The sequence below is a fragment of the Vipera berus genome, assembly GCF_964194415.1.
Source record: "Vipera berus genome assembly, chromosome: W".
Lineage (NCBI taxonomy): Eukaryota > Metazoa > Chordata > Lepidosauria > Squamata > Viperidae > Vipera > Vipera berus.
The window spans coordinates 54494532-54638710 of record NC_138210.1 but is presented as its reverse complement, the minus strand read 5'-3'; the positions used below and the strand labels follow the sequence as shown (position 1 = coordinate 54638710).

At 43.3% G+C, this 144179-nt stretch overlaps 5 protein-coding genes across 7 annotated transcripts in view; 2 read left to right on the top strand and 3 right to left on the bottom strand.

Moving 5' to 3' along the window:
* Positions 1 to 1295: 1295 nt before the first annotated feature.
* Positions 1296 to 8694, bottom strand: LOC308675974 (uncharacterized protein). The gene is made up of 3 exons (XM_081341665.1): positions 8623 to 8694; positions 3058 to 5836; positions 1296 to 1545 (listed from the first exon to the last, which is right to left on the bottom strand). The coding sequence occupies exons 2-3, from the start codon at positions 5829 to 5831 to the stop codon at positions 1386 to 1388; spliced, it is 2934 nt and encodes a 977-aa protein (XP_081197791.1). The 5' UTR covers positions 5832 to 5836; positions 8623 to 8694; the 3' UTR covers positions 1296 to 1385.
* A 15254-nt stretch (positions 8695 to 23948) lies between these two features.
* On the top strand, positions 23949 to 56208 carry LOC308676150 (BAR/IMD domain-containing adapter protein 2-like; the record flags this gene model as incomplete). Its single annotated transcript, XM_081341894.1, has 14 exons — positions 23949 to 23996; positions 31477 to 31552; positions 31685 to 31771; positions 35218 to 35279; positions 35535 to 35606; positions 37094 to 37231; positions 44968 to 45120; positions 49782 to 49973; positions 50250 to 50472; positions 50654 to 50855; positions 52434 to 52505; positions 53524 to 53692; positions 54003 to 54043; positions 55967 to 56208. 14 exons carry the CDS (start codon positions 23949 to 23951, stop codon positions 56037 to 56039), a joined length of 1608 nt encoding a protein of 535 aa, XP_081198020.1. The 3' UTR covers positions 56040 to 56208.
* A 9216-nt stretch (positions 56209 to 65424) lies between these two features.
* Positions 65425 to 110872, bottom strand: LOC308676295 (serine/threonine-protein kinase LMTK3-like; the record flags this gene model as incomplete). The annotated part of the gene is made up of 16 exons (XM_081342108.1): positions 65425 to 65441; positions 66733 to 66993; positions 75062 to 75173; positions 75829 to 76199; positions 77739 to 77919; positions 78205 to 80305; positions 85801 to 85950; positions 90129 to 90250; positions 90557 to 90641; positions 92314 to 92462; positions 94225 to 94312; positions 94817 to 94935; positions 96249 to 96325; positions 97569 to 97719; positions 97812 to 97945; positions 110785 to 110872. The coding sequence occupies 16 exons, from the start codon at positions 110870 to 110872 to the stop codon at positions 65425 to 65427; spliced, it is 4206 nt and encodes a 1401-aa protein (XP_081198234.1).
* Positions 110873 to 132858: 21986 nt separating this feature from the next.
* Positions 132859 to 138971, top strand: LOC308676689 (small ribosomal subunit protein uS4). Of its 2 annotated transcripts, none has more exons than XM_081342679.1 (5): positions 132859 to 132930; positions 134637 to 134760; positions 136090 to 136212; positions 137171 to 137357; positions 138699 to 138971. In XM_081342679.1, exons 2-5 carry the CDS (start codon positions 134664 to 134666, stop codon positions 138874 to 138876), a joined length of 585 nt encoding a protein of 194 aa, XP_081198805.1. In that variant the 5' UTR covers positions 132859 to 132930; positions 134637 to 134663; the 3' UTR covers positions 138877 to 138971. The 2 variants fall into 2 exon arrangements, with proteins under 2 accessions (XP_081198805.1, XP_081198806.1); XM_081342680.1 differs by lacking the exon at positions 132859 to 132930 and adding an exon at positions 134159 to 134182.
* Positions 138972 to 142461: 3490 nt separating this feature from the next.
* LOC308676093 (suppressor of cytokine signaling 3-like) overlaps positions 142462 to 144179 on the bottom strand; it is a 12465-nt gene continuing 10747 nt past the window's right edge. For both annotated transcript variants that reach the window (XM_081341816.1, XM_081341817.1), the window contains exon 2: positions 142462 to 144179. This exon is cut by the window's right edge and continues 98 nt beyond it. In XM_081341816.1, coding sequence (XP_081197942.1) covers positions 143613 to 144179 — 567 coding nt within the window. In that variant the 3' untranslated portion in view covers positions 142462 to 143612.

The following is a 144179-nucleotide window of genomic DNA, read 5'->3' as shown; positions in this document are numbered from 1 at the left end:
CTACATTTCCTAACTGGTAGATTAAACCATTGAACGCTAGAATTAATTTAAGGTTGAAGGACTATTAAACCCCGAGTTTCATCCATTCTAAATCTAGATGTAAGCTAGGCCATATGCTGGCTTGTTTGCAATGTTACTTATCTGATTGTAGAGCAAAGTAATCCAATGTGGAATCCCCATCCATGAGCGATGGAAAATATAGTCCTTCAACCAGCCTCCCAATTTAAAATGAAAAGACTCCCAATCTAGATTAGGCCATTGGGCATTTATAATAAAGAAAATGAAAAATACAGATTGGAATGGGACAACACTTAATGTGTGGTTCTTTAGTTTAATCTTTGTTTTGACTGCAAAGAAATGACTGAAGAGTATAATGGTATGAAGGAATATCTAGGAATCTTAATTGTCTCTTTCTGGGACCTGTGCCCAGCAGAGCAGCGTAAATTAAATCATAGTAATTTGTTTTCATTGAATGTAATGTGATTCAATTGTCACTAACTTAATCCGGGTTTAATCATAATCCACTTTTAACATACAAGTACCCTCTTAGGATCAATTTAACATCTAAGATTAAATATAGTCCAGAAACAGGAATCATGAAGTGCAGAGATATTTCTCTTTTAAAATGCATGCTACCAGGCCATTTAAAGTGGAATCTTTTAGTGAAATCCAACAACTATTCAGAATTTTGAACTTGTGACAAGCCATGACCTTATTGTATTACTATGAATACAAATTTACTTTTGAGGGACTTTTAAAAAGAAACCTAATGCTTTTTCATGAAAAGTGTAATCCAGACATGTCAAACACAAGGCCCGGGGGCCAGATCCGGCCAGCAAAGTGGTTTCATGTGGCCCGCGAAGCCATCCTGGAAACAGTGAGGGAACGGCCCCCACTACCTTGGCCCTGGCCCAGAGACCCTCCTTCTGCCAGAGACCCTCAGATCTGTCCCACTCCTGCCCAGGCCCCCATAGGCACCCTTGATGCGAACGATGTAGAGTTGGCCATGCCCACCCAGTAGGCCATACGCACTCTAGCCACGCCCACCCAGTAGGCCACGCCCACCCAGGCCATACCCACCCGGCCCCCTGAGGGCAACCACAATGCTGATGCAGCCCTCAATGAAATTGAGTTTGACACCCCTGGTGTAATCTTTTATATTTTGTTCCCTCAATGTATTTTTGCCTCCAGTTGAGACAATTAATATGCATCTCACAAATCACCATATATATATGGTGATATATATATATTTAATCTAGACATCCAGGCTTGGAAAATACAGCATCCAACCTCAGCAGTTACCTATCAACTTATTGTCTTCAAATTATTCTAGGTAAAAAAATAATGCTAAAAAATAATTATAGTCATGTTCTTCTTGGTTTTGCCTACTCAATTACAGCAAATGGTTTGACATTTTCTTGTCTCTCAGATCCTAAGGCTCCACATAGTTTGGTCCAAAACATATCTTCAGCCTCAGGATCTTCGGGCCAACTAAGGTAGCTCTCTTGTTTAATTAGTTTCCTTAGGCGATGATATGGAGACAACCTAGAAAATAACCAAAGGATTGGGATTTCTTTTATTTTCCCCATCTCAGTCACAAGAACAGACACAAAGAAGTGTGTAAGGAAAAGACATCCTGGTCCACACCCAAGCCAACTGTGGGGGAGACTTCTAAACTTAACAGGAAAGCAACTGCTCTCTTCTGCTGTTCTGGTAATGAGTGGGATGCCATCTTGAATAGATATTGTAAACCAGTATTTCTCAAACTGCAACTTTAAGAAATGTGGACTTCAACTCCCAGAATACCCCAGCCAGCATGCTGGCTAGGGCAGGAGTAGGCAACCTTGGCTCTTTTATGACTCATGGACTTCAACTCCCAGAATTCCGGAGCCAGCCATGGCAGTTGAAGTCCACGAGTCATAAAAGAGCCGAGGTTGCCTACCCCTAGGCTAGAGTATTCTGGGAATTGAAGTCCACTTTTCTTAAAGTTGTAGAGTTTGAAAAACATCACATAGATTTTTCCTCCACCACAAATAGGCACATTTCTCTCTCTTCTAAAACCATATCTAAGCTGGTTATTATAATCCCCACATCAGGTGGCAGGGGAAAAAATTCCATAAATTAATGATCACTTGGGTAAAGATTTTTATTGTTGTCATCATTCATGTCCAGTCACTGGGTGACCTCAAGTTGTAGCCTAGTCTCTCAAGTAAACACTTTCCCGAGGAACTTGGGCTGTAATTCCCAGAATTCTTGTCCCAAAGATGCTTTTTCAAAAAGCAACTGACTTTATTTTTCCTTGAAGACGTTTCATCTGATCGTTAGCACTGAATGGATTGTCCTTTCAGCCGTTGCAAGAAAGCTCCACACCCCTTTGTACTATTCAGGGGACCCTGAGGGCACAGGTAAACCTCCAAGTAGCCTCAGAGAGAAAGAGTGCTAATGACCAGATGACTGCAAGGAATATAAATCCTTTCATCCTCCACCATTCAGTCAGAACTGAAGAAGCTTCTTGGATGAGAAGCGAAACATCTTCAAGGAAAAACAAAGTCTAGTTACCTTTTGAAAAAAGACCTTTGGGACAGCCATAACCTGGACGACTGACAAACTCTTTAGACACTATGTACCTGTAGAGTACCAGGTGAAAAATCTGACCTAGCATGGGGTAAGAGGAAATCTCTATCTAGTTTCTCTGCTATATCCTCTTTCCATCTTTAGGCAAAACAATGAGGGCTACACCAGATGCCCTCCAGATGGCCCAGCAGGACAGGTGGTTGGGGAAAGCTTTATCATAGAGGCATAAGGCTAGAACGGTACTTGGAGGTTTTCTAGTCCAACTTCCTGCCCGAGGCAGGAGCCATGTGGCTCTCTTTTGTATCATTATGGAAAGAGTTAAGATATTTCCTGTTCATTCTTCCTTATTCCAACCTTCTGCATCCTAACAGCACTCCTATCACAAATCTTTTCTTCCCACTAAAATATAAGCAAATGAAACTCATGCTTTATATGACAATCTTTTTAAGACCGCCTTCATGTGGATCAACTGTCCCTACTCACCTGTAGTTCGGGATTTCTTCCTTAAAGACCACCACCAAAGGGTCACGTCCATGGTAGTAGATATTGGAACAGGCAAGTTGAATTTCTAAAGCACACCATTCACTCTCCAAGTAATTTCTGCTCACCACACACAAGGTCTTACGGCTTTGGCTTATTCCATTCTGCACGTTATCTATATAGTATTGTCCAGGGGCAAAATCTCTAGGCCCAAAACAAAACCGGAAGCAGGGTTCATGTTGTTTTTCCAGCTTTTCCAGAATATTATCAATCACCCATTTGTAGTCATGACTACAGCAGGAGATGTAAGCATCATATTGGTAGTCCTGTCCTTTGGGGCGCAGCTGGTTGTAGCCCCAACCTCTGAGGAGATAAAAAGCATGTCGGAAAGTCCAGCCTAACTTGGCATAAACCAAAGATGGAAGCAGGAACAAGAGGGTGGTAACTGTGGTGGCAATAAATAAATACATCTCCCAGTTCTCAAAGCAGAAGGATAAGTCTTCATCAGCAAAAAGACGATTCGCCAATCCAGGACTAAAGCAATAATAGCTATTCAGCAAGGCCACTTGAACGTTTGGCACAGATATGGACCAGTTTTGGAACCATGCATTCTCACAAGAGCATATCAGTGGATTTTCAGAAACATCCAAATAGTTCAAGGAGGAAAGTCCACTAAGCAGTTCTTTACTGATGTTCTTCAAATCATTGTTGCTTAGGTCCAGCTGTTCCAAAGAGGTGAAACCAGAAAAGATTTCTTTGGGTAGGTCTGGAATGGCACTACCTTCTAAAGAGAGATTATGTAGGTTACTTAGTCCTTGAAAAAAAACCGGATGGAGTTCCCAAGAGCCACGTTTCCCTGGCTCAATTTCAGAGAGGTCTAGGGATTCAAGAGCGGTGAGATTGATAAAGGAAAGGCGGGAAAACAGACTGCTTGGGTTTCCTTTCAAAGAGAGGAACTTTAGATTCTCCAGCCCTTGGAAAAGCTTGTCTGGAGGTTGGATTGGTAATTTAGGTGTCTGAAAGCTAATATCCAGTTTCACAAGGGAGTGGAGACCCTGAAAAGGGCTTGGAGTATCGTATTTGTTGTAAGTAAAGAGACGGTTGTAACAGAGATCTAATGTTTGCAGCTGCTTCAGGGGTTTAAAGACTGACTCAGTAAACTTATATATGAGATTTTGATCCAAGGCAAGGTATTTTAAAGAATTGAGGTTCCGAAAAGCAGATCTCTGAACCGTCAAAATTCTGTTTCCTGAAAGCAGGAGAGTCTTCAGACGCAGGCGTGTAAAGGCATAATCCTTGATTCGTGTAATGCTGTTAAAACTCAAATCCAAAAAGTCCATTTTAAGAGCAAAGGTGAAAGTGTCACGGGTGACAGCTGTGATCTGGCAGTTCTGAAGAATAAGTGTCTTTAACGCTGCCATGCCCAAAAAAGAGTTTTTTCGTAGATTGGTCAGGCGGTTCCTTGATAAGTCCAAATAGCTTAGATTCTTCAAAGCAGAGAAAACAGCATCATATAATACATTGATGTCATTTCTACTCAGGATCAGGGTTTGCAATGGTAACCCTTTCCCCCAAATATTAGAACGGAGTTTCAATATCTTGCATTTATCCATAGAGAGATACTTCAAGTTCTGAAATGTTTCGAATGTCTTATTTTCCAGATACCTAAACTGTGAGGTATCCAGAGTCAACCAGGTGAGGTTAGTGCAAGAACCCAACTGTCTCAACTGAGCATTAGTAAACTTGGAACGTTTGACGTCCAAAGAAATTAAGGATGGCAGATTTTGGAAGACAGAGCAAGCTACTGATAAATTTGTGCTTAATGATGGATGCATACTGGATAAATGCAACATAGTCAGGTTCGGAAGGGATATGTTGATAAGCTCAGAGACTTTTAGAAGATTTGAGTCTAACGAGAGCTCCATCAAAGCAGGAGTGGCTTGAAAGACTCCAGCTTCCAGTTCTGACATGTTGTTAATACTTAAGTCCAGTTGTCGCAAGTTAGGAAAGGAACAATTGGACAGGTCCAGTCTGTGAATGACATTTCTATTCAAACTGAGATTCCTCAGGGAGGGGAAACTGTGCAAGGAAGGACCAACGCATGGGGCAGAGATGCTGTTGTTGCTCAGATCCAGAATGGTAAGTTGGGACAAGTGTTTTACAGCTATAGCCATCTCTTGAAAACTAGAGAGTTTATTCGAGGAAAGAATAAGTTCCTGAAGAGCCAACTGGAACATGAAGGAACTTGGGTCCACGGTGGCAATTTTGTTATTCTCCAAGTGCAACACACGGAGACGTGTCAAGTTGGCTAGCCAAGTGGGGCCTAGAGCAGTCAGTTGGTTCCAACTCAAATCTAGAACTTCAAGGTCTTCCAGACTTTGAAAGGTGTTGGGTTCAACATGTGATATGCTGTTATGGTCCAGGTAAAGTCCCAATAAACCAGGGAGGTGGGAAAAGGTGTTAGAATTCAGCATTTCCACTAAGTTGTGGGAGGCATTGAGCCAGTACGTCACATTTGGCAGAGGAGCAATGGCAGAGTTCAGATTAACGATGGCATGGCCAGTACAAACAGCGAGGCCAGGTCTGTTAGGGGAAAGGACACAACTCCTGAAACCAAAGCAATCCGCGCCCCAGTGTGTCCATGGGAAGAGGAATAGCAGCGTGCAAAGTTTCAAGGGAATCTGGTTCAAAGCAGGCATAATGGTAAAAGCATTTGGCTTATGTGGTGCCTCTAGGTTTACTGTGGGCTTCATCTCTTGATCACAAAACAACTTCATAGGTCCTAAAATTAGAACATAAAATACTTTCGGTTAGCTAAAAAGAAAGTGGAGCATGGACATGCTGGTGCTTAATCGGTGATCCGAATTCAACCACTTTAGGTATAACTTTTATTAGATACAGTTTAACTCCCACTTTCTTCCAGATGATTGTTCCAGCAGAGTAACAGAATAACAGAGTTGGAAGGGACCTTGGAGGCCTTCTAGTCCAGCCCCCTGCTCAAGCAGGGAATCCTACGCCATTTCAGACCAATGGCTGTCTAATCTCTTCTTTAAAACCAGCTAGGTCCCTATTGTCCCACTGAAGTCAATGGGACTTAAAACTAAGTCAAGGTTGATTTAACTCTCATTGATTTCAATGGCTGCCTAAGTATGACTGAATCTGAGTGCAACAGTGTCATAAAAAGTCGTGTGCCATTCATACCGACGTCGCAGTCACTGGGAAATCTTTTTTTTGCTGCATTTCCAAAATAAGTCACTTTCTGACCAAATATTATTTGCTTAATAGTTCCTGATGTTTGGCTGATTGATGTCTTGTGATTAGGGACTGCAGGAATTAGAAACTTAACCAACTAAAGAAGGTGACCTGATGGAAACTTGCATTGTGGAAAATACCCGATTGCATATTGGAAGTGGAAAAGAGTTAGATAAAGACACAGGAAATATTATAGTCATTCTAGCCTAAGTGTCTGATAGGAGATTGTAGAACAGATAACTTCTTAGAATCCTAGCTCTTTCTAAGTTGCCCTTGACTTAATAACAGTTCGTTGAGTGACCATTCAAAGTTACAACAGCACTGAAAATAGTGACCTATGACTGTTTTTCATACTTACATCCATTGCAGCATCTCCATGGTCACGTGATCAAAATTCAGACACTTGGCAACTGGCTCATATTTATGACAGTTGCAGTGTCCCGGGTTCAACTGATCAGCTTCTGCGACCTTCTGATAAGCAAAGTCAATGGGGAATCCAGATTCACTTAACCACCATTTTACTAACTTAACAAATGCGTCAATTCACTTACCAACTGTGGCAAGGTAAGTCGTAAAATGGGGCAAACTCACCTAACAGTCTCACTTAGCAACAGAAATTTGGGGTTCAATTGTGGATGTAAGTCAAGGACAGTAGTAGTATATTTCTAAAGGACGTTCAAATTGGAAAAAAATGTCTGATAATCTGATAATCTTTTACATTAAGGGCTAAGCCTGGGAAATATCACTCCAGATACTTCTTACCAGCTAGGCACAAGAAGTTTAGCCTTCTTCAGAAACGTCCCTGCAGAAGAACAGATTTTGACTTTGTTAACAATTAAATGGAATCACAATTTTAGGATTAGAATTAATCAGTAATAATAATTGCACCCACAAATATATATATAGTTTAGGAAGGAGTGGGGGCTATGTAGAATGCTTCTCCCAGGCAGTATTGTTTCTGGGGCAGACAGATTGATGTAAGTTGCTTAATTTGAAAGAAAATAATTTTGTGGCTTTATTTCTTCTCTGTTTGGAAAGAGACCAATATGGAAGTAAAGACTTAAGGAAGTAAAGAAATCCTTACTAAAATGAGCTTAAATTTCAGTTTCATTCTTGGCCTCTGCTTAAGTGATGTATTTTTCTAGTATGTCTAATTGTACAGCCATCTGATCATCACAGCTATTATGGCAGTACAGATAGTCCTTGACTTACGAACACAATTGAGCCCCAAATGTTTGTTGCTAAACAAGGCAGTTGTTAAGTGAATTAGTTTCATTTTACGATCTTTTTCACCACAATTGTTAAACAGATTACTGCAGTTGTTAAGTGAACCATGTGGTCATTAAGAAAATCCACCCCCACCCCCCACTGATTTTAATTGTCGGAAGCTGGCTGGAAAGGTTACAAATGGTGATCGTATGATCCCCGCGACACTGCAAGTGTCATAAATACACACCAGTTTGCCAAGTGTCTGAATTTTGACCATAGGGCCATGGAGATGTAATGGTCATAAGGGTAAAAAATGGTCATAGGTTGTCACTTTGAACACTCACTAAACGAATGGTTAGTCAAGGATTACCTGTATACAAATCACTGAAAATTTATGTTTTAAATTTAAAATAATAATACCTACAATTGGAGGTTAGAATGACTGGCAAAAGAAAGCAAAGGTACCATCAATAATAATAGGCACCTTGGGTGCAATCCCAAAACATCTGAAGCATCACTTGAACATCACTGGCATTGACAAAATCATTAACAGTCAATTGCAAAAAGGCAGCTTTCCTTGGAACAGCTTACATCCTGTGACCTTTAACCCCATCAAACAACATCTGCTTATCCCAGGTCCTTGGGAAAGACTCGCTAGGTGGATAAAAATGCCAAATCCAGTCTAAATCTCTAAGTGACTAAGCAACCAACCTTAATAATAGAAACCAACGGGGGGGGGGGGGGAAAGACCCCACAACATCAGCCAAAGCAAAAACCAGAAGCAGGAACTACAAAAAAAAAGTGCAAAATTCCGTTCGATTTAAAAAACCCAGAATAAAAGTGAAGTTCTAAAAACACTAAAATTGTTTTGAAAACAGCTGGATGCATAATCAGGGTTACTGCTTGTGCTGAAAGGACTCACTATACAGTAATGTAGATGGCATGTAAGTCTCTCTGGAGACAGCAGCCCTGGTACAGTCCCTCCCCTCCCCTTTCTTTCAACTTAAAAGAAAGGTAGAAGCAATACATAACTAAATAACCATCCCTTTTAAGGGCATTCGCTTCTCTGCTCTACAAGGCATTGCTTTGGAGAACGTAGAACCTCACCTTAGCAGGGCAATCGCCCCATTGATTGATAAGCAGGACTAGAAGAGGACTTCCAGGCACTGTGGTTGGGTGAATTCAGAAGAGGCACATACCAGCGACCGACATAAAGCATGCAGTTGGTGCCTTCAGCCAACTCAGAACGAACGGTCTGCAGATTGTTGATTTATCCCATAGATTCCCGAAATAACAGCCTGGTAAGGATTCTCTGATAGCAACCCTGTCTTTGTTGGGCTTTTCCAGTAGTGGCTGTACAAACTTGCAGGCAGGGTGAAAACAAAAAGCAACCAAAAAAAAATTGATTTCGTCTCCCCACTTCCTCCTAACCAACTGAGCCTGTGTAACACCAAACCTTGGGTGTAAGTCAGGCTCTGCAGAATGATTGGCAAACCGGATCTGTCGATCCTTAGACCCAGATCTTCTTTGATCTTTTTTTGCCGTGGTAGTAAAACATTTTCTCCTCTCCTCTTCTGTATGTCTCCTGTCATTCAGGGTGAAGGTCTTTCAGCCTCAGAAATAGTTTCGGTTGAGTGCCCTTGGAAAGTGAAAGCACAATCACGCACAAAAAAGTACCGTTCTGTTGTTGATCGGGGTAGAAGGAAATGGCACATACTTTTTTTCTTATTGTCGGGAATACCCCTGAGTTGCTTTCTTTTCTTTCTTTTTTCTCCTTCTCTAGTTCCTCCCAGATAATCCAAGTTACTGATTATTTGGTGACTTACAGCCAAGCTGCACATCTTGCTAGAATGCCCGAATAATAAAGCTGATCTTGAAAATCATACTTATTTGCATGTTGGCCCTGCAGGAGAGTGAGGTGCTTGTGTTATTAAAGAGGCAAGAAATATTCACGGAGGAAAGGGCAAACTGTTAAGCCTGGGATTTCAGATAGAAGAAAGAGAGAGAGACAGAAAGACAGACGGACAGAGGCAGAGACAAAGGCAGAGATAGAGAGATAAGGAGGTTTTCAACAGAACAAAAGCAGTCCAAATGTTAAGTTGACGCTAAGAAGAATAAATAAAAAGAATAACTAAGCGAACAAGACAGAATAAGAAAGATGTAGAAAAGAAAGCAAAAAAATGTATAAAGAGGTGGCTTTTGATCGTTTTAAGAGCAGTTATAAATGCATTTGTACTTTACTCTCTCTCTCTCTCTGAAATTGCATCATAACTTCCTTCTTTCCCTAATCTACCCTGATAATCAAATCCATAAATCACAAGTTTGGCTTGTTCTTTCTTTATTTTAATAAAAAATTCCAGGAGGAGTTTCCAGTCACTAATAAATTCAGGAACTAACTGACCCTTCTCTAATTTTGCCATCTCTGCTAGTTCTGTCATCTTCACCAACCATTTCTATACTGTGGTTATTTCAAAATCTTCCCATTTTGATGCACACAGCAATCTCACGGCAGAGATCATTTATAAAAAATAATCTTCCATGTCTCTTTTCTAAACTGTCTGTCCATTAATCCCAACAAGAAAAGTTCTGGTTTCAGCTGAATATCAGCCTTTAAATTTCTTTATTTTTGTATGTATTTGAACCCAAAATTTCCTGGCTTGTTTAGAGATCCTGTTAAGCATGGGGCTTCCCTCTACATTGCCACTCAAACTGTTATGTACTGGTTGCTACCAGAGGGTCTGGCTATATATTGTGGCGGGGTGCACCCAAGTTCTCAGTACAGTTCCAGCTTAATAAAAGAATGAGTTTCTCAGCTGCGCGTCTTCATTCCTGCTCATCAGAGCCCACGACATAATACAAACTCTTAAGAATATACTACAAATTATTTCTTTGCATGTCAAACACTCCAATTTTCCCAACTTATGTGGCTTTTTACCGTAAAATGTTTTTACAGTTTGTTGTTTTAAAAAAAACAAAACTTCAACCAGGGACAGTCTTATTTTTTTTTAGATCCCCAGTCTCCAATGGTACTTTGTTCATATTTTTGATCTTTTAAGAATTCTTTCTTACTGTAAACCACTGGATTTGCTGCTATTCTTTAGGATTAAAAGTTGATCTCACCAGAGTTTCTAAAAGTCAACTTTCTGAGCAGAAAATATATGTTCATTAATGCAAATTTTGTGCTTTTATAAATAAACTAAAAAATAGAATGGCATGCTCTATATGCAGAAAGCCAGACTGATCATAATGTAAGTCACTATCAGTGAGATGGCCAGCTGTACAAATATGATGAATAAACAAATAAACTTTATTACATTAATGTTGTATCTGTTCTACATCAGAGCCCCCCCACTTTATTTCTTTATGCTGTTGGAAGATAAGAACCCCAATGACACTCCTCCCCAGCAATGTCACACATCAGCCCCAGTCATCTGATTCACTGACAAACTACAAATAAAAGATACGAGAAACTTTTAAGCTCTTTCTGCCTCCATTTGACCCTCGGGCTGCAATTGATCAAATGCATCTCTCTAGGAATCAGCCAACCCCAGCAAACATAACTAAAAGAGAATTCCACTCAAGATAAGAGAACTTAAGACTGCACCCTGAATTTTAAGATCCCTCTTAAAATTCCACACCAAGGAAGAGATTTATATATCTAAGGTCAAACACCCAGGACAAGGAACGGATCTTACTCCATGATCAAAGCCCATTGTTCCTATAAGTACAGGCAGTCTTCGACTTACGACCACAATTGAGCCCAAACTTTCTGCTGCTAAGTAAGACATTAGTTAAGTGAGTTTTGCCCCATTTTACGACCTTTCTGGACACTTTCTTATTAAGTGAATCACTGCAGTGGCAACACGATTGTTAAGTGAATGTGGTTTCCCCTTTGGGTTTGCTTGTCAGAAGGTAGAAAAAGGTGATCACATGACCCTGGGAGCCTGCAACCGTCATAAATATGAGTTAGTTGTCAAGCATCTGAATTTTGATCACATGACCACCCGGATGCTGCAATGGTTGTAAGTGTGAAAAACGGTCATAAGTCACTTTTTTCAATGCCGTTGCAACTTTGAATGGTCACTAAATAAATTTTTGCAAGTCAAGGATTACCTTTAGTAGCCTCCTTCGCTTCCTAACCTTCTAGCCTACCTTTCACAGCTGAATTGTGTTTTCATTTTTGCTGCCAAATAAATTTGCCTCCACTTCAAGCAGGCATCCTCTGCTCATTTACCTGGCCATGGAACAGACCAGAATTTTCTTCTAACAATGCTTTTATTTCTAGCATTGATAAGTACTCTTTGGGGGAAAAATTGATGTTAATCTGTTGGTTTTTTAGAATGCGTTTAGTGCATATGTGGAAGAGACAAAAGGGGAAAGGGTTTGGGTGAAAAATCCAAATGTAGTTTAGTGGCAGAAGAGAGCTCTCTGCACAGATAGTCCTCAAATTCAAGCATTTGTTTAGTGACCATTTTAAATTCTAACAGCACTGAGAAAAGTGACCTATTGCCGCTCCTTGCCCTTACAACCATTGCAGCATCTTCACCATCAAGTATGGTAACTATCTCCCAGCTATCCAAACATCTCAGAAGTTGCAAGGCCACTGGACTTTCGATCTTACAGTACAAAGCGAGGTCTTGCAAAAGATCATGGAAAGTGAGGTCTTGCGAAAACATGACAAACTCCCTCAGTTCCTCTATTGAGAGGAAGGGCGACGGTGTGGGAAAGTCACAGTTTCTCAGATTGAATGAGGAATACAAGCAACCTTCTTTGGCTCTTAAATCAATGCTGGAGGCAGGGAAGGGAAATGTGGGAAAGCAACAGACAGCTCACAGAAGTGGAAAGCGATTCCCTTCAGCAGGTTTGAGGAAACTGGCGTGTTCCATTCACACAACATGTTCAGCTTGGCTAAAAAAGATTGGGCATTTGGGATTCAGCATACAGTGAGAATCCAGGCTAGCAGGTTCAGATGTAGCTCGATGTCTATGGAGATTCTCAATCATTCAGGTCATGGTTGTCCCAGAGATGCTTGTTCACGAGGCAACTGTACTTTCTTGTTTTTCTTTGAAGACATTTCGGTTCTCATCCAAAAAGCTTCTTCAGTTCTGACTGGATGGTGGGGGAATGGAAGGATTTATAATCCTGGCAGACAGCTGGTCATTTGCATTCTTTTAGAGCAGGATTGTCAAACTGGTGGCGCACGGGCCGGATGCGTCACTTTCAGACCACGCCCACCCCAGCTTTGCAAAGACAAAAAAAAGTCACAATACGTCATGACAAGTCACGTGACACAATCAAGTTTGACACCTGTGTTTTAGAGAGTCAACAGAGGGGGAGGGATACAACATCATCTATCTCCAGTCTACAACACAATCCTTTCAGCAGCTTCAAGAAGGCTCCACGCCCATTTGCACCACTCAGGTGACATTTAGAGAGTCGTTGAGGCCACTTGGAAGCTTTAGCTGTGTCCTCAAAGAATGCAAATGACCAGCTGTCTGTCTACAAGGAGTATAAATCTTTCCATTCCCCACCATCCAGTCAGAGATGAATGGATGAGAAGTGAAACGTCTTCAAAGGAAAATAAAAGTCCAGTTGCCTTGTGAACAAGCATCTTTGGGACGTGAATGTAGCTTGTTGTCGGAATATAACCATTGAGTGGTGTTGTGTTTTTTTTAATCTGGAAGCAGAGTAAGTAATCCTCAACTTTACAACCATTCATTTAGTAACCATTTGAAGTTACAATGGCACTGAAAAAATGACTTTTAAGTGAAAGATCCTTTCACTTAAGACTGTCATAGCATTCCCACGGACATATGGTTAAAATCCAGGTGTTTGGCAACTGGCATGGGTCTGCAATGGTTGCAGTGTCTCTGTCACGTTTGCAACCTTCCTTGCTGGCTTCTGACAAGCAAAGCCTGGGGGGAGAGGGGGAGGGAAGCTGAATTTGCTTAACATTCACGTGATTCATTTAACAACTGCACGGATTAGTTTAACAACCATGGCAAAAACGGTTGTAAAATCAGGTTGTAACAACCACCTTGCTTAGCAACAGAAATTTTGGTTGGCTGCCTGTATTGTGGGGCCACCACATTTGCCTCTCTGCCTGTTCTTCTGACCCAGCTGGGATTTGTGGAGTCCTTGGTGCTCTCTGAGCTTAGTTGTTTGTTTGCAGACATTTAATTACCCCACTAAGTAACCTCATCAGTGTGAGGGAGTGTGGGATTTGCTGCTGGTTTTATATCCAGTAGTTTGCTCAGTTGTTTTCGTGGAGGCATGGTTTCCTTCGGGATTAGAGTACAGGTAGTCTTTGAGTTATGACCACAACTGAGCCCAAAATGTATGTTGCTACGTGAAACATTTGTTAAGTGAGTTTTGCCCCATTTTACGACCTTTCTTGCAACAGCTGTTAAGTGAATCATTGCAGTTGTTAAGTTAGCAACACGGTTGTAAAGTGAATCTGGTTTCCCCATTGACTTTGCTTGTCAGAAGGTTGCAAACGGTGATCACATGATCCCGGGACACTGCAACCGTCATAAATATGAACCAATTGTCAAGCATTTCAATTTTGATCAAGTGATCATGGGGATGCTGCAACGGCCGTAAGTGTGAAAAACGGTCATAAGTCACTTTTTTCAGTGCCGTCGTAACTTTGAAGAGTCACTAAAGGAACCATTGTAAACTGAGGACTACCTGTACTGTATTATTTGCTGCCTGACTGTCTGCTCTTAACCCCTGCTTCTCTGAATGTGGATTGCTGGAGGAGATGCGTCTAGTGTCTTTTTATTTTCTTCCTGACCTAAGGTATTTATTACCTCTTTTGAATGGTGTTTAAATGTAGTTTATCTCTTATGTATCTATTGAGGGTCGATTTATTTGAACACCAAGCTTCCTGAAGTTCATTGGCATTTCTGATTTGGCTTCGTCTAAAAGGCTCGCCGTTTCCTAGTTGAAACTGTGGCTAAGCCTGTCCACGTGTTGTGAGATAATGCCATTTTCCCCATGTCTTCAGCAGGGGGGGGGTTATTCACCTTTCCTAGAAATGCAATTGTTTGTTGTAGCCAGCAGGGGGCAGGGCATTCCCCCAGCCACAAAATGGCCTCTTACTAAATAGGGTACATACAGCTCTACTGCTACAGGTTTCAAGATCAGCAGTTGAAAAGTCTGAGGCCCTGGACTGGCACGCTACAGGGGTCCTGGACCAAATCCTGTGGGGAAAAATGAGTCGCCCAGAGCTGGCACTTCATGGCTGGGAATCCCGCCAGCCCCACAAAGCAACAAAGGGAGACACGGCCCAGCCAAACCCCCTACCAAGCAGAGCCAATTTTGTTAGTGCCCAGCATGCCCAGTAGTATGGTTACTGTAGTAAGCCACTTTGGGAATCTGTCTCCGTATTAATCTCATCCCTAACTGAGCTTTGCTGACCAACAGCATCTGTTCCTTAGGTCTCTCTTTCCCAACCTCCTCAACTTTGAGATGTATGGATTTCAACTCCCAGAATCCCCCAGACTGGCTGGAAATTTTTGGGAATTGAAGTCCACACATCTCAAAATTGCTGAGGTTGAGAAACATGGTGTTGGGTCCTCCAACAACTGCATTCAAAGACTACCTCTGCTGCAATGCCCAGGTATGGGTATGTGGGTTAACAAAATCAAGACAGCAGTTGTGATCACACATTGAAAGCCTCACACACACACACCCATTTCTATATCAATGCATTAAGAGCCAGGGGCTTTGATCCTGTGGTCACGGCTATGTACATTTTTTTTTGTGGATGCTCAGAGTAACAGTTCTGGAAGTGGATTTTCACAATAGGAAACTCAGATTTGCTGCCTGCATTCTACACAAAAAGGAAATTTGCACCTAGAACGAAGTAGGACTTATGCAGCTTGATTTTGGAGGCAGGAATTACTTATGTATTTGTACATTTCTCATTGTACAAATTTTAAGCGGTTTACAATGATGGTGAAAACAGTGTATATCTTCCTGGAGGAAAGGTGTATGTACCCTCAAAGCAGTAAATAACAAATAAAAAGTATTGAAAAAGGACATTTTCTTTCACTAGGAACTTATTGTTGAGCATCTTCATAACAGCATCCTTCAGCCATCACTGAAGTAATATTTACACACATACACACACACACACACACACACAGACACGTGTGCATTATATATTTTTTAAATCCTTCCTTTATAAGTATCTTAAGGTAGATAACACAGATATTTCTCCTTCCTCTTTTTGCAGCATTTTCCTTACAACAACACTCTGTGAGGTGAATTGGGCTGAGAGAGCAAGAGTGTAACCATTTGTTTGCTTCTTTGTTTACCCGCCTTTATTTTTATAAGTATTTTTATTTATTTTATTTTAATTCCATTTATATCCCGCCCTTCTCCGAAGACTCAGGGCGGCTTACAAGCTTAGCAGTAGCCTTCATTCTATGTATATGCCTGCTTATTAGGGCTTTCACACACACCCCCAAGCGGCATTATTACAAAGTCAGCTTAATTGCCCCCAACAATCTGGGTCCTTTTCCTCACAACACCCACCCACAGCCACCCATGAGATGAGTTGGGCTGAGAGAGTGATTGGCCCAGCTCACCCAAATGATTTTTCATGCTTAAGGCAGAACTAGAACTCACAGTCCCCTGGTAATTGGTTCAAAGTCCCTCAGCCAGCTTTCATGCCTAAAGTAGGATTACAAGTCACAATCCCCTGGTGACTGGTTCAAAGTCTCCCAGCCAGCTTTCATGCCTAAATCAGGATTAGAACTCATAGTATCTCTGGTGACTGGTTCAAAGTTTCCCAGCCAGTTTTCATGCCTAAGGCAGGATTAGAACTCATAGTATCTCTGGTGATTGTTTCAAAGTCTCCCAGCCAGCTTTCATGCCTAAGGCAGGAGTAAAAATCAGAGTCTCCTGCTAATTGGCCCATAGTCCCCCAGTTGGCTTTCATCTCTAAGTTGGTACTAGAACTCACAGACTCTTGGGTTCTAGCCTGGTGCCTAGACCAAATTATATAATTACAAATATATAACTATACAAAGTTGATTCTTATTACTGTTCCTTTGATCCAATGATGGTTAGATGGCTTTAGAACAGGGTCTTGGACAATTACAGACTGTGAGAGCTGCTAGTTCAAACCAAACCAAACCAAACCAAACCTCAGAATACCTATTTAAAAGGCAAAGCGACAAGAAAAAAAAAGTTGCCTCAATCTGTCATACAACCCCATCAAATTCTCAAGTTTCTTACATCACAGTTTGAAAACAAATTGCTCCGGAAGTCACTTTAAGTCAGTAGAACAGGGGTCCCCAACCCGCAGTCCGTGTACCAGCACCGCTCCATGGCATGCCAGAAACTGGTTCGTGCAAACAAGCGAAGCCCCATCCACGGGATTCAGGCAGTATGTGAAACTGAAAAACGGCTCTCCATGGCGCCAGTCCCTGGTGCCCAAAAGGCTGGGGGCCACTTCAGTAGAAGATTAAAAAGCCTTGGTTAATAATTGTTAATTATTTATGGTGTGATGCCTGTCAAGTAGGCAAGCAGATTTTCTCTCTGCTGTCTTATCATTCCTCATTGCTTGGAAATGGAGGTGAAGCTGGAGAATTTGGGGTGCTGACAAGATACCTCCAAATGCCAGCCATTAATACCCCACCCTGATTTATGGAGCTAATTTCAAACATCTCAATATGCCTTGCCACCAACCACGTCTGACGTTATTATCTAGGCATGAAAAATCAGAGGGGAAGTTGTGACTTTGTGGCTTATCTGCAACCACTTGAGCAAGTCAGAGCTGAAGGAAAAGCTGAGCTGAGCTGCCTTCATAGATGTTTCAGACAGAGAGTGGAGGGGTGGGGGTCATTTTAAACTTCCCAAGGGTTCCCTACTGCAGGTAGTCCTTGACTTATAACCGCAGTTGGGACTGGAAAATATATTCCTAAGTGGTGCGGTCATTAAGTGAGGCATCGCACGATCGCACCGTTTTACAATCTTTTTTGCCATGGTCATTAATCAAGATGTGACAATGTGACAATGACTTGCAACCTCCTTCTGGCTCCTGCATTGACTTCACTTATTGGAGGCCAGCTGGGGAGGTTGCAAATGGCAATAATCAAACCCTGGGATGCTGCAATCATCATATAAATAGATACCACTTGCCAAGCACCCAAATTGCATTCAGGTGACTTCAGGGATGCTACAGTGTTCATAAGTGCAAGAAGTGGTCATAAGCCATTTTTTTTCCAGCATTCATTATAACTTGGAATTGTTGCTAAATAAATGGTTATAAGTCGAAGACTACTACATGCATGATATTATGACAGCCTGCCATCAACCCACTAACTGATCCAGAATCCTTTTGTCTAACCACACAGAAGTTTCTACCTTTGGAAAGCCAAAACTACTTCTTCAGCCCAGTTCTAGAAAAACAGGAAGGAAAAAAAAATACTTTGGATCTTCCTGACCAACCAAGATATGCAGAATTTTACAAACCTTGTGCTAATCCGGAATTACAAGGTATAACTGGGTGACTATGCTGCTTTGCACATGGGGATACGAGAAAATCCTTCTTAAGTCAAGAAAGCCAAATCTGAAAACAGATGAAAAACATTTGCAGGCCAAGAATTCCACGTAAAACCACGAGAATCAGCCCTGTCAAATTAGTTATTTATTACTGCCTTGAAGGAAAACTTGGGATTTAGGCACAGCAGAGAAGATGGCGGAGAGAAATACTTTACACTTTCTGCTTGGAAGTTCTTGTTCCTTCTTTGCCTTGTTGTGTTGTAGCCTCTGAGCATTTATTATGCATTTTACAGAAAGTGTATCAGAATTAAAAGATAGCTGGTGCTTTGCTCCATCAAGAAAATCAGAAAATATCTAGCAGCTAAACCCACCTTCTTAACTATAGCAGAATTATAAAGTAGCAGTCTGCTTTTCAATCATTCTTTAAGTAAATTGGATTACACTAGTGGACCCCCTTTAGGAGAACCAAGCTGAATTCCATCTATTCAGATCTTAATGGTACCATACCAAAACCAAGAGTTGGTCAAAGAGGCCATTACACAGAAAATTCGGGAAAGTGCTCTCAACTGCATTTAACTAAATGTAACTTTGTGGTGGAAATTTGGGACTGGAGGATTATTTGATGGGAGAAAGAGGTTGGGAATTGGAGGCATTTGATCCACACCACTGCCTCAATTCCCTTGCAGAAGCAATATACAAGTGGCTATTTACAAAAATATCACAAGTAGCTGCAGTCTTAGCAACACCATTCTTTGGACCAGCCCAAATTGTCTTCTGCCTGCGACAAAATAAAGAATAGTGACCTCTCAAAGTCATTGAGTGTGGTGCATGAACCAGCTAAATTTCTTTGGTACATAAAACTGATGCTGAAAATTAAATATTTCTGCCTGGTAGTCAAAATGGAAAATTCATAACTGACACTTGTTAATGATTTACCCTTTCTTTTTCCCCCAAGTCATTTATTAAGATTATCGCGATATAAAATACAAACTAAAATAAAGATAATAGGAGAATGAGGAAGGTAAAGAAAGGAGAAAGAAAGGTGTAGGACAAAGGTGGAAAGAACAAAAAAGCACTGACTTCCAACATTTTTTAGCACAGCAAAATGCAAAATGCAATTTACAGCCTCAACTTTTTACTTTACCGACTTAACAGGAACTAGTCAATTCTGTATCAACAAACTACAGGTAGCCCTTGACTTATAATCATTTGTTTAGTGACTGTTCGAAGTTACAACAGCATTGAAAAAGGTGACTTATGACTGGTGTTCACACTTATGACCATTGCAGCATCCCCAAAGTCACGTGATCAAATTTCTGGCGCTTAGCAACTGGCATCTATTCACATGTCCTGGGGTCCCGTGATCACCATCTATAACCTTCCCAGCTGGCTTCCAACAAAGTCAATGGGGGAAGCCAGATTCACTTAATGTCCACACAATTCACTTAACAACTGAAATGATTGGCTTAATAACTGTGACAAATAAGGTGGTAAAATGGGGCAAGACTGACTTAACAATTGCCTTGCTTAGCAACAGAAATTTTGGGCTCAGTTGTGGCCGTAAATTGAGGGTTATCTCTAGATTAATCAGCAAAACCCAAAATCAAGACATGTGGGTTTTTTCCTACCTCAAGCACAAAGTCCAGAAACGACTTCCAAGTAGAAACAAAACTGGATATTTTCTTTTCTCTAGTTAAAACAGTCAATGTTGCCATCTCTACTAGCTCCGTCACTTTCCATTTCTGGGCCTGCAGAATTCTTCCTGCAGTCATCCTGTACAATAACGGAAATTCAAAATCTTTTTTCAAACTCCTGATCCAATAATCCTAAAAGAGAAATTTCAGGTTTCAAGGTTATGTTAACTTTAAGAACTTGCTGCATTATAACATGGGCCCAATATTTCTTTACTTAATCCCAAGAATGATTTACCCCTTCTTAAAGGGACCCCAATGGTCTTCCTACTGGAAGGACCACCCCCATCAGTTCTACTGAGGTGGTAATGTAAGTAGGAGGGCCTTTGCCTTCATTTCTTTCTCCAGCAGTGCACCCACCACTGGGGGGGGGGGAGGAAGTGGCAACAAAGTAGGAGTTCATGAATTCCATTGTGGGCCCCTCCCCAAGGCCATTTGCCAGCAGAGAAAACACTGTAGGTGATAAGTAACTGCTAGCCTAGAGTCTCTTTTCCCAAGGCTATCCAACTGGGCAAAGGGACTGGGGAAAAGAAGCAGGCAGGGACGCCAATTACTTTTGTATGTTTTAGTCAACAAATTTAGTGATTTATGCTCATTGGCGCTTTTCAACGGTGATGTCTATTTACGGTGACCATATGTTCTGGGAAAAAGTAAAGGACAAACCTTAAAAAAGGGTTCTTCTGGATAAAGTAAAATGGTGGATGTTTATTACTTTGTTTTACAAAGGAACATTTTAGAGCAAAACTTTATAAAAATGCCTAGTCTGATAATACTTCTTTCTCTTCTGTTGATTGATAGTTGTTGGTGAAAATAGGAAGACAAAGGAATATTTGAAGTATTTCTAGCAGAACGACCCGATTGTGTAATAGCTTTGTTCCCTATGCCATCCGTCTGGTAAACTCGCAAGAGTCGTTTTTCTCACCATGCACATGTATACATAACCTGAACTAGACTGTTGTTTCTCTGTGTCATGTAATATGTGTGAGTATATGCATAATTCTGTATTTATTTATGTCATATTTATGTTGTGGATATCGAAGGTGGTGACTCTTTGAGAGCTGTATGCAACAAAATTTCATTTTAATGTATGCCGATTAGTGTACATTCAAAGTGACAATAAAGTTATTCTATTCTATTCTATTCTATTCTATTCTATTCTATTCTATTCTATTCTATTAATATTAGATATGTTTGCCACCTTGAGTTATTTGTAAAGATAACAAAGGTGGGATACAAATAAATAAAATCTAAAATCAAATGAGTACGGGTAAAATTATTTTAAACACACAATTCAGTGTCCAGATTGTGAAAGGCTATGCATAACCTGGCACCATTCATATGAAAAATTTAAAGGACCAAAAGAAATCCAAAAAACAGCTTTGTGAAATAAAGGGCTGTCCTTTATAATACACCACAGGGATGTATTTTATTTCTTTAACTTGGTAATCTGATATTGTTCATGCAAAACTGCAAGTCAAGTCCTATATCATATATATATATATGTGTAAATTGTTTTGGCTTGCTAACAAAGAATAAAGGGAAACCGATATGATCATTTCAAACTTATTTGTTCTCATCAGTCAGCCATACCCTTCTGAGATTCGAACCTGGGCCGACTGCGTCTTAAGCAGTTGCTTTAACCCCTAGGCCACAGTCTCTCTCTCTCTCTCTCTCTCTCTCTCTCTCTCTCTCTCTCTCTCTCTCTCTCTCTCTCTCTCTCTCTCTCTCTCTCTCTCTCTCTCTCTCTCTCTCTCTCTCTCTCTCTCTCTCTCTCTCTCTCTCTCCTTCCTCTCTCTCTCTCCTCTCTCTCTCTCTCTCTCTCTCTCTCTCTCTCTCTCTCTCTCAGCTGAGAAGCAAGGAAGATATGTGTTAAATGTTTGTTAAGCATTCAGAATACACTTGCTTAGTCCCAGACACGGGACAAATCTTATTTCCTGTTTCAGCCTAGCCCAAGGCCATCTACAGGCAGTAGCCACAGCAGTGGCAGCTCATATTATTATCAAGTATGACATCAATAACATCAATATCTGGGAATGACCAATACCTAAAATCAGTGCCTGGGAAGATACTGGAAAAAATAATAATAAAAAAACAGATCTATGGACATCTAGCAAGAAATAAAGTTATAACTAAGAACCAGCACAGGTTTGTTAAAAACAGATCATGCCAAACAAATCTTATTTCATTCTTTGACAAAAAAACACAAGGTTTTGTCTTAGGCCCAGTAATCTTCAATATCTTCATAAATGACATAGATGAGGGCATAGAAGGGGAACTCATCAAATATGTAGATGACACTAAACTGGCAGGAATAGCCAACATCCCAGAAGACAAGTTCAGAATCCAAAAAGATCTTGACAGACTTGATCAGTGGCCCCTATCCAACAACATGAATTTTAATGTGGAGAAAAGCAAGGTTTTACACCTAAGCAGGAAAAACCAAAGGTATAAGTACAGATTAGGCAAAACCTGGCTCAAAAACACTAAGTGTGAGTGGGACCTTGGATGATCATTTAAACATGAGCCAGCAGTGTGTGACAGCAGCCAAAAAAGCTAATACAGTCCTTGGTTGAATGAATACAGGCATAGAATCAAAATCACACAAAATATTAGTACTGCTTTAGTAAGACCACACCTGGAATATTGCATCCAGTTTTTGTCACCACATTACAAAAAAGGTTTTGAGACTTTGGGAAAAGTGCAAAGAAGAGCAACTAAGATGTTTAAAGGCCTGGAGACAAAAGCATATGAAAAACAGTTAAAGGAATTGGGTATGGCCAGTCTAGAGAAAAATGAGACCAATATTCCAATATTTGAGGGGCTACCACAAAGAAGAGGGGGTCACTTTATTTTCCAAAGCACCAGAAGTCAAGACAAGAAACAATGGATGGAAACTAACCAAGGAGAGAAGCAACCTGGAATTAAGGAGAAACTTCCTAATAGTGAGAACAATAGTGAGAACTTCCTAATAGTGGAACAGCTTGCCTTCAAAAGTTGTGGGTACTTCATCACTGGAGGTTTTTAAGAAAAGACTGGACAACCACCTGTGAAATGGTATAGGGTCTCCCACTTGAGTAGGGGGTTGGGCTTAAAGACCTCCAAGGTCCCTTCCAGATCTATTCTGATTTATGTATGGACTCGCACACACATATTGGCCCGCTTCACAGATTCGGGGAGTGGTTGATCCACTTCCTTCCACTTCATTTAAACAGGATGTCTGGGTTAAGATTCTCAGATCTGGGCTGCAAACATCTGGAGTGCCACTAGCGTTCATCCGTATGTTCACAGGCCAAGTAGAATCATAGAATCACAGAGTTGGAAGGGACCTGGGAGGTCTTCTAGTCCAACCCCCTGCTCAAGCAGGAGATGCTTACAGAATAACAGAATAAAAAAAATTGGAAGGGACCCTGGAGGTCATTTAGTCCAATTCCTTGCTCAAGCAGGAGACCCTTACAGAATCACAGAATAACAGAGCTGGAAGGGATCTTGGAAGTCTTGTAGTCCAGAGGTCCCCAACCTTTTGGACACCAGGGACCCGTTCTGTAGGAGAGAGGTTTTTCCACGTGGTTTTGTGTGCTCCCCGTATCTCCTGGATGGGGCTTTGCTTGTTTATGCAGCCCGATTGCTGGCACGTTGCGGCCCGGTACTGGTCCATGGAGGGGGGGGGGTTGGGGACCCTGTTCTAGTCCAACCCACTGCTCAGGCAGGAACTCCTATATCGTTTCAGGCCAATTGAATGTCCAATCTCTTCTTAAAAACTTCCAGTGTTGGAGCATCTACAACAGGGGTCTTCAAACTTGGCCCTTTTATGACTTGTGGACTTCAACTCCCAGAATTCCTCAGCCAGGCACGCTGGCTGAGGAATTCTGGGAGTTGAAGTCCACAAGTCATAAAAGGGCCAAGTTTGAAGACCCCTGATCTACAACTTCTGGAGGCAAGTTGTTTACTTCTGGAGACGAGCTTGTTCACCCCAAAGGGCAAAGCAACCAGACCAAGTCTTCAGCCCTTAAACCTCTGTGTGGTCGGCGTGCCGAGCACACAGCTGACTGAGATCGGCGCCGCTTTTGACTTTCCGCTCCCTGGTGGATCCGGCTGCTTCTCCCCCTCCTTTACGTCCCCCACTTTAAGACCCTCCCCTTGCTCTCTCTCCCCCCCCGCCCCACCCCCTTTCCAGCCCGTCCGTCCGTCCAAGGCCCCTGGAAGCTCCCCGACCGCCCAGGCATCATGTCCCGCTCGGAGGAGGTGAACCGGCTGACCGAAAACGTCTACCGGGTGAGCCGCACTCCTTCTACTTTTACTACAGGTTCTTCTCCAAAACTTCTTTCTCTCTTGCTTTCCCTCCCGTCTCTCCTTCTCCTTCTCCCCCCACCCCCCTATTTCCCTGGATTTCTTTCCACGACCCCCTCCGGTCTTTCTCTTCTGCTCTTTTAATTCCACCTCGGCAATTTGGCTGGTCCATCGATCGATCCCTCCCTGCCTCGCCCCCTCCCCCTTCTCTTACCTCCTTCCCGCCTCCCGGCATACCGTCTACACACCCTTCCTGCCCCCCCAGACTCAATTCGTTCTCCGAGTTTCTCTTTTTTTTCCCTCCCTTCCGCCTTGGCTCTGCGCTGGATCGTACGTTTTGGCTTTTCTGGACGGTCTTAAGCAGCCTTTTGTTCGCCTCCTAAAAACCGGTGGGTGGGTGGGTGGGTGGGGGTAGAAGCTGCAGGAGGTGCGTGGAAAGAGAGGAGTAAGGAATTGGGACATAATGTTCCAGGAAGCCCCTTAGCTCCGCTGCGCGCCCCCTCCTCCTCCTTCCCCCCCCCCCCGTTACCATCTTTTGGATGCAGAGAAAATGCCAGGCTTCGAGGCAAAATTAATACCAGGAGCTAGTAAGTTTTCCTTTTTCTTCCTGTGAACAATGCACTGCCTAATTACTAAAACCAAACAGAGAACTTGCAGAGACGGGAGGCGAAAAAAAACAACAAAAAAACCACCGTTTGATTCCGCTATTAACGGATAGATTTAATGGTTTGTAGCGGTTTAGGACGCCCGTTGCGGCGAATGGCGATTGGGAAGCCTACTTACTGCCTTTGCTTCGGCTTCATGATTTTTGAGCCCGAACCGCGGCGAATGTTGGCGTGTGGCTGGAAAAATGCTGGGAAACTTTTGTCAAATATTTTTTTGGGGGACTCGGTTCTTTGAAACTATCGGCGGAATCTCTAGGAAAGTTTCCTGGAGCTCGCACGTGAAAAAAGCAGATAATAATAACAATAATAATAATAATAATAATAATAATAATAATAATAATAATAATAATAATAATAATAATAATAATAATAATAATAATAATAATAATAATAGCAGCAGCAGAGACAACAACAAGAATGAAATAAATCAATACAAGGAGACAGGGAACTTGACAAGTTAGGTCAGGGGTCTTCCAACTTGGCCCTTTTATGACTTGTGGATGACAACTCCCAGAATTCCTCAGCCAGGAACACTGGCTGAGGAATTCTGGGAGTTGAAGTCCACGTGTCATAAGAATGCCAAGTTTGAAGACCCCTGCGGAGTTGGGTGATGGTGCTCCCCTCCCATTTCCCCCAGTGGAAATGATGGAAATTTCATGCCTAATCCCTTCCCCCTCCCCCCCCCAACTTGGCTGGAGATGAAAAAGAAAACTTAACCCATTTGCTGCTTACCCTCCTTCGAAACATTTGGTTCCCCTTCCATAATTATCCTGATGGCAACTGAGTGGGTTATTTGCTTATCAGTAAAGGAAACACGCATCAGCCGGAGTTCCCGTGCTCCCTGCTTGTTGCTGCCATAACGCAGGAAAGCCACATTTGGCCTGACATCCCTTTTGTGAGGGTGGGTGGAGAAAAACTCCTTTAAGGTCTGCAGAATTGGGATCATGAGGATAGTAATGCCTCTGGGAAGCTGAAGTATCTTGATACCACTATTTCTTAAATTATGGAGGTATTTTATGCCGGTCTCTGCACTAAGGTCAAGACTTGAAAGGCTGTAATGGTGGATACTCAGCAATATTTCTTACATTATGGGAATATTTTATGCCAGTGTTTACAGTAAGGTGAAGGATATGGGAACTACAACAAACCTATAGAATAGAACAGGGTAGAACAGATGGAGACTTTATTAGACCCATTGGTTGAATGACATAGATGTTCATCCTGATTTTTCTGGACCAAAACTGCACTCAAACCCTTTTCCACAATGAGCTGTGGATTCAGATAGTCCTCGATTTACAGCAGTTCATTTAGTGACTGTTCAAAGTTACAATGGCTCTGAAAAAAGTGACTTATGACTACTTTTCACACTTGTGACCGTCGCAGCAACCCCATGGTCACATGATCAAAGTTCAGGCGCTTGGCAACTGACTCATATTTATCACGGTTGCAGTGTCCTGCGGTCATGTGATCGCCTTTTGCGACTTTCTGACAAGCAAAGTCAATGAGGAAGCTAAATTCACTTAATAATTGCATTATTAACAACTGCAATAATTCACTTAACAAGAAAGGTCATAAAATGAGGCAAAACTCACAACTATCTTGCTTTAGCAACAGAAAGTTTGGGCTCAATTTTTTTTTTTTTTTTTTTTTTTATTGAAAAGTTTTAAAATACAATTTTCCCTTGAAAACCCCCCTTCCCCCTCCCTCCTCCCCCCCTACCTCCCCTCCTCCCCCCTCCCTCCTCCCCCCCCTACCTCCCCCCCTCCCCCCCCCTACTTCCCAGAGCTGAATACAAGGTATATATATATAAAAAAAAGCAAACCTAAGCAACCATATACTAACAACTATAAATTCTAAAATCCATCACTCTCTAGCTTATATAGGATAAAACAAACCTTAACAATATTAAACATATATATAAAAAAAAAAAAAACTAGAATAAGAAAAGGACACTCTCTAGCTTATATAGAATGGAACAAACCTTAATAGTATTAAACATATATTAAAAACAAAAAAAAGGAAAAAGAAAAAAAAAAAACCCTTCTCAACCCTATACTTATCCTAAATAAACTCCATCCATTTTATCCATTCCATGATATAACATTCTTACAAATAGTTTTCCAAATTAACCAAGGATCCCAAATCAAAAAACTTTAAAGTCAACTCTTCTGTAATCGACCGGTCCTCTTCCCGTACCACATCTATAATTATTCCAAACACAACAAAAAAGGAAAAAAAAAAAAAAATTGCAAACAAAACTTGAACTTTAATCCAAAAAAGCTCACCCTCTCCACAAAACCACCAAATATAGAAATATATTGCGTCTACACCCAAATCTTTTCCCCCCTCCCCTACTTGACTACTTGACTATATCGTAAAAATTCCAAAGACTTCTGCGATTCCTGCTACTTTCTCTTCTTAGATCGTTTTGCAGCAGCACGCGTCACCCTCTGTTTTATAGATTCATCCAACGAGGTTGTATCTTGATCTCCTCCAACACCGTTGTCTTCTATCTGACCATCTTCGGCCTCTTGATGCACTCCTTCTCCAGATCCCTTTCCAGCTTCCAAAAGTGTTAATGGCGTTGCATTTAAAACATTATTGTAGAAATCACGCGCTTGCATCACAGTAACCAAACGGTACTTTTTACCTTCGTGCGTCACCATCAACCCCACTGGGATCTCCCATCTGAACCTTATATCTCGTTGCTTGAGCTCTTGCACAAGAAATGTAAAATCCTTCCTTCTCCTTAGAATCTTTGGAGGAATTTCTTTTAAGACCAAAACTTCTTGATTAGCAATCATAACTTTAGTATCATAAGCAGCTTGTATAACTTCATCTCTAATTTCCCTTTTTGCAAAATATACCACCACATCTCTAGGCAACTTCCTCTGTCTGGCAATCCATGAATTCACACGAAACACTTTGTCCATGCCTCCTTTTATTTCAGATGCTGGCTGTTTCAACACTATTTCAAAAGCCTCAGAAACCAGCTGCTTTAGATCTTCCTTAGTATTCTCCTTTAAGCCTCTAATTCTAATGGCAAACTGCATCTGGAAATATTCAGCAAGACACAGTTCCTTTTCCATTTTATTTTCATTCTCCAATACTTTTGCTTCTAATATAGCATTCTTTTGAGTCAAGTCTTCTAGCTTTTCCTCCAATTCTTCCACACACCGAGCCACTTTACACACTGAAGTCAAGATGTCTACCCTCATCGCTTTGAGCTTCTGTTCCATCCTCTCCTCCATTCTCTCCTCCAATTTCTCCAATTTCTCCTCCATCTGTGCAAATCTAATATTAATTGATTCCAAAATTACCTGGGTATGTTTTTCAAGAGCATCTTGTAAGTCCTTTGATGTCAATACATCAGGAGGATGCAGCGCCTGCAATAATGATTGTTGCACAGGAGAAGTTCCAGCACTCCGAAGAGTTTTAGGGGGTGGTTTAGCCGCCATCTTTTACCAAATATGACGCACTTTCACTTCAAATTTGTAATCCAAAAAAGTCCATCAAGCTGGAGAGTAAAACATAGTAATCCTCTTTACCATTTCCTCTTGTATCGCTCTGCCTGCTCCTTTAAATCATAGTCATTCCTTCAGGCAGGGGTGGTCGCAGACGGCTGGCTCTGCTCCAAGAATCAGGAGCAGAGGCGACGGCCAGCTGGGAGCAGCCCAGGCTACGGGGGAGTTCAATCCTTCAGCCGCCCAAGCCATAAGCTCAGGCGGCCCTGGAGAACTCTACCCCTACCTGGGGGCTCGCCCCCTCCTCTTCTCCCGAGGAGGGGGCTTCGGATTCGCCCGAACAGCTGATCGGCGCTGTTTCGGGCGAAAAAAAACAACAGCTGAGCCGCGGGCAGCCCGGGAAGGCTCCCTCCGTCGCCGCGGAGCCACCGGAAGTCAGTTTGGGCTCAATTTTGATTGTATGTCGAGGACTACTGTACATGCTTCTAAAAGTAATAATTATCAATTATTAATAAGTAATAAATAATTATTAAGTCATTAATCATTGCAGGATCTAATCTGGGCTGGTCACTGGGATTACAGGTTTAGTTTTCCAAGATTTCGGACTTGAGCATATTCTGATAGAAGTTCTCCACAGATGGGCTCCATCCAGCACGAGTCCAAAAACTCGGAAGACTAAACTTCTAGTCCTGGTGACCAACCCAGATTGCATCCTGCAACGTTATGCTGGGACAGGTATATTTGCCTTCATTCATAATAATTACTGTTTATGGTTTGGCTGTTGACTTTGACAAGGGGAGGGAGATGCCTTGAATGGAAGCCAGCAGAGACTTATCTTTGACCCGATGCCTGTTTTTAGTGTCAGGCAAGAACATGCCCCATAGGTGATGACACAGGCCAGATTATACATGCAGCCACATGTGGCAGGAATGAACTGACTGACTTTTGCATTATTTCTGAGTTCAAGAGGGGATGTCATTTCCCTGCATTAATTTTAAGAAAAGTATCTCTGCAAGGAGAGATCGGCATCTCTGAAAAAACCTACAGGGTCTCTGCAGGGCTGGATTTTTGCATGTAGGAAATGTTCTTCCTGAATAGCATTCCAGTGGCATCCAGGCATGCATGCCAGGGATTTGAACAGATGTGCTCTTATCTCATAAAGAATCCTGTGACTCATCGACCAACCATTGATGCAATTCCAAGTTTATAAGTGGGCAGGTCTGTTCAAGAGGAGATAAAAAGAGTTTGGAAGAGTCAAAATAACAGCTGGGTCCTTGTGAGGGACAGGTATAAAAAGAGGCTAGGCTGAGACCTCAAGAAGAGGTGGTATGTTCGTCACATGACCACAGTCAACATCTGGAATTTTTCACCCTCCCTGTTGGCCCCCTACAGATGGGAGATTGCTTTGTGGCACTACAGTAGAAGACTTGACCAAACTCTACCACAAATGGTACAGATATGCAGATATGCAGACAATTCATAAAACAAATTCTTCCCTTTGCCATTTTTCAGTCATGTTTCCTTTTTCTCCCCACCTATCCATTCCTCTCCCCATTGCCGCCACTCCATTTCGGCTGTTCTAGTGATCTGCCCTTCATTCATCCTTGTTCCTGCTGTTCTTCATCTATCCACATGTACTTCGTTGCAATGCTCCCTTTTCTCTCTAGGCATTAGGGATGTCTGAAGGGAAGGGGTCAAACACGCATAAAAAGGGCAAGGGTTTGATTGACAATTGTGGGTACCATCTTCATTTTTTGATTCCTGCTAAGCATCAACCCAAGGGACGCGGTGGCTCAGTGGGTTAGGATGCTGAGCTTGTCGATCAGAAGGTCGGCAGTTTGGCAGGTCGAATCCCGAGTGCCGCGTAGCAGAGTGAGCGCCTGTTACTCGTCCCAGCTTCTAGCAGTTCGAAAGCACGTAAAAATGCAAGTAGAAAAATAGGGACCACTACGGTGGGAAGGTAACAGCGCTCCGTGTGCCTTTGGCGTCTAGTCATGCCGGCCACATGACCACGGAGATGTCCTTGGACAAGCGCTGGCTCTTCGGCTTTGAAACGGAGATGAGCACTGGCCCCTAGAGTTGGAAATGACTAGCACGCGTGGGCGGGGGAACCTTTACCTTTACCTTTAAGCATCAACCCACCACTTGCATGATCTGAGGTAATGAGAGAGAGGTGAATAATCTATGGCTATGCATGGACTCCAGCACACCTTTTTGCAACTGTTAGACACTCTTTCCCCTTCTTAAAATGCCAGTGTTTTTCACCTTTTATGGGACTTTAAGGGATGGTATGTTCCTATAAGACCTAAAGCTCCAATTTTAACCCTTGATTGCCCTCCCTGCAGGCCAAATATATAAGCTTTGCTTTCAGGAATGTGGTCCACTTCTGAAGTAGAATAAAAGAGGAGTTGAGAAGATTCTCACCCTTATCCTCAGTTTTACAATACTCTAGTATAGTATTATAATACTATAAAACATAACCCAATATATCATTAATGTATTATTAGCTCTGATACAGATCTGCTTAGGACCCAATTAGAAAGCTGAAACACACGTTGCTGTGTCTTAATATACCTGGAAACTCACTGTAGTAAAAAGAACAAATATACCAACTGAGAACTGCTAAGTAGAATATGTGCTTTTTATAATGTTTTTCTTAAATTTTAATTTGTAAAGCAAAGTTATAAACATAAACAATTACATTTTTGTCATTATGAACCTCTTAGATATGCCACTTTTTCAGGTTTATCCTTTATTTTTCAAAGAAAATATGGTTGTCGTACATATATTGGACCTTTTCCCCAAAAAAGCTGCATACACCTTCAAGCTCAGAGATTGATAAAGGCAGTCTTGCCAGAGTTTAAATTCCTGTTAGATTCTAGTGGAAAAGTAAAAAAAAACATTTCAGGTCTACGGAGATTCTCAGTCATCCAAATCATGGTTTTCCCAAATGTGCTTTTTCAAAAGGCAATTGGACTTCCTTTGTTTTTTCTTGAAGATGTTTTGCTTCTCATTCAAAAAGCTTCTTCAGTTCTAACTGAATGGTAGAGAATGGAAGGATTTATATTTATATTTATATTTATATTTATATTCCTTGCAGTCACGACCGCAAGGAATGTAAATGCATCCATTCTCTACCATTCGGTCAGAACTGAAGAAGCTTTTTGGGTGAGAAGCAAAATGTCTTCAAGGAAAAACAAAAAAAAGTCCAGTTGTCTTTTTAAAAAGCACCTTTAGGACAACACATTTCAGGCTTTCTCGGGAGATTGTGGAGGTGCTTAATTTTGTATCAGGCCAGAATATCTTATGTTTTATTTTCTTCCCTATTCTGACAAGGTGATTCTGGACCAGTTCAACCCAAGTTTAAGGAATTTTGTTACCATGGGGAAAAGTTATCAAAAAGCCCTCTCAGGTAAGGGAATACCCCATTCCAACACCCTGACTTTGAATTAGATCAGCACTGGTCCTTTGCAGGAGAAACTTTTTGTATTCAAAGTTCATTATTTGATGTCTGTTCTCTCCCACTCCCTGTTCACCTTTACAGGGGTTACTGTTGCTGCCAAAGGCTACTTTGATGCCTTGGTGAAACTTGGTGAGTTGGCCAGTGACAGCCAAGGATCCAAAGAGCTGGGTAGGTTTCTTGATTGATCTGTTTTGTCTCTTCCAAAACAACAATTCAAATATCTGAACAACCGATTCTCTTATTGGATGCAGGCCTGGGTCTCCGAGGCCTAGAACAGACTTCCGGAAGGGGCATCCACGCACTTCCGGCGGGCCATTCTAGGCCTCGGAGGCTTCCTCCAGGCCTCCGAGGCCTAGAACAGACTTCCAGAAGTGGCATCTATGCACTTCCAGCAGGCATTCAGCCGGTTCTCCGAACTCAGCAAAATTTAGCTACTGGTTCTTCTGAACCGGTGCAAACCAATTGAATCCCACCACTGGTCCAGCCACTGTGTTCTTTGATAGCCTGGTTTCCTTTTACCACTAATTATTTTTATTTTTCAATAGAATTTTCTATAGAATGTCACAAAGTACAACACAAATAACCTTCCCTAACCTGAAGTCCCATGTCTTTCAGAAGTGTTGGGACTTCAGCCCCCAGAATTCTTATCCAGTATTGATAAAGGAAATATACTGGCAGTGTATTTGTGGGGTGCGTGTGTCAGGTTGGGGAAGGTTAAAACAGCTTTGGACAGAATTAGTCAATCAGGCTACATATCTAGGGTACAAAATTCCAAGCAGGCACTAGGTGGGAAGAAATACAGGTAGTCCTCTACTTACAACCATTAATTTAGTGACCATTTGAAGTTACAATGTCACTGAAAAGTGACTTAGGACCATCTTTCACACTTAACGCCCGTTGCAGCATCCCCGTGGTCACGTGATCAGAATTCAGGCTCTTGGCAACTGGCATGTATTTATGATAGTTGCACTTTCCTGAGGTCATTTGACCACCATTGGTGACCTTCCCAGCCATCTTCCAAGAAGCAAAGTCAATGGGGGATGCCAGATTTGCTTAATGACCACATGATTCACTTAACAACTGCCTTGGTTAACAATGAAACTTTGGGGCTCAATTGTAGTCGTAAGTTGACGATTATTTGCAGTGGTGGTTTTCTGGTTTTCTGCATGTCTATGTGGCCATCTTAACTGCTGTCTGGATTTTTGCAGCCCACATATAGTAGCCTGAGTATTGTTGGCTGGGGAATTCTGGGAGTTGAAGTTCACATGTCTTAAAGTTGCCCAAAGTTGAGACAGACTGGTTTACCTTATGAAGATTGGCCTTATGACCTGTTTACTTTCCCTCTTTCTGGCTTGCATATGTATATTATCTGATTGGATACCTTTATAATTTGGCAACCAAATTATACTAGTGGCATCATGGAAACCACCCCCAGAGAGAAGTAATTCCATGCATTTAAGGTAAACTGAAATGAAGAACTTAGTTATGTGTTCAGCAGAATCAGCTGGGAAATTTTGCTTCTGCTGTACAGGTTTGTAGTGAGGAAGGGTTGTCAGACATGCCGTTTGCAGCTGAGAGAAAAATAGGGATTTTTTCCCCCATGTTTAATTATTGTCAGAACCCACCCACCCCCAAATATCAACAAGCATGGTAGAGTCAAAGGACAGGGTTATTGTTGATGCAGTTAATTGTATAACTATCCTTAATCTACTTTAAGTTATTTGGGGGGTTTGGGGATTTTTAGCATTTTATTTTCTATGAATGCCTCTAGCGTTTTGTTGAGGACCACAGGAGTTGTTGGAGTGCAGATTATGTTTATTGCAAACATTTTGCTATAATGCAGATGACTTGGGTTTAATTAAAACATATTTTATAAATAAAGTTAAGTGTAGGCAGATTAGTGGACCTACATCAGTAAATGGCAAGCACAACATTAGGCCTGGTAATCTAGCTGTGGATGATGGGACTTGTAAATATCAAACATATTTGGCAGGGACTAGTTGCAAAAGGCTGTTCTAAATCATTAGTTATTAGTAAGTTATTCCTAAGTACCTGCATTTTTTTATGTGGGGATACGCCTGCCTATGTTCATGACATACAGATAGTCCTCAACTTACAACAGTTCACTAAGTGATGTTTGAAGTTACAACTGTACTGAAAAAAGTGAGTTATGATCATTTTTCATACCTATGACCAGTGTTAGCATCCCTATAGTCACGTGATGAAAATTCAGCTGCTTTGCAACTGACTCTTATTTATGACGGTCGCGTGTGATCACCTTTTGTGACCTTCTGACAAGCAAGGTCAATGGGGGAACCAGATTCACTTAACAATTGTGTTAATAACTTAACAACTGCAATAATTGTGGCAAGAAAGGTCATAAAATGGGGCAAAACTCACTTAACAAATATTCCACTTAGCAACAGAAATTTTGGGTTATATTGTGGTCGTAAGTAGAAGACTACATGTGCAGTTGATCCTTGATTTACAGCCACAGTTGGGACTGGAACATTTGATGTTAAGCGGTATGATTCTTAAGTGAGGTATCATGTGACTGTCATCTGATTTTATGATCTTTTTGTCACAGTTATTAAGCAAGGCAACACATGACAACGATTTGCAACCTTCCCTGCCATTCTCCCCCTTGACTTTGCTTGTTGGCAAGGAAGCTCGCAAATAGTAATCACGTGACTCTAGGATTCTTCAAATATAAATGCGAGATGGTTGCCAAGTGCCCCAATTGCAATCAAGTGATCACAGGAAAGCTGTGATGATCATAGTGTGAAAACTGGTCATAAGTCACTTTTTTTCAGCACCATCATAACTTTGAACAATTATTAAACAAATGGTCGTAAGTTGAGGATTATCTGTATATTACCTCAGTGGTCCCCAGTCTTTCTAGCTTGCCGGCCTGGCCTGGCATGACGGGGGTGAGTGGCACGCACACACAGCTTCATTTGTGCAAGCATTGTGTGCACACGCCCTCCTTTCACCTGAATGGAGCTTCGTGCGCAAGCAAAGGGTGCCTGCACTCGCGCACGAAGCTCCATTCGCACAAGCGGAGGGCTGTTGTGCTTGTGTGTGAAGCTCCACTTGCATGAGTGGAGGGCGCTCATGCACCAAGCATCATTCATGCAATTGGAGCTTTGCACACGAGCGCAAGTGCCTTCTGCTTGCGAGTGAGTTTCACATGCGCAAGCTTGCCCATTTCTCCCATGGCCTTAGTAGTGGGCCGTGGCCTGGGGGTTGGGGACCCCTGTGTTAAATGTAATCTCTATGTACCATAAGTAAAGTATATAGATTACGGGTTGCTGACTCAAGGCAAAATGTACACAGCTTTCTCCAAAGTTCTCTGGAGCAGGATTTCTCAGCCGTGGCAACTTTAAGCTGTGTGGACTTCAACTCCCAGAATTCCTCAGCCAGCATTACAGTTGCTGAGGCTGAGAAACCCTGCTCTTGAGCATGAAAGGCTTGCTAGTTCCAATTGAAAGCTGTTTCTTCAGGGAATGGAATTAACTCCAAAGGAGATTACCCTGGGGCAGGGTACAAAAAGATATTTAAATGTGGAGGGACTTCTTTGGGTGCATTAACCCTTCAATTGTCTTGGCCTTCAGGTGATACCTTGTTCCAAATGGCTGAAGTCCACAGGCAGATGCAAGTACAGTTAGAGGAGACGGTGAGTATCCATATGTGATATTAGCCCAGCACCAGATCTGCCCATATTAGATTAATAGCCTGCTTTTTTTCTGGCTTCACATTCTTCTTATGTCCTAGATTAGACCTGCAGGCCCATTTTCCCCAGTACCTTCTGAATGTCTTAACAGCCATTTCTGGAACCCATAAGAGAGGGGGTGGGGGGAGGGAGAAATACAGACCTCCCTTTGTTTGATTGTCATCTGCCCTTTTCTGCTTTCCCATCCCTTGTTCTTAGCTGAAATTTTTCCACTCTGAGATGCTGTCCCAACTGGAACACAAACTGGAGCTGGATATCAAGTATCTGATGGTAAGTAAAAAGATTTCTCTGCATCTCCTCACTCTGCAATTTCAAATTTGTCTCTCTTCCTCATTATTCTATATTTTACCCAGTTCATAATGGTTGAATTCACATAGCCTGCTGTCATAAAGCATGTTGACACAATGTGGTGAGCCAAAACTAAACATGGCTTAAAGAGAGCCCAGCTTTAAATTTGGGGTTTCTTAGTGTAGGAGAAGAGCAGACAGAGCTGGGGTGGGGGTGGGAGGGTGGAGTTAAGCATGTCATCAGCTTGCATTCCCATAAAGTACTACCAAGTCCAACCCCTCTTGACTTCCGTTGACCTTTATCTGGCACCAATTTTTTGTTCAACCTGTGTTGACCAGATTCTTGTGGATAGGCTTGAATAAATGTCCTATGCTGCAACCTTACAAACGGTCCTGATTCTTTGCACCTGACACTTAAGTCAGCCAGCATGCCTCAGGGAACTCAGTTTTCCGAATCTAACAACCAACACATGTACTGGATTTCGATTCTTAGAATCTCCCTGTCAATTAAAAGTCTGATCTGTCTGGAGGACACCAAGTTGTGAAATCTAGCATCTTGATTTGGCATGGATTTTGATTCCCCACCATATTAGATAAAACTTACTTTCTTGTCAACATTCAGGTAGTCCTCGCTTAGTGAATTGGCAAAGCATCACTTAGGATTGGAATTGGAATTGGAATTGGCAAAGCATCACTTAGGACAGACATGTCAAACACAAGGCCCGGGGCCCAGATCTGGCCCGCGAAGTGGTTTCATGTGGTCCACGAAGCCATCCTGGAAACAGTGAGGGAACGGCCCCCACTGCCTTGGCCCTGGCCCAGAGACCCTCCTTCTGCCAGAGACCCTCAGATCTGTCCCACTCCTGCCCAGGCCCCCATAGGCACCCTTGATGCGAACGATGTAGAGTTGGCCATGCCCACCCAGTAGGCCATACGCACTCTAGCCACACCCACCCAGTAGGCCACGCCCACCCAGGCCATACCCACCCGGCCCCCTGAGGGCAACCGCAATGCTGATGCGGCCCTCAATGAAATTGAGTTTGACACCCCTGACTTAGGATTTTACTTTCTCATTCTCTATGAACTCTCCTTGTCACAAATGACAATCATGTCACCCAAGGATGTTGTGTATCATAAGTGTGAGGATTGGTCACAAAGCCTTTTTTTCACCGTTGTAACTCTGAACAGTCTCTAGACCAGGCATGTCAAACTGCTGGCCTGCGGGCCGGATGCATCATGATGAAACTGCACCCTCCCCATTGCCAGCAATGGGGAAAAAGTCATGATACGTCGCGAGTTTGATATGCCTGCTCTAGACAAAGCAGTCAGAATTATTTGTATGGCCATCTGCTTCTGGTTAAACAGGATTCAAATCTCAACAGTAATTTTGGAAACACCTGTGCTTTGATGGGTAAACCATGGGGTACCCTACAACTTCAAAGCTTGTTCACCCCATTTCCCGACTTCTAGGCTACTCTGAAGAAATACCAAGCAGAGCATCGTGCCAAAGCCGAATCAATCGAAAAGTGTCAGACTGAGCTGAAGAAACTGCGCAAGAAATGCCAGAACAGTAAAAACCCAATGAAATATGGGGATCGTGAAGTGCAGGTAGGTTTGAAGGAGAAGGGAAGGGAGAATGACATTGCAAGAGGAAATTGCTCCATTCCAAGCATCCCCTAGGCCAGGGGTAGGCAACCTCGGCTCTTTTATGACTCATGGACTTCAACTCCCAGAATTTCTGAGCCATCCATGAGTCATAAATGAGCCGAGTTTGCCTATCCCTGCCCTAGGCGCTCAAACACTTTTTGCCCAGAGATCTGACAGAGACATGACAGACTGGAAGCTCCGTTTGCATGCAACGGAAGCATGCAATGGAAATTATTATTATTATTATTTATTGCATTTATATACCGCCCTTTCCCTGAGGACTCAGGGCGGTTTACAGGGAGTTAAAAATCAACCATACAAAAGTTAAAAAACCAATTTAAAAAAGATTAAACCAACCCTGTACAATTAAAAACCCCAATTAAAATAAATTTCTCCTCAGCCTGGGCCCGAGAGCTCAAAGAGCCAGGTCTTCAGGCCCCGGCGGAATGATCGGAGGTCGGGGGCAGTCCTCAGCTCCACTGGCAGCTGGTTCCAGAGGGCAGGCGCCCCCACCAGTGGCGTAGCGTGGGGGGTGCAGGGGGGGCCGGCCGCACCGGGCGCAACATCTGGGGGGGGCACGCTCGCACTCGGGAGGGATGGAAGACGCGCCGAAGCGCCCTTCGCGCGGCTGGAGTCCCGCGGGGGGGATCCGGGGCTGAGGCGCACTCGGGGAAGCAGCAACTCACAACCAGCTACTCTTGGGGGACGGAGGCACAAAGCCGGCCAGACAGGGCTCGGAGCCATCCCAGACCACAGCTGCACTTCCACCTTTCCCAGGGCGGCCCCCGCAGACGGAGCGCAGTGCAGGGCACCAGCATGCCCCACTGCCAGAGAAGCGCCCGCCGGTGCGGCCCCGACTCCCTCACCCCGCGGCAGGTGGCGGCGGCGTAGTGGGGCTTGCGAAAAGCGGGGCGGTCGGCGGCGGCTGCTCCCGTCGCCGGGCAAGGGCAAGCAGGGCAAGGTCGCTCCTGCTCAAAAGCCAGAGTTCAGCGGCTGGCGAGGCGCTCGTGCGGGGCTCTCCCGGGGCTGGCGGGCCGAACGGGGACCGGCCTCCCCCTCTCCACGCTAGAGCAGCCCCCGCGGTGGCGGCCCGGCGCACGTGGCTGAGGGGGCGGCGGTGGCGGGAGGGGGGTCAGAGGAGCGAGCCGAGCTCTCCCGGGGCAGCAGGTGCGGGCTGCTGCGGCTCCAGGCTCAGCCGCAGCTCCGGCCAAGGGCTGCCAAGCTCACGGGGCGTCGTGCCGGCCCCCTCCCTCGCTCCCCGCGCCCGGATGCGCCCCCGGCGGAAGCCCCGGCCAGCCGCGGTGCATGCCTGAGCGAGACGGGCAGCTGCGCTGGCGGGTCCCGCTCTCTTCCAGGCATCAGAGGTAAGAAAGGGACGGCGGCGCCCCCAGCTGCCCCCCCCGCCGGCTCCGAAGCGGAGGCTCCGCTGCGCCGCCCGCCTCCTGGCACGGCCTCGGGTCCCGGCGTTTCTGCCGCACGTGAGGGAGGGGATGCCGGACCTGCCCCCTTTTCCCGGGGGAGGCGTGGGTGGTGGGTGCGGCGGACGCCCAGGATGCGGGGCTCCCTGCGGCAGACTCGAGTGCTAAAATCCACGGGTTAGGGGGCGCAAATTACTTGCCTTGCCCCGGGTGCTGACAACCCACGCTACGCCACTGGCCCCCACTGAGAAGGCCCTATCCCTGGGTGTCACCCGCCGGCAATCTCTTACCGGTGGGACCCTGAGCAGACCCTCCCTGTGGGAGCGCACTGGGCGAAGGGCATTTGATGCCGGCAGCAGGTGTTCCCTCAAATACCCCGTACCCAGGCCATGTAGGGCTTTATAGGTGATAACCAGCACCTTGAATTTCACCCGGAGGGCAACCGGAAGCCAATGCAGCTCGCGGAGTAGAGGTGTTACATGGGAGTATCGGGAGACCCCCATTACAACTCGCGCGGCCGCATTCTGCACCAGTTGAAGCCTCCGAGTGGTCTTCAAGGGCAGCCCCATGTAGAGAGCGTTACAGTAGTCCAAACGGGAGGTCACAAGCGCATGAGTAAATGGAAGCTCCGTTTCCAAGCATCCCATTTGCATGTAGACAAAGCTTCCAGTCTCCGTCAGGTCTCTGTCTGGACGAAAAGTGTTCCAGTGGTGGCGGAAAGGAGCTGGTGGGAGGAGCAGGAGACAGGTACCGCAAACTTTTTCGTGCCGAGAATGAAAGTTTCTGGGGTCCGTGATCTCGTGAGAGTTCAGACACCCATTCTCTGCCTGAACCCGCGCTATATTATGGCACCCTGGAGCTTCCGTCAACTCTCCCTCAAAGGCAAACAAACCGCAGCAGAGAGGAAACAGATATTTGCAAGGAAAGTGAGTCCAGAAGGGCAGGATGGGAGGGGGAAGCAGTTGTGAGGAACAGGTGCGGGGGAATAGGGTGAATGTTGCAGGGCCTCTGCAGTCGTTCGTAAGGGAGAACGACTGCCATGGTGCTGCATTTGTAATTTGGGGACTTGCTCAGGGATGTTTATTGCACAACTTCGAACGGGTGCTAAGTGAACGCTCGTAACTCACGGATTATCTGTACTGTTATTTTAACCACCAAATTGAGAATCAGAAGCTGTGCCCTGTAAATGTCAACACAGGTACTTATGACCAGTTGCTTAGCAACCATTCGAAATTACAGCCTACCTGAAAAAGGAGAATTATGACCCGGATCTGAAGTTCTGGCAGTTGACCCCCCCTCCCCAGTGATGTGGCCGCATTTCTGGGATTCAGCTACGTGGCTGCACTTACAGTCATTTGCAACATTCTGTGGTCACGTGACCGCATCTTATGCAGTGATGGGATTCAAATACGTTGACCAACTGGTTGAACAACCTGTTTTTTGCGTGGACGTCACTTCCGGAAGTCCGTTCTGGGGCTGGGCCTTGCGAAAAAGGGCTAGGGCAGGGGTAGGCAACCTTGGCTCTTTTATGACTCATGAACTTCAACTCCCAGAATTCCTGACTGGGAGTTGAAATCCATGAGTCATAAAAGAGCCGAGGTTGCCTACCCCTGGCTAGGGCTTCAGCCAGTTCGCCGAAATCAACAAAAAATTAGCTACTGGTTCTGCTGAATCGGTGCAAACTGACTGAATCCCACCACTGATCTTATGACAATTTTGCTGAAGTGTTAAAAACTTTTGGTTTGGGGGCAAAACTCTGCCATAGCGAACAATGGGTTCGCTTAATGACTGACAACCCCTCCTCCCCAAAGCCGTAAAATTGGTTCAGGCATGTGAACAATCTGCTTTACAACCCTAATAATCATAATGGGTAGGTTCAATTGTGGTGGTAACTTGAGGGCTACCTGTAGAGCATTACATCCAGCTGTGTTTTCCTGTGCCTTGCTACAAAGATAGTTATGGTTGAACTCATGACTTTATGGCCATGACATGATTCTAGCTGTGAGCAGCATAGCTCTTCCTTACACCATTCCATGCTATGGCAAGAAAAAAGTCGACAGGTTCATCAGCTAAGAGGTTAATTCAATCTCTGGCATCTCCAAAGGCTGGAATGGCTCCTGTTTAAATCAATATCAATATACTAGTAATGGTGTTTAAAGCCCTACATGGCAGGGGTCCGGAGTACCTCAGGGAACACCTGCTGCCGGCATCAACTTCCCTTCGCCCTGTGCGTTCCCACAGAGAGGGCCTCCTCAGGGTGCCACCGATCAGAGAATGTCGATTGGTGGCCCCCAGGGGGAGGTCCTTCTCTGTGGGCGCTCCGGAGCTATGGAATCAGCTTCCGGTTTAGCTCCGGATGGCGCCCGATCTTCACTCCTTTCGCCGCGATCTCAAAACATACTTGTTCGAACAAGCCGGCCTGGCCTGATGGGGGATTGGTGGGGTATTTTATTGGGGTTTTAATATGTATTGATTGTTTTTTAGTGGGCATGTATTTAATCATTTTTTAACTTTTGTAATTCTGTATTTTTATTCTTGCCCTGTTCACCGCCCTGAGTCCTTCGGGAGAAGGGCGGTATAGAAATATTATTAAATTAAATTAAATTATTAAATATAGGCCACCTTTTTCTAACTGATGCTATGTCAGTTCATAAACTGATTTACAGCAGTGCTTCTCAACCTCAGCCACTTTAAGATGTGTGGACTTCAATTCCCAGAACTCCCCAGCTAGTCATGACTAGCTGGAGAGTTCTGGGAATTGAAGTCCATACGTCTTAAAGTGGCCGAGGTTGAGAAACACCAGATTTACAGTCACAAATGGCTACCTTCAGATAGGGATATGCTAAGCAATTCTACAAATGGCATGTGCAGAGGACTGTGGTTTACAGTAGCCATTGCAGTACTACCTATATGAGTAGTTTCGGTGTACATGATAACCACTAACTTACAAGAGGAAGTGGGTTGACCCTGAAAATAAATCGGCAGAGAGAGTTGAATAGCCACAGATGCTAAATAAATGCTATTAGATGCTAAAACCCAGACAGCGCATAAGCACATTTCCCCCAAAATATACTCTTATAGGCATGTACAAAGAATATCGGTTTGTCGTATCCTGTATCTAGTTAAGACATCTTAAAAGGATATGCTGCATTTTTAAATTCTGACAAAATTTGAGGCCTGCGTTGTCCTGGCACTAAACATGCAAACTGATGCAATCTGGACGCAAAAAAATGGTATGGGGGGAAATGCTTGAACAACTGGGTTTCTGCAAACTTTCAGAGCAGCCTCTTCCTCTCAGCTGTGCATTAGGAATTGCTGTCTTCTTCGGTGTAAAAATGAAACCTGGCAGCTGTTGCTCCCTCCCCTTCTTATGTGCGTCTGGGTCACTGCCTTCTCCTTGGGTTGCTGTCTGGTCCTGAAATTGGGGTCACTAAGAATGTGAGGTCTTAAAAGGGTTTAATATTCTGTGGCCATTTGGAGCTTAAAGAGATAAGCTCTGCAGAGGGGCTACCTGTGAAAAAGGAAAAAAAATGACCCTGATGCACAGATTGTTTTACACACCTGCCCACAAATGCACACACAGTTTTGCATACAATGTCCATTGAACAGGCACTTGTTCTCGTGCAAGCCATTTACAAGCTCTGTTCTTGTGCAGAACATTTTCAAGCCCTGTTCTTATGCAGAACACTTATAGGCCCTGTTCTTGTGCTAAAGATTTATAGAGCCCTATTTCTACATGTATTTGCTTTGCTGGAGCCCTCCAAGTGTCCGTAGTGTTCCTTTTTGCACCACCATTTTCTCACAGACAGTAACTCCTCAACTGTTCCGCTCCAAACTTTAAAGGGGATGGATGCAGTCCTAGAAAACACACACACACAAAAAAAACACCCAACAACCCAAAAAGCAGGCCAGAAATTTGGTCTACTCCACGGTATTGCAAATGCCGTACACCAGGAAGTAGGCCACTCACCAGTGTGGGCTTGTATGTGCCGGGTGTGCCCAGGCTGGCAAGCTGACAGCGTTCATCCTCCATTCACACTGTTTCCTCCTGGCTCCCTGACTCACTCTGGGCCCTGCATCCTCTATTTATCTTCCCTCCCCCCTCCTCCCTTCCCCATCCTGGGAATCCCCACAGCAAGCTTTGGGCTCCTTTTGTCAACCTTGTTGCCACAGTAACCATTACTTCAGGATCAAGGCCTGCTTCAACTGGGGGGGGGGGGGAGGAGAGCAGTAAGAAAGGGGCACAGGATAACCCTTTATTGCTCGTATCTTCCGAGATTGCCCACTGCCTGCCAGCCTAAGGTGCTGATAATGGAGAATCTAGCACTTAACACAAATCTGAGCCTTTTCTTCCTTTTTATTTTTATTTTTTATTTTTTGTGATTGGGATGATACATGCAGGACATGTGGAGGCTCCGCGAAACCTTTTAGGGTGCGTCTTCCGAGAATGCTTTTTTAAATTATTTAATTTTAAGGATGGTACCAATAAAGGAGAATATTTGTAGCTCAGGGTTGAAATGGAGGGTCCTTGGTGCTCTCTGAGCTTGGTTATTATTATTATTTTTTTGCAGACGTTTCATTACCCAAACTAGATAATGTCATCGGTGCTTCTGATGCTCCAGAGTGAACTGGTGATGTTACCAAATTTGGGTAAAAAAAAGTCTGCAAGAAAACAAGCTTAGAGAGTCAGAGGATCCCACATTTAAGGATGGTGTCAGAAACCAGGGGGTCTTGCAGCCTTCTGGGGTTTTGGACCACAGTTTCCACTCATCATCTGTGCACGAAGCAGCCATAGATTGTGGGGAAATCTAATGCATCTGGAAAACGACAGACTACTTTTCCTAAACGGTGATAGCTGGTCTACAATAATAATCTGGAATACTGCATCTAAAAGTTGTAGAAAATCCTACTTAGGGCTCTGAGGAGCTTTTCAGAATCTCTTTGCCAGGGAAGGAGTTGTGCTTTTGTAAATAAAACTTGAAAGTCTGCCACTTTGACCCTGAATGTCGGAGAATGTAAGGACTCTTTTTTTTGTTGTTAAACCATATGCTGGTGATCATGATATGTGTGAGTCATGCAATGTGCTAAGGATCCAGTATAGGCTTGAACAGAAAAATAGGGAGAAATTATGTCTGGTAAACATAAAAATCTGAATATAAGATAGAATGTTTTGGTTTTGGCCTTTAGGACAAATTGCAGGAGTTGTCCAATAAAATATTGCAGATAAGGGGGTTGGGGTGTGGGAAAGGCTGTAATAGGAATTCAGAATTGTGTATGAAACAGTAATAATATCATAACAGCAATAATAATAGGTATATTCTACTTATATAAAGCACATTTTAACCTGCTGTCAGGGGGCTTGACATTGATAATAGCAAAAATTCTTATTAAGATTGCTGAGTAAAATACACAAATTATTTAGACATACCAGTGTAAAGATGCCTTTGAGTCAGACTCAGCTCATGGTGGCTTCTTAAAACTATGCAGAAGTTTTTGAGAACAGTTTGAAAAAGTCCCATTTAATTTCCAGCCAAAGTTGAGCTTCCCTTTGCTGAAACAAGTTATTTAGAGCTCCATACCTATATATCTGCACATTAGTAGGGCTTACCTCTTAGTAAAAGTGTAGAGAAAGAGGCTGATACCACCCAAACCATTTAATTCTGCTGCAGATATTGTGAATTTAAACCCAATGCACCGGAAGAGCAGCACAAAAGGCAAGATTGGTCCAGTATATGTTTGTATCATTTTGTCTCTGAGAGGTAGGCATTATTGAGCCTGCTGCCTCCAAAGATGTGGGGCATGCTGGCTGGGATTCTGGGAGTTGTAGTCTCCACACAGGTGGAAGGTTCCTGATTGAAGAAGATTGATGTTTGGGGTACCCAGATTCTATACAATGGGGGTATCTTCAGGGTGTGGTCAAGAAAGTTGTGATATTGGACCAACATTGTTAATCTAAGGTCCAATCTTCTTAAAAACAGGGGGAGTTTTGATTGCACCATTGTGGACAACATCTAGACCAGTGTTTCCCAACCATAACCATTTTAAGAATACCAGCGCTGTTCTTCTGTCATTGCTGGCTGGGGTATTCTGGGAGTTGAAGTCCACACATCTTAAAATGGCTATGGTTGAGAAACACTGATCTAGACTTGCATGACCAACCCTGAGGACACTACCTGCCATGAAGCATTGCTCTTGATTAAACAAGATGGCCATTGTCTTGTCTCTGAATCATTTGGGAGGTATTTGCTCTCTTTCTCTCTCTCTCTCTCTCTCCCTTAGTATGTGGAAATCATGAGCACCAAGCAGAGCGAGCTGGATCGGTTTGTGGCGGAAGGCTACAAAGCAGCTCTGACGGAGGAACGGCGCCGGTACTCGTTCCTGGTGGACCGCCAGTGTGCTGTTTCCAAGCACTTCAGCAATTATCACAGCAAGGTGAGCTGCCTCTCTTTTCCCTCTTCCACTCCCTCCCCCAACATATGCTTTGGGCTCAAATTCACCCTAGACCAGGAGTCTCTGTGGACCGGTACTGGGCCATGGCATGCCAGCAAAGCCCCATCTATGGGATGCAGGCAGCACACAAAACCACACACTCTCCGGTCCATTGAAAAACCTTTCTCCACAGAACCGGTCCCTGGTGCCCAAAAGGTTGGGGACCTCTGCCCTAGACATCCTCCAGCAAAACTTGGAAACAAGGACTCCTGTGTATGTTGTGGTTCCATATTTGCAAGAGAGGTATCAGAAAAACTTTAGTTGTCACCACTATCCGGCCTTTTATGATAATATCTCCGTGGATACCTCTTCTTGCAATGTGGAAGTATAAAATTCCCCATTGCTCTTCAACCAGTGCTCTTCAACTTACAACCATTCATTTAGTGACTGTTCAAAAATTACAGCAGGACTGAAAAAAATGACTTATGACTGGTTCTCACCCTGACGATCATTGCAGCTTCTCTATGGCTACAGTGATAAAATTGCATCCGGCATATATTCATAATGGCTGCAGCATCCCAGGGTCATGTGATCACCATTTGCAACCTTTCCAGCCAGCTTCTGGCAAGTGAAGTTAATAGGAGGAGCTGGATTCACTTAATGACTGCCTGATTCACTTAACTGCAGTGATTCACTTAACAACCATGGCAAAATAGGTTCTAAAATGGTTTATAACTCACTTAATAACTGCCTTGTTTAACAACAGAATTTTTTGTTGCAATTGCGGTCATAGGTCAAGGACTATTTGTGGAATCAAATAAGAGGGAAGGCAACATGAGAATCCCAAGATGTGTTCTTGATTCCCAGAGGGAAAACCAAAAATACATATTGCTGCTTGAACTTCTAGAGGGAACGGTGGGAAATAAATACAGACTTTCTCTAAAGTAAAGAAGAAATTAGATGTGTCAAGGACATTTATTCATTCAATGTGAATGGCACAGATACTTTCTGCTAGGGGTGGTGATAATTACTGAGACTGCATCAGGTTTAATTTTTCCTGCTTTCTGAAATGCTGAAGAAAAATCCTCCCGTGTAGCTCCTGTTGCATGGAATGAGATTGTCTATTAGCACAAATGAAGGATCCCTTCCCAAAACTTATTCTAGCTTCAGTGGAGAGTTTTCCTCAGGAGCCCAGCAAACCTGTTTAACTAATACATTAAAATTCCCTTCCCATAGTTGTCTCAGTTACACACACAAGCATATCTTTCAGCTGAGTGTTAAATGAGGGGATACATTAACTCCTTGCTCTAAGTTTCCAGGCCATATGACTGTGCAGCTAAACTTCCTGTCAACACTTGGAATCAAAGGCAAGCAGAACCCAAGACAACATCTTCATTCCTCAAACTAGGAAGCAATTGTTCATTAACAGAGCTCAATGGATTTTCTGCTGTTGGCAAGTTTTAGAGAGAAAGGCTGGGCTTTTCAACCAGTGGTACGGGTACCACCTGTGGTACATTGGCCCCTGGCAGGTGGTACACGACCATCCTAGAAAAGTGGTAGCGGGGAAGGGGAATGAGCTGAACCGGTGGCAGCACCACACAAGCCTGAGCGGGAGATGGCTGGAGCTGCAGGGCTGTCAGGGCTCAGCGGAAGCCCCAGGATCAGCACCAGGCTCCAGCTGGAGCTCGGTGCTGATCCTGGCGCTTCTGCTAAGCCCAGAAGAAGCGCCGATCTGCTGGAATGTTGCAGCATCTCCAGGGTCTTGTGATTTACATTCAGATGCTTGGCAACTGATTCATATTTATGACGGTCACAGCGTCCCAGGGTCATGTGAAGTGACCAAAACCTGCTGCAACCACCCAGCAGAGGGGGGGTGGAATAAAAACCAAACACCCACCCCCACCCCACCCCCGCTGCCAATCCTCAACAGAAATGCTCACAACAATGAAAACCTCAGACAGGAGGAAGGGCACCGCCAGGCAGGCAGGCAGGTGTCTTGGTCGGCTGTGGCTTGGGGGGCACTTTTTTCAGTGCCATTGTAACTTCGAACAGTCACTAAGCAAACTGTTGTAAGTCAAGGACTACCTCTACATCACTTTTTTCCTTTTTTTTTTTTTGGTCATCACGTTTTTGACACCTTGCAAGGCGACTGGTGGTACTCAGATGTTGCCATATCCTAAAAGTGGTACAATGGATGAAAAGGAAAAGCCCTGGTATAGATAAAGGAGAATGTAGCTCAGGGTTGAAATGGGGGGTCCTTGGTGCTCTCTGAGCTTGGTTGTTTTCTTGCAGACATTTCATTACCCAAACTAGGTAACATCAGTGGTAGTAGGGAGTGGGGTTTGTTCTCTTTTTATATATCAGTGGCTTTGTAGGTATTAGTGGAAGTGGTCTTGGTGGGTTTTTGGTTGGGTTGTTTACTGTTGGCTTATATGGCAGTTCTTTGATTGGGTTATTGTTCACTTCTTGATTGTTGTCTGCAAGAAAACAATCAAGCTTAGAGAGCACCAGAAACCCCTCAGAAAGGGTATAACTTGACTTCCAGTTTGACATCATGGCATAACGAGCGCAGAAAGATGGGGCTCCGTCTTCCGCGTTCAATTTCACCCTGCTGGGGACCCTATAAAGCAGGAGTGTCAAACTGCCGGCCCATGGGCCGGACACGTCACTGGGAAACCACGCCCACCCCATTGCCGGCAATTGCGAAAAAGCTCCGATACGTTGCGCGATGTCACGTGACATCACGAGTTTGACATGTCTGCTATAAAGGGTCGAAAGTCACCCCGAAGAGGCGACGGAGAAGGAGGGGACCCTCGTTGATTGCGGGAGGGCAGCAGTCTTTCTGTTTGATCAAGAAAGCCAATTGGCGGGGAAAGATTGGCTACATTCGTGTGGCCAGTCAGAAGCTTCTGACAACCAAAGAAAAGAAGCATTAACCAGCAACTTTTGAGCAACATGGATGAGACCCTATCCTATCTTTATGACTTTAAGACTTTTTCCTGGCAAAAAATTGCCCCAAAAGCAGCTAATTAATTGCTTGCGGGGAAATAGAGAAAATTACAAGATTAATTTGAAAGCAACACACATATATAACTTTGAAATTTGATTGATGAACAATTTTTAATTGCTCTTCACCCCTCTGGACAGAAAGGATGTCTTTTACATTGGACAGAAAAATTTGAAAAATTCAAATTTTTCTTATATTTCCTGAGGGGACAGTTAAGGATGGACTGATAGGCCAGCAGGATAATTGGGAGTTCAAATGACAACTGACTGAAACTTTTTAAATCCCTAAAGATTACATACAAAAATAAAATGGATGTTCCATATTTAGCTTCAAATGGTAAAAACCATCCCTAACATCTGTCCCCAAAGTCCCCAGCTTAATATACCAACAAGAAAATGTTGATGAATTTCAGAAAGAAATTCTTTCTATGTTAAAATCAATACAAGAGACAATTACCTTAGCTCATGATGAGACTAAAAATAATACACAGGCGATAAAAGAACAGTTCTTTAATCTAAATCTGCAAACTCAGAAAATGACTACAAAGAAGGAACTAGCAACCCAGAAAATAGAAGGAAAATCAGAGGAAACAGATCCAAAGATGGAGGACCTAAAGAAAGAATCTAACAGACAGACTCAGACAAATGAAGAATTAGAAGATGTAGTGATAATATCGGAAATGGAAAAGATATCTTACCTGTCAAGATCTCAGAACACACCTGAGGATAAGAAAGAAGAGCTGATTGGAAGATAGAGCTGTTAGGACAATTGTGGGAAATCGGAGAAGGAGGGAGGCTGTTTAATGAATATCAATGGGCCGAGCGTCCTTCCAAAAATACTTTAATCAAATTGTCTTTCTTATTCTAAACAATATACACAAAAATAGAGGAAGAATTGCTTGATGATTCAAATGCAATTACTTGGAAAGTTAGTTGGCAAAGGAAGAAAGCTAGAGTAAGACTGAAGAAAAAATAGAGGTTTTCACCCATTAGATGGGATATTATACTATTAATCAGATGTTTGAACTGGGATGAGAATAGATAATTGTTAGAAATAGAAGTATTATAACTAGAAAGATAGGATTTATAACTAGAATATTTTTTGGTATGAGAAGGGAAATATGAAAATGCTAAGAGGGTTTGAATAAGGGAAGCTTTTAGTTACCCAAATATAACTTATGAGAAATTACTGTATAAGCGAAAGAGATATTTTGAACACTGATGGGAAATTAATTTCTTTTTAAAAAGCAAGAAAAACAGGATATTAATTGAACAAATGGATATTAAGTGCAGATGCAATTAATATATATTTTGGTTAAAAAGATATTTTAAACCAACATTATTATTATTAGGAAAATGTAACAAAGATGTTGATACTCAATTGTATATGTATTAACAACAATAAGAATTGTTTTTGCCTAATGTGGAAAAATGTGTAGTACTGGAAGAAGAGAGGAAGCATTGGATGGTGTAATATTGGGCCTAGATTGAAAAAGTTAATATGTACCACTGAATTACTAATGGACCCAGGACAACATGTTGTTTATTAAGTTCTTATGATTGTAAAAGTAGAAAATTAATAAAATATTTATATATAAAAGGGTATAACTTGGCTAGCTGAAAAGATGATCAGACCACCATCATCTCATTTGTAACAGGTGCGGGAGCTGTTGGCAGCCAGACTGCCCATCTGGCAAACGTCGTGCACCCAACCTACTCGTTTACCTGAACGGGCATTGGCTTTGGTCAAGCTCACAGCCAACAACACCACAGCTGGCATTTCTGCTCCAGCCATGGATCCCCTCGTGTCCAAGACCCTGGAAGAGCCTTTAGAATTGGGACAAAATCACGTGAGTGTTTGTGGGTCAGGGCTGATAAACAAGATGTTAGCTTTTCCGTTTGCTTTCAGTGTTTGGGTTCGAGTTTCTAAAAACCATTGAGGTCTCCAAATGGCAGCTTCTGATATGGCCTGGAGCAGGAATGAGGAGGGACTTCCTGGCCTTTAGGTCATGGAAGACGTATTTCTTCTACAGGGGAAAAACAAAGGAAGAAGGAATGCTTTTGAAAACCTGTATGAGATGTCATCAGTGCCCTGCGTTTATTCATTCCTAACTTATCTCCTATAGCGGACTTCAATCCAGGAAGGAACATTGCTGCTAAATGGTGATTTGCACCGAGGGCGGGGATCCCGTGACTTCAATCACCTGCCAGTCAGTGAGTCCCTCACCACCACCACCTCAGGTCTGACCCCCACCCAGCCCACTTCACAAATCAAGATTGCTGACAGCTACTCTTGCACTCTGCCAATGCCACGCAAGATGTCGATGGAAACTCGCCTGGCAACTGTAGGTGGGTATTCTGCATTGATTCTGATTTGCATCCCGTTCTGACTCCATCTTCAAGTTGTGAAGGTTGAGAAACATTGCTTGAAAGTTTACTTCGCTTAAGCAGAAAACAGCAGGGGAGAAACATACCCAACCTCTCAGGAATGCCATTAATTTCCGCCTATTCTCCCCACCCTTTCTCGCAGTCGAGAACAAGACCCTGCCCCGCATTAATCCTCTTTCAATCCTGCCTCCACGTTCCGAGCGTCCGAGAGTCCAGGCAATCTTCTCACATTCAGCCGGAGAGAACAGCACCCTTCTCAACTTCCAAGAAGGAGACGTCATCCTTTTATTGGTGACTGAGGCGAGGGATGGCTGGCATTATGGGGAAAACGAGGCAACCAGGATGTGAGTGTAAACCTCTCTACCCCTTTGGCCCTAGAAAAGCTAGATTACTGCAGCTAGTCCTCAGTTTACAACCAGTCACTTAGCAACTGACTGAAATTATGACAGACTCAAAAAAAAAAAGTGGCGGGGACTTACGACCGAGATCTGAAATTCCAAGGGTCAGGTGGTCACGTGACTGCATTTTGGGTGCTCAGCAGCACAGCTTCATTTATGACCATTTGCACTGTCCCGCGGTCACTTGATCGCATTTTACAATAGTTTTGCTTAAATCTGCTAGTTAATTCCAGTTTTTGGCACTTAACGACCAGGGCGGTTTGCTTAAACAACCACTGCCAAAAAGTCATACAGTTGTTTTTTGCAACTGTTATGACTTATGACCTTCATGGTCAGGCGCCATTACGATTGTAACTTGAGGACTATTTGTATTCTCTTTCCCATTCGTAGGATGGATCCCTCCAGTCAGTGTGTCTCTAGTTACAGGGATGCGGTGGGCAACTCAATTATGTGGGTCACGACATTTAGAGAAAAGCGTTCCAGTATTAAGGGAGAGGGTCCCATCAGATTGGAGAAGAGGCACAGCTCTCCAGCTAAGGGATTCCAGATAGCTGCCGGGGATAAGAAAGAGCACCAATCACAGTGGGCAGTCCTGGCTAAAACAAATGAAAAAGTCAACGTGATTGTTATTTACTTATTTAGAGAATTTATATGGCCGCCCATTTTCTTTCAGTGACTCTAGGCGGCTTACCAAAAATGAAAATCCAATCTAAAAAGAGTAAAAACAATACCTCCCACCCACCCCACCCCTGGTGACAACAAGTAATCAAACATGCCACTGGATGGGCTCCATCCCACTCTGGGTTCTCCAGGCCCACTGGCAAAACCAGGTCTTCAGGGTCTTGTGAAAGAGTCTCAAAGTGGGGGCCAGTCTAATTTCCATGGAGATGAGTTTCCAAAGGGAAGGGGCCACCACAGAGAAGGCCCTTCTTCTGGATCCAGCCTGAGGAGGGGTCCTGCAACATCCCTTCTCTCCCCGCTCTGGTGGGTCACGTGGATGTGATCGTAAACTTGACTGAGTTCGCACATTACTCTCAAAGCCAGAATGTGCTTTGGTTTCGGCTGAGCAAGCTGTGGCAACCAGCCTACCGTAGTTTCTAAATCAAGATTGTGACTTGATATTAACCTATCCCTACATCCAATCATCCCAAACCCATTTATTTATGATAACTTCCTCTGAGATAGTTTGGGCTGAAAAATTAGCAACTGGTCCCGAAGTTCTTTGTGAAATCTGTGGTGGAGCAGGAATTTGAATCTAGTTCTCTTTGCTCTTAGTCCAAGATTCAAACCACTATCCTTGATTCTCCTCTGTAAAAATTCAGGCAGAGTGGGAGTAAGAGTTCTGGGTTTACAAAGACTGCCTAAATTCTAGCTTTCCACCTTTCATTACTTTATTCCATCTTTTTTTTAACTTTAACACTGGGTCCAATTTGACGCTTCCCCTCCTTCAGATGAAGGGAGAACACAAAAAAGAGGTTTTGTGCTATTCTTTCTGTCTTAAATATCTGTTTTTCACATTTTCAGGAAAGGTTGGTTTCCATTTTCCTACACCCGACCCTTTCCCTCAGCTGAAGGAGCTAACAAACTACTCAGCAGGTAAGTCCTGGCACCTCAGTCTTGCAATTTGTTGTCCTCGACTTACGACTGATTACTTATCAATTGGTCAAAGTTCCAACAGGCCTACCTGAGGTTACTTACCTTGTACCACACTGGGTACAGCCATTTGCAGTGTTTCACAGTCACATCAGTGCTTTTTGCTTCCTGTTTTTGACAAAGCCTCACCCATGGTGAACCATGGGTTCGCTTAATGACCACGGATTTGCTTGACAACCACAGTAATTCGCTTAGCAACTGCCACAGAAAAGGTCATAAAACCAGGTCAGCCACATGATCGACCTTTTTTAGGACTGTGATGAGTTAACAACTGTGATGGGGAGGCTGCATAATGGTCATAACTCAAGGACTGCAGAGGCAATATATATCACATGGGCATAGGATACCTCCATCCTTTGTTATCGCAGTCCACATGGCCCTCCCACTGGCTGCAGGATCAATCAGTGCCTGCTGTATGGGTTGATCCAGAAAATGGAAAAGCTCCTTTTCCTTTCCATGTTAACAGAATAACAGAGTTGGAAGAGACCCTGGAGGTCATCTAGTCCAACCCCCTGCTCAGGCAGGAAACCCTATACCATTTCAGACAAATGGCTGTCCAGTCTCTTCTTAAAAACTTCCAGTGTTGGAGCATTCACAACTTCTGGAGGCAGGTTGTTCCACTGATTAATTGTTCTGTCAGGAAATTTCTCCTTAGTTCCAGGTTGTTTCTCTCCTTGATTAGTTTTCATCCGTTGCTTCTTGTCCTGCCTTTGGGTGCTTTGGAGAATAGGCTGACCTCCCCCCTCTTCTTTGTGGCAGCCCCCGCCCCTTAAATTAAAAGAGGCGCATGCCTTGACATTCAGTTTCCCCTGACAAAAAGAGTTGGATTAATGGAATATATCTGGAAGGTTTGGAGCTAGTCTTTAGACTCCCTCAGGAAGCAGTGTGTTGTCTCAAACAGGCAGGCATTGGGGGAGAAACCCTTAGCAGAAATCCTCACCTGTCCTTTGTCTCTCATTAGTGGCTTCCTTCTTAGCAAGTTGAACAGTAGCAGCACCGGAAATTTGGATCGAGCTGGATCTCCAACTGCTGGACCCGATGGGGAAGATGATTTACAGTTTGGCCCTTCAGCCCGTATCAGTGCGCCTCGACAACGACCTTACAGCATGCTAAATCCTGACCTGTCACAAGTGAGTTTCAAGGAAGGAAGGAAAGAGGGAAGGAAGGAAGGAAGGAAGGAAGGAAGGGAGGGAGGGAGGGAGGGAGGGAGGGGGGAAGGGAAGGGAAGGAAGATGAGAGTGGAAGGAAGGGAAGGGAAAAAGGTAGAAATGGAGAAATATGAGAAAAGGAAGGAGGGAGGGAGGGAAGAAAGAAAGGAAGGATCCGTATTTGTCCATTGCCATCTGTAGGTAGTGTCCACTGTACAAGAACCTAGATTTTGTGCACGAACAGAGAGGATCCCTGTTGAAAATGAATGCGTGTTTCTTTTCTTTTTTCCAGTTGGCAAATGAGTTTGGAAGTCCATCTGCCTCTCCTTCAAGGTAAGAAACCGCCCGTTATCTCTCACTTCCATACTTGTGGAATCTCTTGTGGGCCCTGGTCTGGCATTATCTTGTGGATCTGTGCTTTAGAACACAGAATTCACCTTTACGTGATTGGGTCCTAGTTCCGTAATTCTGGTTTTATGACTCACCACTGAAAGTGCAAAAATGTATTTCCTAGGCGAAAAATTGAACGTGAAAGTAATACGCCAGCACTACAGATCTAAGGCCAGCTTAAAACCCTTTGTCCTGAATGTGCCGATTTTATACTGTAGCTGTAGGTTGGTTTTTAGTAGTTTTTATTACAAGCAGTTAAGTAACACAAGCATTTGAGAGGCTTTATAATGACAGAAAATTATGCTTGTGCAAAAGTACCCAAAATACATAACCCACTTTTTTTGTAACAGAGGTAGTCCTTGTCATATGACCACAAGTGGGACCTGAATTTCTAACGTTAAGCAAGGCAGTTGTTGAGTTGCTCCCAGCTTTACAACCTCTTTTGCCACGGTTGTTAAGCAAATCACTACAACGATTACATGAATCAGGCGATCATTCACGTGAGGGTCGTTCAGGCGGTCATTAAGCGAGTTTGGCTTCCCCCGTTGATTTTGCTTGTTGGAAGCTGGCCAGGAAGATCACAAATGGCAGTCACACAGTCTTAGAATGCTGTTCCATCGTAAATGCATACTGGTTGCCAAGTGCCCAAATTCAGACCATGTGATTGTAGAGATACAGCAGTGGTCATAAGTGCAAGTACTGGCTTCAGTGCTTTTGTAACGTTGAACAGTTGTTAAACAAACTGAACAAATAAACAAATAGAAATAGCACTTTGCAGCACTCTGAGCAGTATATTTACAGAGTATATTGCCCTCCCCCCCATCTGGGTCCTCATTTTACTGACCGGAGAAGGATGGAAGGCTGAGTCAAATTTGAGCTGGTCAGGATTGAACTGCTAGCAGTTGGCAGTCAGAAGAATTAGCCTGCAATACTGCATTTTAACCACTGTGCTACCATGCAGTGGTTACTCTATAAAGCAAAGGATTTTTCAGGAAAGTGGGGTCAGCCAGGGAACTGCTTGCTGACAGTTTCTCCTGGAATCATTTTTCTTCACTGTTCCAGTGGTAGGGAATGATGACCCTTTAATGACTTGTGGACTTCAGCTCCCAGAATTCCTGAGCCAGCTATGCTGGATCAGGAATTCTGGGAGTTGAAGTCTATAAGTCATAAAGGAGGCATTATTCCCCGCCTCTGGAACTTTAGACATTAGCCAGTGGCCTTATGATTCCTCAAGGCCAGTGGTTCTCAACTTTTTCTTCACACGGACCCCCTTTAGATACCTTTTGTGGCCACGGACCCCCAAGATTTAACTCAGGAGTTAAATCATAACATTTCTTCAAGCTTCCACGGACCCCCGGTGACAACATTGCAGCCCCCCAGGGGTCTGTGGGCCACAAGTTGAGAACCACTGATCTAGGCCAGTTTTACTGGTCTTTTGGCCATCAAGCTGTTTAGTGCTTTATGTTTGAAACCTTTATTTATTTATTTATTTTAAAAAAACTATGCTGTGCAACAATTCTAACGCTGGTGAATTGAAGAGAAAGCCAAATAAACAAAATGTGGGGAGCTTTACAGAAATCCCTTCGTCTGATAGGATGCAGGCTATTCTGCCCCATTCTGGCCTTTTGTTAATGATTTTGTTGCATTAGTCTGTGTCTGCGGCAGCCTCTCCAAGACACATTGTCAGCTCCCAACACCTGCTGATTAGGAATGATGGGGGGTGGGGGTGGAATTTAATCAATCTGGAAGCCACTAGGTTGGGGAAGGTTGACCTTAAGGCTAGCAGTATTATCTTTTCAGCTTCAGAAAGCTCTCTGAAACCTGGGCCTACCCATCTCACTCTGCCTCTCTCCTCTCCCCTTGCAGGATCAATCCCTTTGCTCACGTTAAGCTGAAACGTACGGTGACCAATGACCGCTCAGCCCCACTCATCCAGTGAAACGTGCAATGTTAAGTGGAGAAGAGCCCGCTGCCCTGCATTTCTTCCTTCTTTCCCTCATCACGTGGCCTTTCCCACCTAATACGCTGCTTCTGGCTCGTAGTAAGGTTTCGCATGCCAGGCTGGCCCAGGCGTGCCATTCTCCCTAATGGCATAGGAAAGGTCCACGGTCTCGACGCACAGCAAAAAAAAAAAAGGCTTCAGGGTTTTGTTGGTATTAGCAGTTCCAGGATGGGAAGGCAAGCTAGCAGCAGGAGGAAAGTAACAGCCGGAGAGGAGACATGGTTTGGGTGCAAGTGACGGAGGCAGATGTGTAACAGTTGGATAAACAGGCAGGAGAAGGTTGAAGGATGTGGGACAGGTGGAAAGAGGTTAGATGAAAGGAAAAGGAGAGAGAGAGAAGAGAGCTGTGGATGGCATGTTACAGAACATTTGGATGAGGAGAAATTCAGCGAATGTGGGCCTCTGAATGTGATTAGTGTTTCTTACAACTCAAAAGTTTCCACTGATCAGACTCTTGTTTTTGTTCTGTTACCCACTTTGACTAAAGTGCCACTGATTTGGTGGTAATGTGCTCAGGAAGAAGGTAAGGGTAGTCCTCGACTTACAGTGATAATTGAGCCCAACATTTTGGTTGCTAAGTGACCCATTGCTTAAGTGAATTTTGCCTTTTCACGCCATACTTCCGAAGTGAATCGCTGCAGTTCTTAAGTTAGTAACCCGGTTGTTAAATGAGTCTGGTTTTCCCATTGACTTTGCTTGACTAAGGGGATGCTACAATGGTCGTAGGTGTGAAAAATGGCCCTAAGTCATTGTTTTCAGTACCACTGTAACTTCGAATGGTCACTAAACAAACTGTGGTAAGTCTGCCTGTATTTTGAAACCAGAATGGACTGCCTGTATTTTGAAACCAGAATGAAGCTGTGTTTAAATGGACAACCTAAGGTGTTGGGTTTTTTTAATTCAGCTGGTCTTAAGTGTATCTCTCTTTAGAGTCATTTCTGCTCAGCCAGCTGAGTAACTGACTGACTGCAGTTATCATCTTATCACCTGGGTCAGGGGTAGGCAACCTCGGCTCTTCTATGACTCATGGACTTCAACTCCCAGAATTCCTGAGCCAGCATGGTTCAGCTTGGAAACCTATCTTTCCCCTCAGCATGGCTGGCTCAAGAATTCTGGGAGTTGAAGTCCATGAGTCATAAAAGAGCCAAGGTTGCTTACCCCTGACCTGGGTCATATGAATTTTCCATTCCTCAATAAACTTCTACACTTATCATTACATAAGTCATAAATAAACATGTGGCATGTGGATTTCCCATAGTAAGTCCACACTAATCTTTTCAGTGGTGTAGCACTAAGAGATGTTGATTTGAGACTAGAAAGGACAGGGAAAACTGGTTTAGGAGCGTAAGAGAGAAGTCTAAGAAGAATTGTTAAACCTAGGAAGATCAAATTCAAACTTGATTCAAATTCACACTTCTAATATACACTGTCTGATATTTCATCACTGAGTTATATTCAGCTACAGGTTCAGCTTACTTAGAAAATTACTTGGAAGTGATTATGAACTGGTTGTATCGAAAAGCATCAGATCTGAATAAGTATGAAAGGTCTTACTGTGGTGTTAGTTTTGTACTGGCCTCTTAACGCATGAAAATCACCCATTTCTATTATACAGTTATCATATGTTAAACATATAAATGTGAAACAGCTCTGGGGAGATGAGTGAACAGTTCCATTGAAGAAGTAAAATAGCGTTACTCGACCTTAGCAACTCTTAAGACGTGTGGACGTCAACTCCTAGAATTCTCTGGCCAGGAAGTCTGGCTGGGGAATTCTGGGAGTTGAAGTCCGCATGTCTTAAAAAGTTGCTAAGGTCGAGAAACACTGAAGTGGAAGATTGTAAGTTTTACAAAAACACTATTGATAGTTGATATGCTGTCTCTACATTCCTTGCACAATTGTAGGCATAGCTCAAGTGTCTTAACAAGGCATGGATTGTGGATTGAAAAGGAGCCAGGATTTATGATTAACTGGGTTCTCTGAATCTGAAGTGGGTCTGTGGTCCACGAAGTGATCCATGCTGCTAGTAGGTTTTGATTCCTCTTCAAACAATTGTTGAGATATTTTCATGGGAGGGGGGAAAGCATATCTATATTATGAAAATGTTACCATTAAACATAGGCCACATATTTTGTAATTTACCGTATATTGTTTTCTGTAGTAACCAGAGGTTACTATGATATGCAATGGTTTAATGTAGAGATTTCCCCCTGCTTTTCCAGGAAACATGGGATAGGAAGAGAAATGCCAGAAGTCAGGACTTCTGTGCATGGAAATAAGAACTAGATTAAAGCGAGGCAGTTGCTGATATTTTTTTTTAAAAATGTGTTTATTTAATTTCAATTGCCAGAATGTATAATAAAGACAGTTATTCAGTAGTATTCTTGTCCTGGCAGACCAAACTGCAGGCATTTTGGTCAAAGCCAAAATAGAGTAATTCAGCTATATTGTCTGAAGAAAGAAATATTTTTCTCAGTGAGGAAAGGAAATGCCATCTCACTTTTCTTTTGCCCCTCACATTCCTGTCCGACTGACAAAGAACCCAGTTATTTAAAAATCCAAGTATGCCCCCTTGCAGGCTCAGCTATGCTATTACAGAATCCTGGACAGATTCGAGTAACGTGCTTTACTGATCCTGTTTTAATCTTGAATGCGGTTGCATAAATAAGCCACAGCGGCCTTCTAAATAAATGCACAAGCTGTCCACCTTTGGTGAAACTCACAACTGTATAGTAAAACTGTGGCTTTGGAGCAACTGCCATTTGTTTAAAAAAAACAACCAAGAGCTGAAAAAATATCAGAACATCTTAGTTATCGGAAAGAAAACAAGATTGATATTTTACCAATGAATGAATACTCAAAGGTGCTTTTTTTTCTTTCAAAAGGCCACTGGATTGTTTTTTCCTTGAAGGAAAATAAAGACTTTTTCTTGAGGAAGAAACAAAACGTTTTCTCCTTTTTCCTCAAGGAAAAGACAATCCACTTGCCTTTTGAAAAAGCACCTTTGAGAAAACTGTGACCTGGATGACTGAGAATCTCCACAGACGTAATGAAAGAATAATTTCAGGTTTGGGAGGCATAAGGTTCACAGAGTTTTACAAAGCCATCTTCCACTTGTAGTTCGCTTGAGTTTCATTATTTTTTTCTCATTTGTAAAAAAAATAAAATAAAACGAAGATGGCAAGGCAAGACTAACTAGATGGCTTGTTTTGAATTGCTAATTGCTAAATCCCTATAAGTTCAGAATTGAACCATTCGGTTTTCTTCCGTGATCCTGTTTACGAACATTTGCTTTGCTTTGCGGTACAGGTAGTCCTCAATTTATGACCACAGTTGAGCCCAAAGTTTCTGTTGTTAAGTGAGATGTTTGTTAAGCGAGTTTTGCCCCATTTTGCAACCTTTCTTGCCACAGTTGTTAAAGTGTATCACTGCAGGTGTTAAATTGGTAACACAGTTGTTAAAGGAATCTGGCTTCCTCGTTGACTTTGCTTGTCAGAAGGTCACAAAAAGGGGATCACACAACCCCGGGATGCAGCAACTGTCATAAGTGTGAACCAGTTGCCAAGCATCTGAATTTTGATCCCATGATCCTGGGAATGCTACAAAGGTTGTAACTGTGAAAAATGGTCATAAATCACTTTTTTAATGCCATTGTAACTTTCAATGGTCACTAAATGAACTGTTGTAAGTCGAGGATTACCTGTATTTAGGCCTCTTTCGCATCAGCACTGTTGTTCTCCCTTTTTCAGCTAGCAGTACTTGACAGTGTTCAAACTTAGCTATAATAGAAATGAGAGATATATTGAAAGAACAGATCAGCACATATGTTAGTTAGGCCCATAGAAAGAAATGGTTGGTGACTTGAATCCCTACTCTGTATTTCCAAAATCCAACATTTACTGTAAGTTGCAAAAGGTGTGGACATTGCATAGATTTGTTCACAGTTCAATACAAAGAAAAGGGTTTTTTTACTTAGAGCCTCCATTTATATTTACTGTATAATGTCTGTAACTGGAAACTCCTTATTTCCTCTGCTCAAAATGTATGTGTTCAAGAGGCAAAAACAGGCACATATTTCTGGGCAGGATATACGCACTGGTTCCCATTTGGCATGTTGTTTCAAAAGCATGAAATACGAATCTATTTTGCCTATTTTTATTACCCATCAGATCAAACTATTTTCTGAAATAGTTTTACTATTGAATTCTGGAGAGCCAAATACTGTAATGTCAAGAGGGGGAAATGTTGAAAATGGAAGATCAGTTTAGAAATAGATTTGCAGATTAAGCACAGCAGCACAGAATTCTCTGCATAACAATATGGTCACCAAATGTGTGTGTGTGTGTGTGTGTGATTCTGTACACACATACACACAAACACGTATCCTGGATCTCTGAAGCTGGAAACTTGTGTCTTATTAGCAGCTCATTTTATCTTACCTAGGGCTAAAAAGTATACATTTATCTTTGCATTTCCTTCCTGTTCTTAGAAATAACTTCAGTCATCTCATGATTGTTGCCCTGTGTGTGCATATTTGTGTGTGCATACGTATGTGTGTTTCAGCTGAAATACATCTGGAAAATTTTGAATCTCCTTCACTTGAAAGCCTGAAGAGTGAATTCAAGTTACAGAATGTTCATATCTAAGGTCAGAGTTTACAGATCCTGCAACTGATGTGTGAAAATTGGAATGATGGAAAAGTTTGACACTGAGGCACTCTGCTTTGAGGGTACAGAGGAGAGTATGAACACACCAAAACAAAATCAAAATGGCTTTCACATTTTTCGTAAAAAGAGGCAGCTTGGGATTCATTCAAAAGAACAAAAAAGAGTGAATGCAGGATAGCACTTATCATATGTGAAGTTGCCATACTGTATTTTTGACAGCATTGTAAGCTGACTGTAAAGAAATTTTATCATCCTGCACCATATTAGAAAGTTGGAAAATAATGGAATAACTATATTTTTTATCTTCTCCGTTGGGCCATGTAAGATAACTGGTTTATCAAGTGATTACATGTATGCCATGGTTTCTTACCCATTGGTAAATAATTTTTATGTTTTACTAAAAAAAAAGCCTGTGCAACTCTACACTTTAGATGTTTGGTTTAGCTTGGACATAATATATAAAGAACAATGAGATTCCATTTGATGTCAGTCTCTGTGTGTGCATAAATGAAAGAGAGGGGATGGGGAATGTATTGTTGCATTGGGACATGCATTACCAGCTGTGCAGATATTGAGGTCTCATTAGCTATGTCCTAATTTTAAAATTAATAAAGTTTAATATAAATATGTGCCTTTCTATGTTTTCTTGGTACCTTGAAGCAAATTTATTCCAGAGCTTTAGTTTGGGAATGAAAGTACTCTTTGTTGGAAAAATCTTTACAGACCTCACCAGTTTTCCTGCCTCATAAAGTTTTCCTTACAAATTACAAAGCTTTCCTTACAAAGCTTTACCAACTCCTTGTCTGATGTTTTCAAATTGATTTAAAAAATCCCTTCGCCTCTCAACAACTAGACCAGGGGTAGGCAACCTTGGCTCTTTTATGACTCATGGACTTCAACTCCCAGAATTCTGGGAATTGAAGTCCATGAGTCATAAAAGAGCCAAGGTTGCCTACCCCTGAACTAGACTGTATCCACATTTGCATTCCCATTTATACAATCTGCAGGCTTTTATGCGTAACAAAATATGCTATTAAAATTCTGCTATTTAAATATTTCTCTATCCCCATATATTCTTTCAATGAATGTTCCTACTAATGGAATATCACCCTGTAAAACATTTATCCATCTATTTCTGCAACACAGGTTTCCACAGTGCACCCTTTTGTACCTTAGTACATCATCCATTCCTTAAATATTCAGATTATTATTTCACTGATCGACCCATCATAATTCAATACCATTCCTCAGTGGAATCATACAAGACAAATGGTCATAGGTGTATTTATTCTTCCATTCCTCCTACCGGTCTTTTTAAAGAATATCACTTTCATTATAAACAAAACACCCCCCCACCCACCCACACCCCCCCCAAAAGAAAACTACTCCATTTTAACAGAGCGTTCGATAAAGATGATCATCCCTTTCTTTCTTTATTCTGTGCTACAAATGGCAACAGGAATGGGGGTTATTGATATCAGACCCAAACTTCTGTTTCCCTCAGAATCTATAAAAAAATGGAATATACGGTACCAAGGTGATAGCCATGATCACAGAGAAAATGGCAAGAATGGAAGCTAGATAATCAGAATGTTCACACCGCCCACCACCAAGAGGCAGAATGTGGAGACACCATGCAGAACCAGTCAGTTTCCAGTCTCGATGTTCTTGAGATAATACAGATGCTGCCCAAGCATTTGTCAGGCACTTAAGAGAACACTTGTGGCCAAAGTGTAGAAGGATCTTGTCACCTGCTGGGTGCGCCCCTGCCACAGCCTGGAGCAGGCTCAGGATTCTCATTTTGTAATGAAGTTGTTACTGAAAAAAAACGGCACTTTTGAAAAGGGCACGGCAGTTAAACACAACCAAATCCAGTAAGCCAATTCTTCCTTCCAATTTGCAAGTTAAGTGGAGCAAGCATCTGCATAACACTTTGTAAGCTGGCATGTAACCCTACAACACCCTTCCTACTGTACTTTATGCCCACTGCTTCTAAAAATCCCAAAAGCAATTGAATTTGGACACCACCTGCTTTAGAGAAGGAGAAAAATCTCTGAAAGAAAAACTTCCCTTGACGTCATCTCCTAATTGGGACTACTACCGGATTTAATGGAGCTGCAGTTCCCAGAATTTCCAGGCTATGCTGGCTAAGAGTTGTAGTTCTAACACATCTGGAAAGCATTAAGTCAGGCAAAGCTGCCTTAAACCTCTCACAAAGGATATCATCTGATGGAGGCATAGATAGTGGCCATAAAACCTTTTAAAGATTAGTAAATAGAGGACTTCGAATACTTGCAGTTTGCTTAGCATTGCCAGTGTTGGAAATCACCATTTGGGAAATGGGTGCTATAAACAGTTTGCTCCCAGGCGCCTTATCTATTTAGTTCAGTGTTTCCCAATCTTGGGAATTTCCAGGAACTTGGACGTCAACCCCCGGAATTCTCATCAGTGCTCATATTGGCTTTGGAATGCTGAGAGTTGAAGTCCACACTCCTGGAAATTCCCAAGGTTGGGAAAGCCAGAATTAATTGATAGTCCTGGACTTCCTTTGTAAAATATATAATTCACTGAACACCATACAGTATGGTGAAATGTTCTGTGGATAGCTAGCCTTAAGGTCTTCAGGAAAGATACAGCTGATGTAAAATACCCAGAGCCCAGGGCTAGAGACTTTGGGGACCTGACTAAAAAAAAAATGTTCTTGTCAACACACCAGCATTCCAAAGGAACCAACTAATAGTTCTTTTCCTGCTGAGCTTATAGAACAAGTGGACAGTATTGCAGCTACTATTTCAACATAAATCAGATTGGATATTGCCATCCGCATAAATCAAGCCATGCCCAGATTGCAGATAACATCTCTCCAACATCTTGGTTCCTATTGCATGTTCCCCCTAGGAATTTGCCAACTTCCCTCTTTCATCACCATTTTTCCAGCTAAAACTAAGGAGAGCAATTATGAAAACTCACTTTCCTCTGTTATAAGCTAAATCAAAAGTGAAACTATTGCCTTATGGTTAATTAAGGTTTAGAGTCACTAGGGGTTCATTCAACTTGGGTCGATACTGGCTGCTTACAGGCTCAAAACCAACCTGTAAGATGCCATTGACAGGCTGAAGAATTGTCAAAACCATCTTTCCCACCAAGAAGCACTCCAGATATGTTACAATGATAACATCCATTGTAACATCCATTGGCCAACACAGGTTTTACTTTTAAGACTGGTGCCTTCCAGATGTATTGAACACACATGTGGAAGATACTCAGTTAAATCAGCCAGTGGAATTGGATGCTCAAGCCTAATCTTCCATTCCTCCTCTTACTTCACCAGGGTTATGCACTCTTCACTGCTGCTTATAATCTCCCATCTGGCCACAATGTTCTGGAAATAAAGCCAGACGTGTTTCCCCGCAAAATGCCCACAGAGTAGGTATCTCCATAGAATTGCTTGAGTGTTTTTCAGTCCAACCCATTTCATCCTCACGCTGTGGTTTTTGGCACAACCGATGACTTTACCACTCCTTGAAAGTGCTCATCATTTCAACTGTATCCCAACAGGCCCCAAAAGGCCTTTATTGACCTCTAAAACAAACCAGCGGGCGACTGAGAAAGTCAGAACCAGCCACTCCCAATACAAGCCAACCATCTCCAACACAGAGTATGAATAAGGAATGATTTTTCCCAGTCCAGTGCGCTCACTGACCTGCCAAGACAATATGGAGGGAGTTCCCACAATAAATCAATGGCTATCAATTATCTGGCCCCCTACAAATGAGTGATGTGACCGATTTACTGTTTTCCCCTATCACTTCAGGAATCAATGAATGGACACACTGGCTGATAACATAAAACAATACTGGTGAACAGTCCCTCGGGTTCAGAGCAAGGATACCCGTCCAACCGACTCTCATTACCCAAGGTCCCCGTAACTTTACAGCATTTGATTATTCCATCTTGCCAGTATAAATTCTGTCCGCGGTTCGACAGAGTGGTCTTTTTTTATGTATGTATGTATGTAATGCTGGTTAAATGGAGATGGTCATCAGCCCCGTTCAGCTCCATTTGGCACAAAAGGACTTTTAAATCGGTAGCCATCTTCCATATCACAAAGACTGCAGGTGATGAATTGTAGAAGGGCTCATGAGCAGTTGTAGGCGACTTCCTGAAGCTTGGTTCCGCCCTTCCCACCCCCAACCCTCTCAATTTGGCACAGAGGGTCCTTAGAGTGGAAAGGAGGCTGGAAGGGGATAGGGGTGATACATTCAAAAGCCAGTGCGGAGCAGGGGCCTCAAGGACTGAGGAGATACCTTCCTCATCATTGGGAGGCCTGAAACTGTTTGTACAAAAAGTTCTGCTTCTCTGCTCTCTCCAGGCAGGGATGTGTCAGTGAACCGGAGAGCAGAAGTCCACGTATGTCAGGTTGTTAGTTAGCAGTAATGGCCCCATGCCGTGCACGCAGATATACACGTGCACATACACACACACACACGCACACGCACGGGCGCGCACACACACACACACACACATCTGTCAGTCTATCCACTGCAGAAAACGGATGTGTGGTAGCTTGATATCAGCAGGTCAACTGGATGACTGGGTGCTGTCCCTGAATGTTGAGATGACAGGTGGCGGGGTTGTCCAATTTCCATTGATTCTCAGTTCTCAATAGCATCTGGAAGGTGGAGAGAAAAAGACACTTCTTGTTAAGGAGGAGGAGGAGGAGGAGGAGGAGGAGGAGGAGGAGGAGGAGGAGGAGGAGAAGGAGAAGGAGGAGGAGGAGGAGGAGGAGGAGGAGGAGGAGAAGAAGAAGAAGAAGAAGAAGAAGAAGAAGAAGAAGAAGAAGAAGAAGAAGAAGAAGAAGAAGAAGAAGAAGAAGAAGAAGAAGAAGAAGAAGAAGAAGAAGAAGAAGAAGAAGAAGAAGAAGAAATTATCTTTTGGGGCTGAGCATTGTATTTGTCCTTTGAATGTCATTTTGGAGGGTGGACTCTAGAATGTCACAAGCACATCAGGTTATGCTTCTCTATTCTACAACAATAATTTTAAATGACTGCTAAATGGAACAATTCTCTGGGTGAAATTCACTTTTGTGGAACAGGACATTCCTGCATTTCCTCTAATAACAAAATGACCAAGGAGCCTTTCATTGTCCTGCCTTTCCTTGTGAAGGTAGCTTTCCAATACTCCACAATTCTCCAGACTTCCTCCATCTTAATTAAATACCAAAGGAAGACAAGCTTTTTTCGGGATCAGAGAGTGGGAGCTGATGAGACAGATTTTATTGTGCAATTGCCAGGTCTTGGTCAAGGACCTGGAGACTGATATGGAGAATCAAAATTTCATCTTAGCTTTCTAAAGATATCCTTAGCCTGTTTCTCCAGTCAATCTTTTTTGTTTTTAATCTCTCTTCCCACAATTCATTCAGGAGAAGAAGACAGAATTGCTATTTGATACTTGTTTTTTTATCAGTAGTGCTAGGGAATTAGATGCACACATAATCTTCACCAATCGTCTATTCAGTCATACACAGACCTATCATTCTTTTGGCAAGCTTTGCCAACTGCAGTAATTTTATGGGCCCAGGAAACTCAAGTTACTCTCCTATGTATGGTTACTCTGAAACTCTGTTGCTCAATGAAAGGCCACAGCATCCATACAATCAAAAGGTTTGATTAGCTTAGAGCAACTTTCTTGACTTTAGGTTCTTCTGAAGTCCTGGGCCTGGGCAACTCTCTGGCTGGGAATTATGGGAATGAAAATTCAACATCCTATGAAGATGAAGTTTGGGGAGGTCCATTTAGATACGAAAGGCCATTCCTCTACTGTCCACTCCTGCCTGTAATCGGGTCTGGAACCAAAACTCCACAAAGCCCCACATCGAATTTTCCTTCCTCACTATGTCCCATATAATAAACCTGCCCTATGTAGGATAATGGATAAGAATGGTGTGCCTCTGTGCCCCTTACCAGCTGTGGGTCCCAATTCAGAATCACAGGATGGAGGCCGATGTGGCTCTAGGGCAGGAGAAACGGTGAAGCGAGAGAATCTGAGAGTGTCCACGAGGCTGGACTCTGCCCGCTTGGCTGATGACAGCAAGGCGGGTGTCATGGGCACTGGTGAAGACAGGACTGGGTGTGGCTGTGCTGTGCTGGGGTCCGACACCATGGAGACATAAGATGGGTTCTGAGCCATGAGGGGGAAATCATCGTCCCACTCAAAACTGCCACCTGAGTTGAGAAGGAAGAAGAGGGAAGGTAGGAAGGGGACTAGATTGGCGCTCACTCTTATAGTCTACAAGAGTAAAGAAGAAGATAAAAATACAATCAGTAGTTCTGACATGAGGTCCTGTTTAAATCTTAATCTGGCTGGGTTCACATCACATGATAAAGTAGACTAAAAGAATACGTTGTGTGACCAGGCCATTATATTAGACTGGTGATTCTCAACCTGTGGTCCACAGATCCCTGGTGTGTGTGTGTGTGTGTGTGTGTGTGTGATGTCATCACATGGGGTCTGTGAAGGCTTGAAGAAATGTTGTGGTTTAAATCTTAAGTCTTGGGGGGGGGGGGTCCCATGGCCACAGTCTGTGGCCACAAAAGGCATTTAAATGGGGTGGTGAAGAAAAGGTTGTGAACCACTGTATTAAACCATTATCTGGCTGATTTGTTTGGGCACAGCATGTTGTTTTTTATGAGCAAAGCAGCTGTGTTTAATTCACCCAGCTTTAAGTTCCACATATTGTATGAGTCCAGTCTTTAAGTCACTGTTGAGTAGAAGACAACGCAAGAACTAGACAGCTGCAGAAAAATTTCCTTCGTAGGGCTTAGACGCATCGGTAGGAGAAAAATATATATATATATAGCAATGAGTAGATTTTCCTAATGTCATTATTTCCTATTTCCTCCAGTTTGCTCAACTCCATCTCAGGTGCTCCTGCTCTGCAGCTCCCATTTGACAAGCTAATTTCGGTATGGAAGCATAATCACTTTTAGTTCTCTAGATCAACTAGTCTTTTCACAGACATATATGCGTTTCACAAACACCTGGCTAATGATCGATGCTCACACACACACCCTGTTAGAACGTGTAATTTCACCATGAGGAAATTCTTCCTGCAACTGAACTTTATTGGCATGCTTTGTACAATAACTCGTGTTTAAAAAAAAAGTCTTCCCATCACCTGCAAGTTCTGCCTTTCCTTTCTTTGAGGACTTTTACTGGAAAATCCTGACCGCTGCTTCCCTCCCAGTCCATTAATCTACTGGGTAGACACTGTCAAAATGAATGGGAGTTCCAGATGCCCGTATTTGATCTCATAGGCCAGGGCTTTTCAACCAGTGGTACAGGTACCACCTGTGGTACATTGGCATCTGGCAGGTGGTACGCGACCCTCCTAGAAAAGTGGTAGCGGGGGAGGGGAATGAGCTGAACTGGTGGTAACACTACACAAGCCTGAGCGGGAGATGGCTGGAGCTGCAGGGCTGTCAGGGCTCAGCGGAAATGCCAGGATCAGCGCTTCTTCGGGGTTGTCAGGGCTCAGCGGAAGCGCCAGGATCAGTGCCAGGCTCCAGCTGGAGCTCAGCACTGATCCTGGCGCTTCTGCTGAGCCCAGAAGAAACACTGATCAGCTGGAATATTGGGGTCTTGTGATTTACATTCAGATGCTTGGCAACTGATTCATATTTATGACGGTCACAGTGTCCCAGGGTCATGTGAAGTGACCAAAATCTTCTGCAACCACCGAGCAGGGGTGAGGAGGAATAAAAACCAAACACCCCCCCACCCCATCCCCGCTGCCAATCCTCAACCTAAATGCTCACAACAATGAAAACCTCAGACAGGAGGAAGAGCGCCACCGGGCGGGCAGGCAGGTGTCTTGCTCGGCTGTGGCTTGGGGAGCACTTATTTCAGTGCCATTGTAACTTCCAACAGTCACTAATCGAACTGTTGTAAGTCGAGGACTACCAGTACTTCATCACTTTTTCCCTTTTTTTTTTTGATCAAGTTTTTGACACCTTGCTAGGCGACTGGTGGTACTCGGATGTTGGCATTTCCTAAAGGTGGCACAATGGGTGAAAAGGTTGAAAAGCCCTGTCATAGGCCAAAGGAGGTCACCTCAGGGCTATTTAGGCTTCCTAAAGCATCTCTTAAACTAAGCAGGATTAAAGCCTGGCTGCCCCAAAGACAACTTGTCAAACAGTGAAGACAGATGCCAAAGTGTGTTCTGAATATAGGAAGCTCCATAAATCCTTTGCCTCTCTCTGTGTCACTGAATAAGTCTCTCGGAAACACTTATAAGTCCTTGGGAAAGTACTATTGAGCCACTAGAAGGGGGCCAACTCTGTATAAAGAATTTAGCTCCATTTATGACACCATTATTTATTTATTTGGATCCCACCTTTACTATTTTTACAAAATAATAAAGGTGATGAACATATGCAACACATCTTCCTCCTCCTATTTTCCCCACAACAACAACCCTGTGAGGCACGTTGGGCTGAGAGAGAATGACTGGCCCAAAAAATCACCCAGCCAGCTTTCATGCCTAAAAGAGCCTTGGTGGAGCAATGGGCTAATACCTCCTTAAGTAACACCAGCTGCCTGCAATTAGTGCAGGTTCGCATCCCACCAGGCTCAAGGTTGACTCAGCCTTCCATCCTTCCGAGGTAGGTAAAATGAGGACCCAGATTGTTGGGGGCAATAAGCTGACTTTGTAATAATGCCGCTTGGGAGGGGGCCGAAAGCCCTAATAAGCAGGCATATACATAGAATGAAGGCTATTGCTAAGCACATTGATTTGTGCTTTAAATTGTAAGCCGCCCTGAGTCTTCGGAGAAGGGCGGGATATAAATGGGATTAAAAAAAATGGGAGTAGAACTCATAGTCTCCTAGCTGCTAGCCTGGTGCCTTAACCACTAGACCAGGGGTAGGCAACCTGGGCTCTTTTATGACTCATGGACTTCAGCTCCCAGAATTCCTGAGTCATAAAAGAGCCCAGGTTGCCTACCCCTGCATTAGACCAAACTGGCTCTATTTGTTTTATTTGTCACAATTTGTGGCACAGACCACTGCTTCATGTGACTTTCAAAAAACCAAAGACAAGTTCAGGGACAGGCTGATGAATGACATTTAGCTATAAAGTCTAGAGAAGCTCAAGATCTCATGAGCAACTATGACAACTGATTATTGGCCCAATGCAAGAAACGGATTGCCTGCCTTGAACTATCTACACATGTTGGTCTGGAGGGAAGGAGAGAGAAAGATGGACAGACGTACAGTTAGGACATCTCCGTTGTGGTCAAGCCTCATTCAACAGAGATTTAGGCTTACATGTTTAATTTAATTACCGGGTATGCACAGTGCACTGACTGTAAAGTAACTAGAAGGGTTGCCTAGCTTAATTTAGCAGATCTCCAAGAATAGCAATAACAATAATAGCAATAACGGAAGATTAAAATGAGCTGAGGTCAGTGTATTATGATGCAATTATTGAAACTACTACATCACAGAGTGATACTCCTATCCTCTGAGCTTGGTGGTTTTCTTACAGATGTTTTATTACCAAAGTAGATAACATCAACAGTAGCACCTACTTTGATAATGAAATGTCTGCAAGAAAACCACGAAGCTCAGAGAGCTCCAAGGACCCCACAGTTCAATCCTGGTCTGTAAATATTCTCCTCTATCAGTACTACATCAACGTTTCTAAATTTGGGCAACTTTACAATATGTAGACTTCAACTCCCAGAATTATCACTCACATCTGCTTACATTTAAAGTGGACAAGTATATTGTGTTTTATATAGAACTACTTTTGAATTATGTTTGGAAATTCCAGAAGGTGTAAAGTCACCATCTAGAGTGGTCCAGTACATATTCTGGAAATCTCCAGTTTATTTTCAGATAAAGTATTATTTGTTGCTGTGTATACATCCTTTAGTCAAGCACAAATGACCAGGTTCCATTATCCTACTTCAGACACACTATGTGAAGACTTAGCCGTCTAATAATGTTGGGCAAAGTGAAAGGAAAGAAAGAAGAGAGCCATCAGCAGAAGGTGGATGGACTCAGTTATAGTGCTGATGAGTGCACTGTGCTGGAAGACCTGAAAGATCAGGTTAGGGATAGTTCAGGGGTCTTCAGACTCAGCGCTTTTATGATTCATGGACTTCCAACTCTGACACGCTGGCTGAGGAATTCTGGGAGTTGAAATCCATGAAATCCATAAAAGGGCTGAGTTTGAAGACCCCCCCAGGATAGATCATCAAGGAGAAAAATCATCTGCACCGACTTGAGACCAATCAATCAATTAATCTATGAAATGTCCCTAAACATCAGGAACCAGATCAGAAGAACTATTTCTTCTCATGTTAATCAGCTAACAGTTCAACTTCAACACCTGCTCTTTATGTTCTACCATTTCATTTTTATTTTTTATTTTAATTCCATTTATATCCCGCCCTTCTCCGAAGACTCAGGGCGGCTTACAAGCTTAGCAGTAGCCTTCATTCTATGTATATGCCTGCTTATTAGGGCGTTCACACACACCCAAGCGGCATTATTACAAAGTCAGCTTAATTGCCGCCAACAATCTGGGTCCTCATTTTACCTACCTCGGAAGGATGGAAGGCTGAGTCAACCTTGAGCCTGGTGGGATGCGAACCTGCACTAATTGCAGGCAGCTGGTGTTACTTAAGGAGGCATTAGCCCACTGCTCCACCAAGGCTCTTATACCATGTTTTGGGGATGTGCTTGATAACAACAGAAGAGGGACATCTAGGTATCCTACCCAAACAGTGGGTGTGTCTTCTCCAAAGAACTTTGGTAGGCCACCTCTCTGTTTTGGAAAGCAGGAAAGTAATATATAATCTGTTCCTTTGATCTGCCTAACTTTCAGCTCTTGTGACACTATTTTTCCAACAGAGACTATTAATTGACATTCTTGGCTCCTATTTTAGTGATCAGTGGGTTAGGATGCTGAGCTTGTCGATCAGAAGGTCGGCAGTTTGGCGGGTCGAATCCCGAGTGCCGCGTAACAGAGTGAGCGCCTGTTACTCGTCCCAGCTTCTGCCAACCTAGCAGTTCGAAAGCACGTAAAAATGCAAGTAGAAAAATAGGGACCACTACGGTGGGAAGGTAACAGCGTTCCGTGTGCCTTTGGCGTCTCGTCATGCCGGCCACATGACCACGGAGACGTCCTCGGACAAGCGCTGGCTCTTCGGCTTTGAAACAGAGATGAGCATTGGCCCCTAGAGTTGGAAACGACTAGCACGCATGTGCGGGGGAACCTTTACCTTTTTTATTGTCCTTTTAATTGTTGTTTTTATTTTGTTTTTAGGTTTATTGTACCTTGAGTCCTATAGGGGGAGTTACACTTCCTAACATAGGAGAGAATTTTAAAAAATTGGATGTATTTCCATTATCGGGCCCTTGCCACAGCACAAAGCAAATTAGTTTCTGAATAAGGAAGAATGTGTACCACCATCTGCCTTAATATGACAATTTTAGATTCTGAGCGTTCATGGAGGCAATAAAAATTATGTTCTAAAAATAAACTATGTGGAGATTTTTTTTTAAAAAGGATCAGCCAACATCAGCATAATTATTATGCGATGTCTCCTACATTTCTGCTAACTGAAGCACATTTTCATTTTAAGAAGATAAGGCTTTATTTTTTTCCACTCACACATGAAATGGGTTTAAATTGAAGAATGCTAAAGAATAATGTTTCTCTTTAGAGAGGTTCACTGATATTTTCTGCAGGAGTCTCAACAGAAAAAGGCAAAGCAAGGCAGAAATAAAAGTGAAGCTCATCTGAAGACTGGCAATTCTGCTCTGTCTTTGTATTGGAGACAACCAAATGATCCCAACCATCACACCCAGGAAAGATACAGATAATTTTATCGATCCAAGCAAAAACTGGGAGGGAAACGTTATCTCTACGAATGCACTTAAATCCAGAAATGGACAAAGTCTTGGTGGCTAGACTTAACATTTTTGAACATTTACTGGGTCACACCAGGAATTTTTACATGTTTTCCTGCTTTTCATTTTAAAAAAAACCTTATTATTTGAAGGTTTACTTTAGCACTTACATATGTACTTCAACCAATATTGAGAAACTCTGCCCCAGTTTTAGCCACTGCAGAGAGAACTTGCCGCAAAAAAAGAAACTTGAGGCCATACAGGTTGCCCAGCCCTGCTTTAACTGTGTTGAAATCAAACCGTTTCTGATATTGTAAAAATATTAATTAAAATACTGCTAGTGGGTCACAAATACGTAAGTACCCTAGTGTCTTTCCTCAATTCTTACAACTTAACAGCAGCAGAACAAAGTGCTCTAACAAACCAATTTTGAAAACCACTGCCTGACAGAGATGGGTGTACCAAGTTCCACTTGATCGCATCCAAGAGGAAACCGTGTCTCTGGTTTCTTTCCAATATTCATCCAGTCTCAACCTTTCTGTAACTCAACGCCATTATTCCCAATTTTGCATTCTGGAATTATAGATAATCCTTCATCCTTTTCTACTGTGTGATTCCCTTTCAGGTACCGCATGTTCTCTTACTTTATCTCCACTACCACCATTTTGCCTTTTTTTTTCTCTTCTTAGAGTTTTCTGCTTCCTTAGATTCTTTTCAGCTTCGTTTCTTGCCCTTCAGTCTTCTTCATTGCCCTTCTATGAAACAATTTTCTTAAAAGTATGGTGCCCAGAATTGAACACAACAATTGAGATAGGATCTGACCAATAGGAAATAAAATGGAACTATATCTCACCTGGCCATCATTTCATACCTGGAAATCGGATCCCATTTTCAAGGGTAAATTCACTAATACCATTTTTCCACCTCAAATAAAATGTCAGAGGGATTTGCGGCATTAAAAATGCACACAGAGAGATGGTGCAACCATCAATGGACAAAGCTGTACACTTAGAGATGAAGATGGGAAGTAGAGTAGTAGCAATTATTCTAGATCAGTGTTTCTCAACATTAGCAATTTTAAGATATTCCCCAGCCAGGCTGAGGAATTCTGAGAGTCGAAGTTCACATACCTTAAAATGGCCAAGTTGAGAACCACTGTTGTAGATTCTCCATATTCAAATCAACAACTTCAGAGTTTTGCTGACTACAGGCAAGTCAGAGGTAAGGGGAGCCTTAAACCAAGATTCTTGTCATCAGGATCCTGTAATTTTTCTTCTACCTGCCCAGTAGGCTGAGTATATATTTTCAGGCTGTATTGTCATCCTGGTGTTATACAAATTGGATGGCTTGGAATTTAAAGAGAGGTATGTTTGGAAGTCGCTGGGAAAGATTGCCCTGAGAAGCATCAGTTTAGCTGTGTTAAAAGCTTTCTAAAATCCCCAGACAGTAATTCCTAAGAGACATGCCCATTCATTATGTTTAATGTTGCACTGCCAACATTCAGAGGCAAAAAGGTACAAATCTCAGCAGTGGCATTTCAGAATGTTTGGTTAGACATCTGAGTCATTTAAAAATGGGGGTGGGAACAGTGTGTTTCCCTGAGGCCCCCCCATTCTCCTTCTCATAATCACCCATCCCTCAAACAGACAAACTCAGTCTTGTCCTTTCAGTAACGCCATAGCATCGCTGAACAGCCTCCTCCAGCCTTATAGAAAGTACCTCATATGTTGCCTGTTCCTATCCTAAGATTGGCATTCAGGTTTGATGTTCTGTTGAAGCAAGCGGTCTTAAGTGTGAAGACTTTACTAGGATTCCTGTTCATTATTTTTGACTAATACCCAAGATGATCACCCTGCTAGACCTAACTTTCCATCTGTTTCTAGCTGCGTGGATGTAATACAGATTGTGGTGGGAGATGGATGGATGGATGGATGGATGGACGGACGGACGGACAGACTGATGGATGAAGAACTTTCTGCCTGAGACACTGATTCCAATCTGCATTTGCTTTGTTCTGAACTTCGTTTGCTTCTTCTTGAAATTGTCTTCATGCCACGCTGAGCCTTTGCAGCTGTCTTTGGTCCCTTTCAGCAGTCTCCCTTCAAAATCAACCTTAACCTCCTTCAGACTTTATCCAGCCTTCACCTCTCTACTCTTCCTATGTCTGACAATCAGTTTGCCTGCAAACCTGTCCCTTCGTGAAACTTGACCCTTTAATCCAACTTATTCATACACTGCTTTCTTATCAACAGCAACTGGATAACTCAGCCTTCTTCCACTCTTGGCTCTGTAGCTGGTTTGGCCCATTTCCTACTTGACATTTAAGGCTGCTAGAGAGAGGAAACATTTCTGCCTTGTCCCGGTACTCACTGAAGCCATCGGCTGGTGGGAAAGCATCAAGTCCAGGTGCGGCGGTTGAGCCAGGAGAAGGGGCATCACCATCGGTTGCTCCCTGTGAGCTCAGTTCATTGGTTGGTGTCTCCTATTTAAAAACAAGGGCAGGGATTCAAATCCCTTTGAATTACCCATCTAAAGTCCCTCTGGACTGAGGCACAGTTCAATCAAATAAGTAAGAAAGGGAAATCATTTATCAGAATGCAAAGCTTCAGCAACCGACTCTTTAAATCGACTCTTTAAATCGTGGGGTGGGAAGAGAGATAAGACTAGCAGGATGTGAACTGGAAGAACCCCCCCCCCCCGGGTTTTCAGGACCTTCCCCCACTGATGTAAACTACAAGGGAGAAATGAGCCTTCGTATTGCATGTCATCATTATGCAAATAGGTGTGAATCCTTTCAGCTATTGGAATAGATCAAAGGCATCCAACTGCTGGGGGAAGAAAACCTATTATCCACAGATGGTTGGCCGTTTCTATAAGGAGGCATGAAAGGACAGCATGGCTGGGATTAAGCCAGACCAAAAAGGAAATATGTGTTGTGTGCATTGGCAGAGAATCTAAAATGTGGACAATTGGGTGGGAAGAAATAAACCCAGAGATGTAGAAGATAAGAGAAAGGTGAGAGCCAGAATCCATGAAAGGAGAAACACTGCCTGGAAATGGGACTTTTAAAGTCCTTCTTTATATGATACTGTGAATCAGCTTTCATACTCTCCACCCTTCACCTCCTCATAACTCACCTGATCAAAGAGGTAGACGGTGACATCATCAAAGAAGGAGACCATCTTTCGCTTGCGGTCAAACTCAGCTGCTGCCTCCTCCGCTGAGCGGGGTGACTTGAGAAGGCCACGCAAGTTGCGGGCATCATCGCTTTCACTCACCACAATGGGCACACCCCTCCCTCCACTTCCAGCCAAGCCTCCTTCCTCATCTTCTTCAGTGTCCTCTTCCTCTTCCTCTTCTGCTCCTAGGGAAGCCTCTCTCCCTCCCAGAGCCGGACCCTCCCCCAAAGCGGTTCCTTCCCAAAATGGTCCTTTCCTTGCTCCGCCAGGTGGGGGAAACGTCTGCAAAGCCAGCGGCGGGAGTGACAGAGACAAACGGGATAGCTTGGCTGGAGGCAAAGGTTAGAGGTCAAAGGTGAAGATTGCCAGGAGAAGGGAGAGTGATGGAAGAGCCAAGGGTCCAAGGTCAAGAAGGACAGATAACATGGAAACCAGCCAAGAATAAAAGAGTTGGGATGAAAGAGAGAAAGGTAGAGAGAGACAGAGAGAAAGAGGGAGGAAGAGAGAGAATGTGTTATTTTACTACAGCTGGGTTCCTTGTAATTTTGCCCACATATAGCCTAATATGACCTGCCACATGTATCAGTTCAAAATGAGTGGTTTACTCTAATTTGATTACCAAACTGTCTTGGCCTGCAAACAACTAGTATCCATGGAAAAGTTGACAGCAGAAGAAATCCATAATCATGTCTGTAACTAATCACTTTTTCCCATTTAACACTACGGATTGAATTATGTTGATCATGGTTAGATTAATAAAGCAGCTAAAAGAATCTAGACCCCCAAATTGGTTGTTGTTGTTGTTGTTGTTTTACTGTTTGGTGACATTGCCTATAAATCCAATCCTCTTCAAAATTACACATATTTTTGTAAAAAAATTACATTGATTAGCAGAACAGCCCTCCACACACAAAAAAGTTGTTTGCCAAGACTTTGGGTGGTGTTCATGTATTTCCGGGGGAGGGTGGGGGAGGGTGGAAGCTTTTTAGCAAACAAAAGAAGTAAAATTAAAAACTGGACCATTGGATCAAATTGTAAGCCGTCCAGAGTCACTTGATTGGGTTGGGCAGCTAGAGAAATGGAATAAACAAAATTAAAAAATAAAATAAAATAATAAAATAAAATAAAATAAAATAAAATAAAATAAAATAAAATAAAATAAAATAAAATAAAATAATAAAATAAAATAAAATAAAATAAAATAAAATAAAATAAAATAAAATAAAATAAAAAAATAAAATAAAATAAAATAAAATAAAATAAAATAAAATAAAATAAAATAATGAAATGAAATGAAATAAATAAAAATAAATAAAAAAATAAAAAAAAATAAAAATAAACAAAATAAACAAAATAAAAATAAAATAAAATAAAATAAATAAAAATAAAATAAAAATAAAAATAAAATAAAGTAATAAAATAAAATAAAAATTTTAAAAAAACAATTCTTATTCGGTGTCCCCAGGATATTCATAATTTGGAGGAAGTCTTTATTAACTCTTCCCTTTCTTCCTTTAAGATTTTATTCTGAGGCTCAGGGGAGGGCCTCATGGGACGCCGATCCTGCTCCAGAGAACCACGGCCCAAGACACTGATGGGAAGCAGTAAAGTAAGTCATAATGGTGGTTGCAATGGTGCCACCAAAGCTCTGCCCCCTTTTATATGAGCTGCATATGAAAGAATTGGGGATTTAACAACGTGGCTTAAATCACCGTCCACCACCACCTGCTTGGCCGCTGCCACTTTCCCATTACACCAGTGATTCTCAGCCTCCGTAATTTTAAGCCATGTGGATGTTTCTCTATCCTGTGTGTTGCACGACTGCCCTGCCTTCCTGCTGCTGCCACCCTGAATTGTAGAATGTTTACCTTTGATGTCTTCACTGGCTTGATTCACAGGGACCTCAGGCTCCTCCTGTTCCTTTTTGAGCTGGTCGGTTGCTACGTAAGTGTCTCCCTGAGGCTCTTGTGATTGTTCCACGTTGGCCACGGGTTCACTTTGCATCTCAGTATGAATAGCTTTCTCTCCTTCCTTCCTTCCTTCTCCTTCCTCCTTCCATTCAAGCTGCTTCTCTTCAGGTTCTCCAGCTCCTTCCTTCCTCTGCTGCTGCTGCTTTTCTTCCTCCACCTCCTCCTCCTCCTCCTCTTCTTCTTCTTCTTCCTCTGCTTTATCTTCCACACTTTCTGACCACTGGAAATGCACTGTTTCCTCAAGGTGCCTTTTCCCCTCGTTCTCTTCTTCCTCTCTTTCTCCTTCTTTTTCTCCTCCTCCTCTCCCTACTCCTTCTTTTTCTCCTCCTCCTCCTCTTTCTTTTTCCTTCTCTCCCTCCTCCACCGTTCGCCGCATCTCTTCTGGCTCCAGCCTCCAAAGCTTGACAATGGCTTGGTCTTTCAAGGAGGCAATTGGTGAAAAGCCCAATTTGGGCGCCTTCTGACTGCAAAGTAGATTCCGTGTGACGTTCTCTTGCAGTGTGACCAACAGCTGCTCTTTGCACACCTGAACCACAAAGCCTCCATCTACGATTGTCTTCTCTGAAGGCTTCTCCTCCTCGGTTCTGGTTGCCGCTGGTGCCTCGGAGGATTCAGCCTCCCCGTCAGAGAAGTAAGCAGAATCACGGTGAGGGATTGCAAGCCCCAAGTTCCTGCCTACCTCTTCTTCAAGCTCAGTCCCTTCCTCGCTCACTGAGAGCGTGAGATCGCTGGTGGACTGAGACATGGGCGTTGCTGGGACTTTGCCAGGATCATCCTCTGCTTCTGTTTCTTCCTCTTCTCCGGAAGGTGAGGGAGGTGATTCCTCTTTAAATATGAACTCGGGTGAAAAGGTGCTCTCTGTTTCATAGCCACTGTCCCCAAATTTTTGCCCTGGAGAGGAGTAGTGGGAGGCTGGGCTGCAGACATCTGAGGAGCTGGTATTAGAAGGAATGTCCAAGGAATCTACGGAGTCTAAGGTTCCTCTCTGTCGATCGGGCGCTGCTGGAGAAAGGCTCAGGGTTGGAGGGCCAGCTGAAAATCCATCAACAGCTTCTGGGAGGATTGCAATAGTCTCCTCATCGTTAGTCTCAGCTAGAGTAGATAACGGCGGTATCTCTACAGGGACAATCACATTGCAGCACCCGGATGACATAGTTGGAAAGGGTGACCCAGGCGGACGGATGTTTCCTCCACCTCTCTGCTTTGGGTAATCTTGAAGTTCATAGGTCTTCACAGCTGTGCCCATGAGTGGGTCATAAAATTCGCTGTGCTCCCCAGCATCTCCGTCACAGTCCCTAGGTGGTACGGTAGAACAGTCAGATAAGGAGCCCCGCTCCACTTTGAGGGAGGAGTCATCCTCAGTGCCGTAGCTATCCCGGTGAGGACGCCTCAGAGGCGGGCCATGGTTGCTCCAACTGCTTACCACGTCCCCTCGAGGGATGGCACATGTGCAACGGGCCCGAGTGCACAGGGGACAGGGCAGAAGTTTGCGCCGCCCTCCTCCAATGCTGCTTCCGCCATCATCGGTGCTGCTGCCAGAACTGTGGCCCTCCATCAGGGAAGGTTCCTGTTCCCAGGAAGGTGAGCCCTGGAACTCTGAGGGGTCCCCAGCCAGCGTCTCCCCGGCCCCTCGCTCTTCCATCATCTCAGCATCCCAGCTACGCTGCTGATCCTCCAACTCACGATACACAGTGAGTAGGGACTCTGCAAGGAACGCTTCGCCCTCCGTGGTCGGTGTCTCTGTCAGCGACGTCTCTTGGATCTCACCATCTACACGAAAAGGATTGCTTTCACCGCTGCCCCCAGGCAAGAAAGGGTTAGTATTGGATTGTTCAGGTGGCCGAAGGGGGGCGTTGTGGCAATCCCAATTGGAGGTAAAGAGGGGCTGTGGTGCTGAACCAGGGCTGGGGGCACAGACTGGCCCCTCACCACTACCGTGGTCCTCCAGGCGAATGTAATATTCACTGCTGACGGAAGGGCTGCGGGCGCTGATGACAGGCACAACACTGGGCGTCTCCAGACTGTGCCCACGATGCCCTGCCTGTTCATAGAAAGGGTTGCTGACAGGCACAGCTAGCCCACCATTGCTGGAGGGGTATTCGGGTGGTGCTGAGGCAGGGCCCTTCCATCGCCCCAGCCGGGCCTTCTCCCACATATACTCAAAGTTCAGCCCTCCACTGCTTTCGGTCACAGTCAGGATGTCATCCATGTCTCCACCGTGGAATCCGTCCAGGAGTGGGTAGGCGGAGATCTCTTCTGATGGGCAGTGATGGCGTGCTGAAGAAGAGGAGGCCGGCGGTGGGGAAGAGGAACGCATGGGTTTCAGGGCACTCCAGCGCCACTCGAAACTCTCCTCTGCCTGAGCATTGGAGCGCTCATTCAACAGGTAGCTCACCTGCAAGTGCAGCTCTTCCATAGTTGGGCGATGGAAAGCTGGTAGCCAGCATGATTGCATCACCTCGTACCTGCAGTGGGGCAGGGTTGGAGGGAGGATAGAGGAACAGTCGGAAAAACAGGCAGAAATAGGAGGGGGGGAAAAACACAGTTGTGGGAAGATAGCCTGAAAGGACAGCTAAGGGTGGGCAGTGGGGATTGGGAACATTTAAAACAAAGCAAAAAAAAAGTGTTGCAAAAGAACAGTTGGAAAAAGAGGAAGAATTAGACACCCTTACAGAGTAGCAAAAGGAAAAAAAAGCAAAGGTAGAAACAGATATGCCAAATTAGAAAGAAACGGACTACTACAACGAGAGAAAGTAAGAACAAAGAGTCAACCCGTAAAAAAAAAAAATGAAGCAGAGCATATCAAAACACCACTCTGAAGTCTTTCAGGAGTACAAGAGGATGGGAACGCTCAGTCCCAAGAATAAAAGGAGAACGGCTGTGACATCAGGAGAGAAAAATGGGTGAGGAGTGGAACAGCTGGAAATGCAGACCATTTATAGATCTTGGAGAATTGATCTAACATAGGAGAGCTACTATATATGACATTAAATCATTGGCCCATCTACTCTTATTAAGAGGAGCATATCCCAACCTAAACAGAGAGCAGATGGGCATCTGGTGGAGATGCTGAAGTCAGTCGCAACCCTTGGGGGTGAGGTGGGGGGTATGGGGAAGAAAGGGCAGGAAGATCAAAGTGATATAAGCATCATTGCAGCATCTCCGCACATTCTATGGGCAACCCTAACCCTGTGCCAAGCCCAAAGGAACTTTCACCTGTAGACATCACTAACGTATATTATCCCACCAGGCAGATGGTTGGACTAGATCTTCAAGTTCTCTTTTCCCCTCTTACACTCAATGATTCTAGAATTCAAACCGTGTGCCCCATTTTCCCTAAACCACAAGAAGATGAATATTGCAATTCAACACTTTCAGGTGCTGCACAAGAGTTTCATTCACACAGTGCATTACTAGAGAGAGAGAGAGAAGCAACCTGGAATTAAGGAGAAACTTCCTAACAGTGAGGACAATTAACCAGTAGAACAGCTTGCCTTCAGAAGTTGTGGGTGGAGGTTTTTAAGAAGAGACTAGACCAAAGGTAGGCAACCTTGGCTCTTTTATGACTCGTGGACTTCAACTCCCAGAATTCCTGAGCCAGCCTGGCTCAGGAATTCTGGGAGTTGAAGTCCATGAGTCATAAAAGAGCCAAGGTCGCCTACCCCTGGACTAAACAGTCACTTGTCTGAAATGGTATAGGTCCGTGGTGGTGAACTTATGGCACGCGTGCCACAGGTGGCACGCAGGGCCCTCTCTGTGGGCACGCGCGCCATCACCCCAGTCCTACGCCTTCAGCTGGGTTTTATAAAAGCTTTTCGATTTAGGCCTCCGCCGCCGTGTGCAAAAAAAAAAGGTTCAATGAATCAATCAATTTCAACTTCTTGTGGGGGAAAAAAAGATCTTGCAAAGTTGGAATTGATTGATTGAACTTTTTAGTCCCACCCAGTCTGCCGTTACCACCGCAGCCACGCCCACCCAATGGGCCACACCCACCCAATGGGCCATTCCTACCCGGCACCCAATGATACTTAAATGGGTTTTGGGTTGCAGTTTGGGGCACTCAGTCTCTAAAAGGTTCGCCATCACTGGTATAGGTTCTCCTGCTTGAGCAGGGGGCTGGACTAGAAGACCTCCAAGGTCCCTTGCAGCTCTATTCTATTCTATTCTATTCTATTCTATTCTATTCTATTCTATTCTATTCTATTCTATTCTATTCTATTCTATTCTATCAATTTTTCTGGATTGACAATGTCTGTCTGTGTCTCATTTAGGCACCGCCGATCTCACTATCTAAGGGACTCTAGGCAGTTGATGGGTAAAACTCTTAAAGCTGTATAAAAAAGATACAATGAAAATACAATGAAAACGGGATGAGAAACAAGTAATAACAAAGATAAAAGATAACAGAGGGGGGGGCCCTCTAGGCACCATCCACCACCAAGGTTGCATGACATTCCTCAATCCCCATGTGTCAGATGCAAGCAACTGGAATGGCTCCAAGAATGGGTCAAGTGGGTTTCTTTATTTTTGATCACCAGTTTACAAGAAACTTGCCAGACCATCTGCCTACCTTTTAGAAATGGCAGAAATATTGACTTCAAGTGTTTCCTCCCCCAATGGACTTCAAGCTGGAATGTTTTTTAACACACACCCCTCCCCTTCCAATTGGAGCCTCCTTTCCTGTTTTTTGTAGACATTTTTTTAATATTAGAGTTTGATGGTTGTTTCTTCTTTTTCTTTTCTTTATTTTGTATTTTAATTTTGGAAATAAAATTTAAAAAATTGTAAAAAAAAAAAAGAAAAAAAAAGAAACAGGTGCGCTCCGTAGATGCAAAGGGAGAGTAGATAGATTTCCAATTCAAAACAGAGTTTCACGGAAAGGGAAAAGGCTACGAAATGACTTACCGTAGTTCTTTTTTATGGAAAGCATCACACTTTTATTTAATTTGTCTAATTTAGATCTCAGGATTTTTCTTCCAGGAGTTTGAGATACTGTATATCACACCCCATCCTCTATTTTTTTCCACAACAACATTGTGAGGTAGGCTATGTTGAGAGAAAGTGATTGATGCAAAGTCACCCAAGGACCTTTTATGGCCTTGAACCCAGTCCAATTGTAGTCCAATCTGCAATTGCATAAACTATACTATTTCCCTGTCTTGCTGCTTTTCACTCATTTGAAATATTTAATTTTAAAACGAAGGACATGATTTAAAATTTCACTAACCTTGACGATCCCTCTGGATGAATAAAGATTTTTAATAAAGTTTTGGAATGTTTGACCCTCAGTGTATATGGTGGTTTTATAATGAACAATCTTGGCTTTGATTTGTAATTATTATGTATTTTTATTTTAAGTCAAATTTCAAATTTGGGGAGTCACACGATACTCAGATATGGTTAACTATGATAGTCTATAAGTCCTGTAAATTTAAGTCCCAGATTCTGCTTAGGGGCTTCTTCACGAGCACTGCATATTCTCGTGCCATCCGTATGAAAATAGGTCTCTGTGTCATGAAAAAAAAATTGCAACCTAGAACTAAGGAGAAACTTCCTGACAGTTAGAACAATTAACCAGTGGAACAACCTGCCTCCAGAGGTGGTGAATGCTCCAACACTTGAGGTTTTTAAGAAGAGACTGGACAGCCATTTGCCTGAAATGGTATAAGGTTTCCTGCCTGAGCAGGGGTTGGACTAGATGACCTCCAAGGTCCCTTCCAACTTTATTATTATTATTATTATTATTATTATTATTATTATTATTATTATTATTATTATTATTATTATTATTATTAAAATAATATTTGCAACAGAAGGAACACCTATTTAAAAAATCCTTTTTTTCCTAACATGTATCCTAACCTACAGTCTAAATGCTGGAGATGTGGTAGTTTAGATGCCACCTACTTTCATATGTGGTGGACTTATAGAAATATAAAAGCTTTTTGGATTAAAATTTGGTGGAACATTCAAAAGATTTTTAAGAGAAAGATAAAGTTTTCTCTACAATTGTTTTTATTGGGTATTGTAGATTGTGATACTAAAGAAACCAATTTGATGTTGAATTTGATAACAGCAGCACGGTTACTGGTGGGACAATACTGGAAGAAGGATAGTTTGCCTACTATAGAAGAATGGGTACTTAAAGTATCGAATCTTGCAGAAATGTCTAAGATTTCTGCTTATTTGAAGGATTACTCACAAGAAAGATATATTTCAGTTTGGAGAAGATGGATAGATTATATTCAGAACAAATATGGGACTAAAAAGTTCCATTTAGCTTATGAGTAGATTTTAGAGGATATTGTTATTAATTTTAGTATTAGTATTGAATATATTTTTGTTTAAGTTATTATTATTATGTTTTTAATAATTTGAATGTATCTATGTTAAAGGGGAGTTAAACCACATTAGAATTTGGTTAATTTTATAATGGATAATTTTAGTTAGAATATGATTATTATATCTATAACCCTGTATTCAGCTCTGGGAAGTGGGGGGAGGAAGGGGGGTGGTTTGGGGTGGGTGGGTTTTGGGGATATGTATTGTAAAATTTTGTTTTAAAACTCTTTAATTTTAAAAAAAATCCTTTTTTTATATTGTTTCACTGCATTTTTCCTTTCCTGGTTTTTTTATAGGATTGCACCATATGTTATGGTGAGATATTAATAATAATAATAATACTAGAAAAATATTTAAAACATCTGAGAGGAAATCCTCAGCCCAGATTAGCAGCTCAGACAATTGCTGACAGAAATAGAAAGCTGCAGACAACTAATTAGCTAACGTGAGCTAGGAAGAACAGGAAAAGGAAAAAAAAATGGAAAGAAAGGTCATAGCTGAAGGAAGCCTGGCCAGACTGACAGTGCAGAGAGAGAAATGGATGGATAGAGGAAGAGTCAGAGGAATACAGAGAGGGGAGAATGGAAGAACATTAGGAGAAATAAGAATGCTAAGGCAAGCATCATAAAGTTTAAGGATAATATCCCAGACCACAAACTGTCCATGAAGCCTCAGTAAATGTCTGTCAAAGAAGAAGGGGACCGGGACGTCTGCAGGGTGGAAGATGGGGTGGGGCAAATGAAGCCGTGGTCTGCTAAACTGTCATGATACAAACGATGCAAATTGTGTGTATACAGGTAGCTCTTGAAGTCTATGGAGATTCTTAGTCATCCAGGTCATGGCTGTCGTCCTAAAGGAGCTTTTCCAAAAGGCAACTGGACTTTTGTTTTTTCTTGAAGACATTTCGCTTCTCATCCAAGAAGCTTCTTCAGTTCTCAGTTCTTGGATGAGAAACGGAAAGTCTTCAAGGAAAAGAAATCCAGTTGCCTTTTGAAAAAGCCCCTGTGGGACAGGTAGTCCTTGACTGACAACCATAATGGATGCTGCCAATTACAGTCATACATCATGACAATGATAAACTGGGTCGCCAAGTGACTGACCATTTTTACAACCTTTTCTTGTGGCAGTCATTAAGTGAATCTGTGGTTGTTAACCAAGTGTTTTTTCAGCAAAAATGCTCCATAGAGAGCAATAGGTTTATTTAACCTATTGCTCTCTATGGAGCATTTTTGCTGAAAACCAAAAGTAAACACCAGTCTGGGGCAAAAACCATTCTAAATCATTATCTTGTCACCAAGGGATACTACAAACAGCTGTAAATGCGGGCCGGTTGCTGAGGGCCCAAAATGCGGTCACATGACCCCTGGGAAAGGCCTGGCTGCTAGAACTTGGAACTGGATTCAAAGGACCTTTTGGTGAGGTCCATCATAACTTCAAACAGTCACTTAATGACCAGTTGCAACTCAAGGACTATCTGTACACACATCATTTGCACAATGACGTAACAGCATTTGTGATGTCATTGTGGCTTCTACTGGATGCCTCTCGAAGGAGCTTGGGCTGATGGCATCCCAGTAGGTGGATGATGGATTTGTTGGCCTGACAAGGAAGAACTCACCAATAGTCTGAGTAAGGAAGCTTAAGGCGAGGTTTGGCCAGTTTCATCTGCTGCTCCTTGATGACAAAAGTCAGCACCTCCTCATCAGAAAGATGCCGGTAAGGCTGGGAGCCGAATTCAAACAGTTCCCAGATGGTCACCCCCATTGACCTGCAAAGAACACAGGGAGATCAAGACAGAGGGAAAATTCCTCCTTGCTATGTGAACAAACAATGCTGTGCGAACAAATGATAACACATCGATTATAATGGGAGTAATAATGAGTCAAGGGCTGGGATTACCCCAGTTCCTCTCAGCTGTTTGAGGCTGTTGTGGGCATGCCCTAATCGTAATACACATTTTTTTAATTGTAAGTTGCCCAGAGTCATTGATTGAGAAGAAAGCTATAGACAGACAGACAGACAGATGAAAGAGAGAGATGATAGAGGGAGGGACAGACAGACACAGAGGGAGAGAGAGAGATGAGAGGATGATGATAGACAGATGTTAGAGAGAGACACACACATGACAGAGAGACAGAGAGATGAAGATAGAGATAGATAGATAGATAGATAGATAGATAGATAGATAGATAGATAGATAGATAGATAGATAGATAGATAGATAGATGTAGAAGATAGAAAGGGACACACAGACACAGAGGAAGAGAGATGAGAGAGAGAGAGGATGATAGAAGAGAGAGAGAGAGACATTATATATATATATATATATATATATATATATATATATATATATATATAGAGAGAGAGAGAGAGAGAGAGAGAGAGAGAGAGAGAGAGTAAGATAGAGATAGATAGATGATAGATAGATAGATAGATAGATAGATAGATAGATAGATAGATAGATAGATAGATAGATAGATAGATATAGAAGATAGAAAGGGACACACAGACACAGAGGAGGAGAGATGAGAGAGAGAGAGGATGATAGAAGAGAGAGAGAGAGAGAGACATTATATATATATATATATATATATATATATATATATATATATATATAGAGAGAGAGAGAGAGAGAGAGAGAGAGAGAGAGAGAGAGAGAAAGATAGAGATAGATAGATAGATAGATAGATAGATAGATAGATAGATAGATAGATAGATAGATAGATAGATAGATAGATAGATAGATAGATAGATAGATAGATAGATGGATGGATGGATGGATGGATAGATAGATAGATAGATAGATAGATAGATAGATAGATAGATAGATAGATGAGAGAGAGAGAGAGAGAGAGAGAGAGATATGGATGGATGGATGGATAGATAGATAGATAGATAGATAGATAGATAGATAGATAGATAGATGAGAGATGAGAGAGAAACAGGGGAGGGAGAGAGAGAAAGAGGGGGGAGAGTGAGAGAGAGATGATTGGAGGGGGAGAGAGTGAGAGAGAGAGAGAGAGAGAGATCTTGAATGCCTCAAATACGGTTTGGGAAATGCTGAGAGTCTCATTTCCACAGACTACTAATATTCAGGGAGAGCAGTACACCTCCTTTTCAAATACATGTTTGACAATCTTGGAAAAAAGCGGTAGCTCTCTCTCAGAAAAGTACAGGAACAATCCAATCAATTTAATCTGGGGAAAAGAATCAAATCCTGCCAACAGTTTAGGTCTGAAAGGAAAGCAAGACAGATATTCAGTTTCTTTTGTGGTCAAGTATTTTCACCGCTTCGATTAATTCGGAAGAGGCAGCTTCTTTGTGTAGTACAGTATGTGGAACATTTTTGGGTGCTGTGGCTCGTGCCAGCTGGTGCCCGCACTGCATTCATCATGCAGTATTTACAGGTACAGTGTGTGAGTCACACCCGATGTTACTACCTTTTTTTTTTGCTGTAGTCATTAAGTGAATCACCTCAATTGTTAAATTAATCACATGGTCATTAAACAAATCCAGCTTGCCTCATTGCTCGTTGAAGCCTTCTGGGAAGGTCACAAATGGTGACCCTGGGATACTGCAATGCTTGTAAATTATTGTTATTATTATTATTATTATTTAAACTTGTATACCGCCCTATTCCCGTAGGACTCAGGGCGGTTTACAGGGAAAAATTAAAAATACATACATACAAAGTTAAAATTGATTAAAACTAAAATTAAATTAAGTCCCTGAATTTAAACTAAAACCCCATTAATAAATAATTAAAACCCCTCAGTCTGGGCCAGACAGCTCAAAAAGCCAAGTTTTCAAATCCCTGCGAAATGAGCGAAGGCCGGGGGCAGTCCTAAGCTCCGTGGGAAGATGGTTCCAAAGGGCCGGCACGCCCACAGAGAACGCCCTTCCCCTGGGGATAACCTGCTGGCATTCCTTGACCAGCGGTACCCTAAGAAGGCCCTCCCTGTGGGAGCGCACGGGACGATGGGAAGTTGATGCCGGTAGCAGGTGTTCCCTTAGATAATCCGGACCCAAGCCATTGAGAGCTTTATAGGTCATTACCAGCACAGTAAATACATGCTGGTTGCCAAGGGCCCAATTTCTGAGGTGATCATGGGGACATTGCAAGGGTTGTTAAGTGTGAGGGCCGGTTGTAAGTCACTTTTTTTCAGTGCCATTGTAATTTCATATGGTCAGTTGGACGTCAAGGCTTACCTTGACTATAAATATGAGTGTGGAATGTATATCTAGCATCCTTGTGGAAAACTAACTTTCCAGCTAAGCCATCATTACCAGAGATTTCCAAAGTCCCATCCTCTTCCAGCCACACATTATGAACTCTGTTGGTGGCTAATTTTCGCACTGCCAGGTGAGGAGGGAGGGGAATCTACCCATCACTGCAGTTGAAACTCTTCTGCTTTATATTTATAAGAATAACATTACCCACCCACCCCCAGCCTTGTTGCTGAGGCGCATTTAAGCTGTGGGAGTAGCATAATTGACAACAGCATATTTTTCTGGTGTCTGGTAAAGGACAGCAGCCTAAAATAAATCTCATGTGCACCAGGCTTTATAGCTGGTGCCTCAGGGCATCAGTGTGTCCACAAACCTCTTTTGGCAAGCTTTGTCTCCCGGGTGGTTACATTAAAATAACAGCTTTAATTAAAAAATAGAAAATTGGCATGTTGCAAAGCAAAGTGCCAGTCTCTAACATCATCTTCATTTCCAGGACTCTCTCTGGATTCCCGTCGCGCCCCATAATCTTGATTAGCAACACTACACAGTCCTTGGTTTTGGACAAATGCCATCTCCCCAGAAAAGGGACCCTTGTGATTATGGGCAATCCAGAGCTTGGGGGTTGAGACTGAGAAGATTGGCAGGGTAAACCAGCCATCTGGTAAACTGCTCTCCCCCAGCCATAATATTTCTGAGGAGCAGCCATAATATAATTTCAGACATGTCCATTTGGCCAGCAACATTGGAGAGGTTTTCTTTAGAGTAAAGGAACATGGCAGTCAAACCACTTACAAGGTTTTCCTTGCTAAACTCTGGTTTTTGGTTTGTTTGTTTGTTTGTTTGTGACAAAAGAGGAAAGAAAGGGGAAGGCGAAAAATCACCTGCTTAAATAAAAAAAAGCATTCATCATTAAGAGGATTGTGAGGGGGTGGCTCAAAATAACTAGTTCAATGTACGGATTTCGGCAAGCGGGGGGTGCAGGTGATAAATGATAAAACCTGTGCAATATAGTACAAATGCTATCGCTTATATATTTGCATTGTATACAGATAGTCCTCAACTTACAACCACAGTTGGGATCAGAATTTCCATGACTAAGCAAGGCAGTGGTTAAGTGAGCCGTGCCCATTTTACAACCTTTTTTTGCCACAGCTGTTAAGAGAATCACTGCAGTTGTTAAATCATGTGATCGTCAAGCTTCCCACCCCATCCCCCCATTGACTTTGCTAGTCAGAGGTCAGCTGGGAAGGTTGCAAATGGAGATCACATGACCCGGGGACTCTTCAACTGCCGTAAATACATCCCGGTTGCCAAGCACCCGAATTTTGATCACTTAACTGTGGAGCTCCTGCAATAGTCTTAAGTGTGAGATCGGATGTAAATCACTTTTTTCAGTGCCATTGCAACTTTGAATGGTTGCTAAATGAAGTAAGTCAAGGTTTACCTATTCATCATTTGCATTATCATTCATCTATTCCTTTTATTTTGTATGCATATTGAATCTACCAAGTTGACATCAGTGCGCATGTGTTATCATTGTGGCATCATTGTGTCTTACTGAGGATGCCTGCACTGGATGAATGCTTGCAAATGCTGAGCACCATTTCCTTGTGGACCTGGAAATGTTTATTTCAGCTTTAGCCCAGTTGGATTGTGTATCCCTGCTTGAGAATACAAATTGAATTTCCTCAGTCCAAGAGTTATCCTAGGACTCACCAAACATTGCTCTCCTTGGTTTGATCTACAACAATGACATTCCCATGCATCTCATCAAACAGCTCTGGGGCAACCCAACGCAAAGGGATCCAGAGCCGGTCCGGAGTGATGTAATAATCTTCCTATGAAACAGAAATGAGAAACGGCACAAAGTAGACACTGAGTTGTAGGCAACTCAACATCCCAACATCTCATAGGTCCTGGATGCTTGGCTTCTCGTCCAGTACAGAGTTCCCTCTAAGGCCCATGCAATCTTATATAGTAATTTGCTCTAAATTAAATGGCTCATTTCCTTTAAAAAAGAACGGGAAGTTTAATTTCATAATGGATTGGAAATGTTCTGCAAAGAATATATTGCCACATCTATCCCTTGCCTAAGACTCCTGGGAGACCCATCTTAGATTCTTTGTGGTACTTTCACCCCATACCTTGTAGTTGTTGTGTGACAGGCCATAATCCCCAACCCTCACGGTGAGATCTGAGGTCAGCAAGCAGTTCCGAAGTGCCAGGTCACTGTGGAGGACAAGAGGACTTTGAGCCAGGTGAGAAAAGAGACTCTAATTTTTCACCCTTTCTTATATTATCTTATATTATACATAGTGAGGATAAAAGTTTTTTTTTTGTTACGGGGGAGGTTTTTTTGGCAGGGGGAGGGTAACCCATGCTGCCTTCAAAAATTCAGAGGGCACCTTTTTATCCCCACAATAACTTACAAGGATTAAAAAGGTTGGGATCAGAATTCTGCAGAAGAATCGTACTACGTGATCTGTTTATTTTCGTAACTCTTCCTAGGATTTTGGCTGACTGACTAGAATTTATTTATTTATTTTGGTGCCTTTATGTCAGTACTGACTCCTGGACTAGTCCCTGCAGGGTTTTTTTGGCAGGATTTCAGTAGTGGTTTGCCATTGCCTGGTTTCCTAGGGCTCAGAGAGGGTGACAGGCCCAAAGTCACCCAGCTAGCCTTATGCCCAAGGCCGGACTAAAACTCACACTCTCCTGCTTCCTAGCCTGATGTCTTAACCACTAACCAAACTGGCTCTCTAACCAGAATCTTCTGGGCCTTCCTTATGTTGTTAAAATAGAGTTCCCAGTTAACTCAGCCATCATAATCAGTGGTGAGGGATGTTGGGACTATTTTTCTCAATAATAACGGAAGGCTTCAGGTTCCCAAGCCCTGGACAAAATAAAGTAGGGATGTTTTGTTTAAGTGATCACACAAGCCCCGCTTCTTTGCTTGATGCATTCTTTACAGACAGGATTGTAAATGAAAACCTGTTTTGGGTATGAAAATTCTGGCTTGCAAAATGAACAAAGCAGAATATTGGATTTGAGCAACATACAAAAAATCCTGATTTGTATAGGTGATTAAGAACAGTGTTTCTCTATCCTGGCAATTCTAAGAGCTGTGGACTTCATTCTGGGAGTTGAAGCTGGCATATTTTAGAGTTGCCAAAGGAGGAGGAGGAAGAGGAGGAGGAGGGCCATAGCATAGCAGATTATAGTAAAAAAACATTCAGAATCCTGTTTAGAAATTAGTGGCTATCCAAACAAGCTTTCTGCTTAATGATGAATACTCACATACAGACCTCACTACACATGTTGTTGTTTTTTTAAGCTGGAATTCTGTATAGGAAATTCCATAGTATTTTTTTTCATGATATCTGTGATATATTTTACCTCACAAGGTTTTCCCCCAGGCAAGAGCCTCACTGTATTCTTTGTACTTTGGGAGCAGTGGCCATACACAAGCAAACAAATATTGATGTTTAAACTACCGAACATTTTTGTTATAACATTTGGCTTCTCATTTTTTGATTCTGATTTTAAAAAAATGATCAATGCTTTAATTATCCTAACCCCTACCACCACATTACCCCTTTTCTGTTATATTTTTTTAGACAAAGCCATAGTGATGTAACATGATAATGGCCAAGCAGGTTTCTACCCATAGGAAAGTTCACATCTTTATTCATCCTTTACCCAGATCAGTGCCATCATCAAGTGCCTTTGCCCTTGGAAGTCTCCAAAAATTTTCGACCTCCATTTTAAGCCACCGCAGTAACTTCAATCAGGGAGAACCTGAAATTCTAAATCTCACAATCTGCTCACTTTCTTTCGCATCCTGGTTCACGCTTTCTTTCCCGCGGCTTCAAAAGTTCAGCTTTCCAGCCGTCATCCCTACCTGTGAATGTAATTGTTTTTATGCAAGTGTAGCACTCCCAGCGTGATTTCGTACGCCATCCGCTGCAACGTGCTGAGGTCCCGTGTCAGTAAATCGGGAGTCATTCCATCTGCTTTGCGTTGAGCTCGCAAGTAACGTTTCAGATCTCCCTGGAGTTGGGGGGGGGGAACACCAAGAGAGAAGAAAAAAGTGACCAAGTTTCCAAATCTAGTAATCTTGTCTGGGATCCAGGAAAATTCTCCAGACATTTTTGAAGAATCCAAGATATCTTTATCCTCATTCAAAGCTCACGTTATCCATATTATACTTCCTGCCCTCATTCTAAACTGACAACAAAAGTGCCAGGTAGATTGGAACTGTTGGAAGTCAGCAGCCATTCTCCTAGAAAAGGAAATATTTTGGGGGATATTAAAAAAGGGCAGAATATTATATTTCCCCAAAAGAATAATAGAAAAATCTTAGGCAGAAACCAGCCTCCAGTCACCTTCCCCCAGGCAGTGGCTAGCTCTGTAGAAATGCAGATTTGATAACTGTATTCAGAAAGACTAAGCCATCTATTCATAAGCAAAATGCCTTCAGCCACAGCCCCAGAGAAGCAGGACATGACCTTTAGGACATAATAGGATTAACCCACCACCATTACAATACTGGGACGTGGTGGCTCAGTGGGTTAAGATGATGAGCTTGTTGATCAGAAGGTCGGCAGTTTGGCGGGTTGAATCCCGAGTGCCGCGTAACAGAGTGAGTGCCTGTTACTCGTCCCAGCTTCTGCCAACCTAGCAGTTTGAAAGCACGTAAAAATGCAAGTAGAAAAATAGGGACCACTACGGTGGGAAGGTAACAGCATTCCGTGCGCCTTTGGTGTCTAGTCATGCCGGCCACATGACCACGGAGACGTCCTCGGACAAGCGCTGGCTCTTCAGCTTTGAAACGGAGATGAGCACCGGCCCCTAGAGTTGGAAACAACTAGCACGCATGTGCGGGGGAACCTTTACCTTTACCTTTATTAGAATACCAAAAGGGCACATTCAAGCTCAGGTCAAAGTACAAGCCACAGGAACAGGAAGAACCTCAAATACAAAGCCCAAAGAAGGTATAAAAGCCCACCTATCCCAACTCCATTTTGTCAGCTGTCCCAGAACCACATGCTGTTGGTTCTGTTCTTCAATAAAGAACATTCTTTCCAAACAGCCTCCATTTTATTTATTCCCGTCTTGAACTGGACCTGAAGATTTTTCTTTCAACATAACATCACAAAGCCCATTTGGAAGTTAGATAGCAAGCACTGGGCTCACTCAGACCTACATTATTCAAATTAATGAAGCCACACAAGGTATGTGATAACTACCCCACCAACTTTAAGGTCTTAGGAATCTGTTTGACAGTTTGGCCTGCCATTTTCAGGTCACAGATACGGGCATCAGGTAGCAAATTGGCGGTATAGGATGTGATTTTCTTACAGTTATTGCAGGCTTCTCCCTGTTTTAAGAGTAAGATGTAATTGAAGAAAAATATGAAATTAATATTCTACACGACTGCCGCCTACAAGGAAAGCCAGGCACCCCAGTTATATCTAGTTGGGCAAAGCAGTTTTGAATGAATGGCTATGGAAATTAATGTTGTTGTTAGTGCCACACTGACAAGGAGACAGACATTATCCTAGAGCAGGGGTAGGCAACCTCGGCTCTTTTATGACTCATGGAGTCAGCTATGCTGGCTCAGGAATTCTGGGAGTTGAAGTCCATGAGTCATAAAAGAGCCAAGGTTGCCTACCCCTGTCCTAGAGTGCCGATATTGTGGTTATTTTAGATTCAGAGCACTGGAGCCCTGGGCATTCCAGATTCATGAGAATAGGACTTGGACTTCAGTAACTCCCAAATCTGATTTTCAGTGACGTTCCAGTTGACTCACCAGTTGGCAGAATTCCATGATCAGGAGGAAGGGTATAGTTTCTGTGCATAAGCCGAGGCACTGTAGTATGTTTGGATGCTGGAGGCTTCTTAAAGGCAAGGTAGAGACATGGAGAGAGAAATACAGAAAAAGGAGGAGGAAAAAAAAAACCCTTAGTATTTCTGAATGACCGGACAAGAATCTCAGTGAATCATAGCACACATAGGGAAATCCCTGCTTCTATTTTTGGACAATTCCTCCGTGTTCTCTGTTATAAGCAATGATTTGCTAGCAGCTCATTGGAGCATCCCCAAATTCCAACACCTCTAATAGCCAGAAAAGAGATTTCTGAGCCGTGACAGAGCTCTGCTTAGAGAAGTCAATGGGGAAGCCAGATTCACTTAACAATTCACTTGTTACTAGATTAACAACTGCAGCGACTCACTTAACAACTGTGGCTAGAAAGGTCATAAAGTGAAGCAAAACTTAACAAATGTCTCACTTAGCAACATACATTTGGGACTCAATTGTGGTCGTAAATCGGGGACTATCTGTATTTTATATGGAGATTCCTTACTCAGTTTTCACCCTCATATCAGCTTCTGCTACTTACCGATAAGGCTGGGCCTCTGACAAGAACTTCCTCTGCTCCAATGGTCCAGCACTAACACGCAGCTCCTTTACCACCACCTGTGCAGGGGTGAAATCTGAGAATATTTCACCCAGAATAACCTAGGAAAGAGGGGGGGGAAAAACTATGAAAGAGAAACCACTATGAACTACTGGTGCCTGGTTATTAACTTGAACTGGCTGTGTAAATCATATCTCATTAGTCATTAAAGTCATTAATGAACTCACTGATGGCCAATTGATTTCCAGGTACAATTTAATTATCTATACAACTCTAAACAGCTTGGCACCTGGGCGGCTGAAAGATTACTTTTATTATAAGGGATGCAATAAAGGAAGACACAAGGAGGCAAAGGAGAAACAGCTTAAGAATGCCTGAAAATATTCAGGCCCAACATGTTTTTGAATAGGTAATTTTTCCCCCTGAGCAATATGAATGTTTTGCACTGTTTTTAAAATGTTTGTTTCTTGTGTTAATTGTTTTTATACGTTTGGAATTGTAAGCCGTCCAGAGTCACCGATTGAGATGGGTGGCTATAGGAATTGAATAAATAAAATTAAGATTTGGGAAAGTAGAGTTTTTCTAATTTTTATAAAATAAAATGGCCCTAGAACAAAGTCAATGGATGAATTTTTAGTTTCTTACTCTTCTCCTTTGACTGTTCAAATCTGCAAAAACTGTGTGAACAACTTTGGAAGGCCCAATCTCCCATCCAAAACCTCAATTTACATTCCCCCAGTGCTTTTTTTGTAAAAGAAAAAGGTGCCGGAACTCACACGTCATACAACCCACCTTGCCTACCCTACAAGGTTCCATCCAAAAAAGGTGCCGGAACTCTGTTCTGAGCGTTCTATGACAAAAAAAGCCCTGCATTCCCCCATTGCGTCACTGGGTGTACTGGGAGAAGCCTTGTCAAGTAAAAGCTGGGCACAAAGACTTTGAAATTATGGTTCCTTCTTTGTCAAAAAGAAAAGTTGCCTAGTACTCTCACTAACAATGAAAGAAATTCTTGCTCCTTGTAGGATATTTTTTGTGACCTAATATTTAATTACTTTCTGCATCAAATTTTGCAATTCGCAATTAATGGTTGAGCTTTTTTTCTTTATTTGGCTGCTGGTTTTTAACTGATTGTTAGAATGTTACTCCACACCTGTGTAAAAGGCCCTTGCATCTTGTTCTTTTGTTGCAAAACTATTCTGGAAGTTGTTTTTTTTTCCCCTCTCAAGGTTATTTTTATAACGTCGTTTAGAAATAATCATAATAAATGAATGATTTTCATCATATAGCCAATAAGTTGCGCGTTCCTATCCTATTTATGGGATTCAAGTCAACTCTTGCTACAGAGCGTGAAAACAGTTGCCTGAATTTCATTCTTAAATCATATCCACAAAAAGCCTGAATTTTTCTTACTTACTTTTCCAAACCAGCCATTTCCAATCTCCTGCAGATAACTGAGGTGTTGTCTACTTAGACCCAAGTGTTTCACTAAATCTGAAAGAGGAAAATGGCATTCCAATAATGGGAATCAAGGTTGCTGCACAGAGGACACAGGCTAAGAGTTAGCTCCATTTTGACTCTCCCTGTGCCACAAAACTATTAGATAAAAAAAAACTGTGTTGTGAGATAAGCTAGAACATGTTCTCCAGACTATCTACGAGAAGCCATTGTAGACAGATCACAGATAGTCCTTGACATACAACCATTTCTTTAGTGACTGTTTGAAGTTACAACAGCACTGGAAAAAGTGACGTACTTTATGCTTAACAATCATTGGGGCATCCCTATGGTCACATGATCAAAATTTTGATGCTTGGTAACTGATTCATATTTATGACAGTTGCACTGTCCCAGGGTTATTGTGATCCCCTTTTTGCAACCCTCTGACAATCAAAGTCAATAGGGAAGCCAGATCCACTTAACAACCCGGTTGCTGGCTTAACAACTGCAGCAATTCATTTAACAGTTGTGGCAAGAAAAGTTGTAGCATGGAGCAAAACTCACTTAAGAACTGCCTTGCTTAGCAACAAAAATGTTGGGCTCAATTGTGATCGTAGCTCGAGGCCTATCTGCATGTGAAAATGGATGTGGGAAAGTGTTCATGAGATGAAAAAGCGTAAGATGGTCTCAGTTAAAGCTAAAGCAGATTGGGGACAGGATTCCTGGGGCTGCCAAAAATGAAAGTGATTTGAAGTTGAGGGAGATATAGAGATCAGGATGGATCACTGCATAAGCCAGTGGGTCAGGAAAGTCAACAATGTACATGTAAATGAGATCAGAAAGACAAGAGAGAAAGATGACAGGCAAACAATACAAGGGAAGTTATACACAAGCAACAGCAGGTGCCACAACAGGAAGAAAATGCAAAAGTGACAGTGAACGTCCAAAATAGAAAGACAAGGTAAAACCAAGTCAGCTAGAATCCTAGGTTAGGGCATAGCAAACGCTCGACTAATAAATTACTAGAGACATTCTACTCTTCTGCTACTTTTATGCAAAGCTTATAGTATTTTCATTATAAAGACGCCAAGGTCTAACGCAGCCTTCCCCGACCTGGTGCTCCCATCATTTCAAGATTCGGGTAGTGGAGACACATCTAATGGACATCAGATTTGAGACGGGCGACTTAGGACCACACTAGTATATGCTCCCAAGAAACTGTAGCAAATGCTGCCAATCCTCATATTGCAAGGGCAATATGAAAAATAATATGACCCGGTTCCCTCAGAATATTTACCTGTTTTGGGCATCTGCTGATTGGAAGATGGGAGTGAAACCTCAGAAAGAGGCAGAATGTAGACATCTGGGATGGACTGGGAGGAGGATGTCTCCTCGGCGGGTGGTGTATACTCTCCAGAATATTCTTCTCCATCAGGGTTCTCAAATTCCTATTGGGTAGACAAAGGCATTTTTTTTTAAAAAAAGATCTTTGTTTCAAAAACACATCATGCCCACCTCCCGTCTCCACCATCTAACTCACCTTGAAACCCACATCACCCCTCTTGCAGCACAGGCAGGTGAGGAGGAGGAAGATAAAGGCCAACAAGCCTGAACAGGAGATCAGAACCACAGCGTAGGGAGGGGCCAGGGGAGCCCGGCCCTGAGACATTCCATCTGTAGAGAATAGAGAGAGCGCGAAATAGGACACATATCTTAATACAGCATTTTGACCTAGCTATGTTTACCTGGCGGGAAAGAAAAGGTCATATGAGGACCCAGATTGTTGGGGGCAATAAGCTGACTTTGTAATAATGCCGCTTCGGGGGGGCCGAAAGCCCTAATAAGCAGGCATATACATAGAATGAAGGCTATTGCTAAGCACATTGGTTTGTGCTTAAATTGTAAGCCGCCCTGAGTCTTCGGAGAAGGGCGGGATATAAATGGGATTAAAATAAATAAATAAATAAATATGAGGACCATCGAAAATGTTCTGAACTAGTAAGTGAACTTCCCCTGTTTTTCAGAATTAGAAGCTGAGATTTGTTTTTGTTAGCTGCGAAGTCGTGTCCAACCCATCGTGACCCTATGGACAACGTTCCTCCAGGCCTTCCTGTCCTCTACCATCTTCTGGAGTCCATTTAAGGCCACACCTACTGCTTCAGTGACTCCATCCAGCCACCTCATTCTCTGTCGTCCCCTTCTTCTATTGCCCTCAACCTTTCCCAGCATGAGGCTCTTCTCCAGTGAGTCCTTCCTTCTCATTAGGTGGCCAAAGTATTTGAGTTTCAGCTTCAGGATCTGGCCTTCTAAAGAGCAGTCGAGGTTGATCTCCTCTAGGACTGACCGTTTTGATCGCCTTGCAGTCCAAGGGACTCGCAGGAGTCTTCTCCAGCACCATAGTTCAAAGGCCTCAATTCTTTGGCGCTCAGCCTTTCTTATGGTCCAACTTTCACTGCCATACATTGCAAAGAAGCTGAGATACAAACTGATAAAAGGTTGGAGGACAAATGTTAAGGAAGAAGAGCGATTTTTTTTTCGTCGAATGAATTATATTTCTGTGATTATGGTTCCAGGTTCGTGTTATCTTGCAGAAAGGCAGAAAAGCAAGCTATACAGGTAGTCTTCAACTTACAACAGTTCATTTAGTGACTGTTCGAAGTTACGACAGCAGTGAAAAAAGTGACTTATGACCATTTTTCACACTTATGACCATTGCAGCATCTCCATGGTCACATGATTTACATTCGGATGCTTGACAACCGGTCCATATTTATGACGGTTGCAGCGTCCCCCGGGGTCATGTGACCACCTTTTGCGACCTTCTGACAAGCAAAGTCAGTGGAGGAAGCCAGATTCCAACTTAACAACCATGTTACTAATTTAGCAACTGCAGTGATTCACTTCACAAATGTGGCAAGAAAGGTTGTAAAATGGGACAAAACTCACTTAACAAATTTCTCGCTTGGCAACATAAATTCTGGGCTCAATTGTGGTCGTACGTTGAGGACTACCTGTACAGTAAAATGATGATGATGATGATGATGATGATGATGATGATGATGATGATGACACAATCTTGTCCTAACTCCATACTTCCACAAGTTCCCACAAGTATTTCTTTCCTTTTCTCAAAAAGCTAGCTAGCATATATGTTCTAACCAACATACTCTTTTTATTTTCTGTTTCAGCCACAAGGTCCTTCCACCCCAAGGCTGACCCTGTTGCTAGACAATGGAAGGAGATTGTCTCAGGTAGCAAAAGTCAGGCTAGCACCTGTTAAGTATCAGAAGACACTGGACTTCCGGTGGCGGCGCGGCGCCGAAGACAGCCTTCCCGGGCTGCCCGCGGCTCAGCTGTTTGTTTTTTCGCCCGAAACAGCGCCGATCAGCTGTTCGGGCGAAATTGAAGCCCCCTCCTCGGGAGAAGAGGAGGGGGTGAGGCCCCAGGTAGGGGTAGAGTTCTCCGGGGCCGCCTGAGCTTGGAGCTTGGGCGGCTGAAGGATTGAACTCCCCCGAAGCCTGGGTTGCTCCCAGCTGGCCGGCGTCTCTGCTCCGAACTTCTTGGAGCAGAGCCAGGCGTCTGCGAACCATCCCTGCCTGAAGAAAGGACTATGATTTAAAGGAGCAGGCAGAGCGGTACAAGAGGTAATGGTGAAGAGGATTATTTTACTATACTCTCTAGCTTTTTGGACTTTTTAAACTTTAAGTGAAAGTGCGTCATAACTGAGGACTAAAAGATGGCGGCGAAACCTCCCCCTAAAACTCTTCGGAGCGGTGGATCTTCGCCGGTGCAACAATCATCACTACAGGCATTACACCCTCCTGAAGTGCTGACATCGAAGGATTTACGAGATGCTCTGGATAAACTTTTGGAATCAATCAACCAATCAATGGGTGATAAATTTGCACAGATGGAGGAGAAATTGGAGAAATTGGAGGAGAGAATGGAAGAGAGGATGGAACAGAAGTTCAGCGTGATGAAGGTAGACATTTTGTCTTCAGTGCATAAAGTGGCGGGATGTGTGGAAGAATTAGATGAAAAAATGGATGATCTGGCTCAAAGGAATGCTATATTAGAAGTAAAAGCACGGGAGAATGAAAATGCAAGAGAAAAAGTGGAAAGGGAGTTAAGTCTAGCCCAATATTACCAGATGCAGTTTGCTGTCAGAATCAGAGGTTTAAAAGAGAATATTAAAGAAGATTTAAAGCAGCTGATTTCTGAGGCTCTTGAAGGGGTATTAAAGCAGCCAGCATCTGAAATAAGAGCAGCTATGGATAAAGTGTTTCGGGTGAATTCATGGATTGCCAGACAGAGAAAATTGCCTAGAGATGTGGTGGTTTATTTTGCAAAAAGAGAGATTAGAGATCAAGTTATACAAGCTGCCTATGATGCTAAAGTGGTGATTGCTGAACAAGAAGTCTTGGTTTTAAAAGAAATTCCTCCAAGGATTTTAAGGGGAAGGAAGGACTATACATTTCTCGTGCATGAGCTCAAGCAAAGAGATATAAGGTTCAGATGGGAGATTCCAGATGGGCTGATGGTGATGCATGAAGGTAAAAGGTATCGGCTGATTACTGTGAAGCAAGCGCATGATTTCTACAATAATGTCTTAAAAGCAACCCCATTAACACTTCTGGAAGCTGGAAAGGGATCGGGAGAAGGAGAACATCAAGAGGATGAAACAGAGGAAAGTGGTGTTGGAGGAGATCAAGTTACAACTTCTCTGGATGATCCTAGAGAGCAAAGAGTAACGCGTGCTGCTTTAAAACGAGCAAAGAAAATAAAAGAACAAGATCAGCAAAAGTCCTCAGATTCTTCACAACGTACATATAGTCAAGCTGTGGGAGGAGCACGGCCTAAAGAACTTAGTCCTATCAAAGCTGTGCTCCAAGAGCTTTGGGAGGATATGCATGGCAACTAAATTTTTAACCTGGAATGTTAATGGACTAAATTCACCGCAGAAGAGGAAGAAAGTTTTTCAATATTTAAAACAATTTAAGATAGATGTTAAAGAAACGCATATTAGACTTTTGGATCAAAAGCATTTATTGAACTCGAGACTGGGTACGCAATTTGTTGCCTCTGCAGAGAATAAGAAAAATGGAGTGGTTGTTTATGTTAAAAGTGCCTTAACAGCAGACTTAATTGAAGCAGATAAACATGGAAGATATGTTATGATTGAGCTGTTGTTAGAAGGTAAAAAGACGCTTCTAGTTGGATTATATGCACCTAACCAACAACAAGCTGATTTTTTTAGCTTACTCCACACAAAGCTTACCCAGTTGGATTATAAATCTTTTATTTTTATGGGAGACTGGAATGGTGTTTTGGATGTACAGTTGGACAAGGCTGGAGCCTTTAAGCGCATTCCAAGTCATGCTAGACTGCCTAAATCTTTTTTTGAAATGAAGGATGACCTGGAATTGCGAGATATTTGGCGTGAGAGACACTTACAGGAGAAGGATTATACTTTTTATTCTGACAGACACCAATCTTTTTCGAGGATTGATTTTATTTTGTTGACTAATGATTTTTTTTTTGAGAACTAAAAAGGTGAAGATTTGTGCAAGAACTATTTCTGACCACAGTCCAGTTTGGTTGGAGATTGATAAGGAGAAAAGAGACAGGCGCTCGTGGCGTGTAAATGAGAATTTGTTTAGAAATCAGAGAAACGTGGAAGAATGTAAACAGAGGATGAAGGATTTTTTTGAGATTAATATGAATAAAGGTACCTCTATGGACATGGTTTGGGATGCTAGCAAGGCCTATATGAGAGGGGTCTTGATATATATGAATAATAGACATAGACGTGCAGTGGAATCTAGAAGGAAAGAATTGGAGAATGAAATAAAGGAAAAAGAAAAGGCTTTGATTTTGAATCCAGAGGATGTGAAGCTTAAGGAGGCTATTAGACTGCTAAGAGGACAATTTGATAAATTAATGGCAGATCAAGTGGCAACCAATCTGCGGTTTGCTAGGCACAATACTTTTTGCAACGCCAATAAACCAGGCAGATGGTTAGCTTATAGACTGAGGAAAAAACAAAGGGCCTCTAATATAGACAAGATTGAGTATAAAGGTAGGGTTGTGTTTCAACAGAATCTTATTAAGGATGCTTTTGTGGATTTTTACTCGAAATTATATACTAAAGAGGAAATTAATGTAAAAGATATCGATATATATTTGGAGAATGCTAGCATCCCAGTTCTTACGCAAGTACAAAAAGAGGGGATTAATCAATTGATCACAGAAGAAGAAATTCTTACAGCAATTAAAGAACTGAAGGTGGATAAAGCGCCAGGTACGGATGGCTTGACTGCGGTCTACTATAAAAATTTACAATTTGAGATGATAAAGCCGTTAAAGGAACTGTTTCAGACAATTCAGAGGGGGGGAAAGGTGCCACCGTCTTGGAAAACAGCATTTATTTCTTTGATTCCGAAGGAAGACCAGGATGCTACTCAAGTTAAAAATTATAGACCGATATCGCTTTTAAATACAGATTATAAGATATTTGCTAAGGTTTTGGCTAATAGACTGATGAGGGTTCTGCAACAGGTGATTCATGGTGATCAAACGGGGTTTATTAGTGGTAGGCAAATGAAAAATAATGTGAGACATATAGTTGATGTGTTAGAGTTTTTGGAAAGGCACAACCAGATCTCTGCAGCGCTAATCTTTTTAGATGCTGAAAAGGCCTTTGATCAATTGAATTGGCAATTTTTGTTGAAAGTTTTAGATAAAATGGATTTTGGGGAAAATTTTTTACAGCCGATTAGGGCATTATATCAAAAACAATTTGCCCGCATTATAGTTAACAATAGCCTGACGGCAGTATGTAATATTGAGAAGGGCACAAGGCAAGGGTGTCCGCTATCGCCCTTGTTATTTGTGTTAACATTAGAGATACTATTGACTAAGATTCGGAGCTCGGAAAAAATTAAGGGGATACAAGTTGGAGATCAGGATTATAGGTTGAGAGCATTTGCAGATGATCTGGTTGTTACAGTGACCCAGCCAGAGAACTCTGTTGTGGACCTGATGGAGATAATAACGCAATATGGGAAGGTTTCTGGATTTAAAGTAAATATTCAGAAAACTAAAATTTTGGCTAGAAATATGACAATTTCACAGAAGGCTCTCTTAGAAGGATTAACTGGATTTGAGATTGTTAAGAGGGTTAAATATCTGGGGGTGATTTTGTCGCCCTCTAATACAAAGCTATATAAAAATAATTATGAAAAACTATGGGGGAAAATTCAAAAAGAATTGGAGAGCTGGCAAAAATTGCAATTGTCTTTGTTGGGACGGATTGCAGCAGTGAAAATGAATGTCCTGCCCAAATTTTTATTTTTATTTCAAATGATACCGATTCTTAAGAAAGATTCTAATTTGGAGGAATGGCAGCGCGGTATCAATAAATTTGTGTGGGCAGGGAAAAAGCCACGAGTTAAACTTAAGATTATGCAGGATACTCGTGAGAGAGGTGGCCTTAAACTGCCTAATTTTAAATTATATTATGAAGCTGCTGCATTAGTAGGAATAAGTGATTGGATTAATTTGACGCAATCGAGGTTATTAAATCTTGAGGGCCATGACTTGTTGTTTGGCTGGCATGCATATTTGTTGTATGATAAGAAGGTAGATACTGTGTTTAGGATGCATATTTTAAGACAGGCATTGCTGAGAGTTTGGAAGAAGTATAGACATAAGCTAAGCAGCAAGATACCATTGTGGGCAATTCCAAAACACGCAATAGAAAATATACATGCTGGTTTCAAACATGACGCGACTATGTACAAGGAAATTTTAAGTTTCGAAAGGAATGTTTGGTGTTTGAAATCATATAGCCTCTTGCGAGAAGAGAAGGTTGTTCAAACTTGGTTTCAATATATTCAACTACAGGCCAGGTGGAAAGAAGACCAGAAAAAAGGATTTACAATGACTGATGAAAACTTGATAAAGCAGATTAGAAATCAGGGATCAGCACATATTAAACGGATATATCTTGCATTGATAGAGATTGACTCAGAAACAGAGCTGGTTAAGGATTGTATGATAAAATGGGCCCAAAATATCCAGGAAGTTATCTCAATGGACACGTGGGAAAAGATTTGGGTGAGGAACGTAAAATTTACTCAAGCTCAAAATCTAAGAGAGAATTTTTACAAAATGTTTTATAGATGGCATTTAGATCCTAAAAAGCTTGCAAGTATGTATCCGAATTATCAGCCTAAATGTTGGAGGTGTGGTGAGGAAGATGCAACATACTTTCACATATGGTGGACATGTAAGAAGGTTAAGGCTTTTTGGATAAAAGTCTGGTGGAATATGCAGAAGATTTTTAAACAGAGGATAAAGTTTTGTCCGCAACTTTTTTTGTTGGGAATAATTGCAGACGCTACAGTTGTGGACACCAAGCTGATGTTGAACTTAATTACGGCGGCAAGACTTTTGATAGGCCAATACTGGAAGAAAGAGGAACTGCCGACCATAGAAGAGTGGACTTTAAAGGTTTCCGACCTGGCAGAGATGGCGAAGATTTCGGTCTATTTGAAAGATCATTCGCAAGAACGTTATATTATGGAATGGAGAAAATGGATTGAGTTTATCCAGAACAAGTATAGGGTTAAGAAGTTTTATGTAGCATTCGAATAAGTCTTCTTTCGTTTTCTTTTTTCTTTTTCTATTTTAGTTTTTTATATATATTTAATAGTGCTAAGGTTTGTTTTATCCTATATAAGCTAGAGAGTGATGGATTTTAGAATTTATAGTTGTTAGTATATGGTTGTTTCTGATTGCTTTTTTTTTATATACCTTGTATTTAGCTCTGGGAAGTCGGGGGGGAGGGGGGAGGGGGGGAGGGAGGGGGGAAGGAGGGAGGGGGGGAGAGGGGGGGGTGGCGGGGGGAGGAGGGAGGGGGAAGGGGGGTTTTTTAAAGGAAAACTGTATTTTAAAACTTTTCAATAAAAAAAAAAAAACAACCATGTTACTAATTTAGCAACTGCAGTGATTCACTTCACAAATGTGGCAAGAAAGGTTGTAAAATGGGACAAAACTCACTTAACAAATTTCTCGCTTGGCAACATAAATTCTGGGCTCAATTGTGGTCGTACGTTGAGGACTACCTGTACAGTAAAATGATGATGATGATGATGATGATGATGATGATGATGATGATGATGACACAATCTTGTCCTAACTCCATACTTCCACAAGTTCCCACAAGTATTTCTTTCCTTTTCTCAAAAAGCTAGCTAGCATATATGTTCTAACCAACATACTCTTTTTATTTTCTGTTTCAGCCACAAGGTCCTTCCACCCCAAGGCTGACCCTGTTGCTAGACAATGGAAGGAGATTGTCTCAGGTAGCAAAAGTCAGGCTAGCACCTGTTAAGTATCAGAAGACAGGGACATGAAGGCTTAAATTCCCAGCTCTGCTTTCCTTAAGTTTCCTATGTCATGGGCAGTCATGACAGAAGATGGTGCTCGTTGCCATTATGGACCCAAACATTGCTTACTGCCGTGATGGCCTTCCGTTCCCCAAAACCTGGGAGGAAGGCAGTGCTGATGGTCCTATCTCCTCAGGAGTTCCACCAATACGATTCTTTGTAGGGCTGTTTAAGTAACACGGTTGTCCCAATGGCTTTTCCATTGACTTTGCTTGTCAGAAGGTCACAAAAGGTGATCACGGGACACTGCAACCGTCATAAATATGAGTTGGTTGTCAAGTGTCTGAATTTTGATCATGTGACCATGGGGATGCTGCAATGGTTGTAACTTTTTTCAGTGTCGCTGTAACTTGAATCGTCACTAAATGAACTGTTAAGTCGAGGACTGCCTGTATTTCACTCATTGCTTTGTTCCTGAGTGCCAAGTTGAATGCCTCAACTTTGTCCCTACCTCTTCATGGACACGTACTAGCCCATGGTACACAACAGAGGGAGATGCTTAGAGCAGCAGAGAAACTCTGAGCTTGGTGGCTGTAAAACCCACCACCATCTTCATTTTCCCAGAAGTTCAAATCCACCCTTGGAGACATTCTGAGGCAGTGATGGTGAACCTTTTAGAGACCGAGTGCCCAAACTGCAACCCAAAGCCCACTTATTTATCGCCGGGTGCCAGGTGGGCGTGGCCCACTAGGTGGGTGTGGCTGTGGTGGTCATGGCAGATTGGGTGGGTGTGGCCAAAGTGGGTGTGGTCACCTCTGTTGCTCGTGGGGAGGGACGCCTGTGGGGGCTGGGCAGGGATGGAGGAGATCCAGGCGGTCTCTGGCAGGTGGGGCGGTAGGCAGGAAGCTCGTCCTGCAGAGTGAGGTGAGGCTGGGCAGGGGTGCCATTGCCATGGGGCAAGGCAAGGGCTGGGGTGGCTGCTGCCTGACACCATCAGCCCCCGCACACAAAGGCCAGCAAGCGCATGGGGGCTGACAGTGTCTGTCAGCAGCCGCCTCTGAGCTGGATGGCCGGCCGACAACTGAGGAGGCGATGCAGTGGGTCGTGCTCAGGAAAAGGAGAGCATGCGAGGCCAAGAGGGACCGGACGAGGGGGGGAGGGAAATCAGCCGTGCCAGGATGCATCCGGCCATGTGGGACCTCAGCAAGTTAGTGGATGGCTGCTTGAAGTGGGACAGTTGCCATCTCCGGGGCATGGCGAGCGTGCCCACAGACAGGGCTCTGAGTGCCGCCTCTGGCACGCGTGCCATAGGTTCGCCACCACTGTTCTGAGGTAATAAAGATGGTACTCTCGGTGCTACACAAACACTTCCTACTTTAGCACAGTGAGTCATCTCTTTTAAGATCCAAAATCATTTTTTAAAGGTTGAATCTTGTAACCAGGTGGACGACAACCTTTGCTCCATCATTCTGACAGCTTTCTCACTGATCAATTTTCATGCGCTCTCTCTGTATTCTTTTGTCTCTTTCCCCCTTTGCTCTATCCATCCTATTCTAACCACTCACCGTCCGTCTGTCAAATGACGCAAACAGAAAGCACCAACCAGTGGCGTAGCGTGGGTTGTCAGCACCCGGGGCAAAGCAAGTAATTTGCGCCCCCTAACCCGTGGATTTTAGCACTCGAGTCTGCCGCAGGGAGCCCCGCATCCTGGGCGTCCGCCGCACCCCCCACCCACGCCTCCCCCGGGAAAAGGGGGAAGGTCCGGCATCCCCTCCCTCACGTGCGGCAGAAGCGCCGGGACCCGAGGCCGTGCCAGGAGGCGGGTGGCGCAGTGGAGCCTCCGCTTCGGAGCCGGCGGGGGGGGCAGCTGGGGGCGCCGCCGTCCCTTTCTTACCTCTGATGCCTGGAAGAGAGCGGGACCCGCCAGCGCAGCTGCCCGTCTCGCTCAGGCATGCACCGCGGCTGGCCGGGGCTTCCGCCGGGGCCGCATCCGGGCACGGGGAGCGAGGGAGGGGGCCGGCACGATGCCCCGTGAGCTTGGCAGCCCTTGGCCGGAGCTGCGGCTGAGCCTGGAGCCGCACCAGCCCGCACCTGCTGCCCCGGGAGAGCTCGGCTCGCTCCTCTGACCCCCCTCCCGCCACCGCCCCCTCAGCCATGTGCGCCGGGCCGCCACCGCGGGGGCCGCTCTAGCGCGGAGAGGGGGAGGCCGGTCCCCGTTCGGCCCGCCAGCCCCGGGAGAGCCCCGCGCGAGCGCCTCGCCAGCCGCTGAACTCTGGCTTTTGAGCAGGAGCGACCTTGCCCTGCTTGCCCTTGCCCGGCGCCGGGAGCAGCCGCCGCCGACCGCCCCGCTTTTCGCAAGCCCCACTACGCCGCCGCCACCTGCCGCGGGGTGAGGGAGTCGGGGCCGCACCGGCGGGCGCTTCTCTGGCAGTGGGGCATGCTGGTGCCCTGCACTGCGCTCCGTCTGCGGGGGCCGCCCTGGGAAAGGTGGAAGTGCAGCTGTGGTCTGGGATGGCTCCGAGCCCTGTCTGGCCGGCTTTGTGCCTCCGTCCCCCAAGAGTAGCTGGTTGTGAGTTGCTGCTTCCCCGAGTGCGCCTCAGCCCCGGATCCGCCCCGCGGGACTCCAGCCGCGCGAAGGGCGCTTCGGCACATCTTCCATCCCTCCCGAGTGCGAGCGCGCCCCCCCCCAGATGTTGCGCCCGGTGCGGCCGGCCCCCCCTGCACCCCCCACGCTACGCCACTGGCACCAACTTCAAGTTGCGTTCATGAGATTTTCAAATTTTGCCACAGCATTATGAAAACATTAGAAACGTGTCATTAGAAACTGCTTCATTATCCTGCCTTCGCCCTGAAGGAGTCTATAGAATTCTATTTTTTTTCCTTGGGAAATGTCATCCTCTCTTTCCCAGGAAGCTGAGATATATTTGGAAGCAGAAACGACAATTTAATCAGATGGTACTAAAATTAGGCACACATTTACATTTCTAGAGACCATCTTCTATGCCATGATCTGGCCCTAAGCATATATTTTTTTATCGATTGAAGTAAGATTAATATTCTAATACTATTACCGGAGGTGTCTGGCTGCTTACATTGGATTTTCCATCATGCATGGACAAAGTTATGCCAGAAATGAGAATTCACCTTGTTCCTTGTAGGACAATGGAGCAGGCTACAGGTCTCCTGTTATTGCTTATGTGAAAGATTGGCAGTTAGTCACAAGAAATATTCGCTAGTAAAGCAGAGCTGTCATCTATCCCACCATTTCAAACATTCATGGGACAGACACATGGGCATCAACCCTCAAGAGTCTGCTGGCTGGAAATTAGGGGAAATAGAAGGTATCAGATTGGGGAAGGTTCATAAAGCCTCAGCTTCTTCTAAGTGATTTGCTAAGATTTGAAAAGGCTGAGGGAATCATCAGCCTTTGCTTCTTGAAGACATGATCAGAGGCAAAACCTACTCTGCCATCCTTAATTCTTGGCCCACTGCTGCCTGCCCTTTCTGACATCAGAGCAAGTAAGCCATTGACAACTAATATGACATTTCTGAACTTCCAGCCTGCATTATGACAGCAGATGTAAAGAAAGAAAGACAAGACAGAGGTGGGGAAGTAGAAGGGTAATACATCAGAGCAGACTGAACTCCCTCAAGAAAGGGAGTGGAAATAGGTTTGATTATAAATGCTAAAAAAAATATTTCCAGCTTGTTGCAACAGTAAACATGCTGCAATCTCTTAGAATGGAGCAACTGGCAATGTCACAATCCTTTAATAATCCAATCATACCTCAACATTCTGGAGTTTTTGAGGCATGATTAGATTACCAATATTTGGTAATGATTAGACTACAAATATTTGAAAACTAATGTTCCTGGGTATTAATATTTGAGTTGATTCCTGTATCAGAGAAAGTAAGGGACCAGTGGATCAGACCAAAAATCCATTAAGTGAACCATATTTGTTTGGGACAGTAGCCAGACAATTGTTTTCCTAATTATTGTATATATACCACCACCAACCTATCAAGATAGTCTTCACTGCACCTATTTTACACAGTCTGAGAATGTGATGATACCACAAAAGTATCATCCAAGTTCATTAGGGGAAATAGAAGGTATCAGATTGGGGAAGGTTCATAAAGCCTCAGCTTCTTCTAAGTGATTTGCTAAGATTTGAAAAGGCTGAGGGAATCAACATCTGTGGATTGAACCCAGGTCTGCCAAAGCCTCATTGAACACCATGTCTAGTGAACTCATGGTTTCTCTAACCCTCCCATCAGCCCACATCTATCAATTTATTTCTGCACCTAATCTCCTATTTGATCCTTCTTCAAAATAGTCTTTAGGCATTCCTTCATCTCTTCTTCCAGTCATGAAGTTTTTCACCATCTTCTCTATCTCAGCCATACTCCATCCTTACACAAAGCCCTCAGTCAGCCCCACAGAATACCTTTTCACCTATGTGCATCCCACTTTCCATGGATCACTGTCAGACCAAACACAGATGGCATTTCTGAATGTCACTGACCTGTCGGGCATAAATCTCACACCCACCTCTCAGATATTCCTTCCTCCATCACGTTGTTGTTGTTGTTTTTTGCAAGGAAATATTTATCCTAGCCCTCCATTACCATGGAATGACTCTGGACCCCTCTTCAGGGATCATGTGCAAAAATATATCTCTTTTCCCAGATAACTTCTGCCCTGCCTTGATTGCCTTAAGGAGTGGCTTCAATTTTCTCCAGGGCCGACTATCATTAACAACAGTGGAGGGTCAGGAGAAGACGATAAGGAACACCACCGCTGCTTTAAGGCATCTGGCAAAATCCCAGGGTTGATGTATTTGCTCTGTATAGGAATCCCAGCTGTCTCTGGAGAACTGCATTTATAACCCAGGTGCCCCTCCCCACCTAGTCTGGAAAGAAGCCCCTGATCCAAGGGTTGTCCCCACTTGGCACCCTGAAGGGGGTGGGGATCAGGTCCACCAGGCAGTCACCTAGCTGCACAAACAGGTGGCCACAGATGGCTGGGCGAGAGGCAACAGCAAACAAGAGCAAACTGGATGAGGGGGTGGCCGCTGGCAAGGATGCCCAAGAAACCCTTGCCCCTGTCCAGACTCACCGTTTTCCGAAGGCGCTGCCAAAGCTTTCTCCGGGTTGAAATACGACATGGACGCTGCCAGGAGAAGGAAAGGGCCTTGCCTTAGCATCTTAGGGATAGTCTGGAATCATGGATCAGGAAGGAGGGGAAGGGAGGCTGGGAGGGGTCTCAAGACGCAGGTGCAGGGGGACGGGGAGAGAAATTGGCTGCCCCAGCAAAGCAGGGGGAGGACAGGCTTCAGACATCAGAACTGATGGAATGGAGCAGGAGGCAGCAGGAACAATGGTCGCAGCGCCCAAGAGGCTGTGTTGCCCGCATCCTTAAGTTGATGTGTTACCGCTGGGCTCGCCGCTACCTGCCTTTCATTCTCATGGATTTTCCTCCTTCGCTGCTGCCCGCAGAGGAAAAGGAGGGATGGAAAATAAATGGGGGAGGGTGGCAAAGGATATCAAAGGTGAAACGAATGAGAGGATTTTTTTGGGTGGGGGGGGGGAGAAGAGGGATTGTAACAATAGGTGATCTCACATGGGGAGCAGGAGGGGAAGCAAATGTGTGGGGGGAGAGGGAGGGGTGGGAAAGAGGCAAAGGAGGAAACCTAAAAAAAGGCAACTGAAGGGATGAAGGGAGGAAAGAGAGAAAAAAAGGGGGAAGAGAGAAATGAGGGGGAAGATAGCTGGGTGTTTTCCTCCCCCCCCCTCCCCTCAGATCCAGCTCTCCGGGTTGCACTAGCAGAGAAATTGATGGAGAGAAAAGCCCTCCCAACCAGCTGAGGTTGTTGATTGGATGACGGACTTGTCACTTATACGCTAAAGGGAGGAGGATGCAGGAATGGATGGAGGGGGGGTGTTGTTGCCATGGAGATCTGTTCCTGGGTAGCAGCAGCAACACTGGGCAGTGCAGGAGTGAGAAAGTGATGAAAAAGGGTCTCAGGGCAACAATCAGCAGAGAGGATGGGTGCTTTGTACAGACTGGGATACATCCTCCGTAGCACCAATCCACAAACCCCAACGCATGAAGCAAATATTTCCTCTCACACACATACCCTCACGCACCCATTTAGAATAGGTCATGCACAATACTTCATGCCTGTAGAAATAGTCTCTCACACTTATTTATTTACAGCACATGACAATCACTTTTTAAATTAATGCTAAGATGCTAGTTAAAACAACAATTAATTTAAAACCAGCACCATGAGAAAAGAAAACAGCCAATGGAATAATGCCAAAAAAATGAGATGGTAATACTTTTCAGAAGTAGCCCATTGTGATAAAATAAGCTTCTCTAGTTGGAAGAGAGAGATGGGGTGAGGAAGACCCACCGAAAGGGTAAGGGAGAAACTCTGCAACTGAGAGGCCACGGGAGCAGCTAGAGACCAGATAATAATAATAATAATAATAATAATAATAATAATAATAATAATAATAATAATAATAATAATAATAATAAGAAGAAGAAGAAGAAGAAGAAGAAGAAGAAGAAGAAGAAGAAGAAGAAGAAGAAGAAGAAGAAGAAGAAGAAGAAGTTGGAAGGGACCTTGGAGGTCATCTAGTCCAACCCCCTGCTAAGGCAGGAAACCCTATACCATTTCAGACAAATGGCTGTCCAGTCTTTTCTTAAAAACTTCCAGTGTTGGAGCATTCACCACTTCTGGAGGCAGGTTGTTCCACTCATTAATTGTTCTAACTGTCAGGAAGTTTCTCCTTAGTTCCAGGTTGCTTCTCTCCTTGACTAGTTTCCATCCATTGCTTCTTGTCCTGCTCTCAGGTGCTCTGGAGAACAGCCTGGCTCCCTCTTCTTTGTGGCAGCCCCTGAGATATTGGAACACTGCTATCATGTCACCCCTCACCCTTCTCTTCATTAAACTACACATACCCAATTCCAGCAACCGTTCCCTGTATGTTTTAGCCTCCAGTCCCCCAATCATCTTTGTTGCTCTTCTCTGTACTCTTTCTAGAGTCTAGACATCTTTTTTACATCATGGTGACCAAAACTGGATGCAGTATTCCAGGTGTGGCCTTACCAAGGCATTGTAAAGTGGTATTAGTACTTCACGTGATCTTGATTCTATCCCTCTGTTAATGCAGCCTAGCACTGTGTTGGCTTTTTTGGCAGCATGAACTTGAGATAAGGGTAACATGAACTTGAGATAAGGGAAAATTTGGTCATTAAATTTAAAACATTTGGAAATTAGTTGAAAATAAGGATCCTATTTTTTTAATACTTAAAAATTAGACCCAAAAGAGAAAAAAATATTATGAATATGTTTGATTTATTGATTAACTCAGATAATATATATAATGGGCTTTGATTTATTAAAGGGGATAAAAAGGTAAAGGTAAAGGTTCCTCCGCACATGCGTGCTAGTCACTTCCGACTCTAGGGGCTGGTGCTCATCTCCGTTTCAAAGCCGAAGAGCCAGCACTTGTCCGAGGACGTCTCCGTGGTCATGTGGCCGGCATGACTAGACGCCAAAGGCGCACAGAACGCTGTTACCTTCCCACCGTAGTGGTCCCTATTTTTCTACTTGCATTTTTACATGCTTTCGAACTGCTAGGTTGGCAGAAGCTGGGACAAGTAACAGGCGCTCACTCTGTTACGTGGCACTTGGGATTCGACCTGCCAAACTGTCGACCTTCTGATCGACAAGCTCACCGTCCTAACCCACTGAGCCACCGCGTCCCTTCATTAAAGGAGATACTGTATTATTAATTAGAATGATGTAAGATGGGGGGGAATAGATAACTTTTAGGAAATAGAACAAGATTATACCCAAATAGATAAGATGTGTATTTTGAATATTAGATTCTGTTATGAATTGAGATAAAGGAAACTTTGGTTACCTAAAACCTGGAAATTATAAATATCAAATATTAAATTTGAATATTGATGGGAAACTAAAAATTGGGAAAAACCAATCACAAGACATTGATTGAATGTAAAGATTGAATGTAAAAGTAATTAAGATATGTATGAGCTAAAAATTGATTGATAAATGTAATAATGATGTTTTTATTTAGTTGATATTATAAGAACTGTACTAGCTTAAATATGAGATAGTAGATATTAAGGGAAAAAGAGAAGAAATATTTGAGGTTGTCGTTTGAGATTTGTACTAAAGATTTTTGTATGTTACTGAACTATTGATCAACCCAGCCACCACGTTGCTTTTTAAATACCTAAATGTAAAATTAGAAAATTAATAAAAATATTATTTAAAAAAACCCATGAACTTGATTTTTCTGGTGGCACAGAGCCAATGCTGCCTATTTATGATTGATAATAATTGTTGGATTCATAAAACACAAATAATCTTTATCCTCACTGCAGTGTGTGAGCCCAGTGACTGCCCCACTCAAATGGCTTCACACATGACGGAGAGTGCTAGCTTTGGATGAGAAATGGGGGAAAAAGGTGCCAATGTGTACAAATTGGTGAACTGGGGGAGGCGGGGGGGGAGTGCGGTAGCATTTCATGTTCACTCTAGAATCCCATTCTATACAGTAGGTTAACTGTGAAAGGGGATGCACCCTGACATATTAACATCAAATACCTACATAACAATATTTTTTTAAAAACCATGCTGTACATCTTCGTATGGATCAGGGGAATTTCAGTGTTAATCTCCATTGTGTGCTTCTTGAATAATTAGGGTGTCTGCAGTAAAGGTGCCAAAATAGCTCAGTTGGTAGGCATAACTATGCAACTGAAGCATTAGCCTATTTTTGTGTGGTTCTACCCTAATGCTCATCCAGCTGCAAATGAGGCAGAGCTTTCAAATTATACCACGAAAGGAAGAGAACAGTCGTAGAGTTTAAATCCACCCTCAGCTTTGGGTCAGTCACTACGGTTTGGGTTAAGTCCCACCTTTCCAGTCCAGTCCAGTTTTTGTCAAGATAAAATGGGATGACAACATATGCCTAAACTCACAGAGAGCCAGGGAGGAATATAAAAGTGATGAATAAATGAATGCAAAGTGGTGACATCATGCATACCTCCATCCAGAAAACAGCCATGGAGTAGATAAGTGTACTTTGGAGTCCCTTTCATACAGTATAGGTAGTCCTCGACTTATGACCAAAATTGAGCCCAAAATTTATGTTGCTAAGCGAGACAGTTGTTATGTGAGTTTCACCCCATTTTGTGTTCTTTCTTGCCAAAGTTGTTAAGTGAATCATTAGTAACACGGTTGTTAAGTGAATCTGGCTTTCCCATTGACTTTGCTTTTTCAGAAGGTCACAAAAGGTGATCACATAGCAACGGTCATAAATATGGACCAACCAAGCATCTGAATTTTGATAAAGTGACCGTGGGGATGCTGCAACTGTCGTAAGTGCAAAAAAAGTCACTTTATTCAGTGCCATTGTAACTTCGAACAGTAACTAAATGAATGGTTGTAAGTTGAGAACAACCAGTATTGTTAAACATGCAAAATATCGTACCAAATATCCAAACTTGCATGGGATTTTACTTACACAAAATGTTGCCTATAGTTACCCGAAACAGCTGACTTTGGCACATACATGGGAAAGATGTTCATGCCATCTATGTGGGTTTCTGGATACCAGATACTGAGGCACGTTGCTGCCTTCATCCCTTTCTGAGTGCCTCAAAATTTCTGCTAAGGCAGTGTTTCTCAAGCTTGGCAAGTTTTAAGCAGTGCTTTTTTTTGTAAAAGAAAAAGGTGCCGGAACTCACACATGTCATACAACCTGCCTTGCCTACCCTACAAGGTTCCATCCAAAAAAGGTGCCGGAACTCCGTTCTAAGCGTTCTATGAGAAAAAAAGCCCTGGTTTTAAGACATGTGGACTTAAACTCCCAGAATTCCTTAGCCTGTATACTGACTGGGGAATTCTGGAAGTTGAAATTCATGCAACTTAAAAGTTGGGTACTTAAGGTATCGAATCTTGCAGAAATGTCTAAGATTTCTGCTTATTTGAAGGATCATTCGCAAGAAAGATATATTTCAGTTTGGAGGAGATGGATAGATTATATTCAGAATAAATATGGGACTAAAAAGTTTCATTTAGCTTATGAGTATATCTTAGATTTTTATTAATTTCAGTATTAGTATTGATTATTTTGTTTAAGTTATTATTATTATGTTTGTAATAATTTGAATGTATCAATGTTAGAGTTACAGCACATTATGAATTTGGTTAATTTTATAATGGATAATTTTAGTTAGAATATGATTATTATATTTATGATCCTGTATTCAGCTCTGGGAAGTGGGGGGGGGGGGTTTGAGGTGGGTGGGTTTTGGGGATGTTTTGTAAAAAAATTTTTTGTAAAACTCTTTAATAAAAAAAAAGTTGCCAAGCTTGAGAAACATTGGGCTAATTAGCCTTTGGTGTAAACCAACGATAGTTTACACAGTTTGATGGCCTTTCACCTGTAGAAATTTCATTCAGAGGAAGACTGTTATAAGGTACCTCACTTGGGTTGATACATTGTTTTAAAGCTAGCCATATTGTGGTTTGTGTGGCTTGGGTTAAGAAACACAGCCTACAGTAACTTTTTTTTCAACAAACACAGAGGAAATGGTCTTTTAACAGAGTCAGATTTTATTTGATGAATAATAAAGGCAAACATACGTGTCCCAGGATAATGTTGCAGGATCCAGTCTGGGTCGGTCACCGGGATCAGAGTGTTTAGTCTTCCAAGATTTTGGACTCGTGCTGGAGCCCATACTCAGGGAACTTCATTTTATTTATGTTGTTTGTTTGTTTCTTCCTACTTGTGACTTTCTTATGACTTGTGGGGATTCTGAGTTGCTCCTGAAAAGGAGAAGATTAAAAACAAAAATCAGTTGATGCAATGAAAATTAATCAGTCCGTGAATCACTGTACCTAAATTCCCTTCTTAAGAGTCATTGTCAACTGCAGGAAATCAGAAGTCCAGGCAGTTCAAGCGAATGCATGTAGGTTTATTATATATTAAAGCTCTCTACAAAAATCTACAAAAATCTGGACTACTAACAGTCAAAGCGAGTTGGCGGTAGATATTAATGGAATTCAAGGTGGGCTGGACTTAGTTCGCTTATAGGCACAAAGGGACTTGAGACTGATGACTCATTTGACACCGCCCACCCCCACCTCCTCAGGCTCAACTTGATCATCTCCTACATCCATGTTTTTATTTCTGAAAATGTAGTTAAAATGTGAGTGATCTGGAAATCCTCTGGTTAAGCTGTTCCAAAGGTAGGACCATCACTTATTTATTTAGCGTATGGCTGGTTACACACAGAATTAAAAGCACTTCATATTTACAAGTTAGAACAGTTAAAACAATTTTTTTTTAAAAAAGAAGCAATTATAAAACCTAAGAGGAAAACAGAAATAACATTTCAGAGTTTAATGTCGAGTTTGGTGATCCAGTCAGTAGCTGCTGTTGTTACGCAGAGGAAGTCCTTAAAATCTCCTGGGTATCTTCTATTAGTGCATTCCCTCACTATATGTTGGATAGTCTGTCGGGGAGCCCCGCAATCACATTGTGCTGAAGGTGTCTTTCCCCATTTATACAGAGAATTGGCACACACCCCATGAGTCGTTCTAATTCTATTGTATGTCACCCATATGTGTCGGGGTAGATTAAATCCTGGAGGTATACTATTAGGATTAATATGCTCAGAAATATCTTGGGAGGTATAGCTACTCCATGCTTCCATCCACTTTTGTATAGTGCTGTGATGTTCGGCCAGCAGCTTAAGCACTGTGAGGAGTGGTGGATTTCTTGACTTTAATCGACATCTTAAGAGAGCAGAGGTATAGGCATGAATGGGTAGAGAGGAGTTTAGCAGGATCTTACTATATTCCCGAATGAGAGCTTCTTGTCGTCGTAAGTGTGGGGGAAGTATGTGGCTAAGAACTGGTAGCCAGCGAATAGGTGTAGATTTTATGCACCCAGTAATTAATCTCATCGTATGGTTGAGTTGAACATCAACAAGTCTTGTATGTGAGCTGTTTATCCATACAGGTGTGCAGTATTCTGCTACAGAGTAGCAAAGCCCAAGGGCTGTGCATCGAAGAGTTGGAGCTGAAGCTCCCCAAGTTGTTCCGCATAGTTTTTGCAGAATGTTGTTTCTGCTGTTAACCTTGGCAGCCATATTCTGAATATGTTTTTTAAAAGACAGGGTCCTGTCTAAGGTGACCCCCAGATATTTTGGAGTTGCCTCATATGGGAGCAATTTGTTATTTAGGTATACATTGAGTTCTCTTTTTGCCAGTTTATTATTAAGGTGGAAACATGATGTGACTGTCTTACTTACGCTTGGGATTAACCTCCACTGGTGGAAGTATGTGCTCAGAGTTGTAAGGTCGGCTGTAAGTACACCTTCTGTAACTTCGATGTCCTTGTGGCTATATGCTAATGCCAGGTCATCAGCGTAAGAGAACTTTGTTGATAGCGTGGGTGGTATATCGGAAATATATAAGTTGAATAAGGATGGGGCCAATACAGAGCCCTGAGGGAGTCCATTATTCAGATGTCTTTGCTTACTAATTTTATCGCCCATGATGACTTGAAAGGTCCTTGCTGAGAGCATGTTATTTATTAGGCGGCCCATGGTCCTACAAGGGACAGTGTGGAGGAATTTGCTTAATAGACCATCCCTCCACACTGTATCGTATGCTGCTGTGAGATCCACAAATACAACAGATGTTTTCAATTTATTCTGATAGCTGCTTTCAATGTGGCTAGTAAGACTAAGGACTTGATCGGCACAGCTCCGATAAGATCTAAACCCAGCCTGTTCAATCAGTATTTGTTCGTTAATTTTCTGTCCAATTCTGTTAAGTATCAACCTTTCAAGTAGTTTATAACAAACACTTAACAGAGCAATGGGGCGATAGTTTTCTGGCTTGTTGCTTTCTTTTCCAGGTTTTAATATGCCAATTACCTTGGTTCTCTTAAATTCTGGAGGGAGCTTACTGGAAGTTAGGACATCTGTGTAGAATTTTGCCAGCCATTCTCTTGTACGAGGCCCAGAATGGATGATAAATTCAGGCATTACTCCATCAAAACCAGGAGATTTTCCAGCTTTGACATTCTTCAGGGCAGTATCTATTTCAGCCACTTGGAAGGGTCGAGCATATTCCTGGCTAGGCGAGCACAAAGTTTTTAAGTGCTTTAGTTCTCTTTTCACTAATTTAGTATGTTTCTTATCATGGGGTACTCTAGTTAAGTTGACAATTCGAGTTGCTACTTGATCTGGAGTAACCTCTTCTTGTTTGCGTTGAACTGGTTGGTCTCCTCTCAATTTTTTCAGTAGGCTCCATGCCTTCCTGCTTGAGTGTTTAAAGTCTAGTCCAGACGTAGTTTGCTCCCATTTCTGCCTGCGCGCCAGGTCAAGGTTATGAAGAAGTTCATCGGCTATCTCAGCATCACCATTCTTTAGATGTTTTTGGTATAGGTTTTCGCAGGTTTCATTCCATCCTGGGATATATTCCTTGCGGAAGCCACGTGAGATGGATTTTTTTAGCCAATGACATGATTGCTTCGACAAAGCGATAGTAGCTTTTACTAACTGCCGGGATACGTCCTATTGTGTTCTCAAGGTCCATCGTAAACTTTTCCCAGTTGGCCATCTTCAGGTTCCACCTTGGTCGGGGTATAGATCTGATAATAGGTATCTTTATTCCTGTCTTAATGATAAAAGGTCTATGTTGGCTATGGGGGAAGGTTGGTAGCACTTGCCGAGAGGCAGGTACAGGTTTGGTTTTATCTTGTGTAACAAAACATAAGTCAGGGTTATACTCTCTTCCATGCAGCTGATTTAAAAGTACCTCGATCTTTAGCATCAAAAACTAGGTATAGGTTGTTCTGCTCTGCCCATTCGCAGAGGGTCTCGCCATTAGTATCATTAAGCATATATCTCCATTGGGTATGGCGGCTATTGAAATCTCCTATATAGATGCCCGGGTGTGGAATCCTTGGAAGAACTGTGTTAGGCCAAGAGATAGTAGGGGGCTTATAGATGTTCATAACTTGGGTGTCTCCAATATTAATTGTGATAGTGTAGATGTTATCCTCACTGCTTGTTTCCAATAAATAAGCGTTTTCAATGTTATTACGCACATATGTTATCAGACCATAAGTTTGATGAAAAATAGCGCCTAAGACATCATATCCAGGTACTTTTCCTCTGCTTTTAAGCTGCTGTTCATTCTCAATGCGTGTTTCCTGGATCACAGCCAAATCGACATAGTTTTCAAGTAGTAGTTTGGAGAGATGTTCACATTTTGATCTACTACTGCCTTCAATGTTAAGTTGGCATATACATACTGAACTTCCAATATTCCGAATCATTTTAGTATTGGTATTTGTTATTTCTGTTATTTCTGCTATTTTTTAGTCCTTAAAAGGACTGTGGAGTTGTGTGTGAAGCCAGGAGATCCTCGCAGATGTCTGGCTACCAGTCCGTCTGTTACTCATTTAGCACCACCCAGGAGGCACGTGTGGCTTAAGGTTTGCCACGGACGCGAGTAACTTTGCCCCCCACTGAAAAGGGTAAACCCCAGGATTTCTGAAGATGGCATTCCCTTGATGGGGGAGCCCTTAACAATGTCATGGAATGTGTGGATGACCTTGAGGTGACACCTAGGAAAGTATTAGACAAGAGAGGGAGGAGCTCCAAGTGGGTTTAAGGTCAGAGAAAGAAAGTTACATCATGAACTGCGGTCCACACATCAAAATAATTGAGTTATCACAAATAAAAGAAATGCCTTATGCATTAGCATCAGGTATGAACCCAGCCAAATGCTTGAGCACCTAATAACAAATTTAAATTTTTTGCACTATAATTTATGGAACACTCTTAGATCTGGGATTGGAAAATAAAAATAACAAATAGACTTCTAGCTGAATTTAGTTTCTGATAACTACAGTATATAACTGTCAATTCTTGGCAGCAGTAATGGAAGAATTCTGTCAATGCTTTCTTCCAGGATGTTGTTCAGCTTCCTTGTCTAACAAATAGCCATGGAGCTTCTTTCCAAATACTAAACTGATCCATCCCAGTTAATGGCTACATGGGTTACAGGTAGTCTTCGACTTACAATCATTCATTGAGCAACCATTTGAAATTACAACAGCACTGAAAAAGTGACTTACTTGCACTTATGACTGTTGCAGCATTCCCACGGTTACATGATTCCGATTCAGGCTTTGGGCAACCAGCATGGATTTACGACAGATGCAACAACCTGGGGTCATGTGATCACCATACCCAATCTTCCCAACTGGCTTCCGACCAGCAAAGTCAATGAGGGAAGCCAGATTCACTTAATAACCGCAGTGATTCACTTAACAACCCTGGCAAAAGAGGTCGTACAATTGTGTATGACTCACTTAACAGCAGCCTTGCTTAACAACAGAAATTCTGTTCCCAATTGTGATCGTAAGTGAAGGGCTACCTGCACTTTCAGATAGTTTTTTTATTTGCACCCTCTATATTGTTCCATCTTATGAACAACTCAATCCTATCTGTGCATGCTGGTAGGAAGACTCAAATCGAGGAAGCCCCTCCTGGCACTTGCACAACATCTCCCCAACAACTTTAATATCACTTCCCAATGGAAAGCCAAGTAGATCATTGAACGCCCAGACATAGGAAGACATATAAATAACTCCACAAAAAAAGATGCCAGGCTTTGAATTACCACATCAACAATGGGCAATCCTGAATAGGATTCTCACCTCACATGGTGTCTGCCTGGACTGTATAAATTGGGCCCAGTATCCTCCCCTCAGTGGGATTGTGGGGTCCCATGTCAAAATGTAGATCACATCATGACCGGCTATAAACTAAGGGCATCTACCATTCCCGGTATCTGAGTTTTTTTATTTAAACAATGCTGCGCTTCAATGATTAGATGGCCTAGACCAGGGGTAGGCAACCTTGGCTCTTTCATGACTCGTGGACTTCAACTCCCAGAATTCCTGAGCCAGCATGGCTCAGCTTGGAAACCTCTCCCTTTCCCCTCAGCATGGCTGGCTTAGGATTTCTGGGAGTTGAAGTCCATAAGTCATAAAAAAGAGCCAAGATTGCTAGCCCTGGCCTAGACGTTAATATTGGAACATAAATGTTTTTGACATTTATGTTTTATTGGGTTCTACTAATCTAGTTGAAAATGTTAACTTATTTAACAGAGAACTTTTATAAAATGTTTTATAGGTGGCATCTAGATCCTAAAAAGCTTGCAAGTATGTATCCGAACTATCAACCTAAATGTTGGAGATGTGGTGGCGAAGACGCAACGTACTTTCACGTATGGTGGACCTGTAAAAAGGTTAAAGCTTTTTGGATTAAAATCTGGTGGAATATGCAGAAGATATTTAAGCAAAGGATAAAGTTTTGTCTGCAATTGTTTTTATTGGGCATAATTACGGATACTACTGTTGTGGACACTAAGTTGATGTTGAACTTAATTACGGCAGCAAGACTTTTAGTAGGTCAATATTGGAAGAAGGAGGAACTGCTGACTATAGAAGAATGGACTTTAAAATTTTCTGACCTGGCGGAAATGGCAAAGATATCGGCTTATTTGAAAGACCATTCGCAACAACGTTATATTATGGAGTGGAAAAAGTGGATTGATTACATCCAGAACAAATATGGGACCAAAAAGTTTCATTTAGCATTTGTATAAGTTTTGATGTGATATTAGTATTGCTTGTAGTCACTTTATACGAGCTAGAGTGCGATAGACTTAATAGTTTATTGTTGTTAACATATGGTTGTTTATGATTGTTTATACCTTTATACCTTGTATTTAGCTCTGGGAAGTCGGGGGGGGGAGGGGGGAAGGGGTGGGGGGAGGGTTAGGGAGGGCTAGGAAGGGTTGGGTAGGGGGTGGGGGGAGGGATTGTTAAAGATAAAATGTATTGAAAAACTTTTCAATTTAAAAAAGAAAAAAAAGAAAATGTTAACTTATATTGCTAGTCCATGTATAGTATGCTAGACACTAAATAAATAAATAAATTGTTCCATCAATTGTACTATGTATATTTCTTTATAAAATACTGGATGGCAATCCTATCAAGATAGCTATGCAAATTCCCCATGACATTCCAAGGAATTTCACAGAAGAGAATACATGTAGCTCAGGTATGAACTAAAAGTTACCTAGTCAGCTAACAAAACATCTGCTAGAAAACAACCAAGCTCAAAGAGAATCAAGGACTCCCCAAGGTATTTCATCTCAGGGGATAATGAGTAAATCATGGCCTCAATCTCACCTTTACTAGAGATACACAACATCAGAAATTTGGACACTGGGGACTAAAAAAAAAGACATGATTTAAGGATCATTGAAATAAATGCAATTATTTTGACAGCATAGAAATATTGTGGCCTTATAAATGATTTATGTATAACAGCATATTTACTGTATAAAGCTAAGAAATATACTTAGTCCAATAATATGTATACATTTATTGATTGAATCTAATTTTTTATTTTTGTTACAATGGATTTATAACTTATTGAACACTAAGGCATGTGACATTTTTTGTTTGTTTGAAAGAAGGGTGAAAATGTACAATGAAAAAGTAACTTTGTAAGTAAAACTACAAAAAATATCAATTTTAATTCTGGTCTATGTACTCTACTGTGGCAAATGCACAAAGCACTCATTTTCAGGGGGCGGGGGGGGGAAGAAAAGCTCAGAAAAGGAGGGAAGCAAGACCCCAAATATTCATTTTTCTCCCATAAAATTTATCTATTCAGTCTCATTTTCTGAATTTGAAGAACTATTATAATAAACCAGTTTTATACTTCTTTGAAGTACTGAGACAGATTTTTCCATGCTTTCACATGTTAATTTATTCTTGATTGGATGTTTTTTCCAAATATTGATGTGAGGTGATCTCACGATGAATCGTTAAAGGAGCTTCCAAGCAAAGGCATCACGCAGAGATGCAATCATATTAGCTTTATTCAATGATAGATCAAAGAGAAAGAAATACTTGGCATGAAAGCATTCATGCCTGCATGTGAGAGAGAAATAAAATAAAACAAAACAAGCTAGCATTACATGACTAAAACAGAAAGACTAAGAGCTAGGAGAGGAGAACTGGAACTAGAAGAGAAATGGAGACTAGAACTAGAAACTAGAACAAAGAACAGCCCCTCGTGCAGAGGTATTTATGGGGGGTCTTGGTCCCTCCCTGACCATAAAACTCTCTCGCCAATGGGGCTGTCGGGTCTGAGACCCTTGGCTCATCAGTGGAAGCAAAGAAGCCTCTTTGCCTCCATCTGATGACCCTTTTGGGAAACTGCCAATGGCTGGCACTAATCATCTAACAATTCCCCTTCTTGCCAGCCAATGACAGGGACCAGTGAATGTATGTGAGGGGTGAGCAGGTGTCATAGACATGCATGAAAACATTCAGAAGGCCAAACACAAACGCTTACACAGAAGGTTGTGCCGGTCAATGGGAACAGGCTTGGTAAACAGATCAGCTATCTGGTCAGCTGTATTACAGTGCTCAACATGTATAAAACCCTTTTTGGTAAGCTGCCTGACATTTTTATAGCGTATGTCTATGTGGCGAGATCTAGATCCTACTGCATAAGCCTCCGAGATTGCAATGGCGGCTGTGTTATCCTCTAGAATTTGGATGGGCAGAGGGGGAGATGCCCAGATGCTTGTTATCAGCTCATTGAACCAAGTCAAATCATTGGCTGTGTCTGACAGGCTGGCATATTCAGCCTCGGCCGTGGAGCAAGAAATAAATTTTTGCTGCCTAACATGCCAATGTATTGGGCAGCCATTTAGCAATATGAGGAAACCAGAAGTGCTCCGTCTAGTTTTGGTGTCGCCAGCCCAGTCTGCGTCTGAGTAAGCGGAGAGCTGGGCCGTCTTCCCCTTCTCTGGTTCTAGCATAAGGAGAGCATCAGCTGTGCCCTTTAGGTATATAAGCACCCTTTTAACAGCAGTCCAGTGGAATTCCTTTGGGTGTTCCACGTGCCTGGACAATAGATTCACAGCTAAAGCTATGTCAGGTCTGCTCCAATTGCTGATGTATAGCAAGGAGCCAATCACAGATCTGTAAAGCGTGTTATCTGTGAACTCAGGACCGTCCTTATGGGTGTGGTTGTAAAAGTCGCTTTGCATTGGGCTATGCGTAGGATTAGATTCTGTCATTTTGCATTTGGCCAGTAATTCCTCTATCTTTTCTTTTTGAGATAGAGCGAACCCCCCTTTAGTGGCCAAAATATGCACACCCAAGTACTTGTCAACCCGCCCCAAAGACTTCAGAGTAAACTTTTCTTCCAGGGCCTTGGCAAATTCATCACACCCTTTCTTGTTAGGCCCTACATATAATAGGTCGTCCACATAAACTAACACCCGTTCTGTGGTTCCCTTGGAATTGCGTGTGAAAACACATTGATCTGCATGAGATGCTGAGAAACCAACTCGTTCTAAACTCTTTCTAAGACAGTCATACCATAATTTCCCTGACTGCTTAAGACCATATAACCCTTTGTGAAGCAACCATGTATTTCCCCCTTCTTGCTGGTAGCCAGGAGGAGCTCTCACGTAGATCTGCCGGTCCAAGTTGGCGTGGAGGTAAGCCGTCTGGATGTCAAATTGGAAGACTTCTTCTCCCAGAGCGGCTGCAGTCACGAGGGCGGCCTTGACGCTCTCTGCCCGGACGGTTGGAGAGTAAGTCTCCGAGTAGTCCTCCATGTAACGCTGAGCAAAGCCCTGGGCTACCAAACGGGCCTTATATAGGTAGAGGCCATTGGCAAGTGGTTTGGCCTTGTAAACCCACCTTGTGCCAATGACTTTCCTCTCCTTTGGAGGTTGCTGGGGGGTGAAGACCTTGAGTTGTTTTAAGCTCTGCATCTCCTTCTCCATCGCGAGCTGCCATTTCTCCTGCTCTTCGATGGGCAGCTCCTGGATGTCAGAGAAGGATTTTGGGGTGACCACAACGCTGTTGACAGACGCGATGTGGCCAATGTCAATTCTCTTTGGCGGGACCCCTTTGTTGGACCGCTTTGACCTCCTTACCTTCTGCCACTCACCGCTCTTTTCTTCCGCGGGTCTCTGAGGTGTCGCTGGGGGTGAAGACGGCGTGTCTTCTTCCATGGGACTGGACGCATCTTCGTCTTGTTCCTCACTTTCGTCGGTGGCAGGGTATGTGGTCGTCTCAGGTGATGTCGTGGTCGGTGTGCCTCTGCTGGGTCGGTTGGCATATGGGCTCAGATCATTTGAGTGGATCTGGGTCCAATTGGAATCCTCTTCGAAAGAGGCAGATTGGGAAGTCACAGGCCTGCCCCCTTCTCCCAGGAAACGATAGGCCTTGGAGCCAGGAGCATAGCCCAAGAACCTTAGTCTCTGGGAAACAGATCTCCCCTTCTTCCGCAGCTGTTTGGGGATGTGCACCCATGCATAGGAACCAAAAACACGCAAATGTGCCAGATTTGGTTTCCTACCGTGAACCAGGAAATATGGGGTCTGGTTCACAACACTGCTCCAGGTGCGGTTTAAGGTGTAATTGGCGTAATGGACCGCCTCTCCCCAGTATGACTCTGCGACACCTGCGTCTGCAATCAGACTACGCATCATGGTTTGCAGGATTCCATTCCTTTTCTCAGCTACACCATTTTGCGAAGGGGTGAATGGTGCAGTTAGAAAATGGCGGATGCCCTTACGCCTTACCCAGTCCTGGAACTTCTGAGACATGAACTCAGCCCCGCGATCGCTCTGCAATTGTGCGATCTTGGTCTTGTACTGGGTCTCTACGAAGTTGTACAGTGACTTTATGGCGTCAAAGGCTTCAGATTTTTCTGTGAGAGTATACACGTGGCCGTATCTTGAAAAATCATCAACGGCAGTGAGAAAATACTTTTTCTTTCCTAGGGATGGTGTGAAAGGTCCAACTAGGTCAACATGTACTAGTTGGTATGGGTATTGAGTCTTACGTAATGACACCTTTGAGGTCGGGGCAGCCTTCCTCTTTGTTTTCTTGCAAATGGCACAGTCCAGAAACACGTCACAGTCCTTGAGCTGGACTCCCTCAGCAAATTCTCCCATCTTTTTAACTACAGGGAAGCTTGCATGTCCTAGCCTTCTGTGCATGAGGTGGATGCACTTATTGTGAATCGGCTTCCCCATTGACACCCTCTTGGCTCTAGTTGCTTTGAGTGGTGCTGTAGGTGCCTGCTGAGATTCAGGCTCCTTGCCCACACTGCCCTTGGAAAGCCTTGGGGCAGGCTGTGGTGGCTTGGGAGAAAAATATGGTAAGCCGTTTATGATTGTAATATTTCCAATGACTTTCTGGTCCCTGGTGACATGACCTCCCCCCTTGCGAAATAAAACTTCCACTTTGTCGTCGTCACACAGTTTGGTAATGCTTAATAGGTTGTTGGCTATGGAAGGAGCATGCAAAACACCTTCCACTTTTCCAAGACCAGGTACAGAAACAAACCCCTCCCCAACAACTGAAGCAGTATCACCGTTTGCAACCTTGACAGATGAGTTAATTTTCTTTAACCTTTTAAAACCTTGACTCATATTAGTAATGTGAGAGGAAGCTCCAGAGTCCAGTAACCATAAGTCAGTGGAGCTATCAGCCTTTGTTGTGGGGGTGAGGGAACAAGTATGCAGAGAATTTCCCTTGCCCCTGCCACGCCCCCTTCCTTGCCCCTTGCCTCTTACTTGATTGGGACCACGTTTAGGGGCTTGATGTTGATGGGGGCAGTCTTTCTTGAGGTGCTCCTCAGAGCCACAGATGAAACACTTAAGCAGAGCATTAATTTGCTCTGAGTTGTGGCGCCCCTTTCTGGCTTGCTGAGTGGTGACTCTGGCGTATTCTCCGGCATCTCGTCTCCTTCTATCCTCTTCGATCAGTCTTCCTGTGAGGTAGGACAGATTTATGTTTTCCCTCTTGACCGCTTCGAGTGAAACAATGAAATTGCTCCAACTCCTGTCTAGGGAAGCAAAAATGATCGCAACCATGCTCACATCATTTACAGGAAAGTCTCTGGATATCAATTCTGACCTGAGTGCCTTTAATTTTGCAAGATGTTCAGGCATGCTGGCACCAAACCTCAGTCTGGTTGTATAAAGCTCAGTTGTAAGTCTGGTGATGGAACCAATGGTATCGCTGTTGAATAAATTGTATAATAGCCGCCACACTTCATCAGCTCTGAGCCCCGCTGGTATGCTGGAGAACAGGTTATTATCCAGAGAACTGAGCAGGATCGAGTAAGCTTGCAAATGTCGCCACTCTTCTTGACGTCCCCATGGGGGAGGGGGTGGTTTCTGAACCATTTGTAGAGTCCCATTCTTTAAGAGATATAGCTGTATATCTTTACTCCAACTGTTATAATTTTCCCCTCCCAGTTGTAGCTTTTTAAAATCGTTTGGAAGATTTGCTGCTGGAATATAGTCCTTTTCAGACCCACTTTCAAAAATTTCTGAAATGTCCATTGACATAAATGGGAAAGGGAAAGGGGTTCCCACAGTGAAAGGGGTCCCTCTAGTGGTCGAGGAGGGAATCCTTTCTTGACTATTTAGTAACTCCAGATGGGCGTGCCCGGAAACCATGTGATCCGGGGGAGGGCGTTGTTCAGGATTTCTCCCTTCTTCCCATGAGGCATTGGGGGGGCGGAGCCCAGATTTGCCAGCTCGTAGTTGCTGCAATGAATCCTCCCGAGAATTGCAGCCACATGGATTTTCATCATTGCCTGGTTTGCCCTGAGGAGCCCATTGCTGGTCCTGAAGACCTGAAGAAAAGGTGGGAGGCCGCGGGGGTTGATTGTTGGGAGGCTGCAGGCTGGATTTCCCCCGGCAGTTGGGCCCTGGGGAGAGGATGGGAGGCCTTGGGGGGGGGTGTGGGCACCCCCGACGTCTGCTTGGCCCCCAGGGCCGTAGTCAGGACTTGGATGGCCGTTTTAATTGCATTTGTATTTGTATTAGTATCGGCTGGGCAGATCTCATCGCCATCATAGGACTTTAGGCTTTGTGGTGGGGAGAGCTCAGGAATTTGCATGCTGCTGTGGCCGGATGCCAGGAATTGCATGTCATTTCTGCTGTATGCCAGGGACTGCTGGCTATTCTGGTTGGATGCCAGGGACTGCTGGCTTTCCAGGCTTAAAAAAGTCTTGTCTTTGTTAGACCGTGTGGGGTTACAGGGGGCCGCCATCTTGTTTCCTGTTCCAGACCATGTGGGCGGAGCCATCTTGTTTCCGCTTGCCCCAGGAAGCTGTACTTAAGGAGCACTCTTTAACAGCCGGGGAGTGCACGCGTGTGCAGGACTGCCCTGCCGGCTCCCGCCCGACGCCGGACGGCTCCGCCGATGCTGCTTCAAGAGGGAAGAGCGCGAGGCGCCTGCCATGGCTCCCCGAGGACTCCTTAGGAGCCGGGGAGCGCGCGCGTGTGCAGGACTGCCCTGCCGGCTCCCGCCAGACACCAGCCTGCCCTGCTTCCTCCACAGTGAGAGGGGAGGGCGTGCCTTCCCGGGCTCGCTGACTTGCAGCCAAGCCGGAGCCGAAAGGGGCTTTTCCTTCCACCCACCCTTTGGAATAGATGCAAGAGCTCCCGGGGTCTGGCGTTTGCAACGGGGAGGGGAAGGGGCTGAGAGGCTCTTGGGGGTGGGAAGGGAGAGTCACGTTGGAGGGGGGAGTGGACTAAGGAGGCTTGAAGTTGCTTTGCAAGAACGGGGGCGCTCGATTGATTTATGTACTATTTTCCGGCGTATAAGACGACTGGGCGTATAAGACGACCCCCCAACTTTTGAGATGATTTTCATGGGTTAAAAAGTCATCTTAACGCCGGAAAATACGGTATTTATCCCTTAAATAAGAGAATAACAGAGTTGGAAGGCACTTTGGAGGTCTTCTAGTCCAAACCCTGCTTAAGCAGGAAACCCTGTATCATTTCAGGCAAATAATTGTCCAATCTCTCAAAAATATCCCAAGGAGTTCCAAGTAGATGTTCTCTTCATACACAGCTTGCTTTTCCATCATACTATTCCCTTTTGGGCGTAAGCAGCGTTGAATATGCCCTGGGGATGGGGAATAGTAAGCCAAATACAGATATGGTCGTAATGGAACCTGCCCATTATAGTCGCACGTTGTGACAGCTATTAAGTGAAGCATGTCACTTAACACGTCTCATCCCTCTCTGCTGAATGCAGTTGTTAAACAAACATGCAGCTCATTAAGTGGAGCACAGGGTACCTCAGGGTTAGTGGAGGCTTTTAGAGACCAAGCAAAGGCCTAGGTCAGGGGTAGGCAACCTCGGCTCTTTTATGAGTCATGGACTTCAACTCCCAGAATTCCTGAGTCAGCAGAATTCTGGGAGTTGAAGTCTATGAGTCATAAAAGAGCCGAGGTTGCCTACCCCTGGCCTAGGTCCATCTGCCCCAGCCCTCTGAAGGCCTTCCCCACCCCCATTCTCCACTTCCTAACCCTTGGGTCCCCAAAGGCCTTTTCTTACCCATACCAGGTTCCACCCCACCAGGCCAAACATCCTCCTCCTCACTTAACCTTTGAAGACTTTGGAGGCCTTCCAGACAGCTGGAACTGATCACTAGAACGGATTGGGCCTCAGAGAGTTCCAAAACTCAGAGAGTTCATGCAGACTGCATTAGTGAAGCAGAATAGGTCACTTTGTCCCTTGGCCACATGGTGCGATTGTGAAAACAGCCACCATGTTTCCAGCAGTGGAATTGCATTCTGGTATCGCAGCCGCTTCTGGAAATATGCCATGCGGCCATGGGACAAACTGCTCCATTTTGCTGCCTTACTGCAATCTGCACAGTGCTGCAGAAGCTTTCTGCTGCTTTCTGCAAATCGGTGCAACCTCATCAAGGCAACAAAATAGACAGGTTTGTTCCATGGCCACCATTTTTTCCTGCCACCCCCCGCAAGTGGGTAAGACAAAATGGCATCAGCTTCTGGGTTGCTGCCATGTGGCCCAGGAAGAAACCACTCCAATACTGCAGAAAGCTTCTGCAGCAGTATGCAGATTGCATTAAGGCAGCAAAATGGAGCAGTCTGTCCTGCACCCACCATTTTGTCCCCTCCCCAAGCGGGCAGGACAAAATGGCAGCTGCTTCTGAGGTGCTACCATGCAGCTTAGTGATGTGTGACCTGCCTTTCTTCTGCAACATGAGGTATGGAGATCTTCAGAAGGTGTGGTATGGATGATGGGTGGATAGGGAGCAAGTGCTTGCAGGGTCTTGGAAGGGTGGGAGGGGAGGGGAGAGATCAGGGCACTGCAGCATCTGTGTGGTCGATTATAAGGGCAAATGACTTTGAAATGAGGATATATGTAGCTTCATTAAATGACCGGTCATATCTCGAGGACTACCTGCATATTGAGACATCAGAGGAGAAAAGTAAATATATATTATTTTATACTACCATGTTTCCCTGAAAGTAAGACCTATCCCGAATATAAGCCCTAGCTTGATTTTTATGTGTGAACATAAGTTCTACCACAAAAATAAGCCTTATTTAAGACCCCACCCACTTCGTCCCACCATCTGGTTGTACGAGGTAGGGCGGAGATGCATGCGTAAAAATCACGTTAGGGCAGGGGGGTGGGGGGGTGGAACCATGCCACATGGCCTGCACCCGCTTACCTCAGGACCGCCACAGCCAGGCTCCCACATCCTGACAATTAAAAGTGGAACAGCTTGTCTGCAGACATTCTGGTTGCTTCATCACTGGAGGTTTTTAAGAAGAGACTGGACAGTCACTTGTCTGAAATGGCTCAGGAATTCTGGGAGTTGAAGTCCACGAGTCATAAAAGAGCCAAGGTTGCCTACCCCTGGACTAGACAGTCACTTGTCTGAAATGGTATAGGTCCTTTTTGAGCAGGGGGCTGGACTAGAAGACCTCTAAGGTCCCTTCCAGCTCTATTCTGATTCTGAATACTTGTTGGAAAGAAACAACTCTTGCCATGCATACCGCAGGGGGTTTCTCCCCCAAATGAAAAGGAACATGTAAATGAAGATTCAATCATCCAGGCCAAAAGTATCTTAAAAGGTTAAATCAGAGCATCTGTACCAAAGGTTGGGCAAGATGATTCTTCATTTTTTTCCATTGTGTAATAATAACGCAATAACATTACCTGCATTGTTAATTAAATATACAGTTCATTTTGACAGTTTACAGGAACTATTAAGATGTTGATGTATAAAAACATTCTGTCATAAGACATTAGTATTGCCAAAAAAAAAAAGGCTCAAAGGCGATAGAGAAATGAATGGGAGGAAAATGAAAAGAAACAATACAAAAAAATGTTTCGGCATTTTCGTCACCGTAAATTCAGGATAAACCCGATCATTTAAACCTGAAGTGAATGATTTGGTACAATATGCATAATACACACACATTTTACACATCGCACCCGTGTGTAACCGCATGTTATTGGAAGCAGGACCAGATGTTTTGCCCTCGTAAAGACTCGCGAGTCGTGACTCGCGGGGATTATTTTATTTATTTTAATTCCATTTATATCCCGCCCTTCTCCGAAGACTCAGGGCGGCTTACAAGCTTAGCAGTAGCCTTCATTCTATGTATATGCCTGCTTATTAGGGCTTTCACACACACCCCCAAGCGGCATTATTACAAAGTCAGCTTAATTGCCCCCAACAATCTGGGTCCTCATTAGGTTAGATGAACCAACACATGTAGCCTTGTTAAAACCACACTTTGCGTACTTCCTCCCCCAGAAGGGCACCGGCTGAGAACTGTGGGAGCTGAAGCCCAGCTGCTCACTTGGAGAACACCGCGCTAGGGGATAATGTTTTCAGAAATCGGTTAGAAAACGAGAAAACACTTTCGTCGGAAGGCAGAACACGCTTAGAATGGAATGCCTACTCGGCGATGACGTCACTCCCCTCCTCTGGGGCGGGGGGGGGGAAAAGATCCAGCTGTTAAAGGCGAAGGAGCCGTAACGCCGAGAGGTACTTTCGTCATTAGCCAGTTTCTCTGTCACACAAAAAGCCAACGTTCATTGGCTGTTATTCTTTTAAGCAAATCGCCGGCAATAGGCCAGGCGTGAAAAATGTCTTATTTCTACTGGCTGGTAGGGAGAGAAGGCGGAGCTGCTCACAAGACCTATAAAAGCAGACTCCCCGGATTCTCCTCTTCCTTTTCCCCCCCCCTCCTGGTTGTTGTTGTCGTCTGAGGTGGGAGGTAAGGGAGCTTTTACTTTGCCAGACTAGGACTGGCGTTACCGAGTCGAACCGGGAGAATGGAGCCGCGGCGGCGGCGGCCAGCGATCGAAAAGAGTTCGTTTAAGAAAAAGGGGTCTCGCGGCCTACGCGTAGCGAGCGGCGGAGCGCATGCGCTTGAGAAGCTTGGCGCCCGAGCCTCCATTTTCTCCCCGTCCCCCGCTTCCTGCACGTGTGTCGGCCCTTGGATGCAGCCCTGCGCGTTTCGCAGGCGGCCGCTCCGGCATCGTGGCCATCCTACCCTTCAGGAGTTGCTGAATGGCAGCTTAGCAGCCGTTCCGGCCAGCACATCGTGAGAATGAGGGATAATAGGAGTTAACCCGCGTGTTTCCCCCTTCTCGGGCCTGGTTTTTTTTTTAGGTGGTCAGTAGGTGAATTAGTTCCTGCACCATTATCGATGTCCTTCCCTGGAATTAGTGATTCCTCTTTCTGCGGCATGAAACTTGGGTTTCTTAAATGCCGAACTCGTACTTTGGGAATGGATTCTCAAAACTTGGAATTAAAAAGCCTAGGTATCCTCAAGGGCCCTCTCTCATCTTGCTAAGGGCAGCAACCTGGGAAAAAAAAGAGAAACTAAATCCTATTTCTGAGATCACTCTTTAAAACTTTGGGGGAAAGTGGGAGATTATTTTGTGTTGTCAAATTGATGAAAGCCCCGTTTGACTCTGAAGTGACTCCGGGCAATAGACAATTATAAAAGACATTATACGAGGCCACCTAAAAGCATTTTTAAATAAAGTAAGAGCACGAGAAAACGCCGATTGAAAGTTTTGTGAGTGGCTGAATGCTGATGATTCTTTTACGTGCGATGTATAGGCAGCTAAGTAAGGCCTTGCCCGTTCAGAGCAAACTGATGGTTTTTGAAGTGTTAATACTGTATATCGCAGTACGGTTTTCCTCTCTTTGAGAACATCTAAGAGAGACAATGTCGATTAAATGAATACTGAATTTAATACAAAATGGATTTGAGGTGCAGAATAAACCTAGGTGTGAGAGAGTTGCCCGTTTGTAAACTACATATATTCCATTCCCTTAACTGGGGTGTTTTACTTCCTATTCTGTAAATTAGTGAATATAAGCAAAGCTTTATAAGGACCGTGAAAGCTAGGTTTTTTAAACTTTCATTTGTTCTGTGGGGTCTTTTCCATCCATTTAAGATCCTATCCATCCCTAATTTGGAAATGGGACATCACCGTGTTTATCCAGAACTAACGGTAATTAATGTGGTACATGTGAGTTGAAACTCTGTTTAAAGTTTAAAAATTCTGTTTGGTTTGGTGTCTTGTGTGGAAATTTTTCCCACCTTCCTCAGAAGTAATATCTAGCTAGTCAAAAGAGAAAGGGAAAATAAATTATGGCTTCTGGCTTGAAGCAGAGGAGAACAAATTGGTGAGGTGAGACAGATCTATAAAAGGCTGGTGCGGTTCACTGTTGTATAAAAAGGCATTCCCAATTAAGAATGTGAACTGAAAGATGAATTTGGTTTATGAAATAGTCATGGAGATAATTAGGTAGTGTTAAATGATACTGGATGAGACTGCCACTTATAATGGAAGCTCTATCAGTTGAGTCTGCCACAGATTTGAGTGGTATATAGATAGTAATATATCTGGTGATTTCTGTTACAGGGCTTGCATTTGTTTAAAATGTTATATCGTTTGTCCACAGGCTTGGCCTCTGTCTCTTTAGACTAGAATGCCAGTTGCCAGGAGTTGGGTATGTCGGAAGACTTATGTCACCCCCAGGCGGCCTTTTGAAAAATCACGCCTTGATCAGGAGTTGAAACTTATCGGTAAGATTTATTCATTTGTCTCTTGTTTCTAGATAAATTGTGCCTTGTGAAGTAAAACAATCTGCTAAATGAATGGATGATAAAACTATTAAGAACTATAAATAAATTCATAGCTGCTGTCAAGTGAAAACAGTGGAGCAGCTCGCCACCTGGATGTGGATGTTTTATAGCTGGAGGTTTTCAAGAAAAGTTGGATAACCATTTGTCCAGGATGGTATAAGGATTCCTGCTTTGAGCCAGGGATTGGAGCAGAAGACTTCCAAGGTCCCTTCCAGCCATATGATTCTATAAAATAAGTCCCAGGACTGTTTTGTGTTTCTGTCGTCTTCCAAAGTGCCACAATGATTGAGAAAAGAAATACTCCTCTTTAGTTGGGAAATGAATTCTCCAATTGAAAAATTAAAAGAAAAAGATCTCATTTTGATGGATAAATTGGAAGGGATGATATTTACTTTAACCAACAAAGATTCAAATTGAATTCTGTCCAGAAGGAGAATGGGTTTTTTAAAAGAAAAATTATAAAGGAGAATTGGAGGCCCCTAAGAGATTTTTGCATGAAACGGAAATAAAATGCATTTGTGATTTTGATGGTTTGGGGAAAATAATAGATCATAGTGAAGGTTTTTTCTAATCATAGGGTAATATGTGTGTGTGTTTATGTATGTATATACAACTATATAACAAGGTAGTGAACATACCTAATGATACTCCTTCCTCCTATTTTTCCCCCTAACAACCACCCTGTGAGGTGGATTGGAGTGAAATGACTGGCTCTAGGTCATCCAGCTGGTTTTCATGCCTAAGGTGGGACTAGACCTCACAGCCTCCTAGTTTCTATGCCAGCACCTTAACCACTACACCAGGGGTAGGCAACCTTGGCTCATTTATGACTCGTGGAGTTCAACTCCCAGAAATCCTGAGCCAGCATGACTGGCTCAGGAATTCTGGGAGTTGAAGTCCACGAGTCATAAAAGAGTCAAGGTTGCCTACCTCTGCACTACACCTATGTGGCTGTCATAACTTTGTGATATACAATCCAAAGGAAATTGGAAAATCCTGTTTTTTCTTTCTGATTCCTCCTGCACTTTTTTCCTTATTGTTTCTGCTCTGGGTTAGTTTATATTAGTTTATATGTCTTTTGTAAAACCTTTAATAAAAATTATACCCAACTTCCCCGAGGGAAGAGGTATGCTAATCAAGAGCAAGTTTTTCCAGAGGAATGGGGCTAATTCTAAGAAGACCTTACAAGTTGGGAAAAGAATCTGTCCTTGATTGAACAGCTGTGATCCTTGTAACTGCATTTTAAAAGTTTTAGGATTCTTTTTCTAGGTGAATATGGGCTGCGGAACAAGCGGGAGGTATGGCGAGTGAAGTTCACTTTGGCCAAGATCCGCAAAGCTGCCCGAGAGTTGCTCACCCTGGATGAGAAAGATCAACGGCGCCTTTTTGAAGGTAATACGGCAAAACTAGACACTGAACCAACAGCTTTGGCACAGTTGCTTTCGGACCTATGACTCACTCAAAGAAGCCTGCTGAGTACCTTGATATATTTAACTTTTTTTCCTCATGCCAGCTCTGTAAGTAACTAATCTGATTATAAGATAGGTAGTGTGTGTTATAAGATTACACAAATGCCTGGATTCCACAACATGTTAAATGGGGTCAAGGGAGGATAGTTAATGTGTGATGGAAATACCAAAAAAAGCATTAATGGAGCCAATTTGTCACTGATAGTTGAGAGTGTAGTTGTAAACAAACTTAAGTTATGACAGGTTTAAACTATACCCTTTCTAGCTTCCATACGTCATCTTTTTTTAAAAAAAAGTTTTTAAAAGAGTCTTGTCTATTATGAAGTTGACTACCAAGGTCGGAAAGGTAAGAAATACCAGCCAGAAATAGTTTGGCCACAGTGGCCAAGCCAGTAGTGTGTCAGCCTGAGTAATAACACAGGGGTTAGTATTGAGAACACATTATTACTCACCTTGTGTAACAGCTTGCTAAGATACTAGGCTCTTTTTTAAATAAATGGGTAGGGATTCTGTAGTATCAGTTTTTTGAGTCAGTTAAGGTGGTTGAGAATTGACAGAACAGTCCGATTGGACTAAATATGTTCTGTGAACATGGCTGCCATTGATGTTGAGGAGAGATTTGAACTTTAATCTCAAGGTCTCTGCTCAGTTGGAAACACAGTTATTGATAAATACTTTCCACAATCTACCCCTTACGCTGCTGCTGTCCCAATACCATTTCTATATCCTGGGATTGCTTCATTTGTATTTCTTTGCATGGCCAGTTAACTGTGATGGTTGTATCTTTCAGTACTGCGCACCCATAAACATGCTAATCTGAACATTGTCTCAACACTTATATGGAAAGACCAATTTGTTGATGTCTCTCAAATTTCTCTCAGGCAATGCCTTGCTGCGCCGTTTGGTCAGAATTGGGGTGCTTGATGAGGGCAAAATGAAACTGGATTACATCCTGGGTCTGAAAATTGAGGATTTCCTGGAGCGTCGTCTCCAAACCCAGGTCTTCAAACTGGGCCTGGCTAAGTCCATCCATCATGCTCGTGTGCTTATCCGCCAGAGACACATCCGGTATGCTGCTGAGAGACAAGAGTTTGAGGAATGTGAATTTTAAGATACCTGTGAACTGCTGACATTAGGTGTCAGCATCAGGACGTGTGCCTCTGAAGTAATATTTGCAATATCTTTTATGTGTAGCCTGTGCAGCGATAAACTCTGGCCCTGGCTTGGGCCTTCATATACCACCAAACCCTTTTGTGGATGGAAACCTTGGATAGCTCAGTAGAATAGCAGTGTCAAAACAACTGTCAAAGATTTCGGCAAGGTTCACTGTGGCTTGGCCGTACACCTTGTGAAGCTCTGCCACATGGGTAGCCAAGGTAACACCAAGTACTGCTCCTACTTAGCAAGCACAGCAGTAACCTAATATGATCCTTCCGTACAAGTAAATTGATGGATTTTGCAATGGGTTGGAGGATTTTTTTTTTTTATCTTCAGTTGCTGAATTCCAGTAAGCAACCCCAGCAAAAAAAAGTTGCCAAGAGTCATAGTTTTGACTTTTTGGTGGACTACAAATTTCCCATTTTCTTAATTATATGTTACCACAAGCTGGAATTAGGTAGGTTTTACCTATTATAGGCAGCAACAGCAACTTTCACATATAAATCAGTTTCTTCCATGGTGTGCTGGCTACTTCCGAAATATAGTTCCATATCTGTTTTGTAAATTAGTAAATGATTCTATGGTGCCAAATATTATGGTATATTTAATGGGGAGATAAAGGCCATGATAGGTTCTGTTGCAAATTACAACTGGTGCTTTGATGCTTTTGCTGCACTGAATACATGTCTTGCTTGCACTGGCAAGGCAATTTTAAATGCTTTGTTATGGGCAGGCAAGGGGCTGGGGGAACAAAACAGATTAAAATTACAAAGCATAAAATTTGGTCATTGCTAAGCGAGTTTCTTGTCTGACTAGGTTACTGTCGAGTTAGCAGTAACACCATTCTGATTGCTCTGTACTTCATTATGAGTAACAATTTCTCCTTTAAAGAGAGAAACTCCAATAGAGAATATTCATAGCTCAGGGTTGAAATGAGGGGTGCTTGTGATGATGTTTCCTAGTTTGGGTAATGAAATATTTGCAAGAAAACAACCAAGCTTGGAGAGCACAAAGGGATCCCTGAGTGAAATTAGGTTTCAAAACAAATGGATCCAAAAACCTCTTGCAGTCACTCTATACATAACCCTGAAGTTAGTGGCCGTCGGGGCTTTGACTTCTGAATGTTGAGGGTACTGAGGCTGTGAGCTCAGGAAATATTTGTAGAGCTTGTTTGTTTTGTCAAATATTTCCCACGAGTTCTAGACGAGATTATTTATTCACTAATCTAATCATTTCCTTTCCCCCTTTTAGTGTAAGGAAGCAAGTGGTGAACATCCCTTCCTTCATTGTTCGGCTAGACTCCCAAAAGCACATTGACTTCTCACTCCGGTCACCTTATGGTGGTGGCCGGCCAGGCCGCGTCAAGAGGAAGAACGCCAAGAAGGGCCAGGGCGGTGCTGGCGGTGGAGATGATGAAGAGGAAGATTAAAGTGTAAACTCTGGCTTTCCTGCCACGTAAACTGGTGGGCCTTTGAGCCTATCTTAACTAACATCATCCAATAAAAAGTATTTGTGGGTAAAATACTACAGTTCCATGGTGTCAAGAGAATTATGAACATGTGGTAACCTGAACATGTTTTTTTTTTCTTGCCTCTGCTCATCCCGACAATGAGAGCTCTGTGAATTGAATGTTGACTTCACACTTCCCAGATTGACATGTTTGCTTCTTGGCACAAAAAGGGAATGGAATATGAGAAGGGAATAGAGAGGAAGATTGGCGATACAAATGAGCTGGGAGAGGTGACAGGCCTGGCTGTTTTGAGAATGCTACATGGGCACAATTATTTCATTTACGTTACTTACTCAACACGCTCCAAGGCATAATTTCAGGGGATTGGTTTCTTCCCTTTCACCTCATTCTTTCTTTCTGTTTGTCTTTGTCTTGCCAAATTTAAACTGAACTGGAAAGAGGCCATTTCTGATGCGGTTTTCGATCATGGTTCCCTGCACCCTCAATACCACTTCTCTCTACTTTGCCTGCCCAAATGGAATTATTTCTAGAATGGGTGCACACATACACTCCGTACTCCTTTACCTCTAAGACAGGGGTGTCAAACTCAATTTCATTGAGGGCCGCATCAGCATTGCGGTTGCCCTCGGGCCGGGTGGGCGTGGCCTACTGGGTAGGTGTGGCTAGAGTGCGTATGGCCTACTGGGTGGGCGTGGCCAGCTCTACATCGTTTGCATCAAGGGTGCCTATGGGGGCCTGGGCAGGAGTGGGACAGATCGGAGGGTCTCTGGCAGGAGGAGGGTCTGTGGGCCAGGGCCAAGGCAGTGGGGGCCGTTCCCTCACTGTTTCCAGGATGGCTTCGCGGGCCGCATGAAACCACTTCACGGGCCAGATGTGGCCCCCGGGCCTTGTGTTTGACATGTCTGCTCTAAGAGGTTATTGATAAGGTGTTGCAGATGAAAGTACAGGTGAAACTCAAAAAATTAGAATATCGTGCAAAAGTTCATTTATTTCAGTAATGCAACTTAAAAGGGGAAACTAATATGAGATAGACTCATTACATGCAAAGCAAGATAGTTCAAGCCGTGATTTGTCGTAATTGTGATGATTATGGCTTACAGCTCATGAAAACCCCAAATCCACAATCTCAGAAAATTAGATTACATGCAATCGATAAAAGGAGTGTACATAGAACAATATCGGACCTCTGAAAAGTATAAGCATGCACATGTACTCAGTACTTGGTTTGGGCCCCTTTTGCAGCAATTACTGCCTCAGTGCGGCGTGGCACAGAAGCTATCAGCCTGTGGCACTGCTGAGGTGTTATGGAAGACCAGGATGCTTCAATAGCGGCCTTCAGCTCTTCTGCATTGTTCGGTCTCATGTCTCATCTTTCTCTTGGCAATGCCCCATAGATTCTCTATGGGGTTCAGGTCAGGCGAGTTTGCTGGCCAGTCAAGCACAGTAATCCCACGGTCATTGAACCAGGTTTTGGGGCTTTTGGCAGTGTGGGGAGGTGCCAAGTCCTGCTGGAAAATGAAGTCAGCATCCCCATAAAGCTCGTCTGCGGAAGGAAGCATGAAGTGCTCCAAAATCTCCTGGTAGATGGCTGCGTTGACCCTGGACTTAATGAAGCACAGTGGACCAATACCAGCAGATGACATGGCTCCCCAAATCAACACAGACTGGAATCTTCACACTGGACTTCAAGCATCTTGCAGTGTGTGCCTCTCCATTTTTCCTCCAGACTCTGGGTCCTTGGTTTCCAAATGAGATGCAAAAGTTGCTCTCATCAAAAAAGAGGACTTTGGACCACTGAGCAACAGACCAGGTCTGTTTTTCTTTAGCCCAGGTAAGACGCTTCTGACGTTCAGGAGCGGCTTGACAAGAGGAATACAACATTTGAAGCCCATGTCCAGGATCCGTCTGTGTGTGGTGGCTCTTGATGCACTGACTCCAGCCTCAATCCACTCCTTGTGAAAGTCCCCAACTCTTTTGAATGGCCTTTTCCTGACAATCCTCTCCAGGCTGTGGTCATCCCTGCTGCTTGTGCACCTTTTTCTTCCACATAACATTCTATTAATGTGCTTTGATACAGCACTTTGGGAACATCCAACTTTTGCAATTACCTTTTGAGGCTTTTCCTCCTTATGGAGGGTGTCGATGGTTTTCTGCACAACTGTCAGGTCAGCAGTCTTCCCCATGATTGTGATTCCTACTGAACCAGACTGAGACCATTTAAAGGCTCAGGAACCCTTTGCAGGTGTTATGGCTTAATTAGCTGGTTAGAGTGGGACACTTTGAGCCTAGAATATTGCACCTTTTCACAATATTCTAGTTTTCTAAGATTGTGGATTTGGGGTTTTCATGAGCTGCAAGCCATAATCATCACAATTATGACAAATCACGGCTTGAACTATCTTGCTTTGCATGTAATGAGTCTATCTCATATATTAGTTTCCCCTTTTAAGTTGCATTACTGAAATAAATGAACTTTTGCACGATATTCTAATTTTTCGAGTCTCACCTGTAATGATAACTTTATTGTCACTTTGAATGTACACCAATTGGCATACATCAAAATGAAATTTCGTTGCATACAGCTCTCAAAGGGTCACCACCTCCGATATATACTCCTTGTTCGGGGCCCGCTCAAATTTCACATTGTCCATTTTAGTCTCTAGGGAGTGAACGATGGCAAACAGGACAGATGGAAATCGGGCTCCATGTGGATTAGCCCTCAAATTCGCTTGTATTCTGACAACCTCGCCTTCTTTCCTTTTTCTGATCCTGACTCTTCCACCTTTTCCTTAAAGAGGCCTGGCTTCTTTTCGCCACTGGAGCACACTGCCGCCGCCACCAACTCCTCCAAAAGCCTCTCTCTCTTCCTCTGGGCCTGCCGACAGCCTCATCCAGTTCCTTCGCTCCATAAGCTCCAGGTCCTCTCCTCCTCTGCCTCCTCTGGAAACAGCCCTGATTTGCAATACAATCCATCACTAGGCCAGCAGTCAGATCTTGCTGCTGGTAGAACAAATTCAAACAGCGCCAACGACTTTTAACGGTCTCACCAACAGTTCCAAAACAACTAGAAACTCGCCATGCCAGCAAAGATTGTCGGTCGTATGTTACCTTAGTTCCACCATGTTGCTCAAACACATTAAAATCTTCCTGATCATGTGGCCTATAGCCCTTACTATCCCTCCCAAAACTATTCGCCTTCAAGAGCCAATGCAGCCGCAGCCATTCCAGGCGCCGCCATCTTAGAACATAGTAGTGCAAAGGTGAACAATTAATAAAAAAATAGGGGAAATAAGGTAGGCTCTGTCCCAAAGGTAGATCTCTGAGAAGATAAAAAGCTGACTTTTTACCTCTTGCAAGCTTTTGTTACTTTCACTCAGGAAGCAGGAAAGCAAACTGGCCTCTTGATAAAAACATCCTTTTTTCCTATTGTTGGAGAGGAATTGGCTGGGCTTCCCAATAGGATCCGGGAAGAGGTCTGGCTTGCCAGTAAGAAATCGTAAATGAACTCGGAAAGCGAAAGAATCAAGTCAGTTTGCAGATGATCAAGGTTTATTTGAGAGCAGGAGGTTTTTAAAAACATTCGACTTGGGACTAAAAATTGAAAAGTTCTTTAAAGAGTGGAGTATCGTTGAACTGTGCTACCTTAGTGAAAGTTTTGCATGAAATGCACAAAACTGCCATCTACAATCACATTTTCTAACCTTTGTGCTGCATGGTTTGAGATTTTGTTTCTTTGTGAATTGCCCCTTGACTACGAAACTAGCATCTTCCTCGCCTTTGAGTGGTATATCTGCGCTGGCTGCCTATAAAAACACTCAAGTCACTGAACTTTTTTTTCTTTCTGGTAACTGATTTCTGAGTCAGCATTCTTGAAAGCTGTCAAGTTACAGTAATGACCTTTACGAAAGGCAGTGACTGGAAGTGGGGGAAGGAGAGGTCAGGATCCCGCAATGGGCAAAGTGGAAATAGAGGAGGAGAGGACCGCTGGGGATTTGGTGCAGTGTGGCTTATTGCTCAAAATCTGCCTTCAGACTGGCCTTGGGGTTATCTATCTTCTAGAGAAAGAAGGCTGTTGGTTGTAGATTTCAAACACTTACTGGGTGTACAATCTTCTTGTCCGCCTGAGTTTGTAGAGAGATGCGTAATAGTTGGAGCTAAATACAATCTTGTTGACTTCATTACTGGGCAGTGCTGCTGCAGACTTCATAGATGTTGCTTGTGTGGTTAGCAGAGCTATTTGTCACGGATTGTTTCTCACAAACTTGTGCACCTTTCAACAACTTTCAACTAAAGATGAGAACAAGTGGGAGGTGCTTAAGGCAGCTTTGCCTATGGATAGAATAAAAACTTTGACTTCTACCTGCGCAAGCAGCTTTTGAAATACGGAAGTCGCTAACTTGGTAAAATGGGGAAGGGGATTATTATACAGGATACACAGCTCCAGATCCGTTGACTAACCTCCGCCAATCCCTTTTTTCCCCCCAGATAATTTTCAGTAGCTTTTGGAAGGCTCATTATAAATAGCTCCACAATGAAAAGGTTGGCTTAGCTGTCAGATGGTTTATTCCAAGAAATTGGGGTGCATCAGCAATACACTATCTACAATCAGCTCTGCTCATCCATTCTAACAGGGAAAGGCCCCCAATTCTGCACTCATTAAAAGGTCTTAAAACTGGGTGCTTTGGTCCTTCCTTTTAGCTGCAGATTGAGTTCAATAATGCCTGGGGGACTGGCAGCGTCTGCAGCCGAGCCCTGGTGTCACCTCTGCCCTGCACGCTGGTTCGTACAGCCCGCTGACACAGCTCCTGCAAAGTGGGCACCTTGCAACGGAGTGGCTGTGAGAGGGCCAAAGGCACTGGAGGTTGACCCTCACTCTCCAAGTAGCAGGGACCCCCTTCTACAGCCCCAAGGCAGAGATAATACTCAACTAACTGGACCACGCAACTGAAGGTTGGGGGATGGCCAGCTCCTGGCAAGGCCTCCAGGTGGAAAGCTGAGTCCTGCTGCTGAATACGCAGGTTGGTGATGCCTGTCCTGGTGCGGACACTCAAGGTGAAGAGGTGGTGATGGTTGGAGGAATCTCTCACCAGGAAGACACCAGGAGGCTGGGAAGTCAAGAGCCGCTTGGCTTCAGCCCCTGACAGGCTGCCCCAGTAGAAGCCACTGGCCTCCAGTCGCTCCAAGGCACTTTCCACCCGCTCAAACTCTCCGCAGAAACTCTTGAAATGGTAGGAAGGGACGGCAGGGCCTGTCATGGCCAC

What these genes read in the sequence shown, in the direction of transcription:
- LOC308675974 (XM_081341665.1), bottom strand. Translation starts at nt 5,831, where the DNA reads ATGAAGTTGTTTTGTGATCAAGAGATGAAGCCCACAGTAAACCTAGAG. An exon ending in GAAGAAATCCCGAACTACAG is followed by an intron (nt 1,546 to 3,057) that starts GTGAGTAGGGAC and finishes GTTATTTTCTAG; the next exon opens with GTTGTCTCCATATCATCGCC.
- LOC308676689 (XM_081342679.1), top strand. Translation starts at nt 134,664, where the DNA reads ATGCCAGTTGCCAGGAGTTGGGTATGTCGGAAGACTTATGTCACCCCC. An exon ending in TCAACGGCGCCTTTTTGAAG is followed by an intron (nt 136,213 to 137,170) that starts GTAATACGGCAA and finishes AATTTCTCTCAG; the next exon opens with GCAATGCCTTGCTGCGCCGT. An exon ending in ATCCGCCAGAGACACATCCG is followed by an intron (nt 137,358 to 138,698) that starts GTATGCTGCTGA and finishes TCCCCCTTTTAG; the next exon opens with TGTAAGGAAGCAAGTGGTGA.